Raw genomic sequence first — 136,017 nt, 5'->3', positions numbered from 1 at the left:
ACGATGCATGACTCACGATTAAGGCGAAACTCGGGCCGATCCCCAAAACGGTCGCATGACTGAAAAATCTGCTCAAAATGGGCCAAAAGTTGCACAGTGTATGCCCAGCTTTAGGGGAAGAAGACAAAGTTCCTGGCAGCTAAATCTGATAGAAGATATTAAGCAAAGATTATGTGGCGAGGCTAAAAATCTTTTTTTAATTTAATTATATTTTTTAAAATGTGTTGCCAGGGTAATTTACACCAAACCATCTCCCGCAGACACTTCAGGACGTCACAGCAGAACTGTGTTGACACTTGAGGGGGAATTTATGGTGCACAACCCTGTAATTGTCCAGAAAAATTACAAGCATGCGCCCAGTCATGCTCCTCACCTGAATACCAACTACAGCACTGAATACTGCTGTTTAGTTTCTGGGTCATCAACATTTCCTGCTCCAGCTTCATCCTTCACACCAAAAACGGGTCATTTTGATGCTTTTTCCCCAAATTGAGTCCACAGAAAGGAACAATAGAAAGTCCTTCCTCTCTCGAATCACAATCTTTTTAGGCAGCGCTGCCTGAATAAATATTTCATGTTTCCCTATAATAACCAAGAAGAGCGGGTGAAAATATTACAGCAGAAATAATGAAGCTAAAGAAACAGTCTCAATCTGTTCTGCAACTTGAATCTCCACTAAAAATAGTAGGGGTGCAACGATACTCGTATCGATATCGAACCGTTCGATACAGTGCTTTCGGTTCGGTACGCATATGTATCGAACAATACAACATTTTTAATTTATTTTATCAACTTTCCTTCTGACGATGCTGTCTGTGTTGAGCGCTCAGTGGATCTGTGCTCGACAGTGCAGCCTAGGCGGAGTAGTCGAACACAGATTCACTGAGCGCAGGGCAAGCTAGCAGACAGAAGCTAAGCTCCTTGCAACATGGCAAATTGAACCTCCCCCACCCTCATTCAGATCTGGCGTTTGGAACTATTTTGGTCTTCATGTGACGTATGACCCTGAAGGTAAGCGTGTCATGGACAAAAGTAAAACAGTATGTTGGATGTGCCAGCAATGCTCAATTGGTGGGAACTAGTGTGTTAGCGCAGTTAGCTCGTTAATGTGTTGACTCTTCCAGCCCCACTCATGAGGCTATCCGCGGTAGCTCGTTAACGGAGATTTGCCGTGTTGTGGTGTTAACGTCATTTCAGATTAACGCTGACAGCACTAGTGGGAACACAACCAATATGACTGCACATTTACTCCGACATCATCCTAGTGCAAAGACAAGTGGAAGCAGACAAAACAAGCACGCATGCTACAAACTTTACCCGAGTCATTTAGACAGCCGTTAGCACATGATTCTCCTTATGGGGACCTGATATGTTTAATATGCTGCTGAGAATATAGCCCAGAAGAAGCGTATAGTATAGCTTTTATTTTGGAAAGAGACATTTCTGTAATAAACTCTCTTTTCCAAAGATGAGTGATTCCTAAATCAGATACAGGGCTCGCAAAATCGCTAGCCCGACGTCCTGGGGCTTTTTTCCAGTCGGGCTACCAAAATCTATCTCTGCCCTGCCCGTCGGGCTATCGTAGGAAGGAAAAATATATGTCAATGCTTTTGCATTCTTTCGGAAATGTAGCTGGGTAATTATGTCATTGGCATCGGCCACTGTCAATATGTGACATACTGAAATCGCGTTTGAATTTGCGCTTGTTTTTTGCTTTCACTTTGCAATCGCGTGAACTGTGTATAGAAAGCGACAGTACTGATTGGTGAGTGATGATAATTTGCACCAATTCCTCTGACATCATCTTATCAATCGTTAGTTTACTATGCAAACATGACAAGTGAAATCTCCCGCAGCTTAAACATGTGAGAGGTTGATCGCGCAGAGAATCGCTGAGCGTTATGTTAGTGCGTGTGTAAAAGCAGCAGGATATATATTTTAGTTCTGCTGAGCCAAATAAGACAGGTCAGGGTGAAGAAGTGACAAAACGGAAAAGTTATGACAAATCAGACTATAAGGCAAAAAGAAAGTGCAGCTTTATGGTTTCATGGACAAAAGAATTTCTGTGGCTGCAATATGACGAGCTAAATAACCAGGGCTGCACATAAGTCGTCCGCAGGTGCGCATTCGCTGTCAAAATAAAAACCCGCACAAGATAAGAAGTTGCAACGCGTGTTTGCGTACATAAGATTTTCAGGAGGAGGACAGACATTTGTTTAAAACTCTTAAAGACGTCGAAGAAGCTCCTTTAAGCAATTACTGTGATGTTCCTCCACCTCCAAAGAAATGTCAGAAGGAGTCCGAACCACAAAAGAAGTGCGTATTTTCGGAAAAGTGGTTGCAGGAGGTGAGCTGGCTTCAAACAAATGATGAACGCACAGAGATGTGGTGCAGAATGTGCCGTGAAAATTTAATAAATGACAAATTAATAAAAAGGCATGAACATTTTTTTTGTATCGAAAAAATATCGAACCGTGACACCAAAGTATCGAACCGAACCGAACCGTGAATTTTGTGTATCGTTGCACCCCTAAAAAATAGATACTAAAAATAAAACTTGAACTAAGAGTGAAAGTGACAGAGAAGAAAAGAAGAGAAGAGGAAAAAGAGAATACAGAGTTAAGCCAGGCAAAGCCACAATCAACACAACCATGCTGAAATGATCAGATAGACTTCTCAGCAGACAGCTTATCAATCAGTGATAGGAGCCATAGCACGTGCACGTGCATGTGTGTGTAGTGTGTAACAAAAAGGGCGAGGGAGAGCATGTGACGTGATCTGCCAAGAGATGTTTGTCTTAAGGCTGACTACAAAGACATGCTAACAAATGCTGCGGTCCAAGTTGAGTGTACACAGACTGTGGCTCAACACGGACACAGAAAAACACACACATTCACACACGCACACACACAAGTACAATCCCACTGAGAAATTGCCCTGTTGGTCTTCAAATTTGATAGCGATCTTACAGATTTGGGGCACTTAGCTTTGGCAGCTGAACAGACAGCATGATTGCATCTCTTTGCTTGTGTGTGTTTCCACATCTGTGTGTGTGAGCATTCCTGCTGAAGACACTTTTCAGAACAGGCAGACAAGTTGGGAGGGGAGGGACAGATAGATGCTCACCACGATCGCACAGCTGGAAACATGCAAGACGCCAAGGACAGGCCTGCTTTCTTTGTTCGCTGCCTCCCGTCACATCCTGCAAAAGTTTCTGCAACTTCTTGCACTAAATATGTTGCCTGCTTCTTCATCCTGATATCGACTAGCACACATTACTTAGAGGTGAGCACACAGAAAAAAAAAATTAGTCATCCACCAGATATTGCCAAAGGCTGTATGCTGATTTGGGAATCAGCCACTCTGGTGCAGCAGAAAGAGAGAGATTTAATCCAGGGATTTGGGTTTTAACTCCAAGTTCATGGCTGCAATTTATCGCCATGTGGAACTAAACTTGGCTGAGCCTTTTAACAAGGAGTCCGTTTTCCTTGGAGCAGAATGCTGTAAGAGTGATATCTCAGAAAATGAAATGCATATCATCATTCAAATAAACATCTGGGCTACGGATTAAAGAGTTAAAAAATTTACACATTTAAAACCTCTAGGGAAAATGTTAAAATTTTATGATGTCGCACTGTTTGTGGTTGTAGGGTATTTTATGGGTAAGCAATACATTTCTTAACTATAAAGTTGATGCAGTAATTTGATAAGACAACCTACTTTGTTAGAGTAAAACCTGGAGAATAAATTCATAGTTTTAACCCCTTCTTGGGTAACTGTGTGCTTTTAATTTGCATAGTCTCAGAGTCAGCCTTTCATTGAGGGCAGCACTGTTGCCCCATCATCAGAAACATACCTGATTTTTGTAACACCAATCATCTTGAGATGATTTGTTCCAGCATTCGACATGTCGGGCTTATTAAATCTGTTCTCCCTCACAGCATATTTTGACTGCAAGTCCGACCATGTCTCACCTCCTGCTGCTGCCGCTTGATTGATGACATTTTTTTAACCATCTAGCCTGTCATTATCACATCCATACTAAGTAGATGTGCTTAATGTATTCATAGATGATGTCTGTTTATTATTGAGACAGGTAGTTGTCATGGAGGAATGAAAGCTGCCATCCTCAGAATAGAATCCAACTTAAAGGAAACAGATTTTTTCTTCTTACTGAAAAAGCTGACGAAAAAAAGACTTGTGCCGAGTTACAAATGTGGTGAATTCCAAGCAGGACGCCACAGTTTATTGAGGTCTGAGATGTTGACACAATACAGCGCCGTGATTCGACCATCTGCATATGAGATTGTTTTTATTTTCCAGCCCTCACGTGGATCCCGCTATTCTCCACTCAGATAAATGCAACCTCATGTCCCCGCACCACCCCAACCCAAAACAGAGCTCACCGCACTGTCTTTCTCTCCGAATGTGTCATTCCTTCCCCTTATACTTCAGAAATTGCAACCACATGTCTGAGGGGACCCCAGGTTCATGCCTACACCTTGAGGAGCAGCACTATTATCGCCAATTTACTTTAAAGTTTGAGTGTATAAGGAGAGGGAGCAATCATTCAGGGAGAGATGGTGGCAGAGGGTGGATGGAGAGATGGCGAGATTAAAAAAAAAAGAGACAGACGAGGTTAAGAGGGGTGAGCCCGCCGGTGTATTTGTTTGGATGTGGATGTCTGCGTGCGTGCATTTACCCCCCCTGCTGCCGTCCAAATCCCAGGGAAGATTGATTGCCTTCCAAGGATAATCTGTCCCAGACACTTTAAAATACCCCTCACCCAATCCCCATCATACTCCTCTCCCCTTCTCACCCTTCTCTACCTTCACTCCCCTTTGCTCTCCCAGCTGCTGTAACCTCTCCATCCTGTCTGTGAGCACCCTGTAACCCCTTTAAGTACTTTTCCTACCTTCCTAGTGATTTGTTATCTTTATCTTTATCTGAACACAAAAACATTTTACAGAAGAACAGGACAGAGTACAGCCCAGAGCTTACATTCCACTTAAATTAAGCTAAATATGTGACAGTTCCCATGTCCAGAGGAGATGTATCAACCTCTCTCCGTGTCCTGCTGTCTCAAAAAAAAAAGACAAAACATCCACACTTTCCACAGCCAGTGTACCCAGAAAAGCTTGATTTTATTCTCTCCGTGCTTATGTCTTGAAGAATTTATGACTCGGCTGTGTTAGAAACCTCTTCCATCTGGTTTTAAGGTAGAAAATGATAAAAACATCTGACAGACAGAGAGGCAACTTTGCTCTTTTTTTTTTGTTTCCTGTTTGTCCTTTACAACCTTCCAACAATTAACAAACTAAGAGGACAAGCATCTCTGGGTGATATATTAAGCCAAGGTAGCAAATAAATCTCAGGTGAACAGTCCTACCTACCTCTGCCTGTGCCTGACGACTAGCTCTGCAGTGGCTTGTGCAAGAAATGCATACCACCCTTCACTTAATGTTCAGTTATAACATAACATAACATAACATAACATAACATAATTGTGTCCTAGTTGTTCTGCTACAACTATGTGCATGCAGCTTCATTTCTTAGTTAAAGGATTTTATTCATTTTTTTAGTGTCTGAGGCATATTCAGTTATAGCATTGCAACTATAGTGAATCGTTTCAGTTATATAATGATGCTGGCACTCTTTCAATATTCCTGTCAACAGATCATTTTAGTGTCTATGTTTGCTGAATGCTGCTTGCCTCAGGTGTGAGAAGCACTCCTCTGTACAAAACTGTTTTAGTTCGTCCATATTGCTGCAATGTCTTGACTAAATAGTGCACTCTTTGCTTTAACTTTGCTGTTCCAAAACCATCATTTTATTTTTTTATTTACTTGTTTTGAGGTATTGTCTGGTTAGATTATCTAACCTTCTTTTGTCAAATATCCTGACACAAATTTGAATTAATTATTTGCTCAGTGACTGCAAGACTTCCAGGCCCATAATCATGATCCTTCCTCCACCATGCTCCATTGTTGGAATGTGGTTTCGACAATGGTGGTGCCCTTTTTGATTTAAATATGAAACTTTGTTCAAGGAGTGAAGCTTCTACTTCATCTGTCCACAGAAGATTGTCCCATTGGTTTTGTGGAACAACTCGATGGTGTTTTACAAGTTTAAAGACATGATGCAAAGTAGCTATATTTTAATATTTATTTATTTATTTAGACCAATTGAAATTCCTTTCTAACCTTTTCAGATTCATACGTCACTGTTTCTTTTAAAAACTTTTAGCGACTGCCTGGCAACCATGAATTGCTTGGGAAAATAAATATTTGCCAGCTGGTAATGAGTGGTTGCTGGTTGTCTAAAACTGACTACTAAAGTTCTAGTCACACAGGACTTGATACTGGTCAGTGACTCCCTAGGCTAGGGAAAAATGTGTATTCCTGTTTGTTTGCTAACAATCCCTAAAGGTTGTATAGATTTTAGTAGTAAAGCACAACTGTTCTCTGTTTCTGGCTTGCATCATCTTTTTCATTTCATCTTTGAGTAAATAGCTAGTGTTTGTGTGTTATAAGTTACATATTTGAATGAAAATCCAACTATATTTTATTATTAATCATTAAAAGAAAACAGAAATGTTATTCTCCAGGAAAACTGACTGTCACAAAATGCCAATCAGTCCATTAAACTTCACACTTTCTTGTGTCACACTGCTAGCTAGCATTGTCCACATCTCGTGGATGTGGACAATGCTAGCAAAACTTAAACATTCCTTCATTTAATGATATTGGCATTGTAATAATTGGAAACTATATATTCTAAAACCAATAAACACGTGTGGACCTGCAGATACAACTACCACCAAAAGCACAGCTTGGTTAAAGAAGAAATCAGATAGAGACAACGAGTCAAACCAGATGTGATCTAGCAGTAATGGAACTAATAAACACTGAAGTCAAAACCAAAAGCCTCAACCATGGCAAAAGGCCTCAGTACTTAGAGCGAGGCTAATTGTAAAAATGATGCCCCACTTTCCTTGAACTCCCTCTGAACCTGTTCACCGTCTCCAAATGATGTCCCTGTATGTGTGTTCGACCCCTGTGTGGAAATAACAACCTCAGTTGTCCTTGGGAAATTGCAGGGTATGAATGGAGATAACTGGGACTAGTCATGGCTGTTGGCAGCTAAAGCCCCGAAAAAAAAAGAGAGAAGACAACACACTGTTGCTATTAGCGTGTAAGTCTGCCTTTAACAAATGGCTGATGTGTCATGACATGCTCTCCCTTTCCCTGGTGGATCTGTGACAGCGTTGGTGCAAAGACAGGTCTCTGTCGGTTTGACTTGGCAAGCCAAAAACTGTTGTTGATGAGATTTGTTACATATGGATTTCAGCTAGACTGAAAACTATAAGCTCAAGGTTTTGTTCAACAAATTATTAAGTACAAATTCAGGATTTTGTTGGTCCAAAAAATACTGATGTCTGCTTGTCAAACTGTAATCGTAGGTATTTATGTAAATTCCACTAAAGAAATAGGAACAAGTTTTTTTGTAACAGGCTGCTAGTCGCAAAGTGTCAAAAAGATACAATTTAAAACTGATTCTTTGTAACATTTCTAAATGTGCTAACTTTTAGAAATGGCACAACACTGGTTCATTCCTTGAGTTTGGTACTTTAAAAAAATTGAATGATTTATAGTTCAGTGTTATGTGAATTAACAAAAAGTGGTTAGATACAAGCACTGGACTGAATTTAAGATCTCTGCAGAGTGCTGGATATAACGCTGAGTAAAATATATAATAACTCGTAAAATGATTAATATATGAAATCATTAAAATTGCACATAAATTTTAGACTCCTGTATTTGGTTGCATCAACTTTTACTCCTTCTGCCAGGTGTTCAAGATGAGGGGATGGAATGCATTTACTGTCGATTTTGCTCCAAAAAGGAACAAAAAACAAAGTATTCATCAAAATGCAAAATGATTCATACTAAATCACAAAATGAAAACATACTGAGGTTACTTGGGTTGACAAACCAAGTTTTTAAGGCCTGAAGATAAACCATTTGACAAGCATTTCCTTAACAGGAATGCTAATGTACACATGTGTTTTCAATTTTTGAGAAAAAGTAGGACGTTACCTTGAACTTGAAGTTATGTCGCATGTTTTCTTGCTTATCTTGTGTGTCAAGTGTCTTCAAATACACTGCCTACTAAGTGTATTAAAGTGAGTGCTTAAATGGCACAAAGTATTTTCAAGTGTGGGTGTCACTCTTTGTCGGCTAAGGATATCATATGTTGGCATAAAACTTTGTTTTGTTTAAACGGGCTGGTAAGCTTTGATTCTGGAGTCAGATCTCAAGATAAAGCATTGTTAGGGCCAGAAAAGCCTGCAGTCAGGATACACAAAGGCTACGTTCACACTGCAGGCGAAAGCGCATCAAATCCGACTTTTTTGACCCTATGCGACCCATATCCAATCATGGTATAACAGTGTGAATAGCACAAATCCGCTATTTTCAAATTCGATCTGGGTCACTTTCATATGTGGTACTGAATCCAATACGTATCTGATGTTTTAGAAAGCGACTGCTGTTTGAATGGTCATGTCGATTTAAATCCATCTTTTACGTCACCAACACAAGACAGACGCCAATTATCAGCACCGGAGAAGCGCATGATAAGACATTGCGAACCCTTCCTGGCCATCCAGTGAAACTGTTGGGAAGACAACGTTGGAGAAATGTGAACATTTTATTGGTACTGTAAAAATTGCAGATTCTGACAGAAATCTGCAACTATCCTTTGAAGCACCGCTCCTCTCTAAAACAGCAATAAGGATAATTATTAGGCCATATGTAAATAACAAAACGTATATCCTGTATATAAATTATGGCTGTAGCTTCTGTGTCTGAGAAGTGAATCTAATGTAGAAGAGTCTCAAATGTGCATTCAGCACGTGGCAACTCCTCTGGTTGCAAAAAGAAGTCAGATTATATATGAGAAAATGATTCTACTTCTCTCTTGATTTACTACCTCAGTTAACACTCCTATTACGAGCTTATGTTCTCAATCAGTAGTTTCCAATAATCTTGAAGATACCATTGCATACATTTGGTCAAATATGGCTTCATCTAGAGGAACACAGGACCTGAGGTAGTGGTCTGCGGTGCCACTGCAGGGGAGATGGACTCACCTGCGCTGCATCTGCAATCATGCCTCGCCGGCTTAAAAGTCTGTGATGTCATTAGAATGTTGTTGTTGGTAATGTGTTCCGGTGTCACCTTTAAAGCTGCAGCCGAGGCTTTGTACAGGAACCGTGGGAGAAAATAAAGTATACTGAAAAGCATTGACACGTGGATTGGTCTGCCATGGAGTTATTACAATGACAGAGGAAAGAGGTTAAAGATATTTAACCAGCTTAAAAAACTACAGGCAGATGTTGTTTTATTACAAGAAACTCACAGACCTGTTACAGGTTTAAACGAACTTAAAACACCTGAGTTTCCTAATGTGTTTGCAGCTTGTTATAATTCTAGACAAAGAGGAGTAGCAATTTTAATACATAAAAATGTTAATTTTACAGTACTTGATACAGTTATGGATCCAGAGGGTAGATTTCTAATTATTAAACTATCAATATTGAACAAAAAACTATGTATTGTAAGTATATATGGTCCAAATGTTGATGAACCCTCATTCTTCCACGGATTTTTTAGTGCACTCTCTGAACACCTTGATTGCACACTCATTCTTGGAGGCGACCTCAACCTTGGACTAAATGAAGAAATGGATAGGCTCAACACAACAGGAACTCAGCGCAATTGGCAATCCACAAATATAATCAAACAGTATATGAGCGACTATGGCCTTTGCGATGCATGGCGCTCCCTTCACCCCAACAGTAAGGAATATACTTTCTTCTCACATGTTCATCACTCCTACTCTCGTCTGGATTATTTTTTGGTCAGCAGCTCACTGCTGAGTGACATTTCAGACACTGAGATTCACCCTATAGCTGTCAGCGATCATGCTCCTGTATCTTTAACACTAATACACAAGAATAATACTACGCCAAGTAAAAACTGGAGATTTAACACATCACTACTTAAAGATGAAGACTTTATTAAATATTTTAAAAAGGAATGGACTTCATATTTAGACTTTAATGACACTCCCGGAACATCTGCTTCTGTTCTATGGGAAGCAGGAAAAGCTGTGATGAGAGGTAAAATAATTTCTTTCTCATCACACAAAAAGAAAGAAGAAAACAAAAATATTCAGGAATTAGAAAAAACCATCAAATCCTTAGAAGAAGCCTACGCGTTCCACCAAGATCAAGAAATAATGAACAAAATATGCAAAACAAAACTAGAATTAAATGAAATTATTAATAGAAAAACACAATTCCTTGTACAAAGACTTCGCTTGCAGAATTTTGAACACAGTAACAAACCAGGTCGATTTCTAGCAAACCAGTTAAAAATAAATAAAGAAAAAACAACTATATGTGCCACTAAAGATTTATCAGGGAACACAATATATGACCCTGGAAGAATAAACAAGATTTTTAGGGATTTCTATGAAACTTTATATTCACCACAAATAAACCCGTCTAAAAATGAAATTGATTTGTTTCTTGACAACGTAACTCTTCCAAAATTACTAGACAGTCAAGCAATGGCACTGGATTCGCCACTGACGCCAGGTGAACTCCAGGAAGCCCTGATAAGTATGCCCATTAATAAAGCTCCAGGTCCAGACGGCTTTCCTGCAGAATTCTACAAAGAATTCTGGACAATTTTGGCACCAGTATTCCATGGAATGTTGCAGGAAATCAAGAAAAATGGCAGACTACCACCAAATATGAATTCTGCTAACATTAGTCTCCTGCTAAAACCAGGAAAAGACCCTTTATTTCCCTCAAGTTATCGTCCAATATCCCTTATAAATGTAGACCTTAAAATAATCTGCAAAGCTCTCTCAAAGAGATTAGAGAAAATAACCCCCCTCTTAATTCATCCTGACCAAACTGGTTTCATAAAAGGTCGGCACTCCTCAACAAATACTCGTAGATTTCTTAATTTAATAGACTACTCATACAATAAAAACATTGAAACCATAATATTATCTCTAGATGCAGAAAAAGCATTTGACAGAGTTAACTGGAAATTTTTATTTGCAACTTTACACAAATTTGGTTTTGGAAACTCTTTCATAAATTGGATAAGAATATTATACAATTCCCCAACAGCTCGTATCAGAACAAATGACCAGACATCCTCCAGCTTTTGTCTCCTGAGGGGCACCAGACAGGGATGCCCACTCTCCCCTTCACTTTTTGCAATTTTTATCGAACCTCTAGCAGCAGCACTTAGACAGGCTACAACAATTAAGGGCATAAAATGTAATAACGTAGAACATAAAATCAGTCTCTATGCAGATGATGTGTTGCTTTTTCTGCAAAACTCACAAATCAACCTCTCTGAGGTAATTACTCTAATAAACTGGTTTTCAAGAGTTTCAGACTATTCAATTAACTGGCCAAAATCTACAGTTCTTCCCATTAACTGCTCCTTCCACAATTCATCTTCTGCCCCACTACAATCTGGAAATATTAAATATTTAGGTATTATTGTTTCTCCTAAGCTTTCAGACTTAATTAAATTAAACCACATCCCACTTCTAAAGAAAGTAGAAGGCGATCTGACTAGATGGAAATCTCTACCCATATCACTCATGGGAAGGGTCGCCACTATAAAAATGATGATCTTGCCAAAAATAAATTACTTATTTTTAATGATCCCTAACAAACCATCACAAGATTGGTTCAGATCTCTGGATTCACATATTTCTAAATTCCTTTGGAAAGATAAACCCCCGCGCATCAGCTTAAAAACGCTACAAAGAACCAAGGATAGAGGAGGACTAGATCTGCCTAATTTTCACCAATACTTCTTAGCCAACAGGCTTCAGTTCATCTCAGAATGGTTAAAATGTACCCTCTTAGATGAGCCCTGGCTAGATGTTGAACAGGCACTATGCAATGATCTAGAGATTTCAGACCTACCATTTATTAGCTCAAACATCAAAAGACATGAATGCTTTAAAAGCATCAACATCAGCTTTTCTCTGTCAGCATGGTGGGAGTTTCTAAAAATAACGGAGTCTTCATTAATCCCATGCAAACGTACACCTATCTGGAATAACCCTGACATATTACAAAACAAAAATATGATTAATTTCCCAGAATGGAGTTGTAAAGGAATTAAATACTTAGAACATATATTAGAGGGAACAGAATTTATTCCATTTGACAGACTAGTTACACAATATGGGATCAACAAGAAAAGATTTTTAGAATATCAACAAATTAAATCCATAGTAAAAAAGAAATTTAACCTCAGTCAAGTTGAATTACAAACACCACCAAGTGTGGTTCAATTTCTTACTCTTAAATCCCCCAAACTATTATCTAAAATATACAGAACACTTTCTAAAATAGATGAATCAATATCCCTTCCTATTGCAAAGTGGGAAGCAGATTTATCAGTCAGCTTAGACCAAAACGTCTGGTCTCAGATTTGCTTAAAAACCTTTAAATTTATTAAAAATCCCAATCTGCAATTAATACAATACAAAATACTGCATAGAGTGCACTATACAGGTCATCGAATGTTTAAGATGGGCTTTACATCCGCCAACAACTGCTCACACTGTCAAGGCAATACACCAGACAGTTACATCCACGCTCTTTGGTTCTGTCCACCAGTGCAGAAGTTTTGGCACGAGATATGTGAGGACTTATCAAAGTGTCTGAAATGTAAAATTCCAACCTCCCCTTTAGTATGCTTGTTGGGAAATTTGGATGATGTCACTACAGAAATTAATACAGTCCACATGGTTTTTATTGCCCTATGCATCGCCAAGAAAACGGTCCTCATGAACTGGAAAAATAAAAATAATCTTAATTCTAGCCAATACAGAAACTATCTAATAGATCACATTAGTCTCGATATAGCCTCTGCCACCACATTAGATCAATCCCTCTGGGCTCCTTTGATCGGCTCCATCACCTAGCGGGGGTGGGGGGTCGTGGTTTGGTCCCGCCTTGGCTATTGTGGTTGATGTGGAGGTTGGGATGGGCTTAGGGCACCTGGAGGACCCCTAGAGACGTTATCCCTGGAGGGCTTAACCCGGGGGTTGTGTTCATAACCTGGTTAGTGGCTCTGGTCGCTCTCAGAGGTTGTTCTCCTCGTGGCCGCGTGCAGCGGGGCTGGAGGATGGTCTGTGCTGGCGGACGTAGGTTACTGGCCTGGTGGCCTGGCTGCCCCTGAGTGGATCCGGGGCGGGCGTGGGGGTTTGGGGTTCGGGGGTGCTTCGCCTCCGTGCTGGGGCTCTGGCTGGGCCTTGGGGGCTTCGGTCCTCGTCGGTGTGTCGCCGAGGTTGTGGGCGGGTGGGTGCACGGGGGCTCAGCCCTGGCGCAGGGGGCCTCTTGTGCATCGGCCTAACCGGGGGGCTCTTGAACTGGCAGGGAGGTTGTTCCATCTTTGCAGGAGTCCACTCTGCAGGTGGGGGAGAGACATAGGAGAGGTGGAGAATAAACTTAACCTGGGTGTCTGTGTCTTGTGTAGTCTGGGAGATGATTGAATGTTGGGGTGGGTACAGTTTCCTCTGCGGTGGGGTAGAGTGGGCTGCCCCGGGTCCTGTGGGGCTTGGCGGTGTTGCTGCCGTAGGCCCCGGTCTGGATGGGCCTGGGCTCCCTTGCCTTGGTGGATACCAGAGGACGGGGGTGCATATTGGGGTCAGCGGGGGAGCTGGCCCTAGGGAGGGACACCCTCCCCTCCCTTCTTTTCCTCCCCATCCCCGGCTGCCTCCCTCTTCACGCTCCACCACACCCACCCACACAGGTAGGGCTTTGGGGTGCGGGTGTGTCACCAGGGTGCAGGGGAGACATTCCCCCCCCCTCTGTCCTCTTCTGGCCACCTGTGCCTCAATTTTATCTCACAACTTAGACATCCACATTACTTACACTCTCATAACACACACATATATATATATATAGGGCCTTGAGGGTGGGCACGTTAACGGCGTCCAGTAGACGGTCTGTGTATTCAAACCTGCCTCTGGCGCCGGTGCCCACCTCTCAATTTTAAATCCATGTAGACATTGAGGGTTCTCGGGAGGGGCCGTGCTAACACCTGCTGCTCTCTGGCAGCAGCACCATGCTCTCCCTTGTTTTAAATACACTTTAGAGCAACACGCAGCAACACTACACTTGAGCGGGAGGAGGGAGGTATGGGGTCTTAACACACCCCTGTTCTCTGCTAGCCATCGGGGCGGGGGGGCTGGGAAGAGATGCTGGCTGTCTGATTGGCCTCCCTGCTGCTGCGGAGCCTGGGGCGGTCTGCTTGCCTCCACCCCGGAGGGAAGGGTAACATCTCTTGGGTCTGGGTGCCGTTTCCATCTCTGGGGGTGAGGATACCTGGACCCGGGATATAGAGTATGTTTGGGGAGTGTGATTGTGTGTACATGTCCATTTACGTTTATTCCTGCATTGGGTGAGTGCTGAGTGTTTGTATATGTGTGCATGAGGGTGGGAATGCATGTCTGTGTCTGTGTGTGCCTGTTTGTCTGTGTCTATATGTCAGGTCGGGTCTTAGACTTCACCTCTCTGGGAACTCCAAGGCCCTCCAAAGTGTGGAGGCCTATCTCCCCTCACCACACTCCCTACCGGTGACTGATGCCCTCAGGGGTCGGTGCGTTGGTGGTTCTTGGTGTCCGGGGCTGGGCGCTCAGGTATGTACCGGCTCACTCCCGGTGACTACTTGGCGGGGCCTGGCGCCTGCTGCTCGGTCAGGCCTCTTCCGGGGCGCGGGGGGCCCTCGGGCCTCCGGCCTCTGTGCCTGCGGCTCGGTTCACTCTGGCACAGCTGGCTGCCGGCAGAGCCGGCGGGCACGCCGGTGCAGCCCCCTCTAGCTTCTGCCCGGTGGCTACTGGGTGACCCCTCATCTGGGGATCCTCAGCCCTTCCCATGAAGGTGGCACGGATGCCCCTCCGGTGGTCCTCCTTGGGCTCTTGCACTCTGGGGCCTCTGGATGTCTGGGGCCTGGATCTCCTCCATGCCTGCTTCATGCCCTGGGGGACGGGGCTATGGCTCTCTACATCCTCTAGCAGACCATTACATGGGGAAACCATTTGAATACAAGCGCGCCGATCCACACAGGTGTGCACATGGGTGTTCACTATTCGTAGACTTAAATCACACCTTTCTTGGCTGCTACTTCAAAGCACATTGTGCGCTGTCTGTCCTGCGTGCTGCACAACAACATTCAATATTTAGTATTTACTGCTGTTTACACTTAGCTAGATTAATGCGATGGTGTTGTGTATAGTATGTTGCATTGTTTTGTTTGTTTTTTGTTTTTTTTTGCTTGTTTTCTATTCTTTTTCTCTCAACAGGTGATCCCGGAGATATTTTTTCTTCCCCCCTTTCTCACTGTCCCTCTCCCCTTCTGTTTTTCTTTTCCTTCCTCTTTCTTTCTCCCTTTCCTATCCCTCACTCATGTCTGTCCCGTCTGTAACAACTGAAAATAAAATAAATAATAAAAACAAAGGTCGATCAAATGGACCAATACGGCAATGCCATGATGATCCATTTGGCAAAATAAATCCATTGGGTATCCTTGTTGGTCTTCAGACAACAATTCTGACGGCTAAAGAACCAAATGGGACAGGCGGAAAAAAAAAAAAAAAAAAAACAAAAAAAAAAAAACAAAAAAACAATGACATTATTATCGACCAAAGCATCTGCGCAAATAGCATGCTAACACTAAGCTACCCAAGAACCCAGAGTGATGTTAAAGCTTAGCTCTAAAGCCCAGCAGCAAGACCATGAACTTCAACAGGTAACTGGGGTTTAACTGGGGCAAGTGAGGCCTGCAGTTCTTCTTTAAATGTTGTTTTAGGTTCATTCAGCCGCTGAAGCACTCTTGGAGTAATTTTGGTAGGTTAGCCATTCCTGGGAAGGTTCATTGCTGTTCCAAGCTTTCTCCATCTGTGGATAATGGCTCTCACTGTGGTTTACTGGAGTCCCAAAGACTTAGAAATGGCTCTGTAACCCTTTCTAGACTGACAGAGGTCAGTGACTTTGTTTCAGATGTGTTCTTGATTTTCTTGTGTGTTTCTTTTTGAGATTTTTTTACTCTACTTCACTTTCTCAGAAAGGTTCTATTGAAGTGATTACTTGATTCAATAGGTCTGCCAGTAATCGGGCCTGGTTGTGGCTAGTGAAATTGAACTCAGCTTTCCAAAAATGTGGCTAATCACAATTAATTTATAATTTAACAAGAGGGGTAATTACTTTTTTACATGGGTCAAGGTAGGTCTTGATAACTTTTTCCCCCTTACTAAAATAAGTAATCATTTAACACCTGCATTTTTTTTATTTACTTAGGTTATCTTCGTCAAATGTTAAAATCAGTTTGACGTGAAATATTTAAGCGTAACAATTATGCAATCGGGAAGATGACAAGCACTTTTTCACAGCGCTGTCCAAACAGAAACAGAACTGCTGTGAATTCAGTTCTGGTAAAAACTGTTACCCATCCCACTTCAAACACATGACAGAACCTGGCATGAAATTCTTATATTACTCAACAATAACATTCATTAGTGATGAAATTATTACCCTGATACAGTTTATATTGGCTTGCTGAACCTCTCACATGGCCAAGAGAAAGTAAAATGACAAAAGAAGGGGGTATAATATAAGTCAGAGGCATTAAGGTATTATCACACGCTAATTTGGACTAATTTCACTAAATCCTGCTTTATGCAGTTCAGTCTAGGACATTGCTCAGCCTCTTATAAGGACATTTAATCCAGGCTGAAGGTGATGGCCTGTGACACTAATAACCAGCCACCTAGTGACACCGACTACCATTCCAGAAAAAAAAGTACTAACGCTTGTTCTGAAATTCACACTGCATGTTGTTCTCATATGTCAGTAATGTGTAAGTCATGAATGACATCATTTAATTTGATTTCCAGGACAAATTAAGTTTTAAACAGCCATTCTCGTCAGTGGATGAAAGCCTATTAGCAAACAAAAGACCTCCATCTAACTGCCCTGAGATGGACCCATGGGTGGAGATGTGCAATCAGGGTAATGATCCCTTTGGGGTGACAAGGAACTGATGGCCAGAAATATGAAAATTAGAATTTCCATCATGCATATCCCTTAAGTCTTACTTAATGTGGGGAATGTTTTCCTTTAGGTTGGGTTTGCAGCAAGGACTCCACGCCTAAGGACTATACAGCACAGTCAGTGACATATTAGTAACATGCAGCATAGTCTGCTCCTTTACTCTGTTTCTAACAAAAAAAAAAACATTGCTGCCAGTGTGCTTTTTAACAACAGCTCAACTATCTTTTTTTCTTGGATATTGTCTATTGTTACGAGACAAAATCTGTCCTTAATCAGCAATGTGCTCCATGGGGTGGTTCAATGGTACTTTTCATGATGAAATTGTATGCTCGATGGTAAAACCTCAAGCCAGAAACGATAAACATCACAAACATATGTTTGTTTGCTTGCCAGTCGGGACCTAAACATGTGGTTGCGGCGTGGTGAATTGGTGATACTGAGATGTAGAAAGCCCGATGCCTGTCAGGAATGGATTAGTTACAGATTTCCTTCTCTTCCCTCCTTTTTCAATATTGCACACTCACTGGCCAATGGTCACTATTGAGGGCATGTGTGAAACCTTTCTTTGGCCAGTGTCAGTCCACTCACATGACAGTTCTGAACTTTGATGTTTGATTCTCACCCTTTAGTCCGTCGACCTGTGAAATGCGAGTCCCATGGGAGTGTTGTAAAAGGCACATGGGAGGACTGTTCTTACAAGAAAATGTTGCGGTGGGACCATGAACATCACAGACTCTTCACAAACCTCAATGACCTCACAGTAGTTTGATCAAATTTCTGATCCTTCACAGTCTCTTGAGCTGTTTTCATACATTGCAGTCCTGAAGCTTATTAGACTTTACCTGATGAAACTCTGTTCAAGAATGGAAGTGTCCACATAAATCAGATCCGACTCTACATGGGCTTTTACCTGCCATCTCTTTAGTACAAAGCCTGTGTAATGTTTGATTGAGCCCCAGTGACAATAAAGCAGGTAACTGTCTGGAGAATTCAGAGTGGAAACGGGTTTCATGTGTCCTACCTCCTGCACGGTATGACCAGGCACTACCCTTCACCTAAATAAAGCAGGGTAGCACACAGCTGCCTGTTGTGAGAAAGGGCATATCAGGGCAGGATTTTCCCAAAAGTATGTGGAAAAAATGCTAAGCTAGCTGCTGCATCTCAGTCGTCTCTTATTGAGATTTTAATGTGCTTGATTTCCTTTTGAATCTAGTTTTTATGCTAATCTAAGTTACTGCTGGCAGTAGAATTGGCTTTTATTTCTAACTCTCAGCAGGAAAGCAAGAACAGCAACTGTCTGTCCTCTCATATCTCCACCTTTTCCTTTATTTTTCATTTCTCCTCCTCCCTCTCTGTGTTAGAATCCTTTACTCAAAAGGATCTGATCATCATCCTAATCTGATCAACAGTCTAAGCTTGTCTTCGGTGTTATCTTAGTGTACTTGTGCGTATGCATGCACGCTTTCTCAGTTCTTGCGTATTTTGCACGCTGCATACTCTTACAGTTTGTACATGCACACAGACATCACTGTGGATTATCTGCGTAGGTGTCTGCATCTACGTGGGCTAGTTCTGACAAAGGCAGCGAGGCACGTGTGAGGCCAGATCATGCCGTCTTACCCACCCACCCTATTCTCCCACGCCTGACTGGGAGTGTGGGAATGTGTCATTTGATATCACCTCCAGCAGGATCTGTGAGGACAGGGCAATGCAGCAGGAGCGGGGCGAGTCTTGATCTGATCAGCCCAGCTATGCAGATTTGGTTTTATAGCGTGTAACTACACTCTACTTTACATTACTATGCAGTTCACAACCTTAGAGTGGAGTTGGTTCTTGTTTTAGCAAGCTGAAACAAACAATGCCCAGCAGATGTAAGAACTTGGACTATGCATCAATTTAAATTCTTTCAGAACCGGTAACAGCTGCTCAGGGGCTGCCCCTGGAGCTGCAGTGGAAATAACCTCCTGGCTGTCCCAAGTGGATGCCATGGAGAAAATGAAAATCAGTGTCACACACTTTGCACTGAAGTCCAAGCTATACTGAAGCTGTTTTGGCAATTCATAATGGGCCAGCACTCCATTAAGAAACGGATGCAGGTGTTTTCTTTAATATATGGAATTCCTAAAGTCCAAATCAGCACGTCATCATTTTAGTTTTTCCAGTGTATAAGTGTGTTTTACACCTTATTTAGAAAACCGTCCTGGTCAAAGTGCCACTAGGAAACCTTTTCCACCACATATGTGCTGCTCTTCACGAGAAGCTTACATTACCTAAAAACAAAGAATGCTTTTTCACTTTGCAGCAGGCACATGAAACTAATTTTACACTGTGGGACACATCTAATGAAATTCCCCTCTCAGCTTAAAGAAGTTTACCTACACATTTTAATTAATGAAAAAAATCCAGTACTGTATCTACATTGTACATCCAAACAGTGCAAATAGTTTCGATGTACAATGCCTCAGCAATGAAAAAATATATTTTTTAATCCAATTTATTATCGAAGTGATTTTAGATTCAAATAGAAGCCAAAAGATTTGTGTATATATATTAATTAATGTGACAACCAGTGTTGGTCAAGTTACTTGAAAAACGTAATTAGTAACTAATTACTCATTACTTCTCAAAAAAGTAATCCTGTAACTGTACTGATTACTTATTTTCAAAACTAATTAGCTACTTAGTTACTTTTAAAAAAAAAAGATACACAACCTGAATACGTAATAAAGCAATAGACCTTTCACCCCAATTCTATTTTTTATGCATAATCCATCATATAAAATGTAAAAAAATGGAAAGCCTCTTTTTAAAAATAGTTTTACGAGTTTTAATCTTTTAATTTTATGCACATTGCATTAAGCAAAAAAATTAATTGTATGCAACTGTCTTTGACTTGAAGAAATTCTTTAACATTTAAACCTATTTTCTGCATATTCCAGCATATAAAATAAAATTTAATATTTTTTTGTGTTTACACTCACTCTTTCAAATAGATGCAAGTAAAACACAGCAAAAAATAAAAATTCAGCGGCACTAAATCCTGTCGCTCTTAAATCTATTTTCACCTGTTTAGCAGGAGCGAGGCGGGTAGAGGTTTGCCCGGTGCTGCGGCGGTCATGTCAGTGGGGGGATCCAGGGGGTTTCTCTGTGAATGTCACATTCCCGTGGTGGCTTGCTAGGTGCTTGCTCAGATTTAAAGTTCAATTTTTCGCTGTAGAAAGAAGTTTTCTTCCACGCAGAGTGTGCAGCGGACATTAATGTTTTTGTCACTTTTTACTAAGTAATGCAAGTACTTCCACGCTTTAAATGTTGCATGGTCGTACTCTCTCCCGCACTATATGTCATCCATTGTTGATCTACACATGTCTGTTGCTGCCATGGGCGTCGCACGTGCTTACATCATTGTCATGAAACACTCTCACAAACAAAATCACGACGGTTTAGTAACGCAGTAATGCAGTGTGCTTATGGGAAAGTAACAGTAATCTAATTACTTTTTTGCAATAGTAATCCCTTACATTACTTGTTACTTGAAAAAAGTAATCGGATTACCTGGTGACAACACCTTAAAGTCAGCTTGCCTGACCATCACATGCTCCCAGAATCAAAGCAGTCTGGCTTAAAAAGCCATTCAAAGTCAATTAAGTCACTTTGTTAGTAGACGAGGGGAAGATGAAAGGGAGCGGGAGGGAACTAGGAATGACGCAGCAATACACCAGAGAGAGAAGATAAACCTAATGTGAGCCAAAAATAGTGAGACATGATTATGAGTAAGATAGGATGATCAAGAAAGAGAAAGACAGAAATATACAATTGTATGATTTTTTCTCTTCAAGCTTTTTCTTAAAATTGGTGTTTTTGTACTTATGATGTAAAAAAAGGAGTATGGTAAGAATAATTAGTATTTACAAATTTCTTCTCCTTTGCTCCCAGTGAGGTTGTCAGGACCACAAATCCCAATGAGCTTTTCACAGGCGAGCACAGGAATTAAAGGGAATTAAAGAGACGGGTTACGTTATTCTTCATAAGCACACTGTTTTCTTTTTCTAACTCTAATCAGCCACATCGTTTAGATAAGCTTTCTTTAACCACTTTATTCTAAACAGCCCTAAATGGGGCAATTTCCCTTTCTCTCCTATGCTTTCTTTCCCTGTGGAGTTAAGAGAAAACACACAAAAAGGTTGACGAAAAATATATTATATCTGCATCATACAGTGCTGCAGATATTCAGATGTAATCTTGCTCTGTCTTGATTTGTTCCTTGAATGCTGAATAATCCTCCATGAGAATGTTTTCTTGATGTTCTCTGACAGATTGCACATGAATATTTAAAAAAGAAAACCTCACAGACGTAGAAGGTGACTCCAGTAGGAAATCATGTAAACTAAGTGTGCAGCCACCCAGCCCTTATCTTGATAAATCACGCAGCCTTTACAAAACTAAGCATCAGAGTCAAGAGGATGAGCCCACAATCATTCCTGAAGTTCTGGCTAAGGTCAACACATTATGAGCAACTTTTTCCAATTTTATACACACAACTGTTCAAACTGTCAGAAATGAACAGTGTTGTTGAAATAAGCTGATGAATTTCACACCCTGGTCTCTTGCCAGTGTGCCAAAGCCCTGCAGACATGGCTGCATATTGCACGCATGGATGTGCTGTAGTAAGCACAGCCATTTCTTTCCAGTGGCCATTTGCAGTGGAAGCTATCATTATAGGTCACAGTAATTCAGCAGTGGCAGCTGATAGGATGTCAGAACTAACTTTAACTAATTAGCTCTAAATGCAAAGCAGAGCTGGGACTGTTGAGATTGAGATTTTTTCACTGTGTGTGTACAACTATTGTTCAATCCATTTTGACCTCATAATGCAGATAGATGAAAGGTTGAGATTATAGATTCTTGGCAATCCATCCAAGTGTTGTTGAGACATTTCACGCAAAAGTACAACGTCGGGTCTACCCCTGTGTTATTCCTACTGTATCTGCAAGTATGCGAGGGTCCATTTCACTCCGAATGAAACATGTCTTGCCATCAGATGTTGAACACAAGGTTTGATATAGACATTTGGGTACCCTCCAATTTGACTGCATGATCCTGTTCAGTGCATTTCAGGGCACTGACCACATATGCCAACCATATGTACCAAAAAAAACCGTCCGTAGTTGGTTTTAGCTTTGCAATGCTCACAGTATCTTAACTGTGTAACATAATGTCTGCAGTTTGTGGATAATGGTAAATGAAATCTGTTTACACCACATAAAAACTTTTAGAGTGAGTTAAAACTTATCATGAATGCAGCACTTAGAAACCAACATAACAGTTTCAGAAAACACAAGCTGCATCTATGGATACAATGCTTTTTGTAGCATTCATCCATCTATCCAGCCATCCAGTTTCCTTATGTCCGCAGCCGGTCACTACCCTGAGCTTGTGGCCAGAGGTGAAGGCAGGAACGTAGACAGACCAGTAAATGGACTAGCTCTAATATAGAACCTTTCTGCTCTAGCACTTTTTTCAATGCTGAAGCGCTTTTTACCCATCATTCACACACATTCACAACTTGGGGTTCAGTATCTTGTACAGTCGTCAATGCAGACTGAAGCAGCCAAGGATTGAGCCACCAACTTTCCAATTAGTAGATGATAAGTAGCTCTACCTCCTAGGCTACAGTCGACAGCTTCACGTTTACGATCACCTATCTCTTTCCCGTCAATCTCTGACTCCACTCCCTAGCCACTCTTGAACAGGACCCGGAGATACTTGGGGACACCTGGAACAATAACTCCTTCCATACCCAGAGGGGCTACTTCATCCTTTTCTGGAAAATTACTGTCACCTCAGAAATTAGATTTAGCACCTCCAAGTCAGTTGCTTCACACGTGGCTGCAAACCACCCGTGTGAGCTGGAGATCACCTACTGATGAAGCCAACAGAACCACACCTTCCACAAAAAGCAAAGGGGTGATCATGAGCTCAGCAAACCGGAAACCCTCCACCACTTGGCTGTGCCTAGAAATTTTGTCCAGGAACATACTTCATTTATTCTGGAAGGCCTAGCAATATTTTCTTAAAAGTAAATCTAATGGTAATATATACATTAATTCATTTAATATTTTATCTTGGACCAATGAATGAACCTGGTTAGTAACATTAATTTATTTGAAGGAAAAATGATTCATTTAATCCTTCCATGTTTTGCAACAAGGCAATAAAGCTGGTATGAAACCTCTTCAGTCATTAAAATTGGAAACACTGAACTGTGCTTTAGTGCTCTCTGAACAACCATGAGCAAAATCCTCCAGTTCACAGTCTCATCCAGGCTATGAATCATTCTTCTGTTTTACGTTTAGTAATATACGAGCAGTTAAGAATTGTCTTTACAACTGTATTTCTCCCAGATACACATTAACGTGTAACTACTCCAACACAAACACTCAGAAGTCAGAGGACAAACTGGACTTGCCCTTTGATCGGATATATTTTGACAGGTTGACTGTGTTGATGTAGCGGATTAATTCATTTGGAATAAACTGACTGCAGCGGATGTTCTCTTTTCTCTATCTGAATGTGTTGAACTCTTATAAGAGATCAGGAAGCCATGCAAGCTTTATGCTCCTCCAAAGAACTATTTCAGTGAGAAAAGGGAGAGCATTGCGGTCGACTTATCCTGCGCATTTGCTCAAACCATAGCGAGGTACTGATAAGAGTTTGCAGGGGTGTTAGGGATCAGTCATGGTATTGTTTTGTATTGTGTTGCTACAGAGTGGTTATATTTTATAATTCCAAACATCTACAATATTCATATTTGTTTCTCCCTGTGTGGCCTTCCCCAAACCAACTGCGCATGATCCCATCTGTTGTTCCGCTCAGTTCCTTCTGCTCAATAGAATGCCACCAATTCAGTGTTTTCGTGTTTCGTTTATGATGATGAATGATTTTTTTTCTCATTCTCTCTTTTTTCCCTTACCCTAACTGGACCGAGTCCACTTCCTCTGCAGAACAGTTCTTTTTAAAGGACCACGCACACAAATGGATGTCAGGTTTTTCCAGATGCTCCAGCACAAAGGCACCATTCTTGGAAAATCTCCCCTCATACTTAATTCAATTAGACACTGAACTGTTCCTGCTTCTCAGCCCTTTTGTTTTTTGTCATCTCTACCCTCTTCACCGGCAGTTAAAGTAATTTGGGTTTATAGCCTAGCCGAGTGATGGTCAGCTTTTCTGAATTAAGTTTAACGGTACGAGACTGTAAATTTCACATGTGAAAGATGACAAAGAATGCATAGAGAATAGACTTTTAAACTGTGGTTGGAGTCTGGTGGGATATCTCTGTATATGTCTGGATTATAGGGAAGGATCCATCTAATTAGCTCTAGGAAGATTTGTAGTAAGTCAAATTTATTTATTAAGAGCTTTTCACAGACAGGTGGGACAAAGCGTTAAAATAAACAAGAACACAATACACAACACAATGTATAGACAATACAAAAGATGAAATAAGACAGTAAAAGTAATAGGTAGTTTTAAAAAGCAGTTAAAAACCTTTCTGTCTAAATAGGCTTTCTGTTGAGAATTTTTCAAATTTATTTATTCTATTTTAAAAGTATCCACAGAGTCAACCAAACATAGTTGTGGTGGTACACTGTTCCACAGCCTTGGTGCCACAGACCGAAAGACAACAGCTAACAACTAACAAACTCTGAGTGTGTGAACGGACAGAGTGAACAGACAACGAGCAGCAGCGTATTTTGTGAGAATAGCCAAGATAGATAATCTAGAGCCTGGCCATTTAGTGCTCTGTATGGTAAAAGAAGAATTTAAAAAAATATATGCTAAAATCTATTGGGAGCCAATAGGAAGAATATAAAATCGGAGTAATGTGAGCTCGCTTGCTAGAACGTGTTAGTAGTCTGGCCGCAGCATTTTGTATAGCTTGGAGGCGAGAAAGAGATGGTTTGTCCAAGCTGGTAAACAGGACATTACAATAATCTAAACACGATGAAAGAAGTGCATGAACAATTTCTTTTCCAGTTCAGCTTAGGAGACCATGTGTTGCAAGTTAGAAATGTTCCTTAAATGAAAGGAACAGGAATGAGACAAAGGTTTTACAAGCAAGTCAAGGCCCAGAGAAGAATCATATATCACTCCCAAGATTTTGAATCTTTGACTTAGCAGTTGGACAGAAAGAAGCAGGAACCTGACTGATTTTAGAATGTAGTTCAGGAGGAGCTATAATCATGGTCTCAGTCTAGGTGTTTAAAACAAGGTCATTGTCACAGAGCCAATCAGTAACCTGAGTTAAGCGGTGGACTAGGGTGGAAAACCTATCCAGCTGATAAGGCTTAAAATACATATGCAGCTGAATGTCATCAGCATAGAAATGATTTAACTTCTAGTTAAAACCAGTGACCAGTTTACAGTAAAATGACTCCACTCTGTGGCAATCCTATCAACATGTGATCTTCCAAGCCATTAACATTAAATAGGCATGGCTCATCTTTAAACTGAAGCTTCATCGGATGTGCATGGGCTTTTGGAAGACTGGAAAAAAAATTCCCTGATCAAATGAGTCTCAATTTTGCAAAAAAAAAAGAAGGAAAAAAAGTAGAAGAAGCATGGATTCATCCTGATTTGTATCAACATTTCACGCTGGTGGTGTAATGATGTGTGGGATATTTTCTTGTCCAGCCCTTGACCACATTGTACCCATCTTCTGATGGCTACTTCCAGCAGAATAATGCACCGTGTCACAAAGCTCAGATAATCTCAAAGTGGTTTCTTGAGCACGATACTGAGTTTGATTTTCTCAAATGGCCCCCACAGTCACCAGACCACTCCAATAGAAAACCTTTGATATGTGGAATCGTAGATTCCCATAATGGATGTGCAGCCAACAAATCTGCAGCAACTGTTGATGTCAATATAGACCAAAATCTCTGAGGAATGCTTCCAGCACCTTGTTGAATTTATGCCATGATGAATTAAGGTAGTCCTGAAGGAAAAAGGTCTCCAGTCTTTGGGATCTGGTGGAACAGCAAGTTCCCATAATGGATGTATAAACAAATCTGCAGCAACTGTGCGACCATACGAAAGATCAGACCAAGACTAGGCCACTTGACCCACTTTGGTAATAAAAAAAATCTCTGTTAATTGTTGACTAAGAATTGACTAAGATCAGTAAGAGAGAAATATGTTGTGAGTGGCTTAAAAATGAATATTTAGGCAACACTAGCATGTTCAGGTCACAGCTGTTCTTTACATAAACACAATTTAATGTTATTGAGATGGCTTTATGGGCTTAGGTGATGTCAAAGTCAATTTGTTTTTCATACCTTTCAAAAAAGTAACATGAACCAACTGTTGCCATGTAGGTATGAAATCAAGCTAAAACCAACAGTATATTTTGGCAGTCAGAGCAAGTGTACATGCTTTGTGGTTAAATGGCTCACAGAAGCTCATAAGTCCTCTAAAACTGCAGTGCACTCTCAAAAACAATATGAGTGGATGATTGTGGTGTTATGCGGACAACACAAAGTCAGAATAACAAAGTAATTCAGCTACTTTTGTAAATGATTGTGCAAATCTCAGCAAATATAAATGATATCTTATTGCACACACTTTAACTCATGTCAGGACACGACTTTTCATGTCAATGAAATGCATGTCTTCGTAAACCCTTTCTCATAAGTCTTAATGCTCTTCTCGAACATTTATTTGCAGTCAAATTTAAAAAATGAGATATATGAATGAAGCTTAGTCACTCTGTGCTTATGCTAAGCTAAGCTAATTCTAGCCTTGCCCTAGCTTCTGGTTTACCTTGCTGACCAGAGTTTCGATTTTCAAAACATTCCTTCATGAGTTGTTACATTGTAGTGAAGACGTGAAGCTGAAGGAAAGTAAGTATGATGATAAACAAAGATAACAAGTGAGAGTAAAGCTGGAATGAATAGAGTGGGACTAGCTAAACACTAGCAAGATATATTTTCTACAGGCTCGACTGATTGTGTAGACAGAGAATAACAACATAAAATATGTGCCATATCCAATTTTAGCAGGGTATAATGTGCTTGTAAGCTTACGTCTGTGATAAATAGTGCTTTTACTTTCCTCAACACATTATCTAATTGTCCAAGCATGGCCACATGTGAGATACTGTGGAGATAATTTGGCATATGGCGATATCAGCAAGTCATATGTAAACAGTATGTCATTCCTTTGTAAAACAAAGGGGAGAGTTAAGGGAATGGAGCATGGAGCTTTAAAGAGAGGAGGGGGAAGCAGTAAGGAAGTGAAAAAGATGAAGGGGGTTTAGGGCAGAAAGAAGCAGAATATTTAAGAGGATTGGAAAACAACGACGGTCCCTCCAAGGTCTTCAATAACCTCTATCAGGACAGGAAGCTACTCCATCAATCACTGTGAAGACAACTTTCTCTTACTTTCTTCCTCGGGCATTAAACCCAACAGACGCAGCAGCGCAGCTGCTCCAAAGTGGCCTGCCTGCTATTTTCATTCCTATCTCTCTGTGAGCACACACATTTTGCAAATACACACATACAGCTGGGATTTAGTAGGTAATTACAGGACTACGGGCAGACTCCAAACCAGTTACACCGCCGAGAAACTGATTGATGTAAAAGAGTGAGGCTGATGGCAATGAAAGGACACAGGATGCGAAACCTCAGCACTGTAACTCTTAAGATCTGTGTGTGTGTGTGTGTGTGTGTGTGAGAGAGAGAGAGAGAGAGAGAGTGAAAACCACCTTAAACATTTCCAACATACAACACATTTTACAGAAAAGTAAAAACTATATTCAATATTGTAAAGAGAGTTGATTTTTTAAAATACGCTCATTTCTATCCTGGCATTAAGACTGAAATACAGAGCCTGAGAAATGCGGTGGTGCAAACTGTTTAAAAAATACCTCCAACTTTATTCCAGTGTTGTTTTGTGGCAAATCCATGTGCAGAACACAACCAGTCAATTGGATCAAGTGGACATAAGGCGAAAATCTGCGTCTACCTGACCCTATCGCAAGTATTTCGTACCCTGAATGCATTAATGCTTAAAGTCTTCTTACCATAGTTAAGCTGCCAGAACTGTAGTTAAAAATAATGTATAAATTCTAAGAAATGTGAGCATGTAAATGCAGGTAAGATCAAAAGTTGTTGACATTAGATTATTTGTTAAATATTTAAATAAATAGTAAAGTGTAATGTGTTAACTGAAAAAATAATACTGCATATAGACAACAGAGAGTATAAAACATTGATGTAGCTTTGGGTGACCATATTTGGCGTTTCTAACCTCAATTAATTTTGTTTGCATGCCACCATTCTTCCAGTCAAAGTATGATTGGGAATATTTTCCCTGTTCCATGGTTACTTAAGTCTGAGAAATGCCACAGTTCTGGATTTCATTAAGAGCTTCAAGAGTGACTTCCACTGAATGTAGCACTATCACACCATTGACAATAGCTTCAGTCTTGGTGTAGTGATGTTTGATTCGTGATCGAATCGTTCAATACTCGAGAATCACTTTGCTGACTTGTGAATCATGATTCACAAGCGCAACTGACTCATCCCTGTTGCTGTTAGCAATCTAATTCCATTAGTAGAAATATATCTAGCTTATAATTAAAATTGGGGGTGGGGGGGGAACAACAGCCAGTTTCTTAACAAAAACATTTCTGCTCTGAACTGGAAGAAGAAACCCTGAAGCTCCCATCAAGACAGTAGCTCCTCGGTTCACAGTAGCATCGCTCAGCTAACATGCTAACAGCACATTTGAGTTACTCATCCCCTCCCTTGCTGTGCTGAATCGTAGCGTAAGCGAATCACTCAGGACTCACTCACACCCTCCCTCCTGGCTCACAGCGCAAACGAGTTGAACAAATCACTGACTCACTCCCTCCCTCCCTTGCTGTGTTGAATCATAGCATGTAGGAATCACTCACTCACCCCCTCCCTCCTGGCTCACAGCTTCTTCTTCTTCTTGGTTGGCAACCAATGTTAAGGCGCATTACCGCCCCCTGGCTCACAGCGCAGTGGACATTTAGATGAGAAAATATATATTTGACACATTTAAGGAAAATACTAATAAAATAAAATAAAAATAAATAAATGTTCCCCTTATAATTTTTTTTGCTCTTTTTTGCTGTATAAAATAGTTGTTTTCTTTTACAATCCTTCATCTTTTCAGCGCACCACTCCACGCTCTGTCCCATCTGTGAGCGCGGAACAACCAGTTACAACACAGCAGTTCGGGGATGACGTTGCACATATGGCTCCTCTGTAGGCCTATAAGAAACCCCGGACATTTTCATCCATCTTGAAAATCCCCCCTGGACAGAATGTGAAAAGTGGACATGTCCGGGGGAAAGAGGACGGTTGGTCACCCTAATGTAGCTTCCACATCAGAGAAATGAAGCAAATGTGGAAATATCTTAAACCTGCATTAAATAGCAATAGCTGTGGTTCCAAAAAGACTTCCAGTCCTATATAAGTCAGTGGGTTTAATATCCCGACAGTTGAGGTCATATTGAATACAAAATCAAATCGATTTTGTAAATCTTTGTCATACTATGTTTCAACAAGGAGGCTAATACCTGGTATGGTCATTCGCTAACAACTTATAGAAAACAAGTTGTTATCCAGTGAGCAAGTTGTTTCACATCCAGGTGCTCCCCCCTTCACATCTGGATTTCTTAAAAAACAACATGGGATCTTATTCAAAATGAGACTTCCAAAATCAGTGGGTGAGTTCCCTATAGCTATGTCTATTGATGCTAGCGGCTTCCTACCATTTCCAACAAGCTATAACCATCGCCTAACTCTGACTTGTATTGATTTAGTTTTTACTCACATTTTGGTAAATCCATAAAAAAGGAAAAGGTCCCTAAACTTAAAAACATCACTATAGAACATAATAAAAGCTTGCATAAACAACTTATCTGGTCATCTCTTAGCTTCATATGTAATGTTCAGGCACGAGAAATTATTATATAATTATTATTATATTAAACATATATTCCGGCAGACCTAATGTTTCTGCTAAACACTGGTTGCAGTGCTGCAGTCTGGAACAAGCTATTGAACCTTCTTTCTTTTTCTCTCTTAACGAGTGGAGAGACACCATTAAAAATAATGAGCTTTCCTCTGTTTCTCTGTGCCTTGCAGTCAGTGAGAGTCTTCTGCTCTGGCACAGAGTCCACAGTGTAGGGCAGAGGTTTAACAGGTTTTTTTTTTTATCTTTACTTTTACAATGTGAGAAAAATTCCCGGTTGTAGCAAGTAACCCATTAAGGGCTCATGTGGAGGCAGTTTACCACAATCCCGCTGGTGTGCCGGAGTGTGTAAAACGTTGGGTCACAAACAGGGCAGGAAATTAACTTTTTCCATTGGCTGGACGTGGTACCTGGTCATATCCAAAAGTTAGCAACAGGCACTTCTTATATTTTAGCAGCCAGATGTTTTATAGCTTTTTATTTATTTTATCTTAAATTAAAGAGAGATATGTTGGAGCTGTGCTTTTTTCAGATGGAAATGGAATTTGGCTAATGGTTATAAGATTAATTTTTCCACACAAAAAAGGGATTTCCTTAAACTCTAACTGGCACAGCAGGTTTGCTGTTTTTCACTGCTGCCTGAGCCGCACTCAAACCTGGCATCAGTGCTGCTCTACACATCTGCATCACATCATTTTAATAAAAAAGGAATGATATGAAATGTATACACTACCTTGAGACTGCCATTTTAATTTAGACACAACACACCACGCATTGTGGACTGACATTACACCTTTCATCATCATTGTTTTGTCCTATGCAGTGTACCGTTCCTGCAGCACGGCAGCATTAACTTATCCCATAATCAATCTTGTTTCACTCGTTCATTCCCCTCCGTTCCACTTGTCAATACCACAGCTGCAGTTACTGGGTCAGTTCATTTTCCACATGGAGGCATCTCACATGTGGGACACTGGAGTACACTAAAATGGGTGACATGGCAGCCTCTGGGCAGCAAAGAGGTTGTGTGGTGTTACTGTTGAATGGCATGGTAGCATAATAAAAGGGCACGGCCATGTGCGTTTTTTAAAATTAAAAGAAAGGAAACATGCCCTGTTAGCTCGTGTACCAGTCCAAGAAATATATTTGGAGGAAAAACCCTAAACCAAATAATCTGAAAACATTCTCTTTTAATGACACTGTGTCAATCACAATCTGAATTTTGGGGGTTTTTTTATGCAGGAAGTGTCCAAAAACGTACCAGAAGGATAACAAGTATTCACTTTTTGATACTTCTATGTCAGCTCTTAAGTTACTGATACTATGGCAGGGCTGGTATATTGGCCAATATTAGGTATTTGCCAATATATCAGTATGAACATTTATAACAGACGATAAATGAAAATTCAAAAACTAAAGAGGAAAAAAACCTTGGTCAACTATGTTGAATAGTTTTGCTGCTATAGGGCAAGCAGAGTCAGGCATGGCTTAAATCAGTAATACACAACTTTTTTGCCAATAACAGAAGATGCTTTTTAAAACTACATCTTAAATAACAGGGTCAAAAAGAAAAGAAATATTGGCCCAAATATCAAATTTTTAAACCACTTTTTAAAGGTCTTTGTTTTGACAACAGCTTCCTTCGTGTTAGTTTCATTTCCCGCAAAATGACTAGAATCCAATCCAAGAAGCGCCACTGAACTCAGTGCATCATTTGAATAAACAAATACCTTAAAGGTAAGTGTATGAGCAGGTTCACAGCAATGATGGGAATGTTTTCTTTTATTAGGAAGAGTCAAAACACATTTTGACACGGTAACAATAGCAGCGTTGCTCGTCCTTATCCCACCTCCCATGACAATGATCAGCCTCCAGTCTGGAGAATACTCCGCAGTGGTTCCTGCATTAACATGGTAGACAGGACTTACAAACAACAACAACACACACAGAGACAGAAACAGAGACTGACACAGAGACAGACCAGATCAAAACAAACACAGGTCCACCTGCATATCAGTGTCTGTCTAACTACATTGTGCACCACCTTTCAGTCAACTGAGTGAGGGACAGGCAGTTTAGAGAGGTCAAATGTGTTTAAATGTTCAATCAGTGTGTGTGGGCATGTTTTTTATTTGTCAAACCAGAAACAGCAGTGTGCACTTCAAAAATTGCCCTTAATTTCACCATTAGTCATATATAGCGTTTCATTGTTTTGCATTAGATTGCTAAGTGATTTTGCCCGCTTGCTTTCCTTACTTCTTTCATTGTTCATCCTGCATTCCTTCCTTTTGTCATATAAGGCTTCCTCCTCCTCAGTAACTACAGGAGCTTCCAAACCACTACCAGAAATGGCATAAACATATATTATTGACGACTGAGTAAGAAACAATCAAATTTCACCAGGTAATGAAAAACTAGGAAAATTAAGAGTGATATACAGTGCTTCCTCATTTGATGGTGTCGTTCACAGCATTTCCTCCATCTCTCTTTGTGAGGGGACAAACGTCAGACTATATCAGTGCTAAATCTCATTCTCAGGCCTTTCAGCTAGTGAGATGTGTAGTAAATTTGTCATCTTTGCTGCTGAAGTGGGTCAACATTTCTCCACAGCCGGCTGGATTGCGAATTAGCCCGAGAGTGAGGAGAAGTCACTCATCCCGTGTGTCAGTCACTCTTTGCCTATAATGTAGAGTGATACTACTCGGCACTGGTTTTAAACTGCAAGTGAGCTAAATGTTAGTGTAAAGCAAAACATTTCAAAGTACTCTATGTAAAAACTGTTTATTACTGTGAGCAATAATACTTCTGACGCTCAAAATATTAAAAGCAACCAAATCTCTGGTATAATAAAATATTATATTCATTTTAAATTAAGACAGCATGTTAATGCAAATATGCAATTAGCCAATCACATCAAAGCAACACAGCAGTGGATTTAGGCATGTAGACATGGTCAAGACTTTGCGGTGTGCTTGTCGGTGCCAGGCAGACTAAGCATTTCAGAAACTGGTCATCTACTGGGATTTTCCCACACAACTGTGTCTAGGATTACAGCAAATGGTCTCAAAAAGGCAAAATTTCCAATGAGCTGCAGTTCTCTGAGTGAAAATGGTTGACAACTACTCTTTCCTTGAAAGAGTAGTTGTCAAACAGCTAACAGATCATCTGCAGAGGAATGGTTTATTTGAAGAGTTTCAGTCAGGTTTCAGAGTTCATCACAGAACACAAACAGCTTTATTGAAGGTTACAAATGATCTTCTTATGGCCTCTGACAGTGGACTCATCTCTGTGCTTGTCCTTCTTGACCTTAGTGCAGCATTCGATACTGTTGACCATAATATTCTATTAGAGCGATTAGAACATGCTGTAGGTATTACAGGTATTGCACTGCAGTGGTTTGTATCATATCTATCTAATAGACTCCAATTTGTGCATGTAAATGGAGAGTCCTCTTCACACACTGAGGTTAATTATGGAGTTCCACAGGGTTCGGTGCTAGGACCAATTCTGTTTACACTATACATGCTTCCCCTAGGCAGCATCATTAGAAGACATAGCATACATTTTCACTGCTATGCAGATGACACCCAGCTCTATCTGTCCATGAAGCCAGATAACACACACCAATTAGTTAAACTGCAGGAATGTCTTAAAGACATAAAGACTTGGATGGCCACTAACTTTCTGCTTCTTAACTCAGATAAAACTGAGGTCATTGTACTCGGCGCTGAAAAGCTTAGAAATATGGTATCTAACCAGATTCTTACTCTGGATGGCATTACCTTGGCCTCCAGTAACACTGTGAGGAACCTTGGAGTCATTTTTGACCAGGATATGTCCTTCAACGCACATATTAAACAAATATGTAAGACTGCGTTCTTCCATTTGCGCAACATCTCTAAAATTAGAAATATCCTGTCTCAGAGTGACGCTGAAAAACTAGTTCATGCATTTATTACTTCCAGGCTAGACTACTGCAATTCATTATTATCAGGATGTCCAAAAAACTCACTGAAAAGCCTTCAGTTAATCCAAAATGCTGCAGCAAGAGTACTGACAGGGACTAGAAAGAGAGAGCATATTTCTCCTGTTTTGGCTTCCCTTCATTGGCTTCCTGTTAAATCCAGAATTGAATTCAAAATCCTGCTCCTCACATACAAGGTCTTAAATAATCAGGCCCCATCTTATCTTAATGACCTTGTAGTACCATATCACCCTATTAGAGCACTTCGCTCTCGCTCTGCAGGCCTACTTGTTGTTCCTAGAGTATTTAAAAGTAGAATGGGAGGGAGAGCCTTCAGTTTTCAGGCCCCTCTTCTGTGGAACCAGCTTCCAGTTTGGATTCAGGAGACAGACACTATCTCTACTTTTAAGATTAGGCTTAAAACCTTCCTTTTTGCTAAAGCATATAGTTAGGGCTGGACCAGGTGACCCTGAATCCTCCCTTAGTTATGCTGCAATAGATGTAGGCTGCCGGGGGATTCCCATGATGCATTGAGTTTTTCCTTTCCAGTCACCTTTCTCACTCACTATGTATTAACAGACCTCTCTGTATTGAATCGTATCTGTTATTAATCTCTGTCTCTCTTCCACAGCATGTCTTTATCCTGTCTTCCTTCTCTCACCCCAACCGGTCGCAGCAGATGGCCGCCCCTCCCTGAGCCTGGTTCTGCCGGAGGTTTCTTCCTGTTAAAAGGGAGTTTTTCCTTCCCACTGTCGCCAAAGTGCTTGCTCATAGGGGGTCATATGATTGTTGGGCTTTTCTCTGTATCTATGAAGCGCCTTGAGGCGACATTTGTTGTGATTTGGCGCTATATAAATAAAATTGAATTGAATTGAATTGATATCAGAGGTCAGAGGAGAATGGCCACACCTTCCATACCGATTACAACCAAGGTATGCAGAAGAGTGTAAGGTCACACCTTGGAGCAGATAGGCTACAGCAGCAGACCACACCGGGTGCCACTCCTGGTATCTACGAACAAGAAACTAAGGCTACAGTTGAATTGAACAGTAGAAAACTGGAAAAACAATCAGATGAATCTTAATTTCTGCTGCCACATTAGGATGGTAGGGTCAGAAAAGAACATGCAAGCATGGCTCCAATCTTCCTTGTATCAACGGTTCAGGCTAGACGTGGTGGTGTGATGCTGTGCAGACGTTTTCTTGGCACACTTCGGGCGCTGTAATGCCAACTGTGCATTGTTTAAACACCACAGCCAACTCGAGTGTTGTTGCTAACCATGCCCACCTCTTTATGACCACAGTGTATCTTCTAATGGTTGCTTCTAGCAGGATAGCAAAGCTCATCTCAGATTGGTTCTTTAAACATGACAGTGAGTTCATGGGAGTCAGATGACCTCTACAGTCTCCCAGATCTCAATCCAAGAGAACACCTATGGGATGTGGTGGAATGGGAGATTCCCATAATGGATGCGTAGCCCACAAATCTTCCACAACTATTTGTGTCAATGTGGTGCAAAATCTCTGAGGAATGTTTCCGGCACCTTGTTGGATCAATGGAAAATTAAACGTTTAAGCTTATATCATTAGTTTATTAGTTTTGAGATGGTTATTTTAGTTATTTTGCTCTTTGGATTTTAATTGGTGGAAGATGGATTGGATGGGTAGGTCTTAAGGTTTAGCCACTGATAAGACTCTTTGTTTAAGAGTCTTGGTTTAAGACTGAAAATGACAAAATATCAATATATAACAGTGACCTAAAAACATTTGATACCCAGAGTACACCTGTGGCATTTAACAGAATGTTCAGTACTGTAGGATGTAGTCTGTGCGCTGTGCAAGCATGCCACAAAAATCTTCAACAAGTTAAGAAACTCATTAGTGCTGATGTATTTCTTTACCAGACAGTTTAGCTTACAGGCAGATATTTTATCAAGCAGTGCGATGGTTTGATGACAGCCTGCGTGTCAGAACCCACCTTTAACAACATACAGGCAGTCGCTTTTCCATATTACTTACAGTGATAGCTATTAAGAATAGCTCAGAGGTATGGCCAGCATGAGTTATTCATGAGATTGGTTTCATATGCTGGTGTCTGTAAACATTCTCATCAAAATTCCATAAATTAGTCACACGAGGCAATGCTGGCTCCGTTTTAATCCAGATCGAAAGCTGCCCCTTAGCAACGTAATTACACCCGAGTTTTATCCTTCATTATGCTTTTTATTGGTTCTTAAAATGGCTCTCTCACTGGTCCACCGCTCTATGTTTAAACGAGAGGGGATCATGTGAACTGGAGGGCTGGATTCAGTCACAGAAAAGGAGTGCACTGAAATCCTAAACATTATCATTAACCTTTCAGTTATGTGGGGCAGCTGCTGTTCTCACAGATAAGATAATGAGCATAATACCAGTTTGGAAAATAGTAAACTGGTGAACACTTAAGGAGCATAAATGTTCATACTCTACAAAGTAGTTTAAACCACTTTACTGTGTGACACTCCACCACTAGGAGTGCCTGTGACGTTTGCTTGACTAATATGGTGTGTTTTCGCCATCTGGTGGTATCTGTTTGACAGTGTAATAAATTCATGCCAGTGTTCCAAATGGAAATATGAGTATCTTAATAGGAAACAAGCCATATGTAGATTAAATCCAATGGTGAAAAAATGGATAGCTGCATTATTCCAACACGTTGCCTTGTCAGTCTATAAATAAGGGAACAATCTAAAAGGACTGGTATTAATAGAGCACTTTTTAACTGAGCGGTCAAAGTGCTTTTTAGTGCAAGTCTGATTCACCCAACTACGCACTCAGTGCTTTTTATTCTATGCCTAAGCACATTATATAACATTCACACTAGGGCTGGGTATCGTCACTGATTTCTGGAATCGATTCAATTCCGATTCACAAGGTCCCGAATCGATTCGATCCACGATTCGATTTAATTCGATTCGATTCACTTCGATTTGAATCTGGGAAATTTTGACAGTCAGAAATATTATAATTCAGATCAGTACATTTACATATTTTTGTATCTATAAAAAGGAAGCTGACACACGCAAGACTTTATCAAAGGTGTGAGCATCACAGCAGATGCCTTTGTGTCAAAGTAGCTGAAGATAAAACACAGAAAAACATGAAGGCGATTTTCCTGGCCTGGGATTTTATAAAAATATTCTGCAGTACATCAAAAACGAAAGAAAACCATTAATCAACACATGAAAATTACCTCTGAAGTTACAGCGTAAACGTTTTGCATTTTGCATAATTTTAAAAAAGTTTAAATTTGTTCAGTATTGAACGGCAGAAATTAGGTTTTCTTTTCGGAAGTATATAAAACGGGAAAAAAAACATCGGCCGACAGCGCTGTAAACAACGGTAGTCTTGTGCGTAACAAGCAACCGAATAATGCAGAAAACAGTACAGAGAGAGAGAGAGAGAGAGAGCTGTGGTCAAAGCAAAACAGTAAAAGTAAAAGTGAATACATGACGATGTTTATGTGAAGCGTAGTTTGGATCTTCTTTTGCTGCTGGTTCGGTCAATATTGTTTGGAGAGACATCAAACTAACAGCTTCAGAATCAGCGCATTAAGGGCGTGAACACAAAGCGCTGAACCGCCGACAGATCAGAATCAGCGAGCTGTCGGCTTTCAGCCCCGACCGTGAGAAAGGCGACATCTAACTGATTCTGATCCGCAGGTCGCGCTGTGTGTTTAAGTGCAGAATCCTGTTCCTGCTCTCATTTACTGTCTTAGCTGTTTGGTGGTTGTTGAAATTTTGTGAGATTTCACCAGAGATTCTGGCATTTCGGGCAAAATAAATTTATATTAAAAAATCGATTCAGGATTTTAATGAATCGATTTTACGTTATCCAAGCCAGAATCGATTTTAATCGATAAATCGATTATAAAAACCCACCCCTAATTCACACACTCACATTATGATGAATCTATCAGCATTCATCACCAAGGATGCTTGGGCATGGGCATGCTTGGGTAGGAGCTGGAGATTGAACCATAAATCTTTTGACTGGTATAAAACCCCCTGAGCCTCCCGAGCCCCAGCTGCCCATCAAGGCTAGTCTAGGAGAGGATATCACTTACTGTGATTTAATCAATTTTTTAAAGCATCTAGATAATTTGGAAGAATACATTTCAAACCCCCATGAAAGATTTATTTATTTGCACTTCTTTAAAAAAATAAATAAGAAATAAGGTAACGCTTGATAATCACAGTGACGTAACATAAAGTCTGTTAAATTTAAATCTTTCTAGTTAGGAAGCATAAACCTTTGCAAATCCATTTCATCAAAGTGATAACAGGTGGAGAAGCAACAACAAGATAAGCCCCAGAAAGGAAATGGTTTCACAGGTGGTGGCCACAGATCAGTGCTCGTTCCTTATCCTTCCTCTACTCTTGCTTATTGCTAGTGTGCTTGTCACTATTGGCAGCGTGAGATCATGTTTAGGCATGCTTCTGATGAGACGGTGGACGGTGTCCTGGGGAATCTCCTTTTAGACCTGGATGAATGCATCCGTAAGCATCTGTGGCCCAATTTGCCTCAGCTGGATTCAGGTTTACCAAATGTGACGGTGGTTCAGTGGCATCAATACATCAGTTATCCACGAGCGTCTCTTTCTGGTGCAGAGTAATGCCAACCCCATGTCACTAGCATAAGGTCTAACATGGATATGGAAATCTGCGTGTTGCTCTAAGAATATTCTTCACCAGACCATCAGTGACCCATTGCCTAACTGGTCATGCTGGATGATCTTGCAGGCAGCAAAACATTTACCACAATGTCTCCAGACTCTTTCAGGACTGTTACATGTGCTCAGTGTGAACTTGCTCTTATCTGTGAAGAGAATAGGGCATCAGTGGCAGACCTGCCAGTCCCGGTGTTCTTTGGTGAAAGTCAGTTGATCTGTATGGTGCTGAGCTGTGAGCACAGGTAACTCTGCCAGATGTTGCCACCTCACCTCATACTATTGGAGTCCGTTTCTGACAGGTACACTGGAGGTCAATTTCAGGGCTCTGGCAGTGGGTTAATGCTTTTTCAATGACCCTGTCCTGCTCTCCTCACTCAATGTTGGAGACTATGCTGGGAGACACTTTAAATATTCTTGTGATAGCACATATTGATATGCCTTGCTGAGCAATCAGAATGGCAGTTGTGTAATCTAAATGAGACATAAGCCGGGATAAGAAGAGAAAAGGGAGATGGAGTCCACCTGCAAAACAACTTTGAAACGACAACTGGGGAGAAGGGCAGACTCCAATCATGCCAACAAAATGCTCCCAACAGCACAACAAAGGCTCTGGAACCTCTTTGGATACGTTCAAACTACAGGTCTTAATGCTCAATTCCAATTTTTTGATCAAATCCGCTCTAGTGTGAACCCTCAAAGCGGCCCGCATGCGCAAAAGAAGACGTCACACACAACGCGCTCTGTTTAGACCCAGACCAAACAGTATTGTTTGACTGATGGCCCTTGATATACAGACTTGTTTCGGACTTTACGTTTCCCAATTTTGTTTTAAGTTATAAAGTCCTCTTGTGGGGATAGGTTAATTGGAAAATCCAAATTGCCACTAGGTGTGAATGTGCGAATGAATGTGAGTGCAAATGGTTGTCTGTCCCTGTGTGTTGGCCCTGCGACAGACTGGCGACCTGTCCAGGGTGTACCCTGCCTCTCGCCCTATGACAGCTGGGATAGGCTCCAGCGCCCCCCGCGACCCTGAAAAGGATAAGCGGAAGCAAATGGATGGATGGGTTATAAAGTTATTTTGTTATTTACATATGGCCTAATAATTATCCTTATTGCTGTTTTAGAGAGGAGCCGTGCTTCAAAGGATAGTTGCAGATTTCTGCCAGAATCTGCAGATTATACAGTACAAATAAAATGTTCACGTTTCTCCATCATTGTCTTCCCAACAGTTTCACTGGATGGCCAGGAAGCGTTCACAATGTCTTCTTGTGCCCTTCTCCGGCGCTAATTGCCGTCTGTCTTGTGTCAGTGACGTAAAAGATGGATTTAAATCGACATGACCATTCAAACAGCAGTCGCTTTCTAAAACATCAGATACGTATTGGATTCAGTACCACATACAAAAGTGACCCAGATCGGATTTGAAAATATCGGATAAAGGTTATTGGTCTCTCTTTTTTAAAAAAACATCACATGCACATTTTAAGTGGACTCAGTTAAGATTGCAGTTAATTTCTGAAATTTTAGGTCAATGCTTTATTATCTTTAAGATGGGGAGTGTGGAGTTGAACCCACTCAAATTGTGTTTTTAAGATTTCAAACTTAAACATTCTGAATGAAAATACAGAATTTTTATTTTTTTTTAAAAAAATCAGAAACTTTGTTGTTTTACAGGATTTATTTATGGCACGAGAAACATACTGCATGAATTCTTTTACATATACATTTGTTCACATTTGGCAGTGGCCTCCTTTTATTATGCTTTTTGAAGTGCATAACATGATTTTTCTTTATACTTACGGTCTTCAACAACAAACTAAAAGACTACTAGTAACATAATAACGGTCAATGAAAGTACAAAGTATTGTAGAAAAGCTGTTTTCTTCTCCTTCAAACAAATACAACAGCTATGTCCTCCTATAACCTTCAGGGGTCACACTTCATGATCTCTCTGAGGCAGATGGTAGCATAGCACGAGGAGTCCAAGTCGAAGTTTAACGTGAGAGTGAGCGACTCCGAACCTGCCATCGTTCTTCCACCTTCTCTGCTGGCTGCTCTCTGCAGCTGATACCTGAGGTTGTGCGGCACTGCCAGCAGGGGGCGGTAGCAGCCAGGCAGGTTCAGTTTGAGGCTGCTGACTCTGAAGCGGCAATCTTCCAGTCCATCTCTGACCAGCCTCTCTCGGTACCAAGTTCCCATGGCATTTTCTGGATACTTCACAGTGTTTCCTGGCATCGGTAACACAACCTGGCAGAACAATAATGTAACAAGTAGCAACTGTAGTGTTACTGTAGTGTACAAAAAACAGCATTTGTCAGAGACACAAATAGCTCCAAACACTCCCTACTTGTTCTAGTTTATAGATACCCTCTTGCTCCTCTTTATCTGTCACCACATGGATCTAGAAGAAGGCACAAATACAAAGTTAGTGGCACTGACAGGGTGTTTGAAAAAAGTAACAACGTGTCCTCACATCGAAAATATGTCCTGTGACCAAAAGAGCACAAATAAATGTGTCACTAAATAATCCTATTTACTGTTGAAATTACCAGGAGGTATTTCTGGACTGCAGCAGCAGCAAAAGTACAGTAAGTGAAACCATAACAAAGTTACTGTTGTAAATCACAGCCTCAAAGAGCAGAAAAAAAGGAAGTAACCACAGTTTTCACCTCTATTCTGTCCTTTCATGGACACTAAAAAGGGTAGTTTACCTCACTAAAAGGAAACAAATAGAAACAATAAATAATTAATTGATAAAAAATTTTAACGCGCTGTTTGCTGATATACTTTGTGTTGTTCTCACCCCCCATTCTAACCCCAGCTTTGCAGTTTCAGGCCAAGATTATGCTTTCATTTCTCCAGCTTGGATTCTTAAATGCCACTCCTCCTTTATCTCCTCCTTTTCTGTTTGGCCTGTGCAAACTTTACTTTGAAAAATAAGACAAAACTTAAGCTCACGCTTGCATGAACATGTGAACACACGGGAGGAAACACTCAGCTTTAGATGTGCTTGTACTGGAAATACTGTGTGGTTTAAGCGGTGGGCACTGCCTGGGTAGCATGCAGGACGCAGCACACATGACTGTACCAAGTTTAAGATAGAAAAATTCAAGGATCTGGTAAATGTGTGAAAACGAATGCGGGAACTACAATTCTAGCATTTAGGTCCACGATGAAGTCAACAAGCTGGTTCCTGTGCTTCTGTGATAATGTCTGTCACAGATGCAACAAAGTCACAAAGCCTGGAAACGTGTTTGCTCTGATTATAACACAAAGCTATCCTAATTGCTCCTGAGCTATCTTTTTAATCAGTTATCCCTTTTAAAAGATCTCCTTTTCCTGTTTTATCTGCCTTCTTACCTGAGCCATGCTGGTTTCTCTAGCATCTTCCGTTTTGTTTTGACCTTGTCGTAACCACACCAGGTCACCTCTTCGGACACTGTGACCCATTGTAGTTAGCCTGTGTGCCGCCGCCTCGTTCCAAACTCTGACAACCACAAGAACATCGACATAATTTTTCAAATTAAAGATCTAAAGCACTGGGATGGCATGTTATTAATAACACTGTTTGGTTTTTATATAACATTTAATTTAGTTTCCTAATAAATAAAAGAAAACACTTATTTGGGCTACACCTAAGGCCAATTTATCTCCCTCACCTATAATGGAAACCAGCTTTAATAAATAAATGAATACACAACAGTTTTTTTAAATATCGCTATCTGTCAAACCTGTTTGTGTTACTTTTCAAAAAAAAAATTATTATCATAAAAAATAGTCAAAGACGTGCCCCGCCTTGTGCCCTATGACAGATGAGACAGGCTTCAGCTCCCCCGCAACCCTGAACAGGAGAAGCAGTTAAGATAATGGATGGATGGGTAGATTCTCCTTGCAGCTGACCTGCTACAGTAAGCGTGAGGGTAGAAAATCCTCATGCTGTGTGGCAGGCTGAGCCAGGCTTGGTCACATCCATCAGGACCTGTACCGTAGCGGTTCAGGGCCCGCAGCATCAACCGCTCCCTGGGCTTGGACAATGGCATCAATGCTAAGGACTCCTTAGCGTTATCTGGAGTGGAGAAGGGTGAAAGACAGAGAAAAATAAAACGACAAAACATACTGAAATTGCAAATTCTAAAAAAAGCATTTGCATGACGTTAATTCAGTTTTAAAAAACACAAAACTTGGTTTCTGAAAAGTGTCATGAATTCACTAGAACAGCAGATGCTGACATTACAAAATCATAAGGTTTTAGCCAAACATGGATGATGAATTTCAGCCAACTTTCAAAAATAAATAGAGGAACAGATCATCACACTGTTCATCAAAAAAAACCTCAGATTCAGCAAAGAATAGTTCTCATTTTAGAAGTTTCTGAAAGAAGAAAAAACTCCCATAAAACTAAAACAAACCTGTTTGGAGGAAGTGTCTCTTCGCATGACTCTGAGGATCATCGCCTTCCTCTGGAGTGAAGAAGACACGTACAGCACTCACCTGACACACACATTACATACAGTAACTCAACAATGTGCTGTTTTCACTGAGCAATGCCGATCGTGGATTAGCTCTATATGACCGTAACCAACAGTATTATCATCTTGAATACATAGCATGTCTCAAACGCTCACCATATCCTCTTTCAGTAGAGCTAGTCCTACTCGATCAGACTGAACGCTCTGTCCGCTCCCAAACCTCTGTGGTCCGTAGTAGTTGACAAAGCCTCTGGCCTACAGTGAAAAACATCAGAGGTCACTGTGTGGTGGTGGCTATGTAGCTTGTATGAAGCAGACATTCTGGACCAACAAAACCACTTGCTACTGAGCAGACATATTTTAAAACTCTATCAGGAAAGACATGATTAGTCGAGGACTAATTTCAGCTGTGGCTTCTTGACAGCCTTCCACTGAGACCTTTTCTGATGAGGCTTCAGTGAATAGCAGATGAAGAGCCAGATGAATCTCTCAGGTACTGTGTCAGGCCTTTGCCGGATTCTTTCCCCTCCTATTTTTAAAGGACATGACGTTCAGATACTGTTTTTCTGCTGCAGTGAGAGGTTTTGTTTTTTCTTTTTTCCTCTATTTGTTCACTTTCCTCAGATTTTGGAGGACTACACTGAGGTATACCAGGTTTTTAGCTAATAGCTCTTTGAGAATCACCTTGTTGGTCAAACTGTGATATCTTTGCATTATTAGAATCAACTAAATAAACTTTAACAAATGAAGAGTTTTTGTATACAATTCAAAATGTATTCTATGCCAAGCTGTGCAAGTGCAGACACAACACTGGTTCACTATTTAAGTTAGGTGCCTTTTTATGCTTGTCAATATCCAATAAAAAAAAGTTTTTTTAATAAAACATTAAAGAAAGCCTGGTTCCTGGCATAAGCTTTTACCACAGGATTGCAGAAAACCCAAAACTCAAAATATACCTTGACATTTTCCACTGCTTCTTTCACCAGTGCTGCCAGCCGTGTGTGCACGTCTCCGCCAGAGGAGTGCGTGTCACCGGCACCGTGTGGTCTCAGGTCCCGGACAACCAGGTCGAAGTGATTCCCCTGCAGTCGTCCGAGCCGGAGAGGCTCGCTGACAGAACGCACCTGAAACACGCGGATCCCTCTGTTCTGAAACTCTGCATTCTTCTCTTTCAACCTAGTCACACAAAATGCAAAATATATAAATAGTATTACAAGAAGAACTCTAACATAACACAACTTTTGGTGCTTTTATCCCATGATTTGTAAATAAGAAAAAGAAAGAAAGAAAAAAAAAATATATATATACTCAAAATGCATGAAAGAAACACAGCAGTACCGTTGAGGTGAGACCTTCTTTACCACCATGGACTGGTAGGTGATTGCTCTCTTATCCTTGATCCCAGCATAGGTGAAATCAGATGGCAGGACCCCGAGAGCTGCTGCCATGTAGCTGATGGCCTCCAGAGTCTCAAGGTTTTCCTTACACAGAGTGAACGCTGGAAAAACACGCAAAAAACATCTATATTTTTATCACATTTGAAAATGTTCCCTACGGGAAATCTGATTTTTTTTAAACCATCATTCATTTTCATTTTCTTAACCTGTGTCATCCTGCCCTTCTCACTAAGAGTTTTCCTGTCTTTTTCTCCTGCTTTGACCGATTCAAATCACAATTACTGTGATAATAAAGCTGCCATAATTATTTTATTTATAGTTAAAATTCTTCATTCTTCTTCAGCTTTTTCTATATTATTTATTTGTTTACTTAAAGTAGGTAATTTGATCTAAAGCATTAACCTTGGGGTTTTCTCCTGTTTTTTACATTTTATATTTCAGATGATAAATGATCAATAACATGCAATGCTATGCCTTACCAGTGTAAACTTCATCATCTTTACGTTCCTCCGCTGTTCGCTTCTTTGGCCTCCCTCGCTCCCTCAGCCTAACTGAGATCGATGTCCTCCCCTGGTCATTGAAGCTTTTAGTCTCCACCAGTTTCCCGAACCTTCGATTCAGGAAGTGATGGACTGCCGTCCTGTGCTCCTTATTGTCATCAGGTCCAAACGTATAGGACGAACCTCTCACTTTGGCATCTATAAACCTGAAAAAGTCCTCAGCCTCATCCTCCTTAACAAGCTGGGAGAGCTCTCTGTAGTCTGGGTCCTCCCTCACCCTGATCTCAGGCTGAATGGTGACAGTCATGAGAAAAGGGAAGCGGTGTCTGACAGCTCGGTGGACGCTGGCTCTCTGGTGTTTGTCAGCAAAGGAACCAAGGGAAAGCTCCAGCTCAGGTGGATTTTTATCTCTGAGAGTTAACACAAACTGCTCGAGCTCCTCACTGACCGACTGACCTAAAATCACACCTAAATCTAAACTCCCTAGACTAGGGAGTGGGTCGTGTACCCCCCAATCCAGAGGGACATCAGCATCCTGTGAGGCTGAAGAATGACTGTCCTCTTTATATTCTGCATTGGTTCTGTCATTTCCAACTGAAGAGGCACAGCCCGGTGTCTGTGTGGCTGCTGCTGTGTTAACATGCTGTCCATAGATATCTATTTCAGTCACCACAAAATCCTCAATGAAGTTTTTGATGCTTCCAAGAAAGCCTTCATGGTTTGATATGAAGCATGCAGGAACATTCACAGCCTCACTAACCTGCTTCATGATCAATATATCTAAAAATAGATGTTTTTACTTACTCCTGAGGGTAAAAGAGGCAGAAATAAAACGTTATCAAAACCTGCTTCAATGTAACTGAAGACACATGTCATACCGTGTCATTGTTATAAAGCAAAATTCAATGAAAATGAGAACAATTTCAAAATGAGAGGATACATGCAAACCGGGAAACGTTAAAAACGTACGGCAGTAATGTTTTTTTGCTTACTTGAGATTTTTACAACATCTGTAACACACCTGTGCGAAATACGAAGAGATGCTAATACATGACAAACGAGATTTGAGTCGGATTTTAAGCCTGCTAGTGTCGCCGCACACCATTAAAATAATGGCAGAATTCTATCGGCGATTTATTTCCGTGTAAGTTCTTTTACTGAGAGCAAAGCAATCCGTCTATTTCGAGTAAACCTAAATCCTTCACATAAACCTACCTCGACATTGATAGCAGAAAGCTGTGGCTGCTATACAAAAGAAAGCAGGTTACGTTACTATTCTTTGAATGATAATATAAACGTCTAAAGGATTAATTATCGTAAATTAACGGTTTATTTACAGCACAAACCTGCAGGCGCCAAGTAAACAACACGCCTGTAAACACAACCACGCTGAATGACTTCGGTATTCTTCCGGGTCATGTGACCATCATATGACTTTTCTTAAAGAGACAGGCAGGTAAGGGCAACGCAGAACCCAGATGTGGACCCCCTAGTAGGAGGGTTATGGGCAGATGGTTCTGACCTCTGGACCATATTTGAAACCTTAGAGACATGAATGAACAACATACACAAAAATGTTTATTTATAAGTGCAACATACATTTATTCTTATTCTTATTAAAATTATTGCTTAGGGGGAAGTATTTTGGTTTTTTGTTCAGTAAACATAATTTTTTAGGGGATTTTTACACGTGGTTTAATGACGTAAGTAATGGTTCATCACTCGAGTAACATCCTTTTTTTAGTGTTTGAATGAGTCCTGTCACTGTGGCTTCACTAAAAACGAAATAGTCAGTTCATCAGCCACCGAAAAACAACAACTTTGAAATACCATGAGAAAACCTAGAGAGCTGTTGGTCCACACCAGTTTAAAAAATTAAATGAAACTCTTGCTTTGTGAAGGAACTATTAAGAAATGTGAGGCAATTGTGTGGCAACATTAGAGCCTTTGGAACAACTAGTTGGGTGTTTAAATTCCTGCCAGGTCATGCATCCAGTAAGGATCCAAAATCAAATATTCACTCTTACCAAGAAACACTTGGTAGCTCAGTACAATAACATCAGTACAAGACAGATATTATTACACATCAGTCTATCTGCACATGTTTTAGAGAGAGAGAGAGAGAGACAGACCCCCTTCGGTCCTGAATGCATATTTCTGAAAGAGGGGTATTACTTACAACTAAGGATGCCCTCATAAAGTGTTATCTGTCTGAAAAGTCAGTCAGTGATTTAGGTGTGCTTTTCTGTAAAGATTCACATGGCTGTATAGGAATCCTTCATTATGTTTCAGGGTGAGCTGCTGAGTACCCAGAGTGCAAATGTTCCTTATAAAGATGAAAGATTCCAAAAACAATGGTGACATTGGGAGAATCACTCTGTCTTCTCATAAATGCAAAATTCAAAATACAGAACTACTTCAGTGATGGATTTCAGAAGATCAGAATCTTATTTCAACATGTTGTAAGACTGACAAGGTATTGTGTTCATTCATAAGTATATACAGATCTTATTAATAACATATGCAACATATGCATATTTAAACTTTTTTTAAAGCTACTTTCAGCTGCTCCCTTGTTAGAAGGGGACATCACAGCAGGTAGCCCCACATGTTTGACTTGGCAGCGTTTTTACCCCAGATGCCCTTCTTCATGCAGTCCTCCCTCCTCTATCCAGACTTGTAAGAGTCATTATACTAGCTTGTGTACTCCTAGCTGGAATTTGTGTCTCTGGCTTGACTCAAACTAACAACTTTTCACTGGCAAAGTGAATGAGTAAACCACAGCATGTATGCAATAGAAAAAATAATAATAACTAGACATTCAGTGTAACCCTAATTTTAAAAAGGCAAAGGAATTTTTTTTCTTTCAAAATTTACACCAAAGGAATAAAAGGGTGCACTATTTGGGGGTTTTGACCCTTTGTACTTTTCCACCCACCAATATCCTCTGTTCAGTAGAATGGCTCTGTGCCTTTCCGTCACACAGTTTGAATGTGTGCCAAAGATGTTTTGAATGTGTACTGGAAACACTGGACAGAAAAAATCTTACGATAAGGGTCCATACTCTTGCCAGCAGAGTGTGATGAGCGCGTTGATTATACTCTCCAGATGTTTCTGTAGTCCATCAGGAAATATTTTCCTCTGGAATGAGCCTCTGTGAGAAAGAATGTAGTGACTAATAACATTGCAGCAGTGCACATAATGTGTGTGGGTGAAATTGTGTGAGTTGCATAGACATATGGTGTGACTGTGTGTTTGTACATGCACGCAGGACTCCAGTGAGGGGGTCATGTGACAGAGTTTCTAACAATCTGTTCTTCCGAGACACCAGCAGACAAAAAGGCTTTTATTGAGGAGGACTGTGCCGAGCTGTCACAGAGGCGCACAAAGAGGAAAACAAGGATCTGATGCAACTCCCCAATGTTAATTTTACATTCTTCTGTGTGATCTCTCTTCCTGTCAGTCCCCTCCCATCTTTCTTATTGTCAAGTTTGTCAAGCTTTTCCTCTTCTTTTCAATGGAAACTATTAGGATACGCTACCAATCCTCTCTGTCTCTTTTTTTTTTAAAGTCCCCCCGCAAAACATGCAAATACATCTGCAAAATAAACAGCAAATGGTTTTGACTCAATTTGTCAATAACAGTTGTAGATATCGAAACATTATTTTGAAACCCTTTGACTCAGTTTGTTAACAAGTTTGTTTACATTCTTTTTTAATATTTTTAAATGTCTATGTTCAAAAGTTCAAACGTATATATATATATATATATATATATATATATATATATATATATATATATATATATATATATATATATCCTCTTCTGTACAGTGAACAGGCTGTACAGTGTTTATCAGCGCATTTTCTGTGTTCACCCAATGCTGTAATTCTGCAGCTTAATGCATCTTGACTTATCAGTCACTTACAGCTGTGGCCTCAGCACATTTTGACAGTTAGATGAACTATTTAGCATATTCTGTGATGACTTGTGCAATGAAATGTTGCAGATATGTTATTGAAAGTTAAGGTAAGTAAATAAAGTTTATTTAAAAAGCGCTGTGTACAGAGAATCAGTCACAAAATGCTATACAGCCAAATAGAGGAAAATAAAGAAAATGAAGTGCTGAAATAGGGGGAAAAACCCCAAAACAAAACATATTGAGGAAGAATGAAGTCATTTAACAGATTAAAAATACTACATTAACTGTCTTTTCATCACAGATGATCATTAATGCACCTAATGCTCTCTGCTTTGTAAATGTCATTAGAGAATTGAGCTGAAGCCATTGTCATTGCCACTTCTGTGTTTTGCTGTATGTGTGAGCTACTTTGGAAAATGCACTTCCTATATCAAGAACTTGTTGCAGGAAACATGTCAGACAAAGTAAAAAAAAACAAAAAACCCACACACTCCCACTCCATTTGCGGTCATATTTCCCAAGTACATCACATATAGCTAACATATAGCTAACATATAGCTAATTTTGATCTCATGTGGGCCAGACGGGTGCATCTCCCTTTTCTGTCAGTGTAGAGAAATTCAACCACAGATTTAATCAATGAGAGATCTTAATATAAGAAAAAGAAGCACAACTTCAATGGTTTTAAAATATAACTATAACTTAATTTGGTGTAGTATGAATGCCCATAGAGGGAGTCTTTATCTGTTGGAAAAGCTGTAAAACTAATTAAAATACATTTCAAAATTTATGTCCTCTTTCACATTTTCCAAAACTTGACACTCCTGTTAATATGACACCCCATCCATGTATGATCGTGTGTTTTTCGTGCTCATAAATATCGATCATATTGGTAATAAATATGTTACTTAGCAGTCACGTGAGTTTAGGGATTAAAGTCAATTGCATCATATTTAAATTTTGAGGCTTCTACGTTATTAGGGGACCGAAATAAATTATGTTGCAAATTTAAACACAGATTTGCAAATGAATAGTATTTTTTATTTCGTAATAAGGTTAACAAAACACTATTTTGCAAAAAAAATAAATAAGAATTTTCTTCAATGATTTCATGTTTCAGGCTTTAAATTAACAGGGTTAAGCAACTTCATGAGCTGGAGAATAAGACTCCACCCACCCACATTCTCACCATTATTTCAAGGTGGGGAGCGCAGTCTAGCGGGGAGGGACTTTAACGGGTCTCGCTTCTTTAAAAGTAGATTTATTTCTTTACGGGCACACAAACTATCACTTTTGAGGGACACATTCACTCGTGGAGCGACATCAGAAGACCCAAACATGGGAAGAGCGAATGTGTGGCTGAAACGGACTTTCATTGTCGTGATAAGTCTGATCGCGGTGAGTGTGGTTACGAAGGGCTAAAAGATTGTTTAGGTGCAGATGTTGAGACCCTCCTCTTGCTATGCGTAAAAATCTACATTATCCAGGTTGTGCAGTTAAACCCTTTTCAGTTTTACTCAATCGAGTTGCCAATGAAGGTTGTAGGAGGCCCTTTTTTAAATTTTTGTTTTATTTATTCGAAACACATTGGAATAATTAGCGAGACGGGAAAACAACAGTGTCAAGGAAACGGTAAGATTGTTAAATAACAATTAAATTAGGGGCTGTATTAAACAATAATGTGTACTATAATGCTTGTAGTTATGTGATGTCATCATTGGTTTTCCTTTTTTTTAAAAGTATGAAAACAAACAGTTAAAATGCGCATAATTTTTTCCAAAAATCCAAAAATGTGATGTCATAAATTGCTTGTTTGGTTGTTTGTTTGTTAAATGAAGAGGAAAAAACAGAACAAAAACAGGAGTGACAAACATACGGTGCAAATGTGGCCCACTCTTGGCATATAGTCAGCAACATGACGTTGATGACTGTAGAAAACAGACTATGTGCCAGCATCGCCATCTCGGCACAACATCTGGGACCCACCAAACTTGATTGAGTGGCAGTTATACCACGTGATGCTCAGGTTTCCCCAACCTATTAACTCCCTCTTCTCCTTCTCCCACCTTATTCTTCTCATCATTCCCACAGTTGAGGGGAAGTGGATTATGCAACATGTTTTTCCTGCTAATACAGCATCACTATGTGTCTCATCACTTGCTTTGTATTTACTGATTTACAGTGGTTTACCAACGCATGATTTAGCCCAGAGCTGTTACAAAAGAAACACATTGTGCAATACTTCACTAAGATTAGCACGAGCCTATAAGAGCTGATGCCAAACGTCAAAAGGGTAAACAAATGTACAGGGTGAACTACTTATCAGATTAACATAACAGTGTAAAGCTGGATTAACTTCTTCAGTAGTTATACTCTGTGGTTCAGAAGTACATCCCACCAAGTGTACTTTGATTGTCTCAGATCTGCGCTTTGGGTCAATGGTTTTGCTGGAAAGTAGCATAATTATCAAGTTTCATTTCATGCCCCGAGCCCATTATGTAGATGCTCATTGGGCTCTTAGGCTTCCAGTTCTTGTAACAACATAAGTCAATTATGGATCAGCATTTCAAATGAGTTCAGATATCGACTTTGATGGGGCATTTACAACACCTTCATTCTTTGTTTTTGAAGTCGTTCTGTTGAATGAACGTCCTGTTTCATGACTCTGTTTTGGCCAAGTGTTAACATTCAGAGGTGTCCTCAAATTTGACTGCAGAATATTTTGAGATAAAGAAGAGTTCATGACTGACTGACAAACTGTACAGTGCCCAGGTCCTGTCTCTACAAAATAAGCCCAAATCATCACCCCTCCATTACCGTGCTTGACAGTGGGTATGTTTGTGCTGAGTTTGCTGTAGTGTGGCATTGTGTATTATGGCCATATAGCTCCACTTTGGTCTTGTCGGTCCAAAAAGACATTGTTCCAGAAGTCTTATGGTTTGGTCAGATGCAAACGTACAAACCTAAGCTGTGCTGGCATGTTCTTGTTAGAGAGAAGAGGCTTTTCTCCTGACATCCCTTCCATTTTCTAAACGTGCTGTCATGAACCTGAACATCAAACTGAACCGTGTAGCATCTGATATTTAGCTCCTGTATTTGTGTGTTGCAAGGCCAGACCCTGGATTGAATTCCTTAGACGTCCACTCCTTCTCTCTGTAGAACAAATGGACTAAAATAGTTTGGAAGTGATCGTATAAGCATTACCGGACTAATGAGCACCAGCAATCACATAGCTGATGTCTTTCCACTTTGACATATTGATTCCTGTGTAAGCAGTAAGAGTGGACTTAGTTTCCCGCAAAGTGCTTCTGAATTTTTTCTTCATTTGTGTGTAATATGTCATGTTTTGCAGTTCATCTGATACAACAATGCTTACGTCAGTGTTAAGTTCACAAAAGCTTATGTACCACGTTACAGTTTGCTAACCAACATATTGAGTGTTTGAAAAAAAGGGTTTTGTATAGGGGGTTTAGTAATCATTACATCTTTTTACTACAAAGAAATATTTTTTTTGTAGCTTATATTTTCATATTTTCATTATTATTTTGATCAGGTGTAACATAACCTATTCAAGATCATTAATGTAAAGCATAGTAAATGTTTAAATATGTAAATGCCTATCATTTAATTCTAATAAGCAGAATTAATACTTTCATTTGTACACAATTTTTTTTTTTTTTTGGATGAGGAGAAATCATTGATGACTTTCGGTAACCTTAGCGTTTCTCCCTCTGCCTGTTACAGCCCTGAAAGCGTTGAATTGTCTCTTACTGTTTTTACAGATAATCAGTTTGTTGCTGCTGGGATTCAGTCTTTTTAGCCATGGACACTTACACCAACAGGAAGAGGTATAAAATGTATATTTATAGAACCTTGCATTATGACACATGAATGTGTGTGCGATTTAACAATGTCATATTGTATGTACGACAACGCATATATAGCTCATGTTTCTCAGCAGCAATTTCTATATTAGTGGCAAAATAGGTAAGCAAATATTATGCAGCCGTTGTCAGACGAATGCCAGCGTGTACGTGTTTTCTTTTCCTGTAGTATTCTTAATGACAAACAACATCTGCATGGGGCACTGAAGTCAGGTTACACCCTTGCTCACTCTCAACCTGCGTCTTTGTTTTTTCTCCACAGGCAGAACACGAGATTGCAGTCATACATGTTATGTATGTTATTGCTGCGGTAATTATTCTCTTGACCATCTTTGGCGCAATCGGTGTCTGGAAAGAGATACGGTGGGCTCTAATAGTGGTGGGTAAAGAAAAAAAGAAGACAAGAATCTTGGTAGCTGTAATAAAATACAATTTATAACAAAAACAAATAGATCCTTATTTCTGTGTGTGTGTGTTTCTGTTTGTCAGTATGCAGTTGGAATTATTCTGAGTAGTCTACTCATGTTGGTGCTTAATATTCAAGGACTGGCTTCACAATCTCAGGTATTACCAAAGTGCCTTTCCACATTAGAAGATACAGAAATGTTTTTTTAACTGTTTGTATATTACTTTGCTTTTGTTGCACAGGAACGTCAAGATGTGAAGAAGCACTACCTGAGCCTTTTACCCCTGGTTAATGCTACTGAATTCCTCGATGATATACAGACAGAAGTAGGTAACCTTGTGTTGTGAAGTTGTGAGTGAAGATGTGCATGTGTTTGTAGTGTGTGTGTGTGTGTGCTATTCATCTAGCTTCATAACCCATTAATGAGTAAACGAATTTAAGGTTTTTCAGATAACAAAATTTTGCAGTGTCAATTTGAGGCTTCATATTGCCAGCTTATACTGAAAATTACTTGCAGCCAGTAGTGTAAACACGGCACAAGGAAATATTAGCCGATGAGGTCATAGAGATGTTTGTGAGCAACGATAATGGATAGCCCGTGCCAGTTTTTGTAAGCATAATCTTGTAGAATTGCAGTTCCAAGTAGTTTCCGAGGTGATCAAACAAAACTAACTAAAAACAGAGCTCACATATAATATGTGAGGCTAATGGCATAACTAAACAATGCTGATACACAACTTAACTGGATGCTAGGCATATGCTCTTCTTATAATATTAGCAACTTAAAACCAAAGAAAGATAACACTCATAAATTTCTTGTTTGTGACGGACATATTTTTCCAAAAGTACAACCAGACTGTCCTGGCATGACTGATACAGTTTTCAGCAGCACAGATCAGATGCTGTTTGGTCAGACTTAACTGTTTGTAGAAGGGATTAGGAGATGGTTGTTTTGCAGTTGTCTCTTTATTTTCTTCTCTGACTTCCATCTCAGTTGGAGTGTTGCGGACTGGAGAGCTACCGGGACTGGAAGTTCAACATCCCAAATTCCTGCCTATGCACCGACAAGTCCACTAATCCATGTGTAAGTGTGAAAGCTAGCATGCCTACACGGTTAAAAACATTTTTCAATAAATTTTCATTTACAAAGCCCAACTTCCTCCCAAAGTAGCACCACCAGGCTCCTTTGTGCTACAGTAACACTTGGGAAAACAGTGGTTGGAGACTGTGGTACAACCATACCAATTGCAGACGGTAAAGCAACTTTAGTGCATCAAGTCAGCGATAAAACGGCATTAAGATTTTGACTCAGTGGGGTCAAGCTGGCATTTGTGATAATATGTCAATTAACTAGTACTAACTTTGCCGCGTTAATGCGGTAATGGCGTTAATATCATTTTATCGAGATTAACGCTGACAGCACTAAAATAAACACATTGCAGAGGAGTCGTGCCCATCATGCAGTCTCATTTCGATTGTTTGCAGCATGTTGGCAGTCTGTCTGCATTAAAAATAAGACACCAGTTATTTGCAAATATGCTTGAAAATGACTGCAGTCAGTTAAAAAAGCATGTTTTAAAAGCTTTGACACACAAATATCATCACATTTTAAAAACTACACGTTGTCTGGGTGTGCATACACTTCATGCACAATTATAATTTCTGTGTTTTCCAGGTGGCGGCTCCTAGAAACAGCAGCCTCTTTAACAGCCAGAACGGTGACGAGCCTATTATGATTTATGAAAAGGTATTAAAGGCATTCTCATTAGAAATGATCTTTTTTTTCAAGTACAGGTACATGTGTAAACTCTATAAGCTGTTATGAACTTTGTTTCCATTTATATCGGTTTATCTCATTAATCCTTTACTTGTTTTAGGGATGCCTTCCATACTTCATCGAGGTCATAATGAAAATGATTAGGATTGTGTTGGGCGTAACACTGGGAGTCATGTTTTTGTGGGTGAGTACAATCAGTCTGTGGCTCTCATGGTTATAGCTCCTTTGATGTGATCTTTACAAAGCGTGCATGGCTGTTGACAGAAATGTTACAGGAGTTTTGCTTAGGTGATCCCATTTGTACAAAGTCTTAATTTTTCCCTTAAAATTCGTCTTTCACTAATATTTTCAGTCATAGGGTTTCAAAAACTCTTTTCCATCCTGAAATCTTCCTATGCAGTTGCTAACTACAGTTTTGAAAACTGAATGAAAGCGAGCATCTGTTTTTGCTGCGCTGGCAAACTTGCCTTTTTACTTTCTTTGCCTATTCTGCTCTCTCTCAGCCTTTTTCCAAAATTGCAGGTGGACTCAAAGCAACTCAAGAAATAATAAAAAGATGAACAGGAAGTAAAATAAACCACCTCTGTTTGATTCTGTTTTAGATATTGTCAGCAGTATTGTGTATAGCCATCTTGTGCCAGCTCGATCGGAAGAAAGACACCCCTGCAGTGGTCTACAGTGCAGAGGCAAAAGCAGGCAACTACACCACCCTCACAGAGGTTTCAGACCACTCCTGATTTCTTTGTTTCTGATTCAGCATGTTAAGCAAAGCTAAGGCAAACCTCGGAAGCAATGGGATTAATAGAAGACGTTATGATGATTGGATATATTGACTATATCATACCATGCAAGTGTATTTTGAACTTCTTTGTTAAGGATATTTTCTATTCACTATGTAATCCCTAATGAGCTGTAAATTTGGGCTGTGCCACAAAAAACAGAACTGTGAAAGACTATGTTCCTTTTTTGATAAATATTTCTATCCAGTATAACCAAGAGGGATATGATAACTGACAGAGTGTGTTAACTGCTTTGCGCCTTTGAGCTCTGTGTTTAGAGACTGGTGGTAATTCTGCACCATCATGGAGTGTAATCTAGTACCTCTGATCTGTGATTTTTAGCACCGGCAAGCAAGAAACTAAGTAAAAATTCAGAGTTTAAAGCTAATGTGTTCAGCAAAAAAAGCACTTATGAATAGTATGGGTGGATTAAAGCTTAACTGATATTTTGTAGTTTGGTAGCTTTTCATTTTTCTTTAACTCTGACTTTTTTTTCCATTCAAAGCTTTTTAATACTCTCATACATGATAAGACTGGGGTTCAGTATAAAGTGCCTTTTTTTTTTCATTGCTCCGTATTGTTTAGATCAGCTGCTAAAGAAAAAAAAATCCTTCAATCCAGTTTCTTCCTTAGCCTTTCTGTGGCATATCCCACATCCTTCATCCAGTGCATAAATGGTAAATGGCCTGTATTTGTATAGCGCTTTACTAGTCCCTAAGGACCCCAAAGCGCTAATAAATGAAAGGATAAAAGGAAAATATACAGCTTACACCTCTAACTGTGTAAACCACAGTTATGTATTGATTCTTGTTCCCCAGGTTTGTGGGAACATTTTAGAAAACTTCGAAAGACTGTTTTTCATTGTGTAATAAAGCATTTTATATTCCCTTCATATAGCTTGGTTTTGTTTTGTTTTGTAAACTTAAATTTGACATAAAATCAAGTGAAATGATGAAACCAGTAATGATTTATCAAGTTATGCAACCATTAGGTTACAAGCCCACTTCTTAATGGCTACAGCTTTCATAAACTAACAATACTAATTACTAAATAACTAATTAAGTAAAATGATCACTCAATTTTGACCTGGTTTTTTTTTATTTTTACAATTAGAATTCATCTAAAAATTATTGATATGATTGCACTGATTAAACTAAAAAAGTCTCTACACTATTTTTTAAAAAGCCCCCTCTCGTGTTTCATATGTCTTTGTGTGTTTGTTGCAACACATCTGTTTTATATATCTTAAGAAAACCTTTTGTAGTGACGATTCCATTGTTTGTCCAAACAAACATTCAACAATTTAAAATCCACAAGCCACTGCTGCACTGTGGTGATATTTTACACACAGGCAAAAAAAAAGTCCAATGTCCAAAACTTGAACGTTGCGTTTTATGGTTAATTTATTGAGTTTGGTAAGCAATAAACAAAAATCAGTTTTTGCTGTTTCCTGTTGCTTCTGCTCTCGTAAAAAAGAAATAGGTCCATCCTAGTGCATGCTGGTCCTATACTAGTCCTAGTACTTACAGAAAATGGCCTTACAGTTCATTCTGGCTGACTTACAAAGATAAACAAATTTCAAAATAATAAAAATAAAGAATAAATGGCTCCAACACTCTGGCCCCTAATTGTGCATACAATCACAGTTACTTCAAAATCCTTAAAAAAAGAAGCTCTTCCCTCCGGCATGTCCTTAATCTTCATTGATGATGTTACTTCTTCAAGACGATGCTTCCAGTAGCAAAAGAAGTTTTGCCACTGGCCTTTCCAAAACACAGGTTTCTGTAGCATCTGCAATCAAGACAATATCTCCAGGTATGAGACATCTTTTAGTCCCCTGCTATTTTTGTCTTTCTTGCATCAGAGGTATGTCTTTAGAAAGCCATCTTTTCCAGAACAGCTTTGCCATGTACTGTACCAATTTCCACCTTTTCCTAGCATGAAGATCACGTTGCTCAAACACTCCTGGTGGCAAAATTGGTTTGTTCTTCAGCAGCAACAAATAATTGGGTGCGAGTGCTTCAAGATCATTGAGTCATTGCAAACTCTGGTAAAGGGTCTGTTGTTCAATATAGCTTCAGCTTCACAGAGGACTGTTTGGAGGCCTTCATCTTCCAAAGCTTGTTTTTTGAGAACTGAGACTAAAATACTCCTTAGGGAATGAATGAGACGCTCCCACACATCACTTTGGTGAGATGCTGCCGGGACATTAAAGTTCCCTTTGATGCCATGAATAAAAGCGTTTTGAATTTTAGCATGGTTCAGCTCAGCCAAGCTCTCTTTCAGCTCTCAATTTGCACCAACAAAGTTTTAGCATTATCAGATCTGATGGACAAAACTGGGCCTTGTCTACAGATGAACCTCCAGACAGCATTTGTACAGCAGTCTTAACTGAGTGTTTATGCAATTTCCAGATGTACTGCACGACTGGTCAAACAAGGAATAAGAACCCCATAACTTTTAAAGAAACTTTGTCCTTATAGGCCCAAAGTAGACCACTCCAACATTTGTGAACGGAGCCGTGTCTGGCAGGACTCCCTCTGCGCCATCTTTTGTTCAACAAACTTTCCTTTGTTGCATCTACACATGATACAACGAGAGATTATTTTCTTGGCAGCCGAATTTGCATTCACCATCCAGTCTTTTTCTCTTAGTTTTGACAGGACGTACGCTCTTCCTGCATGTGCCAACTTTTGACGGATATGCCGTAAAATCAATGTTAACACATTTATTCCCCTGCATCCAATGCTGGGTCGAGCTTGTAGGGAGAACTTCCCTTGGAGACTGCTTTGAGGCCATTACTTATTAAAGCCATTTCAGTATTACATTTCTGTTGTTGTGCATGCTGAATAACAGCTTGTTCTGCTTTGGCCAAACCTTCTTGAGTCAGATTTTCTTTCTTCGGGGTGGTCTTAAGTTTTTCCCATTCTTGTTTCCATTTCTTTCTTTTGACTTTCCAGATCATTTTCATTCAGATCTGCAGCAACAAACTCTTTCCTCTTTTGTCCCAGCAACACCAAGGTCTCTTTCAGCTTTAAAACCAGGCTACTGAGATTTTAAGTTTTGTCCAAGATGAGAAGTAATGAATCAGACAGTTTGTAGCATCTTGTGATTCCTTCACAAAAAACGCTCACTGTCAGGTTCTTTGTGACCTCTGGGTCATCTGCAGGAATTGCACTGTGATCCACATCCATTTTAGGCCATTCCTCCTCTGACTTGGAAAAGAAATTTGGCCTATTTATCCATCTCCTACATTTGAGGAAATCCTCAGCTTTCATGCCTCTGGATGCGTCGTCTGCATGGTTCTCCTTAGAGGAAACATATCTCCACTTATTCACATCTGTTGCTTCTTGAACAACAGAAATTCTATTTGCAGCTAAGGTATTAAATCTTCTGGCTTCCTTGGAGATGTATTTCAGTACTGTTGTACTATCAGTTCAAAAAAGAGATTTTTCAAACTTTTCCTGCAACTCTTTTTGCAGAAGTTAGTTCACTGTCAATTCCAGCCTGGGAATTGTAGTTTGCTTAAAAGAAGCAACTCTAGCTTTTCCCAGGTTAAAGGCAACATTTGAGATGTTATTCATTTCCAGTTTTAAATATGACACTATCCCATAACCATCTGGACTTGCATCAGAAAAATGATGAAGTTGTGCTTTATCTGGTCTTCCAGTGGAACTTGGTTTAAGAAAGCATTCCACTAAATCAGCTGGAGCTCCTCCACCCAATCACGCCCCCGCTTAGAGGGAGAGTGGGGAATAACTTCGTCCGACTTCAAATTTTGTCAACAAAAGTTCTTGTAGCAACAGTTTAGCTGGCATACTGAAGGGAGACAAGATTCCCAAAGGATCATGCAGTGAGCCGATCACAGACAAAATGCCCCTTCTATTTGGTGGACGATCGTGCGGAGAGTTTCTGAACTTGAACTAACACAGTGCTCTCTCAATTGGAAATTGATCCAAATCCAGACCCTTGATTTCCTTTGCTCTCCTTTCCTTTGGGATTGAGATGTGCACTGTTTGACTGTTGCTGATCCATTTTGAAAGCTTGAATCCTCCTTTAGTGCAGACATCAGCCTCTGCAACATGCGCACTGCCTCTTCTTGTGAAGCAACAGATTTTAAACAGTCATCTACATAAATGTTCCTTCTGACAGTATCCATCCGTAGTGTGGTTATTTTAAATGTAAGAGAAAGAGAAAACTCTAAGAATATAATAATTATAATTAACAATAATTAATATAGCCAATACCGCCACCAAGAGATACCAGCTTTTGAAGATGGACAGCACAGCCCTGTTTTAAATACAGTCAGAACAAACAGAACAAAAGGCTTCGTACCTGTGGAATTGCTCCCCACATAGGGAGCAATTTTAGTTTTACATAGATGTTAGTGTTTCCTTTATGGTCATTTAATGCGTACACTACACTGTACATGTCTACAATAGACACATTTCTGTTACCGGCTGCTTGACAACAATTTAGAAGTGATGCAAGAGGACATGGAGCATGTTATAGTTTCCTTTTTAATATGATGGACTGAACACAGGCGGTGTCTGCTTTTGTCTATGCAAAGATGAATCTATTTCTGTCTGTTTCTACTGTTTCAAGATTTAACTGAAGTGTGCTCAACTGTAACTGTCAGGATATGTTTATTCCAGCTCTCATTGGGCAATGAAATTAAACGGACTCATGAAATGTTCTTTGATTAGGTACACAATGTGAAGTTCATCATTTTCTTACAAATAAAACTATAATGACAAACTCACATGCATAAGATGAGAGCACACTGTTGGCATCATTATTCTCAGCTGTCAGACCATCTACAAGACTAGATAATGTTTGACAACCGGGAAGCACTTTCTCTTCAGAGCGGGACCACGGCAGCCTCGTCCCTTGTGGACGAGGAGAAGCCTCCCATCACCCTGTAAGCAGACCGATATGGGCCAAAACCATCATCCGGGGAGCTGTCCTGGCTAATAGCCCTCCCCCAACACGGCTGCACCCAGTAAACAACAGTGGAGATACACTACTCCAAAATTAGGCAGAGGTGCACCTCTGTCCTTATGATCACATGCATTGTCTCCTACTGTTGCCACATTACACAACCTTTCAGATGCCTAGCTTCTACACATTCCTTCTCATCATGTCTGGGGCCTCCTCCATTGCTCTGCAGCTTCTATTTAAATAGGTCCCGTGACCAGCTGATAGGCCACCTCAGGACACACCCACGCCTCAGCAGGTGATTGCTATTAGGCAATTTGTAGGAGTCCTTTAAACCAGTCCTTTATGCTTTCATTGCTCTCAGGCACCATAGTACTTTGGAACATAGTTCTGACAAATGCAAGCAGAGGTTCACCTCTGGAGCCTGAGAGCAATGAGAACATAAAACACATGCACACAAGAAGGAGACGGGTGGTGGTTTAAAGGACTCCTTCAAAAAGCTACTTGTTGAGGCAAAGGTAAGCAAGATCAAACTCCTCTGTGGAGTTTACAGAAGGACACAGATCCAGATGTACAAATAAGATTTGTGAAATGGTGACTGTGATGCACACATTTCTCTATAAGAGGCACAGCTATAATCAAAAGAATGATCAGGAAGGGGCCTTATGCAAACCTGAAATGAAAGATGAGTGAAATGTCCTGTGGTATTTTTTTTAACTGGCATGATGGACAGATTTTGCAAACAGGCCAAGATGTCCTGTGGTGGTGGAGGACCTCCCTCTGGCTGAACGCAGTGACTGGTGTGAGGGTCAAAGCCCAGAGCTTTGAACACTTCCGAGCTGCAACATAACAGAAACCAAAAGATTTCAGGGGGTCAGCAGAATGAACAAAAAACAAGCTACACTTCAATAAACTCCAAAGTGTGTTTTTTGTCCTGGCAAATTAGTTCATGTCACCAAGCATGGACTTTCTAATAACTGAGCCGGATTATTTTGTAATTTGTCAATTTCTTCCTCCACAATTAGAAAGATTTGGCTGTTATTTGCATTTTTGTTTTTTGTTGTTGTTTTTTCTTTTTCTTTTTTTACATACATCCATCATTATTCGAATCAACGTAATTTATTAATCCCCGGGGAAATTATGTTAGAGACTTTATTCACTTTAAGTTTTTTTCCCAATACTACAGTGTCACAGCAGAATGTGACAGCTTTTGAATTGATGACGACATAGTTATTTAACTAAATCACAGCATATGTGCTGGTAAGTAATCCTAATTTGGTATCTGTAGTATAATCACCAGTGGAATCACAACACTCCAATAACAAAAACGACCTTAGATGATACAAATGAGAAAACATCCTCTCAAACACAGTCCGTGCTTCCTGGTGAGAGTCTTTGTTCTTGTCGTCATCACTCATGACGACATCACAGGTGGATTCTCCCTCCATAGGAAGATTTGGCTGTTAAACAATTTGAAAAATACATTAAAAAAAATTGCTATCTAATTAGAAAATACATACTTGTCTCAGGGTAATGTTTAGCTCATTATCAGACTTTTTAAGACACCATAAAAATACATACCTTCCTGAGTACAGGCACAATATACATGACACAAAGAGACACAACAACCATAGTACATCATTAACTATTCATGTGGCTGCAAACAGTCATAACGTAAACATAAATCAATTGAATTAGGTCTTCAAATGTGCTCACTTGACATTGCAGGCTCATCAAAATGGCGTTCAGTGCAGAGATGGCTTTTGGAACCTGTGTTGATCTTTTATTAAAAGCCTCCAGAAGCTCTAAGGCTTCTTCAACGGCCGCTGAGACAGCTCCACGGTCCACTGTTTTACCTGAGAAAACACACACACACACACGCCCATCAGCTGATTGCACATAAATGTTAATCCTCACCTAACAAAAATGTGCTAAATTAAATGAAGCTAAATTATGTCTGTTTTACATCACCTAACAAAAACTGAACTATTATGAAAGTGAGCTCTGTTGCAGGGCTGCTGTATTACTGTTACAGTCAGGCGTGTCTTATAAACTTGAAACTGTCCATAAACATACATATAAACAGGAAAAAGAATTGGTGTGAATACGAGCACAAAGTGACAAAGGTCCTGCGCCTACTGCTTACATTATAACATAATATTGACACAGCAGTGAATGCACGGATACAACGTGCCCTTGACATGTTTACAATGTATATTATGGTGACTTTAATTTCTTGAGAAAGTGTTAGGTGTTAGTGCCACCTAGTGTCTGTGCAATGAAGTCAAGTAATGACAAAATACTTCCTTTAATTGACAAACTAAAAAGAAGACAATTCTGTTGTAATGGATAGAAAGGTTTACCTGTTGCTGTTGTTTATAAGGGTGACATTTATTTATCAAGTCAAGCCTGTCAGTCAGCTCTTATATCAGCTAATGGAGATTTAAGTAAGTGAAATTATATTTGTATAGAACCTTTCAAGATAAAAATCACAAAGTGCTTTAGAAAAGACAAAAAAGATAAAACAAAACTGAACCAAAAGCAAGTTTTTTAAAAAAAATGAGTTTTTAGCTGTTTTATAAAAGAGACCACTGAGTCCACAGATCTCAAACTCAAAGAGGGAGAGTGTCAGGGTCTGGGGCCACAGTTACAGAAGCTCTGTCACCTTTCGTTTTCAGATTAGTTTTATGGACAACCAGCAAGAACTGATCACATGACCCCAGGGACCTGCTGGGGATGTACGGATGTAAACGATCTCTGATGGTGATTTTGGTGCTTGTCCATGCAGAGCCCCGAATGTCAAAGTCATAATCTTAAAGTGGACTCTGAATTTAATGGGGAGCTAGTACAGCTGGATCAGCAGGTGCGTGACATGCAAGTACTTAGAAGACTTTCCAATTCAGAGCATAATACAATAGGACTCAGTTTAGCAATATTTCTCAAGTGATAAAAACAAGAGCGAACCAGAGAAACAGGGGCGTAACGGAGACATTAACTGTCTTTAATTTGTTTCTGCCGTCATCAGTTTTTATTAGCTAATTTGTTTAAGTTTCCACTCACTGATGCTCTCTGCGTCCTGCTGCATGGACTGTCCCCGCAGGCGAGGTTCCTGGCTCCTCAAGCAGTTGTAGATGTAGGAGATGGCTGGAGTTGCCAGGTGGGCCACAGAACCCGACAGGCTTCTCCTTCTTTTAAGGGAGTCCATCTCCTGAAGCCCCACCCAGGTGATAATGATCACCGGGAGGCCCAGACCTAACAGAACATGAAGTAAACACAGAATAAGCAGGTAGTACTGATTAGATTAGAGTTAATCCATAAAAATATATTCTTTAAACATGGAAATGGCATTACCTTTTCTTAATTAAAAATTTCTGATCAGGTCTCTTCTAACTGTATTGATCCTAGAATGAAATTATTTTTTGGGTGCAATTGCGTGATCATGAAGCCTGCTATGAAAGCTAAATCCCCCCTTACAGTCCCAGCATGTTACTTTAGGGAACGTTAAAATGTAATATGCTGTTCTATGGAGGTAGAAATACATTTTCAAGATAAGAGGCTAAATACATTGTTTGAAGATAACTTAAGCTTTAACTCATGACTGAAAAATTACAACTGTAGCAAAATGCCTTAACAACATTAAATGTTAGAAATCATTCTACAAAACACAATTAATATTAGTTACTTCTTTAATAGCAGATTATAGAGTAAAACACGTACGAGGCATGTCGCTAAAATCACATCTACACAGATGTTTCAACTCCAGCAGTCTAAACATATCAATACTCAAATGCATGCCCTGAATTTCTGATGGCTTATTAATCTTTGCATTTATCAGCAAAGTGACATGATCACAGTGTTTTAATACCATTTTAACATATTTCACGTGAAATAAATGAGTCATATGGAGGCAAAACCGATACACTTTTTTTAACAACAAATTGAAATTCCTGAAAACTGAGAATAAAATAAAAAATCTTATTGAATCTGTATCCGACCTCACAGGATGTGAGGATCTGTGACATCCAGTACAAATAGTACCTTTAGCAACTTGATACTGCTAGAAAACACATTCACGCCGGTTAGGCGACAGGTCTGGGACACATAAGCCAAACCACAATTGGGCCAGATGTGGCATGCCATCACATAAACAGTGCCATCATTGCCAGACCTGGCCCACATCTGGTTGACATATCACTTACCATGCCAGTCAGCCAACAGTGTCTGGCTTCACACTAGAGCCGGGCCAGACCTGTCTGTTACGCGGGATTGTCTATAAAAACAGAATGCTGTCACCTTGGACTGAAAATATGCAGTTTGCATTTTCAGTTGTTCTTCTGGCAGTTGCAAACTTAAAAGGGATTGTTGCAAATCTGGTGAAAAACCATAAGCCCACCCCAGTGCATGCTGGTCCTATACCAGTCCCTTTACTTATAGTTAATGGCCCTGCAGTTCTTCCTGGCTGACTTACAAAGATAAATAACAAAACAAAGAATTAAGCAATTATTAACCTACAAATAAACGTCTAAATATCCCAAAACAGGTGAACCAAGAACAAATTTTAACAAATTTCAAAATAATAGAAATGAAAAATAAATAGCTCCAACACCTTTTATTCAGAATGTTTATGTACCAAAAATGTAAAAGTATCCACTGTTAAATGTTTCAAAAATAGAATACAGATATGCTTTATTTGTTTGTGTTTTTCTTTTTTTTCTAACATCATTAATAATCTCACAGCTGACTAGATCTAAATTGTCAGCAATGGAGAGTCCCCTGCTGGTCAGGTAGGTACAATAAGCTGCACCCCAACCAGCTACACAAACACAGCATTGCATCCGTATTGACAGTCTGATAATGACACATACAATAAGTCATGAGAACCTTTTGCTGCACAATTTACCAAACTCAATTTTACTGCTAATATCTGTACTTTTACATAAGTACACTTTAAAATGTAAGACATTGCAAGTTGTAACTGATGCTGTTTTTTTAAATACTTTTGCACTTAAAGGACCCAAGTTATTGCTCCACAGGCAGAACTCCCCAAAATACTGACATTTTATTTGAAGGATTTTCAAGTTTAATTTACAGCATTGTGCTTTCATTTGGAAGCTGAATAATAGCATATATAGAATAAGGAGAAAAGAGTATAAAACTGCCCTCTAAAAAACATCAAGGGATATAACATAAATAGGACATGAAGAAATAAGACACGGCACATGAGAAAGTGTACATATTTTAAAAATGAGATGGTTATTTGTAGCCTCTCTTTTCTGTTCTTTACTGGTAATGGAGCGGTACCCGATATTCTGCTGCTGTAGCCCATTTGCTCCCAGCTTCACAGATGCTCTTCTGCATACTTTGGCTATAACAAATGGCTATTTGAGTTGCCTTCCTATCAACTTAAAGGAGAGGAAGTATACTGATGACTGGGTCCTTCTAAAGGTTTATCACTGCTTTCTAGAATATAGCAAAAGACGGTCTGGAGTCATGATGATGACTGCATCTACAATAAAGATTAACACACCAGGATGACAAAACTGGACACTTGTGGGCATGGATCACCCTTCTGGAAAGAAATCCCACTGAAAATGTGGATTTTATGTTTCCAAATGTGACTTATGTGGATGAAAAACAAGTAGATGAGCTATCAGTGTTACACATGTTTGGAAAAAACATTCATCATAACGCACTTAATGCAGCTAGGAGGGAAAAACAGATTATATTATTAAATAGATAAAAGCCAAGAAAAAATGAAAAAGAGGGGAGGGGAAATGAAAAATTCCCCCGAATTCATGACATTTTTGGAAGTATGAGGCAGAATGCAGAGTCAGAAAGAAAGCCCTGGAAAACACACCTTCGTGTGTCTTATCTTTCTCAAGCAGATGGTGTCGCTCTTCCTCTCTGCACTCTGCAGCTGGTACCTGAGGTTGTTTGGCACTGCCAGCAGAGGGCAGTAGCAGCCAGGCACATTCAGTTTAAAGCTGCTGACTCTGAAGAGGCAATCTTCCAGTCCATCTCTCACCAGACTTGAAAAAAGTTACAATTTGGAAAAATAAATAAAAATGTTATAAAGACATGATTATGAAATAAAAATACAGAGTAAATATCCTTACTTTTAGCTTTTGTTGATTAGATAAAAATGGATGGACGCATTGGATGTCTACAAGACTGTGAAACAGCTGCTTTCAAAATAAATAAATCTATAATTCTTACACTTTACAATGGAAATTACAAAAAGTTTTTTTTTACAAATTCTGTAAGAGTTAACAATATATTTCTGAAGCATTGTCTTCTCACTATACAGTACATTTGTGTTCAACCTGACCTTATCCCCAACTAAATAAAATTGTAGTACTGTATTTTTGATATTGTGTATTTTTTTTTTTTATTACAGGGAAACTGTTAGAGGTGACACAAATATTTCAATGGACTCTTACTCTGGATCACCCTCAACCTTCTCTTACATTAACATGTAAGGAGCTGTATGATCATGTGCTTTGCTGCTCATTTTCTCCCCCATGATGATGAATCTGTTACCTAGTGGTCATAATGGGTGATGGAGTTACATGACTGAAGTGATCTCCACCTGTTATCAAATAACCAGTTACAATTTTTAGCAGCAGTGTTCACTAGGGCTGGGTATCGTCTCTGATTTCTATAATTGGTTCGATTCCGATTCACGATTTTGTCGGTATTGAAAAGCAAAAATGAGGCTGTCTTAATTAATGAGGATATTTATCAATATATCGATATATTTTTCACTTTGTGTTTACGTCTTTGTGTGGAATCCGTTTATCTGCTCTCATTTACTGTTTTTGCTGTTTGGTGGTTGTTGAAATGAAAGCTTTAACCTGAGTTTCTGCTGTTTCTGGCAAAATACATTTATATTTAAAACTCGATTCAGGATTTTTAGGAATCATCGCGTTATTCAAGCTAGAATCAATTTTAATCTGAAAATCAATCATTGAAACCCAGCCCGGGGCCATACCCTCTGTGTGTTTTATTTATGCATCTTAGAGAGCAGTTACTGTTGAGAAGAGACTTTGTATGCCTGAGGTAGGAGAAAACCAGACACCAGGCCAGAGCCATTCATTAAAAGAATAAATAAATGAACAAATCTCTCGTCATCACATCATCTCTTCAATTCCACCAAACCATATTCCAACTATAGTTTTCAGATGGGGAGCTAAGAATATTGGGGGCTTCTTCTCACTCTGTGACCAGTGAACTTTCTGTTCTTTACAGCAAACGGAAGAAGCATTCATTTGTGCCGTGAGTTCAGGAGAAGCAAAAATGGGAAAAGTGAACGTCTACTTGAAACGGAGTTACATTGTTGTGATAAGTCTGATTGCAGTAAGTGTTTGTTTTTAGACCCTTTCAGTTAATTCTATTAAGCAGAATTAATCATTGCAATTGTAACTGAATATATGCATTTTTTAAAAATTATTATAATTAGGTTAAGGTGTTTGAAGAAATTATTTGTGACTCATAAACCTTTAGGAAATGTGTTAAAGCCTTGAAAGTAATGAACTGTGTGCTACGGTTTTCACAGGTGATCAGTTTGGTGGTTCTGGTATTCACTTTGTTTATGTTTTCTGACCACAAACTGAAAGAGGTAACAGGGATACTGGAGTAGTCTATCAACAGCAATAGATGTTGATCAATATTGCATTATGGTGTTACTACTACTTTACTACATCACACATAGCCAACAATGGCAATTTTGTAGGCCATGTTAATCAGCAGTATACATGAACTTATCTTTTCAACTGAGATGCAAATTGTTTGTTTCCTCTTTAGAAAATATGTATCCTATTAACCCTTTCCTGTTTCAGGGATGCCTTACGTACCTTGTTGAAATCCTCATGCATGGATTTAAGTTTTTTTTGGGCACGTTACTGGGATTTTTTTATTATTGTGGATAAGTACAGTCACAATCTACTAATTTAGCATAAAAGACCAGAAAAATGGAGTTTAAAGAAACCAGAGGCGAGCAAGTGTCTGTTTTCTTTGGCTTTTCTGCTCTCCTCAGTCTCTTTCTAAAATTGCAAGAGGACTCAAAGCAACTCAAGAAACAACAGAAGATGAACAGGAAGTAAAATAAACAATCTTTCTTTCACGTTCCTGTAGATGTAGTCCCTCGTGTTGTGTAGAGCCATCTTGTGCCAGCTGAATCGAAACAGAGACACCTCGGTAGTGAACTAAGGTGCAGAGGCAAAAGCAGGCAACTACACCACCCTCACAGAGCCTCCAGACCACTTCCGATGTCTTTGCTAGTTCTGATGCTTCCAGCAGTGATGGCAATTATTTATGCATGCTAAATAATAAATATATTTATTATAATTGGTTATATTGAATATATCATATCCTACAACTGCATTATGGACTGCTTTATTATGACTTTCTGAATTTCAACTCAGTTGATTGAGATTATTGATCTGGGATATCAACACGGAGTGAAAATGCACTGTTTAAAGCTAATATAACTAAACATATATCGAAAACAAACATGTGTGAATTGTTTTAATACTTGATGATTCGGTAGCTTTTAATTTTTTTATACTGTGTAAAATTTGGTTTGTCTATGTTTGTTTGTTTGTTTTTTTACTTTTTTTGGAATTTCAAGTTTTACATTTCTACTTTGTGTTCATTTTTTAATACGATGTGTTTGTTATATACTGGTGTTTAGTATGAGGTACCTTTTTTTCACTGTGCTGTATCATTTAGGCCAGCTGCCAAAATTTATTAAATTTAAAATGCATACAACCATCATTTACATTCCTCAACATCTGCTGCTGGGTTAACCGAGCTGTTAGCGTCATTAAGAGGATGGGCAGTTTCAGTTTTGTAAGAAAACAAAATAAAATGAAGACGTAAAAAAAAGACAAAACTTGTTTTATTCATTCTATTTACAAAATATTACATCATGTCATGCAAATAAAAAACAAAAACAGTGTGTGACAGAAACAAAGACACCATACGTTGCCAGAACGTGTATATTAGGCAATAATGGTTAAAGTGCACAGGTAGACACTGGATCTGCTGCTTCAGATTAAATTAATTTGACAATATATGAGTCGAGTAGACGTTTCAACAGTAAAGTAGACGCGGCGTGGCATAAAGGCTTCTTTGGTGAGAGTTGCATCAGTTGGGGCGTTAGTCTCTGCAAGAAATTGGGTGGCACATTTTCCTACAAGAGCCTCTCACAACCTCTTTGCAGCGGCCTTGCCAACATCCGTGCAAAACCTTCAAATCAAAGAGGGTTTTACTGCGTGTCTACTGTATGTGCAACAAAATAGAATCCCCTCTCCTCCTCCTCCTCCTCACCCGCTCCTCTCTGCTGGGCGTGATCACACAAGGTCGAATTTTTAGATGTGCTTTAAGAAAAACTGAAATCAGCGACAAGGTTTCAGATATTCAGTGTGCATAACAAGGCATCAAAACATTCTGCCGTCTCAGAGACATGTGAATCATTCCCTTGTCTCACCTGATTATGCAGTAATATGCATGGCTAAACGAATAACTGAATCAAAGCACTTTGTAAACAGTGTTTAAAAAAGCTGCTACATAAAGCTTATTAATAATATTATTTTGCAAAGATTATTAGTTGCTCTAATGCTTAAAAGTCAATGTGTGCTTAAGACAAGTATTCGTGTTTCATTACGCCATCTTGACTTGAGGTACATACGTCAAAACTCAGAACTTACAGTTGGCTTCAGTGAGGCAAGCTTTCAATAAAACATCGAAGCAGATTAATTATTATTAGATTAATATCTGCCTTTTGAAAGCCTCACTGATATATATCCAAAGTCTTAATGTACAGAACAAAAAGCCAGAAAAAAAAGCATAAGAAAATGTGATAACTAGTTCAGATTGATTAATGTCATTAAATTGCACTTTTTTCTCTCTCTCTCCTTTTTTAATTTTTTTTTTTTTACAGCAGTAAGGCAGACGAGTCATTTAAATCTTATCTACTGTGCGCAAGTAGATTACTTTTAGACATGCATTTAAACATCAACACAGAGAAATGATAAGATAGCCAGGTTATGGAAATTAGGATGCGTGTATTAAAACAGCAGGGGGCTAGAAAGCACCGGGAACGTATCTGTTTGATTCGAGAAGAGCCATAAAGTCCTGTTTCCTTCTGATCTGGTCCATCAACTTGATGCTCATTACAAGTAAAATAACCTGGAATAGAAAAGAAAAGAAAAGTTAGCACAAGGAAAATATTTCAAGATGCTTTTCACCAACATATAACAATATATATATATAAAAACCACATACACATACCCAAAACACTCCACTTCCAAACTGTATACCCATCGACAACGAGAATGCAAGCTTCAGCTCGGAAACGTAAATTGGAAGGCAAGGCTGTGAACGAAAAAGTGAAAGTACAGGCGGGTAGGGGAGCATAGTTAGTTTTGTCTTCATCTGTGCCAGATAACAAGATTATATCATTATACTTTAAGTATACTGTGCAGGAAAGACACCTCCAGCAAAGTGGTGATGATTCACTGTGCAGGGGTTAAAAAACTTTGCCTGAATTTAAAAATCAGAAAGAAAGTCTACAAGAAATCAATATTTTTTTTGTTTTTAAGAATTTTCTTTTTACCTCTTGATAAACATAGTGGTTCTTTGGAGCCCCGAGTGTGGCGCTGCCTCGTAGCCGAATCTGTCGAAGAGTACAAAATCTCACTGCACAATACAACAAATTGAGGACAATTTCACCAGTTTTGGTTTTAGCTGTGCCCGGCGTTGATTGTTCCTTTCAGATTTTCTTGCTATTGCTTGCTGATCAGCACAACACACTCTCATGCTGATGAAGCTACACTGAAACCCAGAACTAAAAAAAAACCCCAAAAACATAAGATGATTTAAGTTTAGAATTAACTAGGTTCTACTTCGAGGTTATACTGCTCTCACGGCTTCAAGTCGTCCACACATCACCGTTACACGCTCTTTCTGATAACATTTCTCCTTCTCATTCCCAACTATCACAACTCACACGCCCAAAATAACACATGCTTTTTTCAGCATTAAATTTAACATTGCACTGCATGCTACAAAAGTTAATAAATCCAATTTGCAAGATTCATATTCTCCTTCCAAAACTTTGTGCAGTGATAGGGAAATTCTTACTAATACATATACAGTAAGGCCAACCACCAAAACATCTTTCTCTGCGTTTCAGTCAGAAAACTGACACTGCACCCCTTTGTTAAATCCTGACAACAGCTTTTTAAAGCCTAAAGAGGGTTTCACTGTGGTGCTGTGTTAGTGAAACTGGCCCGTGGACACAGTTATTTTTGCAGCTGATCTCATTAAATATGTATTTAGATTCCCTTTCAGATTGCCGCAGGGGAGTCACAACACGCATGCGGGCAATCGGGATATTTTTTAAAGTGAGCCAACAGATTTGCAGCGTTTCAGAGTCAAATTCATGCTACAAATTACAGAAAGGTTAACGAAATCATAAACATAAATGTCTGACTTTGACAAAAAATGGTTGAAATAAATAACCCAAATGTGTACGTACTTGCATGATGTGCTGAGAGGACTAAATAGCACTTACTTTTTTACTATTAACTATATTCCTTTTACATTTGGGTTTACAGTGTAGATTACATTCAACTTGAGTTTCCATTTAGATTTTTTATTTAGGTATGCCTGCATCTTTTTCAGAAATATCTCAAATGCAGTATTCCATTAAAACTGTATGAGTTCTACTTTGGTCTGTGGATAAACAACAACTAGTTAACCTCAATCCAAGACAACTTAAGCTATACACAGAGTCAAAGAGGAATAAATAACTACATTCATCGTATTGCTAGTTGGATATTTAAATGAAAAAACTGCTTTACTTGGACTCAAATTACACTGGCACTTGCTATGGGGAAAACCAATTGTGTCTTCAAGTTTCACCAGTGAAACTGCCAATTTAAATATGTCATTGGTTCCTCAGTTTCTAGAGGATAATGTGTGGTTACAGGACCAGAGATTAACATAATGACCACTGTTTTTATAAAAGAAAGACACTCACGCATTTTCCTGGATATTGGCAGTTACAGGATGAAGGGATGGAAGAGCCCCAGTCTTTGTAACCTTCAACGAGACCGCAGCATTCCAGCTGGAGGTGAAACACAAAGGTTCAAAACAGGTGCAGCAGTAATTATTTTTTGTATCATTTAGTAAAAAGTTGCAACAGTTCTTTAAAGTTTCATTAACACAAGGTGTAGCACTGATTTCCGACCTTTAGTTCGGTTTGGATTTGGAAACCTTCACTACAGACTTGTGTTTATTTCAAAGATACGAGTTTCAGGAAGGCTCTTGGCGTCAGAGGGAGAGTACTGTCATTAAAGCAACGGGCCTGAACATCGCTACTGTAATGGGCCTATTCTTTTGTTTAAGCATAATGCATGCAACTCAACATTTCCTTCCTGGGGTAGCCAAATTTTAAAAAAACAAAACCAAACAACACTCACGAGTGGTCAGTGGTGATTAATAGCAGATGTTTCTGGCGTGCATGATTGACAACAAAGCACTTTCACACTAGCAAAGTGTAGCTAGCACAGCTGCACTATGCTAGCTGTATACAAAAAAGGCAACAGTCAGCAGTTAGCAGAGGCAGGCACACTTTGGATCTTTTTAATACTCAAAAAGAGGTTAGTGTTTTTAACATAAAACATACTTTTATGTCAGAGTATCCTAACATACTGTAGATTTAAGAGTTGCTAAAAGCTGGCTGAAACAAGCAGGGCAAAAATAAGTCATGACCTTTATCATAATGTTACATTATAGTTTCTGTAACTAGCAAAACTTATCAGCCAAATTGGAATGAAATACAACAAAAGGTCTACCAGGGTGAACCACGCCTCTTGCTCTATGGTAGCTGGAATAGGCTGCACACCGCCCGCAGATAAGGATAAGTGTAAGAAAATGGATAAATGGCCAATCAAATTCTATTTTATATTACAGCGGAATATACTTGGTTTGGGAGCTAGTAGGGAGCCTGAACTTCAGTTTCTTCAGTTTGTTTTTAAAGGGAATAAGCAAGTATATAATGGTCTGTGTAACAGTTACCACAGAGAACCAAGGTTGTATCGCCAAGGTGTTTGAGATGTTTGTACTGGAGAACTTAAACACATAGTATTAAAAACTTGGCCCTAACATGGGGGAAATAGTTATTTGATTCCCTGCTGAAATGATAGGTTTGCTCACTTACAAAGAAATAAACTGTTTAATATACTGTTTCATTTTATTGGTGACAGACCAGAAAGCCAGAAAAAACACATAGCATAAAAGTTTTTAAATGATTTGCATGTAAATGAGTGAAATAAGTATTTGATCGCCTCTAACCCAGCCAGAAGTCTGGTTCGCACAGACTTGCTGTTTCACAATCGGTCAATCGATTGCAGATACTCCTGATCTCAAAGTTATGTGTGTAAATCCCAGCTGTCCACAGAATCCGTTTCTTGCATTCCAACCTCTCCACTACCGTGGGAAACACCAAAGAGCTTCCAAAGGATGTCAGAGACAAGATTGTAGACCTGCACAGACTCAACGAACACCTTCCCAAAGTTAGGCACAGAGTTGGGAACATTATGCTTTGTGGGTGTTTTTTTGCTAAGGGTACAGGATGGCTTCACTGCACTGAGGGGTCAACAGATGGGGCAGTGTACCGTTGAATGTACGTCTTCCGTTAGACAGACAGAACAAAGTAGATGCGTCATGGATGGATCTTCCAGCATGACAATGACCCAAAACATGCTAAGACGAATCAAAGGAGTGCATAAAGAAGAAGCTCATTAATGCCTACCCAGTCTCCAAATCTCAGTCCTATAGAAAAAATGTCAAAGGAGCTGAAGCTTCTCTTTACAGTTTCTGTAAAGAGAAGTGGGTCAAACCCCCTCCTTAGATGTGTGCAAACCTGGTGACCAACTACAAGAAACATCTTATTACTGTGCTTGCCAACAACGGCTTCACCACCAAGTCAATGACATGCAAATCAAGTTATCACTTTTATGTAAAATGAAACTATCGTCAAAATCAGTTCAATTCGATTTTATTTATATAGTGCCAACAACAACAACAACAGTTGCCTCAAGGTACTAATTAGAAGGCTGTCCATTTGTATGGGCAAACTTACAAATTCAGCAGGGGATCAAATAATCATTTCCCCCGCTGTATAAGTAACTTCTGCTTACTTCTTGCTGAATATGATACAGCCATGTCTTGTTGGCTTGGCTTGTTGTAGTGAGTGGCATCATGGACAGCAGCTTGGACTCTTCATTGACCACACGTTTCTGAGGAGAATTAAAATCTTCTCTTAGCATATTAAGACCACAGCAAAAGCTTTTTTAGCAGCTTTAGGTGACATTTTACTGCAGGGCCTTAACGTAATGCCATACCTCATAAATATCTTGGTAACTTAGTGCTGCTTTAACAATTATTGTTTGACTGGCTGCTGCCATCCCAGCTGCATACTGCACACAAACAAAATCGGTGGAAGTTTTAGTGACAAAGAAATCGAATGAACGAAATCTAAAACAAGAATAATGAATGAGTTGAGCTTTGTTATTTGACATAGATAGGACCCACATGCGCAGCAGCAACACAAACACACTTTTACCAGAATAAAACACCATCTCTTTTCTTTGAATGCTCCGAACACGCCGAGCACCGAGAGCAGCAGGCAGCCAATCTCTATCACGTACAACATCACTACGGAAACAGTAGACACCATCTGAAGAGGAAAAACCACAATGGTGTTAAAATGATACACCGACTGAACTTGTCAGTTTTATGTAATGAATAAGCCTTGAATCAAACATTTGTGAAAGATTTCACCCGACCCAAATTTCGCTTACACTTAACATTCACTTTTAAGGTTTGTTTGAGGTTAACAGTCATGCTTGCATTCAGAAGATGTGCACTGAGCATGAGGATTATTCACCGTCTTCCTCAAGGACACTGATGAGACCTCTTGTATAAATCCCCAGTTGTCCCCACTGAAGCCTGACAAGCATTTTTGCCACCTTCAATAAATGCGCACATCTGAAACTATTTTTTCCAAACCCCAAAACCATGAGAAGTCGGTCTTACTTTTCCAGTTTGTAAGATATCTCGATGATAAGCCACTGTCATTGTCAGCAAGAAGAAGCACAGCGCCTTTGGAGAGGAAGAACGCAAACATTTGTTAAGTGTGCAAACAGCTTTGAGTTAAGAGGATGTCACAATGCAGGGTGTAAGGTTAAATGAAATAAATATTTGAGGTTAAGAATAGGTCTGCTTGTTTTGCAGCTCGGGGAATGTGGAACTGCAAAGACTCTCAGTTTAGGGCTTAAATCATGGGTGTCACTTCTTAAAGGAGCAGCAGCTCCTTTGAGTGCAGATGGAAGGCAGAAGTACTGAACAGCAAGGTAACAGCACAGCAAAACAGAAGGCCTTTACATGTGACTCAGCTGGGAAAACACAGAACACTGTAAACATTACCAATGTGAGAATACTGCAGATGTGATTTGAAGGGAAGATGCTGGGGTGAAGATGGACGGAAAAGGATGGGTGTCCTTATATTAAGGCAGAAATTCATCACAATGACCATTTCACCCCCATTTCTGATGACTTCTTAGTGTATAACCTTAAAAACACATTGGAAGAACCATACAGCAAACACTGCAGTACACTACACGCGATACGCGTGGTATACAGACAAAACAGAATTGTTTGGTTTAGATTAATTGATCTGAGTGGGAACACGACAACAAATGAACTACTTAACCTTATAAAAATATATCAAACAGGCCCCTGGGCTTTAAATGCATTGATTTAAAATTCCTACCATATGGACTGAATTTGCAAAAATAAACGGCCTTTTCAAGCTCGTTTTATCCGCCACCACGACCACCGCGCTCCGCTGCATTCTGCTGCTGCTCCCCCGGGCTTTAAAACGCCCTTTTACATGGAGAAAACGTTACGGATGTAGACCTGGGACCGTAGCAGTCAGGGCATCTGTCTGCTGTATCCGCACAGGACGTCACTGTGAGGTGCTGGATGAGGGGTCTGTGCCGCTTTCAGGTGCATTCGGAAATATTGGAATCCGGGAGTAATGCTTAGCTTAACCGCGGTTAAAGGCAGAGTGGCTCTTGCCACATGGCCACAGCTAGCATCACGGAAGCGCTCATATCCTCTGAACAAAACTCAGTAAGACAGGCTAATTTATTCGAGCCGTCAAATGTTAATCTGTGCATGTCTAACTACAATGTGCCAGGTTTGCTGACTCCATATAGGCATACAAATGTATATATTTATTTTAAAAGGGATGGTTTAGGGTTTAAACACCCTCTTAGCTTAATCATAACTAATATTTGCATACACATGATTCATAATGTGCGCTTGCAATTGTGTATTTGCTTTATTTGCTGCTTTGTTAACCTGCAACGAGCCATTCTAATGGGCTAACATAGCTTACAGGTAGTTTTGGATTATGCACGCAGAGAACATTATGCATTGTAAGATGTATTTATTAAAAATGTAAAATACAGTTTAGTTTTAGCTATAGCTTTTTTAAATCAAGACTTCGCAGCGATAATCATATAAAAAGCTTCTTACATGCTTTTAGATTGAGCTGTTGAACAGAACAGAATGTTTCCCACTACTCTGTGTATTCACATGCAACAGCAAAATGTAAAACAAAAATGCTGTATTTCACCTAAAAAATGACAAAACGAAAGTACACCCTCTATCACTTCTAAGGTTTTATGTGTTGGGATACAATTCAAAGTTATGTGGTCCTTAAATGGTCGTTTTTTGTGGTCTTTAATTATGAAAATACAGTCTGAGATGAACTGTGAGACATGGCATTACACCATGTCATTATTTATTGAACAAAAATGAAAGTAAATTGCAGATGCAGTTTTTGAAAGTACACATTTTGAGTACACCTGTGGGCTTATTTTGCAGCCACTGAGCTGAATGTGAACTCCTCTGTGCATCTAAGTGTTCTACAGTCAGATGTGAGGACATCCATCTGATGGCTAAAGCTTGGCTGAAAAGGGGTCATGCATCATGACCATGAGGTGATAGATCTTTTAGAGCGGTGGCCCCCAGGTTGTGGAATGCTCTCCCTCCATCATTACGTTGCCTTGATTGTATTTATTCTTTTAAAAAGCAGCTTAAGACTCATTTATTTAGATTGGCTTTTAATTAGATTTGTGCTGTATGTTTGTTTATTAATGTATTTTATGTATTTCTGTTTTATATTACTGCGAAGCACTTTGTGGTTTTTATCCTGTGAAAAGTGCTATATAAATAAATCGATTTGATTTGATTTGATGATTCCAAGCACAGCGTCAAATCTACAACAGAATGGCTGAAAAGGGTGCTGCAATGTCCCAGTCGAAGTCAAAACGTCTACCTCAACTTCTCTTAAGGCAAGACCTTAAGAGAGCTGTGCATAAATTAGTGAACTGAAACTTATACAGTAAAAAGAATTGGGACAAAGGCTGATGATGTCACAGTAATTGCTACTAAAGTTGGTGCTTCAAGCTACTGAATAATTGAATATTCTCAGTTTTTCACACATTTCTTGGATTTTTGTTTAATTTTTCCTAAAAATTTCTTAGAAACTAGTAAGGCCGTAATTTTTACTATGTCCTAATATGCAAAATCTTAAAAGTGACAGAGTGCACTTTCTCTTTCCCATCACCATATGCACCTAAAATGTAAATAGCTTTGAGTTCAAGTATAATACTTAAACAAATATGCTTAGTTTCAATAATGCAATATTCTCTGATTTTCAGCAGACATATTGTGTGTGTAGGTGGTCAACAGACTCCATTTCCCAGGATCCAACAATGATGCTGGGCTGGGTTACTTGCGAAAAGCAGGTAGAGCAGGTTTCTATTGTTACGACAGGTGCTCTAAACAGCGAAAAAGAAAACAGGAAGAACTGGTGAGGGGAGAAAATAAAAGGGAGGGAGAGAGTCAGGTGGAGGAAACACAGTGACACGTGTGTGAAAGAGCAGCAGGTGGATTAGACAACCTGGATTACGGACACACATCTTTAAAAATTCTTATTTTGAGGAATCTCTCCTTTGCTGCGACAGAAAGAACCTGTGCAAAGGGGCAACAGGCCGTGTGCTGTTTTTTGCTGGGGGCTAAAGGTGGGTTAACACCTGAGAAGGAGCTGAAAAGAAAAGCAGAACTGAGACGGTTTTGTTTGAAAGAAGACAAGAGAGGCAGACTGAACTAAAAACAGAAGAAATGCAGACTTATTGGGAAATTTTTTGAATGACTGGATGGATTGTCTGAAGCTTTTTTAACCTTTGAACTGCTCTCTATCTTGACAAACCTTCCACCAGCCTTAAACTGGTTTTGCAGGCCATATTTACCTAAACCTACTCTGCTGATGTAAAATCTAGCCTGCTTACCAACTGTAGATTTTGTTAGAAGAAGAAGGAACCAGGGCATTTTTTTCAGTTGTTCCCTGTTGAAACTTTGAACACACCACAAGTTTGATATCCATATTCCTTCTTGTGACTGAGTCTTGATTCAAATTCAAAGATAACACAGCGTCTCTTCCCCTCAAAGAAAACCCATTCCTAGCGAGCTACAGTACTGGAGGGATCATTTCCTTCCACTTATTCCCAGGAAAAGACACACACTCTGCTGTGACTTCCTCATGGAGATGCCAGCACCTGAACATGATGATACTTTTGACTTCCTGTTTAAGTTAATCCTTATTGGAGACTCAAATGTGGGGAAGACCTGCGTGATTCAGAATTTCAAGTCTGGGATTTTCTCAGAGAAACAGCAGAACACCATCGGAGTAGATTTCACTGTACGGACACTGAACATTGAGGGGAAGAAGGTGAAGGTGAGTTCCCTGTAATGTGCGTGTCTGTGCGTGTGTGTATGTGTGTGTGTGTGTGTGTGTGTGAAAGGCAGTTGGTAGCATTTGTGGGAGAGAGTTTGGGTTTTTCCTTTTCTGAGGATTGAGTTAGGCTAAAAAAAAATCCAAGTTAAGTTTCTAGCTTACTAGTTAATGTACTAGTTAATACATCTATTTTAAGTTACTTTAGCCGGTCCATATGCTGTTGATTAGAGTAAATATATCATTCAGGACAGGTCTGCTCATGTCATGAGGAGTGAGGAACCTGGATGAATGGAACAATAGTTCTTTTAAATGTGCAGATGTGATGAACTTCTCTCAGTTTCTCAGTAAATGACATAACAATGGGGAGTTGTTCGGTTACAGTGCGAGTTACTGTATGCTGAGTTGTAAACGGGTCATGCCAGCCACTCACACGAAGGACCTGTAGTTCAGGTTTCTCTGCTTGACCTTTTGTATGAGTAAAAATAAACTTCTCTGTGCTGTCATTACACACAAAAAAGGAACTAATTGTTTGGGTGGATCACTATTGCTGTGATATACTTCTGGTCTGAATGCCTACTTGGATAAATACATCTAGCTCCTTATTCATACAGTTAAGTTGTGGCTTATGTATAATACATGTTCATTCACTATCTGCACTGATCAGTAAACACAGACAGGGTAGTGTGGCTTTTTAATGCCTCCTTTTTGTTCCCCTAATTGCTAACTTCATCAATCACAGGGGAAGAAACAGTATGTCATTCAAGACAAATACAGTAACTGCAGTGTTTGGTGGGCAAACAGATGGTTGCATGATATAAAGCCATGGCATGCATTCTCTCCTTAACTAATAGATCGTCTTTTTAAAGCGAGGGGAAATATTACAACTATCCGTGCTACAAATACTGAAGTATTACCAGAGCAATGATGTGAACTATTTCTGAAAAAAAAAAAAAGCACGCAAAGGGAAGTAGTTCAACTTCAAATGGCGAGTTTTAACTGTGGATGTTTAATGATTCTGTGTTAACTGGTATCATTTCAGCCGCATTGAATCTTCTGAAAACTTTCGATTTTTCACTTTAGCCTGTCTGTTTTTAAGCATCTGCAAATCACAGTGTAGGATCATCTTAAAGATTCAATCAATTCATAAGTAGTCTTACAACACCATCTAACTTTGCAAGCCTGAGACCTCATAATTCAGACTATTGGTATTAAAAATATCTGGATATCTTGGTGATGAGAAGTTATATCACAGTCGTATGGACCAATAGGAACTTATAATTATTTTCTTATAAATTATTTTGTTGGGTTCGTCTGTTATTGAAATGGTAGACTTTTCGTATGATGTTCATTAAGCAGAAAAGCATGTATTTGAAAGCCCCTACAAAGAGTTACTTAGTCACAAAACGAGACCGTTCACATCTACATAAAAGAGTCATTAGCCTGTTTTAAAGGCATTGCAGATTTATATTGATCAGCATCATGTGCATGTAGAAGTTTATGCTCAAAAACGAGCTGAGCATATGTCTATAATCTGCATTAGGTGTAACCATCACATAGCATTAAAACAAATGGGGTGGGGTTGGTGAGTCTCGTTTGTTACTATGACAGTTGTTACCACACTACAAGGTCTGTCTGGTCCTCGGGGACTGTTCTTCAGGGGAAGACTAATGAGTGCTCAACTGTGTGAGCATTTATGTGTGTAGGTGGGTGGTCCAGATAGCTCTCGTGTTGTGGGGCACTCCATATCACATTTTGAAAGATTAACATCTGTATCCACTGAGCTGCCTTGCACTAGGTGGAAATTTTCATGTTCCAAAATCCTGATACCGTTATTTGGAGTAAGTACTTCACTGATACAGAGCACTGAGAACAAGAACCTTAATCCAGAAATGATTGTTTCGATATAGTAATAATACTCTTTACTTTACTATGATACCATCCTCCTGTAATTTCTTAAATATGATTTATTGTTGCAGATGCAAGTATGGGACACGGCAGGTCAGGAAAGATTTCGTACGATCACCCAGAGCTACTACCGCAGCGCTCACGGCGCGGTGATTGCCTATGACATCACACGGCGTTCAACTTTTGACTCAGTGAAGCACTGGATAGAAGAGGTGGAGCTATATGGAGCAGCCAATGTGGTTCTCGTCCTCATAGGTGAGTGCTGACAGGGCTGATAACGACTGAAAGCATTAAGGAAATGAAGATTTCTTGGTATGCCGTTAGCCCTAAAGAATACTGGGAATTTGATTACAATAGCCTTTAAATGAGAAAAAGCCTCTTCTCCTGGCAGTTTTTACACAGATTACTGTGAAAACGTTCTCCTGTGATGTGGCTAAGGAGTTCGAAAGGCTTGTTCACACAGATGTTCAGTGGCTGAATCATGAATGTCTTTCCCAATTCCCCCCAAAAACTGGTGGGATGCATCAGTCGTTGTGTAAATAAGTGAATGCTGCTTGGTGAGTAGTATGCTTTGACTGAAGAAATGCACTTTTGTTTTTAAGTGAAAATGATACCAAGCTCAACTAAATAAAAAAGAATATTGTAGTTAGCATGTCCTGCTTTTGCAAAATATACAATTGTATCATTTTCAACAACAACTTTAGTCTGTTCCTGCGATCTGCAAGCCACTTTGCAACCCAGCCACCTCTGTTTTTGTTCTTTCTAACTTAATGCCCTATCTTTAGTCAATTAAGCCTGATTTGTTTTACATGGAGTCTTGCTGCTGCTTACTACATTTTAAAATTAACATGTGTTACTGCTCACAGTACTGTATGGACACGAGTAGAGTCTGACTTTATTATGTAAATTAGGTGCAAGGTAATATTAACAGAACCTGTGTCACTGTGTGTACATCACTTAGCTTCTTTATTCTCTCCATTTAGGTAATAAATGTGACCTGGAGCAGGAACGGGAGGTTCAGTTTCAAGAAGCCTGCAATCTGGCAAAACAGAAAGGCATTTTGGCTGCACTAGAAACATCTGCAAAGGTAATACATGCATATAATAAATAGATGTGACTATTTAATGCTGATGATACTTGTTATATAGAGCTTTTTTATATTTTTCTAGGATAGTCAGCATGTGGACGAAGCCTTCATGCTGATGGCCAGAGAGCTGCTGTCTCGTAACGGCCTTAACGTGCAGCCCGAAGACTTCGAGAGCAAGGACACGCCTCGAGTTCTGCTGCGAGCCAACTCTCGGCCAATCAACGGCACCATAAGTGCCAACACACACACACCAGAAAAAAAATCGTGTTGCTGATACAAATGCAGACAGGACAAGAAAAGGGACCGACGTTGGATGTTGGCAGCAAGAGAAAGATGGAGCTGAAGAACTGAAGGAGATACATCACTGTGGGAATAAGGGCGAGCACAGGCTCAAGAACATTCAACAATATATGCATCGAGGGGATTCAGGCAATTATCAGAAAATAATTGCCTTAAAAAAACAAGCAAGAAAACAACCAGTGTACTTTTTTTGTGATTTACCTGACCTGAAAAATAGTTGACCAGTCTTTTCATTTAGAGAATAACAGAGTGGTGATGGGAGTAATCAGTGTTGTGGGAAAGTTCCAGTAAACTTTTCTCATTCATGTCAAGCATTACTTGGACTGCTTTTGTCTCCCATTTAATGCCCTTTTATTTCCACAAGATGTCATGAGGCTACTTAAAAGGAATCCAGCAATTCATTTATAAACTGAAGAGCTATTATGGCTGTTTTTACAAGTTACAATCACACCAACAAATGTGCAATCAGTTAAACACAAAAAAGTTCCAATTTTCTTTCTTACTTTCTTTTTTTTTTGTTGAACTTTTTTCTTTGTGCCTTTATAGAGTTTTTGAAAAGCCAGTGAAAGACAATTAGATGTTGTTACTAAATGCTTTCAGAGGATTGAGTATTTCACCCAAGTGACCTCTTGTGTTGTCTCTGTAATGAGCTGTGATCCTCTGCTGCTGCAGTGTGTTTGAAAAAGTCCAGAGGGGGGTCTGCTATGAGCCAAATCACTGTGAATAATGTCATTTTTAAGCCCTTGTTTTTTTCTAAGATACAAAAGATACACGGATAATGATATGTTACATGCTTAGAAATGTCCGTGAGAGGTTGCGCTTTGTTGTGCTTTAATGCTTGTGAAAAAAATGAAACTGCCTTTAATGCACCATGGTCTGCGCTTGTGAAATTTTCTGAAGGTTGGGTTTTTTTTCCAACATATGTCCTTAGTTTTAGTGTGTTAATGAGGGGGATCCTGAGACTATGAAGGCCACATTCACCAGAAATTAATATAGTTCACAGTTTATACAGTGATTCATACTTGCTTTTAAGTTGCCAGCCGATTATAGGGGAACTTTCTTGAGAAGGGCTGGGCTGATGAGTACTGAATGGGTGCCTTCCTTATGAGTTAACACAAGATGGCACTGTGCTGTTACACATTGTGCATGAGGTAGGCTGATTGTTTATTGACTTAAAGACTAAGGTTATTTGGAACATATGTCAGGGCACTAAAAAACAATTAACCAAGTTTATATGAAAACCAGGAGGCAGGAAAAAGTCTCATTAGCCTAAAGGCAGAACCACGCCAAGACTACTTCCTCTAAACATAGCTGACAGGGTCAAAACCAGGATGCAAAGTTGGCAGACCTCACTGAAACACCAGCCTTGAAGCAATGTAACAAATGCTATGCTGATCATCAGTGTTTGTTGTTTTGGTTATCCAGTGCTTAAAAAGACCATCCAGGTGTAGCCTGGTCCCTTATCAGTAACATTGTGCTGCATCTGACAAGCAACAAATTATAAATACATGTGAGTTTTGTATTTTTTTTCTTCTTGATCCAGTCTGTGAGTTATTCCTTAAGAATTAATTATTGCTTGGATTATCATTTCTTTGCACGCAGCCTGGTTTAAAAGCAGTTAGATTGCCATCATCGGCGCTCACTTCCTTTCCTTTTAGTCAGTTTTGTCTGATTAGTTAGCTTAATCTTTGTCATCTGTAATGTAATGGACTGTTATGTCATTATGGTTTAACTGACTGTGCTGTTTGTTCCAGACTCTTATGTTATACACAGTACTGATCAAAAGTCTTGAGCCACTCATCAATTCCTTATATTTTGTCTCAAAGGAACCAGACTTTTAAAAGCCATATTTTAAAGTGGTACTTTTTCACTCATTTTCAATCCAGTCCTTGTTTCTCACCAGAAAAGTGTTTGTTTGTTTTTCATGTCAAGCCATTTAACACAGACCTATGAATCATTCAAGCTTAAAAAGGCATCTAGGTTTAAGGGCAAACCAGTGTTGTGTCTATGTGCAACAGACAACTTAGCAAAGAACAACTTTTTAAATTATATATCTTTACTTCACTTTGTTACTAGCAGGCTTTATCACAAACACATTTGTTCCCATTTCTTTGGGTGAATCCAGGGAAAAATCCAACAATAACACAGATCAACAGTCATAAAATTGTAATTTTGCAATAATAAGGTGATTCCCAAAGCCAAAAACCATGAAATTAGACAACTGGAGGAGAAAAGAAGTGGTAGGTGTATAAAACTATCCACAGCAGATGAACAGTATCTGACAGCCATGCCCTTAAGAAATAAAAAAAAAAGAGTCCAGTAAAGACCTAACAAGGGACCTGAGAGATGGATCTGGACCTTCAGATGATCCGTCTGCTTTTCACTGAAGCCACATTTGACATAGTCTAGGTGGAAGGATGGCTGTCAAGAATCCTTTCTTAGGAAAGGGAAACAGGAAGAAAAAGCTGAGGTATGCCAAATTACACAAGCACTGAACTGAAGATCACTGGAAACAGATCTTATGGAGGGATAAATCCAAATTTGAAATGTCTGCCTGAAATAATCACTATACACAGAGAAATTAAGGAAAGGGGTGTCTACAGCCATCTATAAAACACTCTGGAGGCTCTGTGATAGTTGTGGGGCTGCATTTCAGTGGTATGGGAGATCTTGCCTAAATTGATGGAATTATGAATTCAAGAATTTTTCCTATAAGAGTTCAGGGTGTGTTGAAGAATAACAGTGGTCACACCAAATACTGACTTTAAAGCTTGCTAGACTCCTGCAAACACACATTTCCCATTTTCCTAGACTTTTGCACAGCATTGTTTCCATGCTACCTGCTCCATTCTCTCAAGTTTTGACCCTGTTTTATTTTTTCCTTCCTCTATTTGCTAATGGCCTTTAATTGTGTTCTTTTATGTTTTACAGCCCTTTAATGGATAATTTAACATCTGGCCCAGGAACAGCAACTCAAAATGAGCCATTTGGCAAAAAATAGCACATTTATACTAATGGTGATTAATGTGCCTTGTCCTTGAAAAAAAACGAACATTAACTTGTATTAGGTTCATCTTGGGACTCATTATGTTATGTATTTAAGAAAAAAAATACATTATAAATTTAAGCTTCTTCTTTAACCTTTTAAATTGATTAGTATTACATTGTATGGATAATTTTTCATTGCTTGGGAGTCTCCGGTGGTGATCAGTAAACAGCAAGAACCTTATCGTGTTGGGAGTTTCTATGTGGTGTTTAGATACCCTCTCTGTGCCTGTGCCTGAAATGGGCTCCAGCGCCCCCCACCATAAGCAGCTAATGATATGGAATATGGAACACTTTAGCAATAATCATTTGTGATCCTTGACACATTACCTGCAATGTATCTGGAAATTTTCGATCACATAGTAAAACACATTTTCAGAAAAAAACAATACAAAAAACAACAAATTCTATTTCCTGAAAACAAGTAGACAAAAGCATACGTTAATACCAAAAGACCAAAAACTACTTTTTAGAAGAAAAAAAAAGTATATCCTGAAGTCAAAATTAAAATTACTGTAAGAGAGAAAAGTGATAAACAAAAAATAAACTCCAAGAAAATGTTAGGTGTTTCTGCAACCCATACAGAACAGGGAAGCTTTATCCCTAAAAGCCTACGTAATGGATTTTACCACAAAACAGAGTTCCTCCTTTTATTAAGCCATCGTTCAGCTTGTTCTCAGACATCCATTTCAATACATTTCTACCAGTCCTCTGAGCCGTCTGCATTTTAGCTCAGCCTGATGATTTTAAATTTGTTTGGTGCCGCCTTTTTCAGGTGTTGTGGAAGATTTGCACCCTGTCCATCACTATTGTCCATCCCTGGCTTCTGTGCGTCATTTTCTGACTGTTCTTGTGCCCCCTGTCCTGTATCTGTCCCTTCTGTTTGTTTATCTACAGGACATTCCCCGTTGTAGGTCTTGACGTAATCCGCGACACGCCAGCCCTTGAACTCGTGCGGCCCTGAGCAGATCAAGCCAGTGTGATGGACGCCAGGATGGTGCTTGAGCCAGTAATTTAGGTAGTGGATGTTGTAGTCGCAGAACCACGGGTTGTTGTCCAGCGAGAGCTCCCGTAGGAAGTAGAGGTCCTCTAGTACACTGTACTGGAAGTATTGGAGACTGTTGTTGGAGAGGTCAAGCTCACGGAGGTACAGCAGGCCTGCAAATGCAGCTGGGAGCAGGGAAAGTGCAAACTAAATTAGTTAGCATTCGGTTGGCATTCATGAGGTTTAAAGAGCCATTTAAGACTCAACAGAGAATAAAATGACTAAAAAGGAACAAAAATACACACAAAGAAATTGCCACAGTTTAAACTCTACCACAGTTTCTCTTTCACAGTTCTTGGACCGTTTTAGTTCATTGTTGACTGATTGATTATCTTTAAGAATAATCGTCTTCAATCGTAATCAAGTCTTTTTATAACCCTTTTTTTTCTAGCTTTTTTCTAGCTTATCAACAAACCTGGGTCTTCTGGGTCACACTTTTGGTTTCACGCTGTGCCAAATTTTTTCAATTGGTGAAAGGCTAATTCCATTCATGACGTATGAAGTTTAGCCTCGTCTTACTTAAAATATGCAAGAAAAAGATGCCATCTGAATAGGAGCTTTTGTTGCTCTAAAACCTTTCAGTATTGACGGTGCTTTTCCAGATGTGCAAGCTGCCGAGGCCAGTTTCCCTGTATAGACACTGGGTTTCAGCTGGGCTTCATGACACGCAAAATCAAACATTTTGATTTAAAAGGTGACTGCCGATATTCTCAAATGTTTCCAGTCACTGTTAGCTGTCTGATTTTCTAATGTGTGCACGTGCATGCCCATGGATGCATTCTCAGTGGGAGTAATGGGACAGCAAAGACCATTACACTCTCCAGCCTTTGATCTTTACAGAGCGGAAAAGGGGTGTGTGTGTGTATGGGGGGGGGGGGGGGGGCAGAGAAAACAGGAGGAGGAACGTATGGAGGTAGAGAACTAAGAAGGAGGGAATTGATGACATTGGGAACTTGAAAAGACTGAAAAAGTTTTTTTTGGTTTGGTTGGGTGATTCTTTCAGGGTCTATATAAGCTTTATGAACATTCATCTCCAAGAACAACACAGACAGAGGAAACTATAGCAGAGGAAGGAAGTGTAATAAAGGGGGCAGGGATGCTCGTTTCACCTCCTCCTCCCATGTCTTATCTCTGGACTCATGAGGCTTGAGGCTCTCCCAAATTGGATACTATTCATGTGCTTGTTGGAGCCACAATGACCACATTCATGCTACTTTCCCAGGAACTGAAATACACAAATCCTTTCATCCAACTTTGCCAGAAAGTCTGAAGCATATTTCCTAAAGGCTAAACTGTTTATTAGGGACACTTACCTTTTCTTCCATGCTCTTCAAGAGATCCTAATCTAAGCATCTAAACTTAGAGTTGTGATCCAGTCACTGAAACTTCACTTGCAATAACACAGAAATAATGCCAGCTGGATAAACTGACTTAGTTAAAGACTATTACGAACTTTTATTTATTTATTTTACCTTGGGTGGGACCCTTTCCTTTTACATTTTCTAAGATATAAAGTTATTAGTCTGAGGAAAATTAGGAAAATTAGGCTTTAAGTACACTGCATTATCCTGTGACCATCAAATTACTGCTTTGTCTATTCTGGGGGTTTTGCCTGGCCTAGAAAACCAAAACAATCTGCCAAAGCCTTCCATGAAAGAAATAACACAAATAAGAGAACACTGATGCAATGTGCCAGATTTTTTTTTATGTTGCATTTTCATTCATGTTTCTTTTCTCTCTGGCCACTCTTCCCATGAAAAGCATAAATAAACAACTTTTTCTTTTTAATTTACTCTGAATGTGGACATGATTAAAAAGAGGGTTTGGGGATTTAAACCACATGCCACTGGCAATCACAAGCTCTCACAATTATACTGAATTTCTGTTTGAGTTTCCAGAGAATGTTAGACACAGTGGGGTGAGCTACAGTAGATTGTTTGCATGTGCTGTTGCAGGATAATGAAGCTTTTTGAATTTCCCTCTTGGCCAGGAAAGGGATGGACTCGCACATAATTAGCTCGGTGAGATTAATGAACTTGCACTTTTTAATGGTACTCCTCTATTTCTGAGGTCAAATTTCTCCTCTACCTTCTCATCTAGTCCATGTCCATGTCCAATGTTACATATTTCCATAAAAATAGCTTTTTTCTCATGAACTATTGGGTAATTTTACATTATTTTGGGAACTGCTGAAATAAACAAGGCAAGAAGCACTTATGTGCCTCTGAAGTAAGGAAAGGATTTGGGAACTTTCTAATAAATCAGTCACAATGCAGTTAAGTAAACTACATTGCAATTTTTTGCCTCTTGAGGCCAGTTGCGAGTAGTTGTAGTGGTTGGTTGCCCAGTGGTTGAGCGTGCAACAACCATCAATGTATTGATAGCCATTATAGGTCAAGGTTGACAAGCAGCTATGTCATTTTGCAGTTAAATTGCTGTCCTGCAGCAACTATTATATGTAAATGGCAACTTGATTAAATTTAATCAGAAACTGACAGCAGACTTTTTCCGTCTTATTGCCATTTTATTGCTGCCTTGACTTGCTTGAGTTGCTTTGAAGATAACAGCTAACTGCGAGTGGTCACAGACCTGGTCCCTGTCTTCAAAACAGCCATTTCAAAGGTAATGAGATTGCAAGTTCGTTGCATATTCAATCATTTTGCTTGCACTGCAGTTTCTAGCCACAGTGTGTAGCATGAACCTGTTCACAATTTTAAATATGTCACATCTTGATTGACTTGGATGTCCTCAAAATGAACCCCGAGCACAAGCCAGTGAGGCTTAGAGATGAGGTGATAAACAACATCTTTGTAATAAATCACAGATATCTGTTTTCCCTGTGAGTGGCACACGTGCTTCTTTCTCAGGTTCATCTCAATCAATTTTAAATTTAAAAAAAAAAAATTGTGCAGTATTTCTTGAGGGGAAAAAAAGTGAAATATCACAAAGTGTTCAAGGAGTTTAATCCTATAGTGGGACATTATAAGACATTCCTGAATAGAGAACTGTGGGAGAATCTGTAGGCAAAGAGGAAGGTTGTCCTGCCCCTGCCCTGAAGGAGTAGCCAGAATTTCTGCTTGTTATCATTACAAAAATGTAGTCAAGTATAATTATTGTTTTTTTTGGCTTATTGTAACTAAAACATGAAATTGCATGGTCTTAGTCATTAATGATGCTGTAACAAATTTGTAACAAATTGCGTCACAGGGTCTTACTCTTAGTCATTAGTACAGCAAAATGGGGATGTGTTGAAACGTTGATACATCCTGTTATCACTGTATCACTGGCAACTTTCTTGGTTACTTTTAAGATTAAGCTTAAAACTTTCATTCTTGATAAAGCATATGCACTGTCTGGCCACCATAAAAAAGGTCACGCACTCTAATATTTCATTGGACCGCCTTTAGCGTTGATTACGGCACGCATTCGCTGTGGCATTGTTTCGGTAAGCTTCTGCAATGTCACAAGATTTATTTCCATCCAGTGCATTAATTTTTCACCTAGAACTTGCACTGATGGTAGAGACTGACCGCTGCGCAAAGCCTTCTCCAGCACATCCCAAAGACTCTCAATGGGGTTAAGGTCTGGACTCTGTGGTGGCTAATCCATGTGTGAAAATGATGTCTCATGCTCCCAGAAACTCTCTTTCACAGTTTGAGCCTCATGAATCCTGGCATTGTCATCTTGGAACATGTCCATGCCATCAGGGAAGAAAAAACCCATTGATGGAATAACCTTGTCATTCACTATAGTCAGACCTCCTTCTTGGACCACATACTGTTCCTGAACCTAGACCTGACCAACTACAGCAACCCCAGATCATAGCACGTTCCCCACAGGCTTGTACAGTCAGTGTTGGGGAGTAACGGAATACATGTACCGCCGTTACGTATTTAAAATACAAAATATGAGTAACTGTATTCCGTTACAGTTACCGTTTAAAAAGGTGGTATTTAGAATACAGTTACTTTGTTGAAATAAATGGATTACACGGCGGTACTTCCCTGTTTCATATTGTGGCGGGTCAGGACTGTTTGGGTTTTGTTTGACAGCTACGTTCTGTTGTTCCAGGCAGCGTTACGGTTGCCATGGTTACAGGGTGCCGCTCTCTCTGCGTGTTTCCTGGCTGAGAGAGGCCTTTGTTGTTGTTCTGCTAAGCTAACAGGCAGAATGCTACAGGTATAGCTCTAAAGAATGTAGCATCATGGGCAGTGTAGTCCGTGCTGCAGGGAGAATGGACTGCCATACACGTTATATGTCTGTGAGCGAGGGAGGGAGAAAAAGGAAAAGTACGAGCTGTCATCGAGCAGAAACGGGAGCTGGAAGCATGTAAATATAATAATAACCACTGCAGCCAAGAAGAGAGCCTGACGAGCCCAGCTGTAAGTAAGCTATTAAGACTCGACTGTACACCGTGTTCGTGTTTTCCTCCAAAAACAATAAGTTCTGTTGGAGCAGCCTTTCAACGCCTCTCTCTGTCTCTGCTAGCAAAGTTGACCCAGCCAACAAAGTAAAGCTAGTTTTCAGCTACGAGCCCGACACAGAACCCACCGTATTAGCCAGAGGTCCCTTTACTACGGTTCGGAGCCGCGGACCTTCAGTAACAGTAATAAATCACAGCAATAGTACATTCATGTAGTTGTAAACAGCATGATAATATATTAAGTAATCCAAAGTATTCAGAATACGTTACTCTCATTGAGTAACATAACAGAATACGTTACAGAATACATTTTGGGGCATGTATTCTGTAATCTGTAATGGAATACATTTTAAAAGTAACCTTCCCAACACTGTGTACAGTAGGCACTAGGCACGATGGGTACATCACTTCATCTGCCTCTCTTCTTATCCTGATGCGCCCATCCCTCTGGAACAGGGTAAATCTAGGCTCATCAGACCACATGACCTTCTTCCATTGCTCCAGAGTCCAATCGTTATGCTCCCTAGTAAATTGAAGCCTTTTTTCCTGGTTTGCCAAACTAATTAGTGGTTTTCTTATGGCTACACAGCTGTTCAGTCCCAATCCCTTGAGTTCCCTTCACATTGTGCATGTTTACTATTAAACATAGCTCTGAGTTCTACTTTTTTTTTTTCTGATGATGGGTCCCCTGTATCCTTCCACTTTTTAATAATGGACTAGACAGTTCTTAACCCAGTTTTAGTAGTTTCTGCAATCTCCTTAGATGTTTTCTCAGCTTGATGGGTGCCAATGATTTAACCCTTCTCAAACACACTAACATATTTTCCACGATCATGAGATGTGTCTTTCGACGCGGTTGTTTATGAAATGAGAAAGAACTCATTGCACCAGTTGGGGTTAAATAAGTTGTTGCCAGCTGAAGGATAATCCCTCATGCAGTAATTGTCCAATAGGAGGCTTGTACCTATTTGCTTAGTTAAATCCAAGCTAGGTAGTGTAGTTAGGGCATCAGGTGACCCAGAATCCTGCAAAATCTCCTGTGAAAAGCTGCAATAGGCCTAAGCGGCTGAGGCTTCCCATGATGTACTGAGCATTTCTTCTTCACTCACCACTTTTAAATCGCTTTGTTTATACACCACTCTGTATTTAATTATTTTTTATTATTAATCCCTGGCATAAAACACCTTAAAGAGATTGTTGTGATTGGCTGCTATATAGATACAGTTGAATTGAACCACCCTTAAAAATGGAATTTATCTTATCTCTGAGTTGTGCAGTTGGGTCTCTTTTCTGTGCTGTGACAACACAAAATGCTTGGATATCCAGATACGAATGCTCAGATTCACATGTGTGTGTGGGAGAGAGAGAATATGTGAGCGGCGCTTCTGTTACCTGTGTCTATATGGTGCAGGTTGTTACTGCTGAGGTTGAGAAGTTTGAGGTCTTTGGACAGCACAAAATGTTTTGGCTTGAGATGTTTTATTTTATTGTTGGACAGATCCATCCTCACTATGTCAGATGGCAGGTCAGGTGGGATGCTAATCAAATCTGCAGACAGAAAAAGTTCAGAAACATTAGGCCTTCAACTTTCACGATACCTGAAAGACAAAAGTTTTTACTATCATCAGTGCACACAAAAAAAAGATATGTGAACAGAGGGTGTGAACATTTCCGGCTCTTCAACTCAGACAGAAATGTGTCTGCATCTTTATGGCTTCAAGATGGTTTCGCAGGTTGTGTGCAACTTTTTACATTTTCAAGATGGAGTCAAAGGGGACATCATGTATGACAACATTTCACTTATTTGCCAGAGGGATCTCTTTTCTGCTTACACTGGAAGCATCACTCGCACACACTCATACTTGTCTTTGAAGTCAGTAATGCACTAAACAGTCAAAGCGTCCTACGTATCGCAATCTCTATAACAGAGCCTCTCTGGAGTTTTGAATTAAAGTCCCACACCGGAGGTAGATTTTATAAATGTTCCTCCTGCCGAGATGGGGGAGGTGAAATAAAGATTTGACGCCGTCACTACAAAACCACTGAAAATAAAAGGCTGAAACCTGCATGTTCGGCACTAACAATGAATAGATGCAGGTTTCTCTGATAACAGTTTACCTTTTTGGAGGTTTTGGATCAAAGCCTGTGGTTTCCTGAGTCATTAGATTTGTTGAACCTGTCACGGTGGGCAACATCATGAATATCTTTTAAATTGGAAGTCCCATCTACCGTGCCAATCACATTGTAGCGCTGTTTAAAACAGACTAGGTGGCCCATGCAACCTGTATCATCAAAAGGATCATAGCTGATTGTTTCTGAAGCAAAATAGTTGCAGACTGGAGGAAACATAAGTGTGCATAGGCAGCAAGCGCGGCCTAAGACATAATTAAACAATGCTTTGTTTTGGTATGGAATGCCAACTTTTTGTAGATTTGTAAGTAAGATCATAAATGAAATGTGTGTGGCAAAGCATACAAAGATGTTTCCTGAATGTATTTATTTACACAGGCTGCACCAGAAGTATGCTTACGGACAAATTTATAGCGCAGATGTTGTACTCTTTACTGCCACAGATGTTATAGCTGGTTTTATCATGGAGGCATGGTGCCATTAATCATTACAGACTCCAAGAAAACACACACACATGCAGCACACACACAGATGTAGCCAACAGACTCAGGAAGTGTAATGATTATTGTTTTGTAATGTGATGCAGGGAAGCAAAAATTGTCTTCGGAGAGCATTCCAGCACATGTTATCAGTCCAATGTGGCGGGAAATTTTCTTCTGGAAAACCTAAAGGGAATCCCAGCCTGCCAATAGGTGTACATGTGTCTGAAATGTTGTCAAAGCAGCTTTTTAGGAAAGGGAAATGCGGTCATTCCAACATTAGACTTAAACTTCCTGATTCCCTTGTGAGAAATCGGACTTCAGTTTTCCGAGCCAAACGCAAATCCTCCATTGCAAAGACAGATACATCTGTGGTCTTCGGTGTTTTACCATAAATAAAGACCTACGCCTACACTGTGTATTCAGCTGTGACAGTAGTGTCTGTGACCAGAAGTCCATGTTTCCCTCGGGGTAATAAAAGTTCAACAAAAAGCTGAGTTACGGTGTTGGGTGAGCAGAGACCGATTTGCTTGTTCTTCTTTTTTTGGAGATAATTGTGTTTTCAGGAAGTTTCAGGAAGCTTTTATCAGGAGTCACTTTTTTCATGGCACAGATATGGCAGATACCTGCTTTAACATCTGTTGACATGTCTCTACTGATGAGACAGATGAATGAAGGAAGATACAGAGGAAGGACCTGGGTCAGGAAGTGTGAAAGTCATTTATCACTGCACTGGGCTCTCGCTGAATCTGCTGAAGTCATTAGTTCGGTGAACAGCTGTACCTCTTGGACTTTTCTTTTTTTAAAAAGGACTCCATGCTTTATAGCTGCATGAGAAAATGTTTCCTTTTTGGAAACCCAATCTATTTAAAACATCCATTATAAATATATATTTTTTTTTTTTAAATTCTCACAGATGTCATAATCTATTATTTGTAGTCTAAGTTGAATCACCTGGTTCACTTCAACAGGCCAACTTTAAATAACTTTTTAGCAGTAATATATATTTACACAGTCTCAATACAAAGAACGAAGCTATTTACATTATTTAGTAGGAGTGCAGAGCATCAACTGGAAATTTATCTGTGTAGCCCACTCTACTATTTATGTGCTAGCACTCTGGATGATTTAAATAGATATGTGGAGTGAAGTACAGGACTGTAGCCAGAGTCTTTTTCTTTTCTTTCTTGGCTTCAGATTCCATAAAATATCATGAAGCGCTTCCGCAGTCGTTCCTGCAAAGCAAATATTCAATTTGTGCAAAAACACTGAACTCACTCAGAGCATGTGTTGCAAAACTTTTTTTTACTGTTTAGACAGCAGAAAGGGAAGCCATTAATTTTTTACAGTGCCGACGTGGCTGCTTACTAGTGAATAGTAAGCAGCCATTTATGGCTTTTTTGGAAGCATGCCCCACTTTTGATGGGGGAAAAGGTTCCTTCACATGTTTATGTTAGGCAGTACTATGTGTTGCATAGTTGCACTAGGATGCAATAAAGTAGTTTATATATTAGGATGGGCCTTTCTTGGTTCCACATGTCATGTGAGGTCAAATGCACCTTACTTGTTAAATTGTAAATGTACCAAAAATGCTTTCATGGCAGAGAAAGAAACACAGATATGCAGTGCAATGAATGTTAGTCTATTCAGAACCCTTAGCAACCGAGTTGAGATTATTATTAAGTGTAAAAAGTGGAAAACCTATTAGTAACTCTGTTTACTTTATATTTATGACGGTGACTCCCATGCTAAATTGATTGCTTCTGTGACCGTTTCACCCCAGGGTGAAAAAGTAAAAAAGTTTCCCAAAAGGTAAACAGTTAACATTGCTGTCAGGACCCTTGAAACCACAGCAACTTTTCCTCAACCTAAAATATGGTCTTTTTTTTTCCTGCTAACGATCTGCCCGCTGTCTGTGATCCACGAGATCCATAGAGAGCTATAACAGTGCTATGAATGTGGGTGTATGTGCAGCCGAGTCACCATATACAAATGATTCATTTTTGTGCTGCCTACTCAGATGTCAAATGTCCCAAGTTTTTACACAGCACTTGTTACCACTGAAATCTATGATTTACCGGCTGTAACAGCAGCTTTGAAAACAATGTCTAGGAACATAAAACTGGGTTTCTGAGCAGCATCATGAGATTTATAATGTTGGACGGGGGGGGACTGTTAAAAGATGGAAGATTTTTGCTCTCATTTAACACGTCTGGCTTATGTATAACATCTTACGATATCAGAAGTGATGGGGCTTACTAGAATATTTTATATACTCTAGTGTAGTTAAGTTTTCTGTTATGCATAGATACAACACTGGTTCATCCATCAAGTTGGGTGCTTTTTTTATGAGTTGAGTAGCCTGACAGACATTCTGAAAACGGTCACGTACCAAGACTGGACTAAAAATGAGCAAAAAAGCAGCCAATGTCCAAAGGAAAACGTTGAAAGCCCGTGAAAAACACAGAAGAACTATTGCTCAAGAGCACTTTAACAACTAAAGGATAATCTGGGTCCTTGGAAGCAAACTATAAAGAACTCAAACTGTTCTTATAACAGTGGCCAAGGACTTTACTAAGACACTGTAGATAAATGGGCATTAATGTCACACCATGGCCCTAAAACCAATATAATCACAGTGGCCAATATAATCACAGTGCTCTGTATAATCTGAGGGGGGTGTCTACTTATCCCTCCTTCTCCTGCTGGGTGAAGATGTTTGGCCTTAGGTCTTCAGTACTCGTGGGCAGGCACGTGCAGAGGGGGGGGGGGGGGGTGGGGGGCTAGAGGGGCTTGAGCACCCGCCCCTTTCCTGATGGGTGCCCAAAGTGCCCTTTTGTTGAGGCAACTTTAAAAAAAAAAAATTATTATTATTTTTTTAATGTGTGTGTGCGTGCGTAGTCCTGTCAGTGCCTCTCAACAATAATATTTAACTATTAATCACAGTTTTGCTAAATAAAAGGATCTGGCTTGCATCAGTCACATGATCACATTTAACCAATGATCTACCCTTGACGGCAGAACGCGCTGGTTACGAGCCGGGAACGAGCTCACAAAGAGCACGCGCATTTTTTGCGGTCGGAGCTGTAGGAGAAACACAAGTTAACTCAGAGACACATACTGATGCGACAAAACCAGTAAGTAGGTGTACAGCGTACATTGTAGTATATAGCACACAGGAGTATTAGCTTATTACGTACACGTTGGTCAGCTGTCTTGTTGCAACTGACGAACTGAAACAAACGAGCGTGCTGTGTGTGCAACAGCGCGACAAACATGACCTGTCCTTTTATTAACTGCACATGTAGTGCTGGTCATAGCTGCTGGCTACCTGTGTAAGGCTGTCATGGGTCTGTAGCTCTGTCACCGTTTTAGGGAACATATTTAGTTTTAAAGTATTTAGAACACATTTAGTTTTAAAGTAAGTTACAGAGCTTTTCCTGCCTTTCTGGGGGGATTATATTTCACTAAAAACGATCTAATATGCATGTCCACATAATTATGCATTATTATAATATTTTAAAAAACACACGCTGTATTTTAAAGAACATACATTAAGAAGCAGATTATATTAGATTTATATTTTAAATAAGACAAAATTTGTATTTTACGGCAGTAAAATTATTGTATCTCTACAGTTTAAAAATGTAATAAGCTTTGCCCCTGCACAGAGTGGATCGTGAAACAAATGGAATCATCATAAATACATTATTTCATATTTATTACTTCCCCCTCCTCATTGCTTTATTATTGTAGCTCTAGTAATAAATAATAATGTAAGGATTCTGGATCAGCACCATGATGCCCATAGAATATACAGTATTCTGAAGAAGGTCTAAAATGTCACTGTGTGTGCGTGCATGTGTGTGTTTAATTTAGATGGATTTAAAAAAAAATATTACTCATGATATAACATTGTCCAGACATGCCTGGTAAGGACATGAGGAGGAAACAGTAGGAGCTGTGTGAGGCTACTAAAGGCAGTGCTATAACATTTTTCTGTCATCATTTTATTATAGATTAAGTGCAAGAGTTGTTAGGTGTGGATAATTAGATTATAGTTTATTGCAATAGCAAGTTGTGCCTTGTTCTCACATAGACAGCAAGTGGAGAGTGATATATGAAATGATGGGATGGAAGGAAGAAGAGAAGCAAAGAGTGATTCACAGGCAGAGCCGAGTTTATTTCTCACAGTTTTTTGTTGCCTTATGGTTCCAAGTGCTGTCACCAATCTTTGCATTTTGTTATTATCTCATGACACTTGTTTAATCAGCTACCATCTCTCCTATGGACTTTTTAATGTCTACAGCCTCAGATCAACACAGCCCTGCCCTCCAGCACTATCCACAGCAACCCCTCTACAGCAACATTGTACCCATCAGGTAAAACATCGGCTACGTTTGCTTTGCCTTGTTGCCCATATTAGATTCTTGATGAATGTGTGTTGTTATTCAGCCTGATTCAATGTGCCCCTTTTTAACTTTGAGCACCCGCCCCTTTAAACGTCTTTGCACGGCCCTGCTCTTGCGGGCTGCGGGTGGCCTGGTTTTCCCCGATCCATCTCTGTCTGCTTCTGGCTCCTGGGCTTTGTTTTTGTGGCTTCTAACCATCATTATCAAGTACATTCGTGACAAAGACACATACACACACGCTCACACTCACGCTCGACACTCTCTCTCTCTCTTTCTCTCTCTCACACTCACACACACACACACACACACACACACACACACACACCTACACACACACACGTATATTGTTGATTTATGTACCTGTGCATTTTCAAAAGTTTGTGTTCCAGGTGCTGTATGTCTATTTTTCTTACAGATGTGGCAGTTGGAGATACATTGTGCTATTTGTACTCTATCCTTTTATTACAGTATGCCTTCCCCATCATCCTCACCTATAACATCTCAAAGTTTCTGGCTTCAATCCTCAACACGTTGGTAGGCAGCTCGAAACACCACATCCAGAAGACATTAGATTTTGTTGACAAAGGGATGTTATTACATCTTTCATTACTTGTGTTCCAGTCACTGAAGCAGTGGACGCAGCTCGTAAGAAATTACAGAATGACATCAACTTCAACAACAGGACCACTCTCAGCACTGACCAAGTGTGTTTGCTTTTGGCACTGTCTTCTTTCCACATTTTTTACAAAAACGGGTCAGTACAAAAAACAGAAAAAAACATATGCAAAAAACATGGGTGCGCCATGGGTTCCCCAGTTTCACCCACTGTGGCCAACTTGTTCATGGAAGAAGTGGAAAAGAGGGCTCTGTTGTCTTACCCTGGAACACCACCACATCATTGGTTCAGGTATGTGAATGACACCTGGGTGAAAATCAAATCTGACGATATACCACGGTTCACTGGTCACATTAACTCAGTGGACCAACACATCAAGTTAACCAAAATGTCAAGTTAGCCTTATTAGACTGTGAGATTCAAAAGTTGATGTGTAACATAAACCAACGCATACAGATCAGTATTTAAGATTTGTTAGTTTTTAAGCCACAGAGACACTGTGTCTCTGTGCCTTTCAACAGTAGTTCATTTCGGCTGAATTACAGCAAAGAAAACTCTAAGCACTTAGATTGTCAAATAGACAAAAGATTAGTGGGAAATCATGTAAGTGTAATGCTTAGATTAGATTTCACACAGCAAATACAACTATTAAATGAAAACACAAGTGATGGAAAAGAACAAAATGAGAAGTAAATATGCAGCGTGGGCATCCAAATCAAAAGCACAAAACCATGAATTAACTGTCATGCACAACAGCTGCACTATATTAAGCAATATTCACACAACACATGCAGCTTTTATGGTGCGGTGTGGTTTAGAAAGAGGCAGGATGGGGAGAACCATTACTGGGCATAAAAAAGGGAAGTAGTGGAGAGATGGATGGGATGTTCACCCTGTGAGCGAAACAGAGAAACCTTATGATGCTTCAGATAAAGAACATATTCAAATGTCTTACTGTAGAAAAAAAATAATTAGGAAAATATGCAAAAGCTTCTTCAGGCCCTTACGACACAGAAGCTGCACTGTGTGGTTTTGGCTTGTCGATTCTCTATGAAAGACTGCTTTCTCAGGAGGATACAAGCTCGCCATTGATAGATGTATTCAAATCCTCATGTAGGACTTGGTCAGAATAATGGACGCAGAGAGTGTCAGAGTTTCAGTGTGTGTTAAATTAAATGGATGGTGAGAGGGCAACAAAAAGAAGATAGAAGAGGAACTGGAGAGGCCACATGAAAGTAACCACGAGGGATCTGCACAAATTCACAAATTGCCATCTCTGTCTTTTTGAAGGCAACACTGGGGTCACTATGACAACAGTCTCATAGTGACAGCTTAATGCAAAGATAGAACCAGATGTGAAAACCTGGGTGAGAACTTGGACTATATTTGCAAAGTTTAGAGTGCACGTGTAGTGCTGTGATAAAGCAATTGCCCCTAAACCTAAAAACTGGTTGCGCCAGTCCTTGTCAATCAAGTGTTTGCAATGACTGGCAGTGAGTCTTTCACATCGCAGTGGAGGAATTCTGTTGAAGGTCATGCAACAGCATCTCAAATGCATTTAAGTTTGCACTTTGACTCGGCCAATCCAAATGTTCATTTTGGATTGGGGTCAGAAAAGCCTTTAACATGACCCACATGTTAAACGCTGCAAAGCCTCAAAAACCCTCCAATGTGGCTGAATTAAAACAATTCTGCAAAAACGAGTGGGCCAAAATTCCTCTACAGCGATGTCAAAGACTCATTGGCTTTATTGCAATTTTTTTTTTCTTTTATTCAGGTGGTCTGTCTAATATTAATATTTATTCGATGATGTGAAAAATCCTACAAAATTCACACAAAAAGAAAAAAGAAACGAAACGAAGAAGAAGTCAGGAAGGGGCAAATACTTTTTCATAGTACTGCAAAAGTTTAACTCGTCAAATGTCTCATTACATGATGGGTAATAACAAGAACAAGCCTAAAATACAGGCTGATCAGATAAAGAAATCTGCCTTCACACAAAAACCTATGATATATATGAAACCTTACTTTTTAATCCTAACTTTTCCACTACTGAGCAAGAGTTTGAAAAAGGAGAAGAGAGTGTACGCCTTTCCACCCAGCGAGGCTCAGACAGCCAGTGTAGAAATTGCTAATAAAACAAACACATCTCTGCTTGCCGCCTGCTTATAATCCAAACATAATTCAACAAAAAAAACTCTTGCGCCTAATTTCAATGAACAAATAAGCATGACTGTGTCCCAAAGAGCGCTGAGCAAAGCTAATAAATGTGCCTTTTCATATGAAGTACTCCTCTCACAGCAGTTTATCTGTTTGCAACAAAGAAGCGGCCACGTTTAGCAAAGCACCTGAAATTGGTTGGATTCAGACAAATACTGTCTGATTCAGAAACAATGAAATTGTTCTTTGTCAGAGTTTATTTCATTCCTACATTTAGTTTGATTAAAGCTGATCGTTTTTCTGCTATTGCACTAATAATAAACATCTCAGTGTTTTTCTATAATGTCTTTTCAACTTTCACTAAAAGTTATATCAATATGCTAAAGCTAGAATGATACACGGGGTCAAAGTCACATTCCAGAACAATATTCCTTCAATTAGAGAAAATTAATTAAATCGGATTGACAGGTTAGTGAAAACAACTGTTAAATTCCATAATTTTCTATGTACCTCACCCTGGCTTTTCTTTCAGTGATGTCCTCGAGATACTTTGTCAGTGATAAGAAAATAATCACATCCTACTCCCCACATGGCTTCTTCTTTGTGTTGCGTTTATGGCGTAAATGTAAAATTGGGCTACTCAGCATCTAGTTAGTGTTATAAAAGAATGGAGTACTTTGTAGTTAATTTGAAATGCAACTTTTCTAACAGGCAAACAAACATGTAGTATAAAGATTACTATGTTACACCAGCTCAGTTTAGTACATGGTAATATTTTCTTATTTTCACCACATTTCCAAGAATAAAGCTTGGATATAAGATGATTTTTGTGTGGTTTTACTAACCACAACTTCCCCATCCAGTACATAATGCTCACCGTCCAAAAAAAGTATTTTCCCCCCCATTTCACAGTTAATAAAAAACCAAAATTTGAACATAACAAACTGTAAATGAGTTTTTTAATAAGGTGCTTTTAGTCCAAGTTTTTCTGCACAAACCTTCACACCAGTCCTTCTAAAACATCTGGACAAACCAGCATCCTCATAGCAATGCTGCTAATAGGTAACCTCTGATGCCCCAACCAAGACCTACATACGTCAACTTATATTATAGTGGCATCCAAGTTGTGTCTTCTTGCCTCAGATTTCAAGGCAAGAAGACACAGATTTAAAGAACAGGTCACAATGTATAGATAAAGATATAGAGATACAGAACTTGACAATCTCTCACCTTTGTTGCTGCAGTCCAGCAGCGGTTTGGGAAACATGTATGTGCGGCACATGGAGGTGGCATCTGGCTTCCTTATTTTTGGCGGAGGCTTTGGCCATTCTACAACTCCAGGTTCTGGCCCCTTGTCTTCCTCACACAGCAGGTCTACAGTCAACTTTTTTAGTTTCTGACCCTTCAGTGAAAGAGGCTCTGCACATATGGCGTAATTGCCCAGGTTGCGGTTGCCTGGCAGCTGCAGTTTTCTGATCAAGCTTTCCAAGGGACACAGGCAGCTCCACGGGTTGTCATAGAGACGGAGATAAGTAAGGCGGGGTAGGGGGAGCAGGACCTCCTCGGAGGCTGTTGTCATTTGGTTGTGCTGGAGGAGCAGGGTTTTGAGCTGGGAGAGGCCACTGAACGCATCATCCTCCACCCTGGAGATGCGGTTCTGCTGGAGATCCAAGCTCTTCAGCTGGGTGAACTGAGCAAACATGTTGTCCCTCAAAATCTGAAAGGAGAGATGTACTCCAGTTGTTTTATTTGCATTTCTGGACAATATGGTAGCATTTACCATCAGCTTACTTGTGCATTATTCTTATCTTTACTGTACTAAAAAACTTCAATCGTCTGCAGTTTGCAGCTTGTAGGAATTTAGCCTCCTACGGCCATTTGACCCCATGTTATACCACAGATTCTATATAAAAAATGGCCATAACTACTGTGGCATTACCCACTGGTGTATGGGCAACTGTTTCAGAGCCTGAAGTTTAAAATTCCCACATTTGGAAAATACAGTGGTCCACTATGTTAAGATTACCATTTCTGAACAGCAACAGTAAACCCAAAGTGCTGCAAGTGGTGAAAGACATTCAAATTACACAGCATGGGTCAGTTTTCTCTATCTGTAATTCCAAGTATCTAACTTTTTAAATTACATATTTTAGTGTAAAAAATAAATGTTAACGATGTTTTAAATTATAAAATATATCCTGTTTAAATCCAAATCAAAGTGCCGAAGACACAAATAAAAATAAAACAAGAGCCGGTTTCCTTCCCGCATAAGTTATACCTGTTTTCATTGCTTTCATCAGTGTCTATTGCTCAGTCATTTCCACTTATTAAGCTGCAGGCTAACATTTTGTTTCAGTTCTCTCAGCACCTGCGACATAAACATCCTGTACTTGCTCAGACATGCAAAAAACTGCACACACAAGGAAGAAAAGTCTGTCTTTGATCTTGCTCCCAAATAACTGGTGCACAGATGCTCATGGCATCAACAAGCCATCTGAAGCATTGAGAGTAAGAGATTATGGATACTTAACTCAGGCTTAATTGCTGCAAAGAACCCAATTTCTTGCAAAAACAAATTATCTCCAGTCCAATGTAATTAACATCAGTTGTTATTTTTGCACCAGGTTTACAGAAATCTGCCTGTAAATACCTGAATTCTATTTCTCGCCAGCAGTAGGTGGTGGATATCTTTGGGCCAGTCCTGCATCACAGTGGTCAGCTGCCTATCCTGGCAGTCAAGGTATTTTTCTCCCGACTCCATGTATTCCAAGCACACCTCAGTTTGACGCCTCATGACGCTGGGCCTGCCTCTACCTCGTACATGGCCCCTTGCGCCCCTCTCCACAGCCTTTGACCGAGGGCCTCTCCGGGGTTCCGCTGATCCAAGGAGTAGCAAGATCAGGAGGGAAACAAGGAGACGCATGACAGGAGAGGAGAGGATGGAGCCCGGCAATCAGGTCAGTTTCGGAAGTTGGATGAGGAAGGGATACAGGTCAGTCACTGCTGGTGGCACAAACAGAGGAAGAGAGGGAGAGAAGAAAATGAATTTTCAAAGGTCTTCAGTGAAAACTTCTCACAAAATTCTAAAAGATTTGCAAGAGAGTCCTTAATAAGACCCTGCATCTTGGGCCCTACTGTGTGGAGTTTGGATGTTCTCCTGGTCCATATGCAGGTTTTCCTCAGTACTCTTTATACCAGGGATTTGAGGATTACCTGAACCCATTTGCTGAGTATCACACTTTTTTCTTTTTTTTTAAAATCTTCATGAGCACTTTGCATTGAATGCTTTTATAGAATAGAAAACATAAAAATGTCAGTGTTTGACATCACATTATTGTGTGCATTTATGTGCAACATAAAGGAGAAGTTGACACAGATAAAGAGTATCTGCTTTATTACAGCATATCTGTCAACATCTGGCAATCTGTCAATCTGTCAATATCTGGCAACAACTAAAGCAGTAATGCTGAACATGTTGAAAGAATTAGTGGGAAAGCTGAGTGATTGTGGAGTGGGCAGAAATGGGGTGTGGGGGTGGAAAAGGGGTTTTGAGAAAAAACGAAAAGACGTTTCTCGAGGTTGATGTGTGTTCATAACAGTTTTCTTTTCTTTCTTTTTTTCTTTGTTTTCTGCCTCCAGCCAAACAAAGCTGTATGTTCAAGATCTAAACAGTTTTTCTCCTTATAATATAGGAATTGTTTGTGTGAGGGGGTGTGTGTATTGCATTTGAAATCATGTAGTTTCATGTGTTTAGAGCCATTTTCCTTCATCTAAAACACCAAGAGTGCTCGATACAGTAACAAGTGTGTTATGTGTATAAATATCTGCCACATGTACGTGTTAGTTGGACAGTTTGACAATACAATATATGTTTCATTATCTGTCAGGTTTCTCAAACAACCAGTGAAGATCATCCAGAACCACAGAAACCTGGCCTGGATGTAGTACTGCACATAAAAAGCCATGTAAAGCCACAAGTTTGTGGTTTGTTTACACACCGTTTACTATATAGGTCAAACCACCAAAATGTGGCGTGTTAATTAGTGAACTTAAAAGGTAATGTAAGCAGTTTTGTTTTTTTGTTTTTTTTTAAATATCAGGGCACTTCTCAATGGTTTCCAGTCATTTTGCTAAGCAAACAAGGCTGATTGTAGTTTCATATTTACAGCAGCCTACCAAATTTCCAAAATAAACCATTTCTTTTAAAACCACATAGAGCCTGTATGTCTGTTTCTTGGTCTGCTGTTCTTGCCATTTGCACTGTCAAACTCCAACATTGTCATCAGGTGCAAATATGAATATGTCAAGACTGTAAATATTATTATTTATTGCCTAATAATGATGGTAATTGTCTTTTTTTTACTCTACAGTCGGTTGTTCTCACAGCCTGCTGGCTATGTTAATATGCGCATGTGTATGGGTGTGCACATTTCATGCCAAAATATATTAGTCATGAATCCCTTGTGTTATCAGAGCCAAAAAGAAAAAAAGAGGGGAAGGCCGACAGGGCTGCCAACGTGCACCCCGCGCGCACACATACAGACACACATGTGTGCTGACTAAGGCCAACTGTACCAAACCGCAGCTCTCTTACCGTCTTTCAGACTCATACAGTGGAACAAGCCTGTCAATGCAGATGGTGTCGTTCCATTGTGAAGAACAGACAGGGCATGTAGCTAGCTACAAGCAAAAACAGCTGAGAATGTATCTGGGGAAATACTTTGCACTTCACTGAGAAATCTTCTGTCCATCTACAAATGATCTCTAATCAAATGAAGCAAACATAAACCTTACGTTTCTTTCACTGAAGCCATTATATGCAGCAATTCCCTTCCAGCGAGCTCTCTCCAAACCCAAGAAGAACTTCATGAATTGGTCTTCTAAGTCACTACCTATCATTATCTGCCTAACTGTGCCTGTCTTTCTTCTTTCTCTGTATTTATGTGCCGGTGTGCAAGCAAGAGAACACGTTATAGATCCTGTGTTAAATGTTTATGAAGCTGATGAGTGGCATGTTTTAACACAATGAGAGACTTGTGCCACGTATAAAGTCCAGACTAGACTAGACTCAGGTTGAAAGCACAGAGAGACTTGTTGAGGAGATCCAGACACATCCCCTGTGTATCAATATTTAAGTATTTGCCAATGTAAGTGCTTTCAGTTTAAGGCATTTAAACTGACATAATAATAATAATTATATTATATTATATAAATGACCTCTTCTTACAACCAAGCTATGCAGAAAAGCATCACTGAACCTAGAAGCAAACATGCTACAGCAGCAGAAGATCACACTGGGTGCCGTTCATGTCCACTAAGAACAGAAAACTGAGGCTACAGTTCACAGTTGACTCGCTCAAAATTAGACAACAGATAATTGGAAAAATGTTGGCTTGTCTCATGAGTATCAATTTCTGCTGTGACATTGTTGGCTGAGTTAAAATTTGGCATAAACAACATGAAAGCATGGATCCACCCTGCCTTGAATCAATAGTTCAGGCTGCTGGTGGTGTAATGGTGTGGAAGATATTTTCTTGGTGCATTTGAGCCCCATAAAATACTGAGAGTGATTCAAACACCACAGCCTGAGTATTGTTGCTGACCATGTCTAGCCCTTTATGTCCACAGTGTACTGATCTTGTGATGGATACTTTGACCAGGATAACAAGCCATGTCACAATAGAGCACCTTTGGGCTGTGGTGGAATGGAAGATTTGCATAACAGATGTGAAGTTGACAAATCTGCAGGAACTGCAGATGCTATCATGTCAATATGGACCAAAATCTATAAAGAATATTTCCAGAAGCTTTTGAATCTATGCCATGAAGAAAAGGGGGTCAAACCCATTAGTGATGTATACCTACCCATTTATATATGTAACTGTGGTGCTGGTCTATCTCTCTTTTTATCTAGCTAGCTAGCTAGCTAGGTGGTTATCAAGCTTCTAGACAACTATTGGCATAGTCACTCTACATTATCCAGCACACATTCCAGCTGTGACCATAATAAACCCACTCAGGCTAAACCCGTCCCTTTGGTTAGCCCCATGGCCACAGCAGACTAGTTTAGTCCTTCCACTCTGGTATTATTTCCCACTCCAGTTACCACTGGTCAGTGTATGCCAACCCAAAGTGGTCAAAGAAAAAGAAAAAAAAACTATCTCCCTCCATCTTAGAACATCTACAGAAGGCCCATTTATCCTCAGGGGCGTCTCTAAATATCACACAGACTGTTTTCCTGGCATTATAACATCTGTCCTGAACAAGAATAGAGTTTGGTCTAGACATAAAATGTGGTAGCAACATGTCCCTGCGTTTTGACTACGTGAAAATAAACCTGTGCAAAGAATTTGAGTCCTTTCTTTTGCCCCAGAGACCTTAATCATAGTGCATTTTTTTGTTCATAATTTTTGTGTGGATAGTGTCATGTCTGTGCCCAGTCTGGAACACAGTTTTATCCACGAGTTCAGCAAAAGTCCTGCCTGCTAGCAAGAGTGGCATTTAATTGTCTCCGGGTTACTTTACAATGGTAGAGATACAGCATGTTCTTTGAGGGTTTTTTTTCTTGTTGTTAATTACTTTTTTGCATTTCTGGCTCAGTTGTGAGGAATTTATTTTTCAAAGAAACCAATAACTTTTTACAAGACAATTGATGCATGCAGTCTTTAGATGAGCAAAAGAGCTTGAAGTTGTCGACACAAATGAAAACAAACCGCTGAATAAATACCTAAGTCTGAGGAATATGTTTTGGGGAAAGTTTGCAGGGAGTGTTGATCTGAATATATTGTCTCCCTGCTGAACCAGCTTTAATGTGCCTTATCCAAAGTGCAATTATTTTTAACCCTATATCATTTTATGAGCAGCGCTCGGTGTAACACATCAAAAAGTAACGGATTATAACATTCATATTACATTCACACATCTGTAATGCTGTGAACGCACTACCATTCCAACCTTCAGTATTGGAATTAGAGTTACTAATCAAACAGCGAGATTGCTTTTGTTGTAGTCTCAGTTTTTAAGCATTCTCTGATTATATACAAAAAGCATATGATCAAAATCAAATTGGATTTTAATTTGCATTCCAACAATTGCCCAATTTTAGTTCACGCATGAGATAGGATGTTGTTAGAGGGTGTGGAGATTTGCACATATGAATCATAAAATATTTCACATAACAACAACAAAGTGACAGTGAAGTGCAAACTGGTCCCTGCCCAGAGACAGCTCTGCTCTGTTGAGAACACATCAAATGCCTTCAAGCACCTACCAAAGTAACGTGTTATAATAAAGCACTAAGTGAAAGATCTCCAGACCCAAGCTGAGTGTATACTGACCCCAACTAAGCACCAATTAAAAGTAGCTTGATTAAGTCATCAGAAAAAGTCATCCATTTCTACAGTAATCTCTCTTATATTTTTATGTGAAGTGCTCTTCAGGTTGGTTTTTACCAATTATGCTACACTGACCAATCACTTTGTCAGGTACACATGTTGTGTGGCTTTTTAACACAAATTACTAACCAGCCAATCACACAGGAGGAATCGAATGCATTTAGGCATTTAGACAAGGTCTAGCTGGCCTGCCAACATTCAAACCATGGATGAGAATGGGGAAAAAAAGGAGATTTAAGTGGCTTTGAACGTGGCATGCTTGTTAGCGCCAGACAGGCTGGTCTGAGCATGTCAGAAACTGCTGATTTGTGGATATTCCCACACAATCTTCTCTAGAGTTTACAGAAAATGGCCCGAAAAACAGGAAAAATATGCAATACGTGGCAGAAAAAGTGCCTTGTTGATTTCAGAGGAGAACTATCACTCTTATAGGAAGTTAACAGCAACTCAAAAAATGTACTATGTGTACATTTAATCTCGAACTGGTTTGTTGACCATGACATTGGGTTCACTGTACTCAGATGGTCTGACACAGTTATCAGGTCTCAATCCAATAGAGTACCATTGGGATGCGGCGGAAGATTTGAATAACAGGTGTGCAGCTGACAAATCTGCAAAAACTGTGTGATACTAACATGTCAACATGGACCAAAATCTCTGCAGAATGTTTTCAGCACCTCGTTGAATTAATGCCATGAAGAGTTGAAGTGCGTCCAACGACTAAAGGATACTAGCAAATTGAGTGTCTTGTGAGTTTATCTTTAAATGCAACATCTTCTGTATCCAGACAAAATAAGGTATTAGGGATTTGTGTTCATATGCGAGTGTTTGTATGATTACTCTCAACGAATCTCTAGTAGTGTAATAGTAACGTAATAAAAGTTTACTGCATTGCAATAAAAATGGATATTGTGCAAAAAACGAAAAGATACAAGTGATTCATTGACTGTATGTACAGTAGTACCCATACTGCACAAAATATACACATAATTTAGGGCTGTGAGTACTGGATAATAAAGCAGATAGCAAAGTATGCATACAACAGGCACCCGCAGACATATGCATGCTCTGTCTTTGAGTGTCTGTGTATGTTTCCTGAATTGTCTGTGTGGGCTCAAATGGGCCATTTCGGCTCAGTAGACCAGAGCAGACAGGTTGGCCTCTAACACCATCGCATACCACCTACATCAGGAAGAGGGAGTTAGAGAAGAAGAGGCACTGACTGCAGTTTGGACAAATACAGATGGTGGCTGCTCGTTTATTCGAAAACCAGATGCAAAAGATGTTTCAGACTAAATAGAAACCGCAGGAAGAAAGTGCAAGTCCCGAAGACAAAATTAAAGTTACCAAAAAAAAGTGACATCAGCTAAAGGGAAATTCCTGCTGGCAAAGAGGAGATATTTTTTGTTTGGTTTTAAGTGTCACAGTTTTTGTTAAGCCAAGAACAAAGAAGAAAGCCTTTTGGTTAAACCCTGGCCAGCTGGGGGAAAACTGACACAGCAAAAGGTCCCCGTGTAATAGATCTAGTCAGATTATATCTGTGGGCCAAAGCACAGACCACCGGTGACCTCTCGATGACTGCTGGGATATTACATAATCAGGATAGAGCGCTGTTGCTGGTTTACAAATGACGAAAAGACAAGTCAAAACCACGGCAATGACTTCCTGACTGATGATGAAGCAGGACGTACCTAAAAAGCTAAAAAAAAAAAAAAAAAAAAAAAAAACCTGAAAATTGTAGTGATTAGTGTAACAGTATATCACCAGCAATGCCTTGAGACTGCACAGTGGCTACCTACACTGGTCGACCACAGAGGATCTTGGTGCTCCAGTAACAGTGGACAGGCCACTTGGTATGGAAAGAGTTCAGACCGCCAGGGGAAACAGTTCAGAAACACAAGGGCCACTGTGTTAGAGAGAGAAGTGAGAACAAGAAGGGGAGGCTGTAAAAACAAGAATGAGGTTTTCCTGCTTAGCTACTAATACGAAATGTAAAAATTCCATCCAAGTCGCATGCACACGGAAGCCATCAATTGGTAAGTCAGGCAGTTAATAAGAGAAGAAAAAAAGACAGAAAATTGGAGAGCATGGACAAGGAGTGAGCTTATATGTGATAGGTGACTTTTCTTCTTTAATACACTGGAAAGCCTCCCAATACAGTGACCTTGCTTTGTTTCCTCTGGGTTAACTCTCCTGTGTGCCCAAATGCAACTGTTTAACAGACCTACCGACAAGCTACTCCAAACAGAGAGAGATGAAGACAGGGAAATAATAAAAGTGCAGACAGTGGGAATGTATAGAAAACAGAAGTGGGAGGGAAGTCTAATAATAAACCCATAATGCTAAAGGAGAGGATGAGACAGTAACAGAGACAGACATGCTGCGCATGTAGAAAGCATTCAAGAGAGAACCCTCACACGTCCCTGAGAGCCTAATTGAAACCATACAAGTTCATTTCTGCAGTGGAGGAAAACTGAGAGTGCTGTGAAAGAAATGTTTGGAGACAGAAAGTGAACGCTTGAATGTTTCGGAGAGGGTCAGAGGTGCCCCCGCTCACAAAAGCAAACAGCAGAAGGAGGACTTTTCTGACAGAAACGAGCCATTTTGCCTGTTTTTGTGTCTTCCCCCTGCAAGACCCACGAGGAACAGCTTTCAAGAACACTTTGAAATCCAAACATGTGCAAAAGCATGTCCAAAATCAGCAGTTGGTCCCCTTTGAGAGTGACCAGCGTCCAGCTGCATCTGTGCAACTCCTGTATGGGAAAAATGGCCAGCTTTAAGTAAAGATTATGGAGTCATTACCCTACCACCACCACCCATCCTAAAAAACAAAGTGCTTTATCTTATTATTATGCAATATTTTGCGGTGTTTGGTAACATAGTATGTCCTCAAACTTCAGTGTCTACTTTTTTTTTTAAAAGGGAGTTCAAAAGCGGACACAAGATGTTTAACAGAGTTCAAACGCATGCACAATGCCTTCCCCCACCACCCAGCTTTGGTTTGGTGCCAGACACATCTGAGCGGTAAAGACGAACACAGTTCTCCCACTCGTGTTCTTACCCCAGCGTGCTCTATTTAAATGTAACTGCAACAAGACTGAGAAGAAGGAAGTTTTACTAAAAGGCACTGATGCACTTTGTAATCAAAGTAAACCTGCAACTTTACCAAGTTTCTCTTCTCTCCTTTTCTCCCTGAAGAATTTCAGGGTGAAACCACACGCTGCTCCCACTTCCCAAGCGTACGTTTGGAATTTCAGTTAAAAGAGGGCATGTAAATCTGTGTGTGCATATTGCTGCAAGGACATGCGCAAATATAATCAAATATAAGCAACCTGCGAGAAAACAGCACAATCTGTGCAGCAGTGTGTGAATCCTTTAGAATATTCTAACATCAAGCTTTTTGAAAATGTGAATGCTTTTTGCCATTTCCTTGAACTCTCTTGCAGTCCTTCTTCATTTTCAACGAGATAGAGAACCGGCTGCATTCAATGAACATGAAGTATAGCACACAACAGGAGGGTTATAAGGGCGTGGCTATCTATAATTTCTTCCTTACAGTGCAAAGAGGGTCCAAGAAAAGAAATTCACCTCTCTCCCTGGCAGAAGTGGTGCTCGGCTCAATCTGTTGCAGCAGTGTGAGCGGGACCACCGGCCAGTTACATAACATAAGAAGGAAGCATCTGAAACAAGAACTTGGATGTTTCGTTCCTGTTTTTTTCTTTTCTCTTTTGCTGCTTTTGCAGAGATTTCAAAATTAATCTCTGGCGACAATGATCCCCATCCGCCCACACACACATTTTAAAATAAACTTGGCACCTCTTCAGCACTTCCAGCTCAAAAATTCATAGTGGAAAGAATGCTTACTTCAGCAATTCAACAGATCAACAAATACAGAGCAAGAAACAAGAGAGAGCTTTGCTGAAATTATTTTTTTTTTAAAGATTTTCTAATCTCCTCCCTGTTTATGAGTTTTAATTGTATTTTGCATGTTCTACACACTTGTGTGTTGCTCATTTCTCCCCTTTCAAAGCTTCACATTTGTGATGAGTTGTTATTAAGTTAGTGTCTGACACTCAATCCAGAATTTCAATTTTGCTTCTGCATTCGCCAAAACTTGTCTTTGACTCTCTTACTATCAATCCTTTAGTAAGTAATGAAAACTGACAGAGTTTTTTCATTCATTGTTAGTGCACGCCTCTAAACTCCCTGTAATTTCTAAAGAACAAAGGGGTTAAAACAAAGGGGAAGTAATATATGTCTGTTAAAATTAAAAGGCAACACTTTATACATTTTATAAACATTTTATTGCTACATACTCTGCAACTTTGCACCCTTTACTTTATGATTTAATGGGTTCACTGTGGCCTTTTGTTAACACTTGGAGAATCAGATTTTGTTAAAGAAATATACTTTGAACAGTCCCAAGGTTGCAAATTTGTATATATGCAGGCAGAAAGGTCTGATGCACTGTTTTTCTTTCCTACCTGTGCAGGGTGACAATCTGACCTGGGCTCATCCACTAGGACCTGCAGATCTCCGGTTGATCCTGTATCCCAGGCTCCTAATCCTGTCATGAGCGCTGCATCCAAGCCAAGAAAATCTGCCTGGCTGCCTGTAAACTTAGAGCCTGGAGTGAGGGACGAATGAGTGGCTGCGCTTGCTCTCTCTCTCTCTCTCTCTCTCTCTCTCTCTCACCTTCCCCCCTCTCTCTCTCTCTCTCTCCTTCTCTCTCTCATGAACTCCTTGCTTTTCACCCACTCAGCTAGACTGTACTGAAAGTGTGAAGAGAGAGACAGAGAGAGACTGCAAGCAATGTAAAACTGATTCTCGAAGGAGCTACAAGGCTTTGTCTGGTTTAGCAGTATGCACACACACACAGACATGTGTGGGAGGGCTCCAACCCTGCACTGATTCCGGCTTGAAGCAGTGGACTTACCCCCAAGATGTGCTGCTAACTGGCCTGATAGAGAGTAAGAGAGAGCTTGTGAAGTCATGCACTCGCCCACCAATGCAAACACCAGTGTGCCAGCCTGTCTGTCTCTTTCTTTTTTCTGTTGTGCTACTCAAGGAAGAAAGAACCTTCTAGATTTACCTTAAATCTTTACACGCTTGTTCCAAAATAACTTTGGTCCACTTCCAACATCTGCTTCAGTGGTGAAGCACTGTTTTGTTATTAGTCCTTGGAAGATGTTACATACATCCTGCAAGCAGAGCGTGTGGTTTCACAAGGTTTTGCAAACAGTTTGCCACTCAACACCTGGATTGCATCAATTTAGGATACAACAGCACAAGAGAAGTAACTAGAGCTCATTTGGAGTTTTATACTATGTCCTCACAGTATGGGTTTAAGTATCAGCACCTTAACATTTGTGCTTTGCACTCCCCATAAATCATTGCCATTACATTTGATGTTGTTCATGCGACGATTAATCTGTCATATTTGATTGCTTGTTACAAGAACCGTGTCAGAAATTGCCTTTGGAAACTATTTGACAAAGGGCAGGTGCTTTCACAAACAGATGACTGAATGGATCTTCTATTTTTTAAACAATCAGCAATGAAACATTGGGTGCAGAGAGCATCAAAGAAGAAAATCAAGCTGCAATCTAAGAATTCAAGAGAATTAACAAGCAGTTTGTGTTGTCAGCTGTGTATTTAGTATATAATCAGATGGTTCTGCATTTGTCCATAAAAAGCAAGCAAGCCAATATATTCTACAGGTTGCTGAATGGCAAGAACCTGCAGCAGTTCAGCTCTAAACACATAACCTCGACTCAAGATGGGCTCTCTTCTAACACTGTCTTGCAAATTCTGCAAGAATCCCAACCACAAGTAAAGCTGCTCCATCTTGACTTCTAGCACGATTCTTACATTAAAATTGTAGCCAGTGTGTTAAAATACTTGAACCATGAAAATCTGGTAGAGAGCAGATTTCATGGTTCTATCAATAGCAAGGGATCCAGGCCCTGAAGCAGCAAAGCAGGCCCAGACCATCACACTCCCACCACCATGCTTTGCTACTGGTATGATGGTCTTTTTATAAAATGTTATATTAGTTTTACACCAGATGTAATGGGACTCAAACCTTCCAAAAAGTTGAACTTTTGCCTCATTGGTCAACAGAATATTTTCTCCAAACTCTTGTGCATTGTTATTTTTGGTCAGCAGTGGTTTTCTCCTTGGAAATGCCATGGATGTCATTTTTTCCCAGTCTATTTCTAATTGTTGAATCATAAACACTGACCTCAACTGAGGTAACTAAGGCCTACAGTTCTTCAGATATTGTTCTGGGTTCTTTTGTGACCTGAGTCATCGATGAGCTCTTGGAGTAATTTTTGTAGGCGGGCCACTCATGGGAAGATTTACCACTGTTCCAGATTTTCTCCATTTGTGGATAACAGCTCTCGTCATGGTTCACCGAAGACCTAAAACCATACAAATAGCTTTATAACCCTTTCCAGACTCATAGATGTCAATAATTTTGTCTCTAATCTGTTCTTGAATTTCATTAGATTCTCATATAATATATATGTGGCAGTGCGCGGTCTGTGGCGCTGCAGGGGAGGTGGACGCACCTGAGCTGCATCCACAATCATGCTGAAAAGCATTGAATTGTGAACTGGTCTGTGGTGTGTTTACTACAATATTGTTTACTGAGATCTTAATAAATAAAATCATCATTTAAAAACTGCATTTTGCATTATCATTTTATCATCTTTGTCTAACATTAACATTTGTTTGATGATCTGAAACATGTGAATGTGACACATATGCAGCAAAATAAGAAACTTACACTTCTCCAGCACAGTTCTCACATCAGCAAAAATGAAATGGCACACACACTCTGCAGTAGGGAGTTCGGAGGGTGAAGACTATTTAAACTCTGATAATACTGCAGTGGGCATCTACATTCTCAAATGCAACTTAGGACTGCGGTGGATGTACAAACTGTATTTTTTGCTTTAGCACTTCTGTAACACAAGACTACTCGTGCATTTTTAATAATTTCTTTGATAAAAGTTGATATTTTTGTCAAATAGTAAACATATTCGCTTGACACACTTTGCAATTTGTTGCAAACATGAGTAAGAAATAGAATAGTGTTTTGTTGATCTGTGAAGTTTAATTTAGTAGGAGACAAGTAATCCCTGATAGTCAACATACTGCTCGGCACTTCTAGTCTCTAGATCAACACTGAGTGGAACAGTTCCATATTAGGACCACCATTCTGCAGCTTCTTAAAGGGATTGTTTACTGGCAAACACTTCAAAAGGCCTGGGGGTACTTATAACGGAACACTTATTTTTAGTACGTAGGACAGCAGGTATGGGGACATGCAAAGTGTTTTTAGTTTCTCAAAAGGCTATATAACCTGTCTACTTAACAGTGGTAAATGAACATACACTGAAGCTAATTATATACACACACATGCACAAAAGCAGGCATGCAGGGCAGTCAGAAAACCTTTGCCTGAGTGTGTGTTTGTTAATACCCAGGAATGAGACGGTCTGTTTGTGTGCCAGGCCAGCTGTGCTGCCAGTGGGGAGATGAAGGATGTGTGCCTTGTTAAAATGTCTCAAACATTCTTTGAGAGCCAGGTCAACCTGACAATCCACTGCATCCATTTAAAACGTTTTTATAACCTCCAAACGGTGTATAAACTTCCAAAATAATCTTTGATGAAAGCTAAATGTGTGAATATTTAATTTTATTAGACAAGGCAGCTAAAAGTTGTGTTTATACTTGGTTATAGCTCTAAAAATAAAGCAGTTCTAATAGATGGCTTAAAAAAACAAAGCAAAACAAAGCTTATAAAATCACTTTATATATTTCTATTCTACTCTATACAGGAGTAAATGGGAACTAAAGGCTTAAATCAACGAAGAAATTCATCTAAATCAATTAATTTTTAATCTTTTTATGGCTTTTTGTTTAGCCACACAAAAACAGCTTTCTAATTAAGTTTATGTGTAAGTTCAGCAATTAAGATTTGTAATCGCTCATCTACCCACTTTTCAGCTGCTAGTCTGTTCTTCATATCACTACCACTACCCACGTTGTCTAGCTCAATACTCTGCTCCAATCATCTTCTTGCGTGCCTGCTTTGAACCAATCAGCATCTACGCTGCAGGGTTTAAATCTATGCTCTCTGTCATTCTCCCTTTCAGATTGTGCTTTGTGCAACTCATCTCCTACCGGAGTCTAATCTCCAAATACACTGATTAATTACGTTTAATTTTTCCAAATGATCTCTCCTCATTCAAATGAAGTTAAAGCTGAATTTCATTCAGACTTTTCCCCTGTGAAATGGGGGTGTGAAAGACACACAGAGAAGCAGCAGTACTGAAAGTAATTGAAGAGTTGCACGAGGACACATATTGGATGTTTTCTTTGCAACAACATCAGAGATCTTGGTAAGCTTTTAGTATTGTACCACCTATGAGACACTCTTGAATAACCTGCATGTTTAGTCACTTAACTCTGCTCTCCTCTTCCCATTTTTATTGCCTGACTTTATTTGACCTTGGTTCTGTCTATCTGTCTAACTCCCTCTGAATGTTTTTTTCTCAGAGTCCCATGCTTCTCTACCTGGCCGCAATCCATAACAGTCTGGAAGCATGCTGAAGCAACACATGTACACGCTGTTTATGCGGATACAAGTATTTAGACAAACCAGGTGACCCTGTATCTCCATCTGCTCTGGCTACAAAATGTAGATCCAATTTTAAGCAAAGTGCTGCACACCGAATCCCTTCTGTTACACTCTGTCAGTGTACAGCAGTGATTCAACACACACTCCACAGGTAATTGCTCACTTCAAAGACAACAAGCATTAATAACTCCTTTGCTCTGGAAATCACGTCACCTTCTTTCCCCCGGATTCTTTATTTTCTCACTGTTTACATGCCCCTTTCCTCCTCTTTCCACTCCTTTAGGTGATTAATTTGTTTTGCGTTGTCATCTTTCAGCCGCTTCCACTTTTCTTCTTCAGTTTTCTTCTCCTGCTTTTTTTCACCCCCCTTTTGCTTTATTGTACTTGAAGAGGAGTTTAAGGAAGTAAAAGATGCCAGAATGGTAGAATATGGGTGTTTTACTCAGTGAAATAGAGAGCAAAACACTGACTTGAAGAAATAAAAAGAGTCATTCTTACATACTTTTTGATCTCACATGGGTAATTAACTGGGTGTCTGTGACAGTGTGTTTCTCTGGATGTCATTGTGGATTAAAAATCATAACATTTTGCAAACAGACAAATGATGGTTGGACTGAGAATAGAAGAAATAGGCATCAATAAGACAATAACACAACTGCCTTCGGCTCAGTGCTCTCTGCTGATTAATACATTGCTTAGCTGTAACTGCGTTTAGCGTAATATTGACCATTAATCGAGGCTAACAGGAGGGTGGAAAGGAGATTGTTTGGATATATTTTCTTCATCAGCTGCTGTCACAATTTGTCATCCCGAGAGCCACGGCAGATTTGAATCACATCATGATGAACTGTAAGTAATATTTTCTGGAATTTGGCAATGATTATTAAATAAGTGACAGTGTTGGTTTAAACCCTGGGCTGTGGATAATTCCAGACAAATATGAGCAATGTCTCCATGGCAGTATGTTGCAGCTCTCAATATAACTCTAAACCATGGTTCATCCCTAAAGTATTCCTGAGAGTAAGGTGAATGATGACTACTGACAGCATTTATGGGCTGCAGGCCTCATGCTCCTCTGTTCATTGTTTATTTGAAAAATGAATACAGTGATGTTGTGAGCCATCTAGCTCCGTAGCTCAGTTGGTATGCCATACCCAAATGGTAGGCGGTTAGCCGCTAGCTAATGCCTAGCTTTAACCACTAGCTAGAGAACACAGTGGAAGATTTAGCAGGAAAGAGCCTTATTTTGTACCGTGAATTTAGTGGAGACAAAATCCAGAGATAAAACTAGAGAATTTGTTATTCTTAAACGTAAACTATTCTAAATGTAAGTTCTTTTCAGTGTCTTCATTATTCGTTGTTCCGTGTTCTGCCAAAAGCTCAAAATTCTAATAAAAATCAAACACGTTATTTTCATAAACAACAATGTGCCTTGTATTGAATTCAAGATGATGTGTTTTTATGAACAGCACTGTGAAAAATTCTTGAGCCACCCCCATTTCGTTAGATTTTGCTTGGAAAATGGGAAATAGGTGATTTATTGAAAGCATGCAAAGAGATACAGCATATAATGAAAAACCAGAGTTTGTACAATTCCAATGAGCCTGAAGATGAGCAATATTTGGTACGACCATCTTTTTCAACACAGCCTGAACTTTCTCTCTTATGTTTGGCATCATTGTCATGATGAAAAATGAAGCCACTGCCAAGCAGACGCTTTCCAGATGGTATTGCATGTGGATCATGTAATATCATCTGTTGGTACTTTTCTGTGTTCATTATTGCATCATTTTTGACAAGATCCCCATTTCGTATTGGGGCCTTTACTGATGGCTGTGGACACTGTTGTACCTCTCTTTTGACCTCCTCCACAAAATGTTGACACTGACTTGAACCAGAAATTTAAATTTGGATTCAATTATCCATAACACATGTTGCCACTAATTTACTTCACTGTGTGATTCATAACTCATCATTTCTCCCTTTTTTTTCTCTTGAGAGCCAGCCTCCGCCTGAGACCATTTTCTGATGAGGCTTCCGTGAACAATGGCTGGATCCGCTGCAGGGCCAGATGCATTTCTCAGGTTCTGTGTCAGGTCTTTGCTGAATTTTTTTCCTATGACTTTTAAATACTGTTCATCTGTTGTAGATGGGTTTTAAGCCTGACACTTCTTCTCTTTAATCCTCAATTTGTTCACTGCCCTGTTTTTCTAAGTATGCTCACCACCCTGGGACATGCCAGTGTATCCGTCATTTCTGGTTGCATTAGTATTCTGTGTGGGCTGTGGGTGTATGGTGGGCTACAGCTTCTCTTAAAAGTATCACATAAATACCAACAAGGCAGTTTACTCAACCTTTACTCCAGTGTCTTCCCAACTGACACTCAGAGCATGTCGAACTCTAAAAACAGGCACTACTAGTTAGGAAGATATGTCTGTGAAGGTTCTCAGTCATCCAGGTCATCGTAGTCAAAGGAGCTTGCAAAGAAAAGCGTCTGGACTTCTTTAAGTTGCTTGAAGACGTTTCACCTTTCATCTGAGAAGCTTCTTCAGTTCTAAGGTCAAATGGTGGGGAGTCCCAGATTTACTACTACTACTAGTTAGGAACCAAATTTACCACTCAAAAGTGACCATAATAAATACCCTAAATGTTACACATAAATTAATAAGGTGAGGTAAATGATAGTAAAGTAAATAATTATATAATAATCTAGGATATGTAAAAAGTATGCAATATTAGTGCAAAACATATTATGAAGCATACATTTATTTTATAATCTATACAACTTCAGTGTGACTAAAAGTAAATACATATGCCAAATCTAAGGTTACACCAAGTTTTTAGCTAATAGCTCCCTGGGAATCACCTTTTTGGTGCAAAAAAAAAGGTCTAACTGTTTTGGAGATGACAAAAAAAGCCCTATTGCTCAAAGCCAAGAGTCTGGAGCCCAAGCTCAAGAGTCTGGAAGCAAAATATCAAGAAATGTGGGGTGGCTATAGACTTTGGATTAGTTTTTTAGATTAGCTACTGCAATTATTTCCATACTTGGGAAGTTGATACATATCACTATTAGGTAGGCACAACTAAATAAAAAACAGACTGGACATAGTAATAAAATCATCACACTGAGTTCTAATAAAAGTTCCAAAGTAAACCAGCATGCTTTCTATTGCTCCTAATGGCCATATCCCATTTCAGAGTTGTTACCATCATTTCAGCGCTTTCCTCCAGTGAGATAAAATAACAAGCCAGAGAGCCAGGCATGGTTATCCAACTTATCTTCCTTTCTGTTTTCCCTCAGTACCAAAGATTATTTGATTGTTTGAACAAAGACAATGCAAACTTTAGTCAACCTGACAAAAGCTTAAACTAAAGACATACTATCCCTTAGGCAACATAGCTGTACTCCCTGTGTGGAGTGCACCATGAGGTCACCAGGACAAGTTATCTAGGACCGGAAATTTCCTCTACCAAGCCAACACTATTCCAGGGAAGCTCTGTGTTTTCAGTGCTGAGAAAGAAAATATAGATACATTCATTTAAAAATAATTTGCACAAATCATTTGACCTTCTAAGGAAGCTGCCAGATGAGTGGTGTTAAGAAAGACCCTTGCAGATAATAAGGAGTTTAAAATAGTATGTGCAAGCTGGGGCCAGATGTATCTTGTTGTGCTGTATCTTTCCCCAACGGAGATAAAAGCAGGAACATCCAGAGTAAATCATATTTAAATACAATTCTGACTGGCCGCAAATGTTTCTATCACTGATCAGTCTGTATTAGTAGTCTACTTTGTTCTATGTTTTCTATTTTTAAGATTTAAAAGATCAAGACAACAATGCTGATATTGGCTGTGTCGCCAATTACTATTCCATAAAGGGGGAAAACTGGGGAAAGCAGTAGAACAGTTTTCCACAAACCCCAAATAGCTCTGTCTTGGAGATATCAAGGCCAATTCCATAACTTCTTCAAGATGTCAAAATAAATTTCAGTGTTGTTGTGTAAAGCAATTTCAGCATATGAAACTGTTTTAATTAGAAGGACTGTGGTTAATTACTGCTTTGGTCTGCTGTTTTTAAAAGCGCTTTACACTGAGCTGTGAATCTGAAAATATCACAGACTTATTTATTTGCTGGGGTTTTATTTCCGTTTGAAATGCTTCATCTTTAGTTTATTTTAGATGACTTGCCCTTAGATTTATAACTTGACTTCACTGAAAATGTTGAAGAAAATCCTGACACGTGTCCAAACTTTACCTGATTTTCTACATCAGCTCATCATTTGCGAACCATAATACTCTCTCATTCCACATTACTTTATTTCACAGCTGCACAAGAAGCAAACCAAAAGTGACAGCATTCTGGAAAGAGTAGAAGGAACATCTTTGTAGTTTGTTCCAAGCAGAATTGCATTGACCTAAGACTCTCTGCTCCTCTGCAGTAAAGATGAGTTCTTCTTAACGTCAAAGATAGACTGAATTCAAACAGAACACAGAACATTTTATAAAAGAAATAAAAGCTCACAATGCATTTTTATTTTATAACTTACACAATTTCCTCAGTGTGACTTATTTAATATCCAATCTGCTCTCATTAACTTCTCCCTCTTTCCTGTAAGGTGGCTTGAAGCTTCTATCCTCACTTCTGGCTTTCTCTCTCTGCCATCGCTCCATTTTCTTAACTGCAGTTATAGAATAAGTTATATTGTTCTTTATCTATTTTGCTGTTTAGTCCTGTTCTCAGTTTTTGGTTGTTAAGAGTTTAGTTCCATCGTCTCGTGTCTTTTCCACCTTATTAAGTTCATTAGTGTCTCTTGCACCATTTAGTAATCGCTTTTTACTTCCCGTTTTAATTAGAAACTATTGTCATTTTTTCCCTCATCTTATTTTCTCCAGTTGTTCCTTGCATCTGTCTCCACTTCCCTTTTCCCCTCAGTGTGTGCGCTTTAACCCGGTCAGTCCTTTGTTGCTGGCGGTGCTTTGTTATCTCCCATCATGTTTCTGGTTGGTTTGGTTTCCTATCCGGTCGTTAAGTCTGACGTCACTAGCCGTGTCTGGGCCTAAACTCTGCTGAAGGTCCATATATCAAACGATCACTATGGCATTACTGAGAGTTGGAAAACTGTCTAAAGTCTTTCATCTTTAATAAAATGATCAGCGTTCTGCTCTACCAGGTGTAACAATTGAGTTTAACATCCAGGCATCCATGAAAACGGAATTTATGACATTTAACAGAGTTAGAAGTTAGCAGGAAGTTAGCTCGTTAGCTTCTATCTAAATACAATATAGCATGTCCTGACTGCGGGGTTTTGGAAACAAATTAAAACGTACATCTCTGTTATCACTTCCAACATAAATGAAGACAGAAAACTAAACAGTAGTGACGTTTGTAGGATTACTGAAGTTTGGCTAGCTGGTATATAATGATGTGCTACATGACCGCTAGCGACACAGCTATGTTAGCATAATATAAACAAGCTAACTTTTTTTCCACTCAATAAAAGTTAAGGTGAGTGTTCTCGGTGGTTAGGAACAAATGTAATCGCATGGCAAGATGCTGTAAAAGGACCAAACTTCAGCCAGGAGAACAACTGAGATAATCCATCCACAATACGAGGTTAGTCATTCATATACTGCTGCATGGGCTGGGCTGTAGTTACATCCTAAGGTTTTAAAAACTGAGCTTAAATAAATGATTAGCGGTAATAAAAGCCGAGGGAGGTCAACAGTGATCACTGACTGTTTTAGGAGCTTTTTGAGATTAAATAGAAGAAAATACAAATCATTAAACATGTTAACAACACAAAAGCCATATTAAACGCAGACTACTTTAGGATGTAGGATTCGTCACGTCATCACTTAGCGACCGGATTCTCATGACTTTCCTAAACCTTCTGGAATTTTGGACATTTTGGACACAATATCTTCTGGATTATTTTATTAAAAGTCCACTATAAGTTTTCATTCTGCCTGTCCATATATAGGTCTGCATTTATTTATTTTAAAGTTCTTGTTGTTGAAGCTTGTGTCAGCTTATTTATAAGATAATGGTGATGAGCGTTGGCTGGAGATGCCCCCCGAACAGACTCTAGAATCGCCACTGCCTAGACCCATGCCATCAAATATAGATAATAATCTCCTTTTGACTAAATGATGAGTCATTCTGAACTAGCTTTGTTTCCAGAAATGTGTGGTGCTTGTCGTCTCCTGGTTGAATTTTTGTGTTGCTAAGCTATTCTATGTCTAGGAAAATGAGAGAATGGGCTATTCTTACTCAAGTATAGCAAGGAGCTGCAGGCTATATTATTTACTGCACTGAGTACACCCAGATGTGTTCTCTGGCTCTCAATTGTCTTACATTTAACTTAAAATGGTTTCAATCACCTTAAACATTCAAAAGTTGTATCAGCCCGAGACCAGGAATGAATTCTCCACTGTGTTAACTATCTGGTTTCAGTGTTTCCACTTATTTTTCTGATGTAATGGCCCTGTCAATAACTAAAATTAAGCATGAAATGGAAATCTTCAACATGCCCCCTTCAAAGAGTAAATTTGGTTTAACTAATAACACAATAGCACACGTTAGACTGAAGAATCTGTGAGAGGAAAATAAATTCTTCTAGGAGTGGGGTAGAGTCTGTGTAGTACACCAGAGGGAGAAGGGTCTCACCTTTTGATAACAAATAAATATAAATATATGTATATCAGAATCTGAATAACAGATTCTGGGATGAGCTGGGATAAGCTCCATTGATACATAGTTTATGGATAATTATGAGTTTGAGGCAATATGGGAAAATGTGACATTCACAGACTTTAGGTTGTTGGCAAATGTTGCAGGGCAGGGTGATGAAAATAGCATGTTGCTTTGCCTGCAGACAGTCCAACACAGATAGAAAAGACGAAAAATAATCACTTTCACTTCAGCATCACCTTCTGTTGTGACATGGTAAAAATCCCACTTTATCCTGATGTTGCTAAAAGTTCTCACAGAACCTCTCTTGCACTTCCTTCTGCTACCAAGGAGACCATACTGTGGAGGCCAGCACTGTCCAAACATACCACAGCTGTTCGTCTGTCCACATTACAAGACTGCTCTGCCACTGATAGGCAGATGGGGGAGGATCAAGAAAGAAGGAAACATGCTATGATGAAGAAGAGACGTTGTTACAAGAAGCGTAGAACTTAATGCTGTTAAGGCTAATGCCTAATAGAAGGGAGATTTCTTGCTATTGTTAGAGGTTATCCTTCTCTTGTTGTCTGAGAGCTGAATTTAAGTGCAAACATATACCTTAATAATACTCTCAATAGATTGTTCTTGTCTCTCCAAATCAAGACCAATCATTGCGTATGCAATCTGGAAGCAGTTTTAGTTTCAAAACTACTAGTGCGATGTTACAAAATGATGAACATAATTCTGATTTTTTTTCCTTTGAAGCCAACATTTCAAGCTGAAACATGAGCCTTGCAAGCTGCTATCACTATTGCTTTCATTGCCACTAAATGCTTTTTTATCCCATTTTTGTAACTAATTCCTGTTTAAAGCAGAGCTGCTTTTTGCAGGTTTCATTTATCTCTTTTGTCTATGATGACATCGTTAAGCCTTTAATCCAATGACTCATAAAACAAGGAAGATGCTCTGCAGAACCCAAATTACTTGTTGAAGATGTATCACATGTCATTCCATTTAACTGAATGTTCCAAGAATCATTGGTCTGTGTTATGAGTCCACACATAAATACACGGCTCCAGAGGAAAATATGTCTCAATTATCTGCAAATGCAATAGATTCTAAAGGCTGTGGATTATTAATAAAAACTAAATTCAATACATTGTATTTGTTGTTGTCCTTGGTTTGACTTCTTATTCCCTGTTTTCCCACTGCTCTCTTCCTCATCTATGTGGTTCTCTGTCTATGTGAGCAGTAGGAATGCCATTTCATCCCTTCCTCCCTAGCTTAATTTAGGTGTCATACAGGAAATCTCCTTCAGTGTTGCTTAATTTTATTCAGGTTTGCAGGCATTGTTAGTGCACAGCTTTCCCATAATACCATTTCAGGCTAAGGTCTGAGACCTTTTACAGGGCCATTGCAATACCTTTCTTTATTTGTTAATTTTCAGCCATTCTGCTATAGATTTGCTATTGTGACATTTGACTCTAGAGTAGTCAAATGAGTACAGACAACTAGAAGTACAGAGGACTTCATTGTCAGCTTAATGACTGCAAGGTGCCCAGGTCCTGCTGCTGCTGCAAAACAAGCCCAAATCATTATCCCTCTACCACTGCGAGTACAGTGTGTTTATGCTGATATGCTGTGTTTAGATTTCTCCAAAAATGGTGTTGTGCCTTATTGCCAAGCATCTTCACTTGGGTCTTGTCTGTCCAAAGGCCATTGTTCCAGAGGTCTTATGGTTTGTTCAGATTTAACTTTGTAAACTTAAGTTATGCTGCCAAGTTCTTTTTAGACAGAAGAAATATTCTCCTGGCAACCCTTCCAAACAAGCCAAACTTGTTCAGTCATTTTCTAATTGTGCTGTCATGAACTTTAACATTTAACATGCTAAATGTGGCTTGCAGAGTCTGAGATGCAGCTTTTGGGTTTATTACAGTTGCACAGTCTGACCTTGGATTTTGCTTCCACTCCTGGGAAGATCATCAGCTGCCTTGAATGTTTTCCTCTTGTGAATAGTCATTCTCATTAAATGATGGACTGAACGATGGACTTTAAATTATTTGGAAATGATTTAATAAACCTTCTTTAAGATCGAGCACACTGATGTTTTTCCTCCTTGGCACTCTCCTAGTGCACACCTGATGCACACAGAAACTGTCCGACAGTTTCTCAAGCACACTCTACACTCTGCACTGTGCATTTTATTTTTTATCTTTATTATCATAAAAGTAAAATCTCTTACTATGCAATATTGTACTAAATGCTACTTTAAATGTTGTACTGCTCTAAAAATTTGCAATTACGTTGCACACGTTTTTTCACCCACTGCTTCAACATTTTGATATAGTTGTTTGTTTTTTAATAAATAATGATACAGTCTAATATGTCAAGGTTTTTGATGTTGTATTTACCTGATTTTATCACCAGCTAAAGACCAGATTATATACCAGTATGTTCATGCATACTCTGTGATTTAATCAAGATCACAAGCCTAAACTGCAGTGGGAAATACTCTGATTTCTGCCACCCAATGGGCCATTTGTCAGTGTTGCCAGCCAGCTTTATACAGCAGCTGTCACAGTATAGTGGACAAAAACATAACAAAGAAGATAGAAATCATCCATATATACACACACTCATGCAGTCTATTTTAAGAACCTCAAACAGTTTAGTTTATGGGCTTATTCGCTGTAGTTTTAAGTAGAGTAGTCTTATAGTTACACCTTAGCTAAACTGCAGTTGGCATGCATGGATATTTTTGGAATAATTACTTCAAAATATTAAGTGTGATCTTTGGAAATAGTTTCCATGGGATGTAATCATCTAACATCGGTGTTCTGGGTTAGGACAAGAGCTCAGCAGAAGCCATAAAAGGAGGCTGTTTATGATTTTATAGTCTACAAATCATTCATCGCTGTAATAAACCTGACTGTGATTCAACTGTACTTGCAATATAGAAAAGAACTTGTAACTTTGCATAGTCAAACTGTGAAAGAGTAAATGGTCCGTATGTCTTAAGCCAAAGAAGATGTTTCTGCTGATTCCCATGAAAGTTTAAAATACGTCTGCAAAACATTCTCCTCTCTTCTGGAGGCTGTTTCCCCCCCCCATCCCAGCGATGTCCAAAAACATTTATTCAACCCACATCCCTTCTCATCACTGCTGCCATTTCTTCCCGCACTATTTTCACTCATCCATTTTCCATTTGTACATCCTAGACTGTGCCTGGATTTGATTTTTTTTTTTGTCTTTTTAAAATAATTTTATTCAGTTTATTCTTTTCCTGACCCTTTATTTTAGCCTCTCCTTTCTCCTCTTTCTGTTTACCTTCCAGATGTCTTTGAACATGTCAAATTTATACCAATGGTAAGCTTTCATCATACTCCCCTGCTTCTTTTTTCCACAAAAAAAGGCAAAGTTTTCCAAGCCAAGCCTTTTGGGGGATAGAAGAGAAACTCGCATGAGGCGAATCCAGTCTACTTTTAAAATTCTATCATGCCGATGTCCAGGTGCGCATTGTGTTGTCCAATAAACCCGCTCACATTTCTCTCAGACAAGCCAAATCTTTGGGGAGAAATGGGGTCTGACAGTTGTTGTCATGTCATTACTTGAACTGCCATAACTTCTGGCTACGATACCGTACATGTCGTAATGTGATCCAAACGGAGATTATTCATAATCTGAATGTTGCAAACGTGCACAAGGTGTCTTTAGTTTCAGTCTAGAAATAGCTGCTTAAACAAAAGAAGAGTAAATTATGACCGACATTATGAGATGTGTGAAAATGTAATAATGCGCCAAGCACATGTGATGTGCTACATCTGGCACATTAATTTGAGAGACCACCTAAAACTATTATGCTTGAAAATCAATGTAGCATTTGCACTTTATTTATGTTTCATTAATTTACAGAGATATTTTACAACTGGCTAACTAGCTAATAATCTACAGCTTTGATAAGGCAGAGATAAAATTGTTGATATTGGCTGGACTCTTGCAAATCTCACTGTGGTGATAAGGATAAGGAGCATTACTGCATTTCAGAATTCTTCCAAGTTTCTCTTACCCATGAAGCCCAAAGCTGTTTAAGGCATTATAAACCTGACTGCACAGTATTGTGAGTCAATGATGATCTGATGCCTTAAGATATAGTTATTAGACTCTTTCCGTTAACTGGATGTCTGTTTACAACAGTGAAAGATGTGAACATAGCTGCCTTAGCTGGAAAAAATATCCCCTTTCAGATATTACAGCACATTTTCTGGTAAATCTAATAAACATGCTCCTAGTGGTTAAAAAACATTAATTTAGCATTATGCAAAATAGCCTGTGTAACAACTTTAAAGCCACAGAAAATGCATGGCAGACACCAGAGGTCAATGCGTAAAAAACATGCAGCAGTTGCATGACAAACTGTGCATTTATATCTAGCAATAGTGATGTTGTTGTTGGTAAACGCATGTTTAAATATAAATAGTGAGCCTGTGGCATCGCATATGGAGGAATACATTTGCAGTGTGGTGTATTTATTTTTGTTTGACTGTCTGATACCTGTGCATCACGCATTTTCACCTGTCATCAATGTAGAGTCAACAGTTAATGAACTGAGGGCTGGATGCAGGGACAGCAAGAACATGCAAACTCCACACAGAGCAGCCTGCATGACATTACAAACCACTGCACCTAAACTTGATTTCCCAGGTGGTGTCTGGATGCTTGCTCAATCATCCAGATAAGGAAATCCCAAAAAGCAATTTATTAAAACATATTCTAACATACCAGGTTTGTACAGTTTTAACAACCTTGAAAATCAATATTTGATATGACGAGATTCCTCAACTTTAACCTCTTAAGCCCCAAGCCTACCTGATCTCCTGCCTTTTGCCCCCGTATCAGGGGGCGTTGGGGCTTAAGAGGTTAATGTCATGCTGGAAATCCAGGCTTTTGCTGTTCTACATTTATAATTTCATCAGTTTTGACAAGCTCCTCAACATTACTGGCTAAAATGCATCCCCAAACCACAGTAGAGCCTCCACCATGTTTTAAAGTTGGCTGTAGACACTCACTAACCTCACTCTTTACTTACTCTGTTCAAATTGGCACTTTTAAACAAAAATGTAAAATAATTTCAATTCATCACTCCATAAGTTATCACTGGTTTCCAGTCCAGTTCTTGTGTAATTTGGGGTACCTCAGCCTTTTCTCCCTGTTTCCCTCCCTTAAGATTGGCTTCATGACAGCCACCCTTCCACTGAGACCATTTCTGATGAGGCTTCATTAAACTGTGGATGGATCAACTGAAGGTGCAGATGCATCTCCAAAATCCTGTGTCAGGTCGTTGCTGGTTTTTCTTTTCCTTAAGTGCAAAATTTCTAGCAGCTATGTTTTCAGGCCTACATTTCTTTTTTTTACTCTATACTTTCAGACATTCAGAAAGACTATTGTTTGAAACCACTTTAAAATAATTATGAGAAAGTTCAGCTTCTTGGAAGCATAATATAAAGGAATGAGGGGGGACTCAACACTTTTGCACAAAGCTTAATTTCATCTAAAAGACTGCAGCGTGTGTTTGTGTGTGTCAGCCACTTTGTGTAAACCTATATCCAACACAAGTGTTTCTCTTACACACATCATTTGAGAGATGAACCAACTGTTTCTTGGCTGAGTGCATCTCCACTTCAAAATACGCCAGGTCAGCACCACAGATACCGCATAGTACTTTTTTTTGTTTTTGCAAAATCTCCTTCAACTTCCAAAGAACTCTATTAGACAGTTTCGCGTAATTTCTATGTGTTCTGGGGGAAAATTCCCACTTGTTTTCTGTCTTCCTCTTACAGACAAAGAGAAACAGTTTAGGCATTAAGTAGAAAACTGTCCCCCATCATAGTCTGTCTATACAAACTGTGTATACACCTCTGCTCACATGTTCTGTTCACTGCTGTGAGATAAACAAATCTTTTTGTTATATGATATAGGATCTCTTGGTGTTTTCTTCAAATCTGTTTGTGATTTAGGGTGTACTCAGCTTCAGTATTTGCCAGAGTGTTTGCGTGTTGGAATGAAATACATTCATGGCGTGTCAAAGAGTGATTTACTATTAAGGGTAACTTCTCATTAGAACATCTGTGTTCCAACACTAACAAGCTAAAGTCTGCACATATATATATGTGTGGGTGTGTGTGTGTGTGTGTTTGTGTGTGTGTGTCTGTTGTAAGAAAACAGCAGCTTTGTGGCTTTCTTGTTTTTTTCTTAAAGGAATATTCTGGAAATTCAGAATTCTATAAAATCTGCCCTGAGAGATACCTACGGTGGCCCTGAGAGGCCAAACGGACTGCAACTTAAGAAAACGCCAGCAATAAGAAAAATGCTGCAAAAGCACACAAAACACAACGGAAATGGGAAAAAACTAAACAGAAATAGGAAAAAACACATTTCTAAAAGTACAAGAGAAGTGTTTCTGGGAGACAATAACACGACAGACCAGTTGCAGGAACCAAAATATACTAAGAATTGCGCTGAGAGACACTTAAAAGAAGTGGAGGATCTATCGGTTTCATGAGGAAAGAATAGATGAGAGGTAAGTGTGTCAGCCTAACTATTTGCCTAAAAATCCGTCATCAGTATTATATGAATTATGATAAAACACACCTACCTTTTGGGTTCCTGCAACTGGTCCGTCATGTTATTGTCTCCCCAGAAACACTTCCCTTGTGTTTTTTCCTATTTCTGTTTTGTTTTTTCCTATTTCCGTTGTCATTTTTCCTATTTCCGTTGTAAAGTCTGTTGCCAGGGGAGTGTCGGGGGGAGGGGAGTAATGGGAAGCCGAGATGTCCAACCTTTTCCTTTTCCAGAGTTCCGAGGATTGTTGCGAGCAGGGGGGAAGGCATCATGAAACCAGGTGAGCAGCAGGTCAGTACTGGTAGGTGATTGCTGATGAAGATCTGTGGGTAAGGCGAGGCAAGAGCGGGAAAACTGAAACTCCAGCCAGGAGTAAAGTAAACATCAGTATATGTGACATAGGATAACTATTTAAGTTGCTTTAGCAGATATGGCTGTCTCTGCAAGCTGCTTTGCGACCTCTGTCTCAGGTCTTGCTTTTATAGTGAACCTAAAATGCTTCCTATGGTAATAGCAATCTTTGATTGACTAAAGTGGTCCAGACAAATGCAATCATGGTCTCTAAGAATGATGGGCAAACATATTTGATTATGTTTACTCCAGAAAAATATAAGCAATTGACAGAAGAGTTTAAGATATGAATAAAAATACAAGGTTGCTAAATTGTAAAATTACTACATACATCTAGTCCTCTAATACACATTTTTACTGTATATATAACTGTATTACTTTTAAGTACTATAATTGAGCAATAGTCACCAAATTACCCAGAATTTTTACTATTTTGCTAATATTGTAACATCAATCAGTCATGTCAGTATTTCATTGTACAGTGATTTTAAGGTATCGGTTGTCCATCCAGCTCGATATCACGGCAAAGTAATACTATTTCATGGTAAGTGCTTTTGGTGATATAGCCTTTTAATTCTAAAGTCCCTTTTTCTGTTTTGTGTGGCTTTCAGTTCAGAGTAAGATATGTGTCATATGGTGCTGGGCATGTGGAATTACCGCAGTGGAAAAGTAATGGATAGATCATGTGGACCGTTCCTTGAAAAATCAGTTTGATAAGAGACCTTCAAATGGAGGTGGCTCAGAATTTTAGCATTTTCTTATTTTTCTAACATTTTTGAGTCCCCATAACCTCTTACATAGTCAGCTGCATTTTCAGAGCTTGTTAACCCAAATAACCTATGATTTTTTTAGGTTTTTTTTAGTTTTTTTTTTTTTAGTTTTTTCAACAGTCTTTTTTTGTATGCGTGCTGTTACTGTACTACAAATTCAGTCATCTGTATTCAATTTGTGGTGGAAAGCCTGAACAACAGGAAGCATCTTTGAGTGACAGAAAGCCCAGTTCTTTATATAGTAATATACATGTCTCCATACACTAAACTGTGGTTCATCAAAGACACCACAATAAATAAAACTGATTGGTCAAAGGTTGCAATGATGTCAGTCAACATGTTTCCATGCAACATGATGGAAAACAGGTCAGAGAGAAACAAAGGAAGTGCAAGAGGACTTAAGTGACCCAAACTAAGTTTTGTAGGCATCGTTGTTTCTTCTTGCCCTAGCAAAAAGCCGTAACCAAACATTTCACAAGCAATTCCTGTTCTGTGCCATAGAGCTTGAAAAGAGATTTTATTTCATTGGATTCTGGGGGAAAACTGAAACATTGCCATGATAGCCAAGATCACCTTGTTCATATGACGTGGGGAAGCCCCCTGAAACACTGAGCTTCTGTAAGGGCGAACCTGTCAAAAGCAGCCGATTACTGTGACCTTATCCTTACAGTCACTAACCTATATCGCCAGTTTGTGCCCATAACTCAGGATTGAAACTTTTTACCCTTACAGTTGGTAGGCTGTTTCTATTTATGTGTACAATATAGTACACATGCATGTGAACTATAATATGTTTGTCTGCAAATATCTTTGAACTAAACCAATACTACTACCATAAAATAAAAGCCATAAAATGGAACCAAACCACCAACATTCCTTCATTCACATGTTTTCATGGAAGACTTTGAGTTATTTTTTTTTCTTCTTCCAAATCTCTAATATTTTAATCAAAATTCAAGTCTTGTTGTCCTTCATTGAGCTCATGAATGGCTGCTAAGTTAAAAACTGAAACAAGGGCATTGTTCATGAACGTGTAATGACATTTTACAATTTAAGAATAAAATTACAAACATCATAAGGTTTTTTTCCCCGTGAAGAGACCTTTTGAGCTTCGTTTGGGATAGCAACAGAGTAAAGGTTTCAAACAACTATAAACAGGACATTAGAAGGAGAGTGGTTAAAGATTTTTTTCCACCAACTAACTAATAGAAAGCAAACAAGTGATGTAAATAATGCAGCTATATTGTTTTCTAGGCTTTTCATAATCCCTAATTTCCTTCGGGACTAATAAAGGATTCTGATTCTGATTCTGATAAGTTTCAAAAGGGAATTGATAATATGAGCCAAGAATGCAAAAAGAGTCTGCTATGCATCATAAGGCGCAGTGTAACTAGCTGCATATTACTTTACAATAAAGGCAGATGTGTTTTTACATGCATGAGCTTTGAATTGCGTGGCCATAACATGTTCCCCAGATAAATAAGGGTTAGAGATGACAAGGGGATCCCTTAGTTGACTTACATTGTGGACTTACATCCGTCACTTCAAATAAAATTCTTCCTACAAAACGATTTCCCCGTCTTAACACAAGCTGTTCATGTGGTCGTCTGTTATATACTTCATGCTTTTGTTTTGCCGTGGAGAGAACTCAAGAAACCATTCTCAAAACAGTAGTGGCTGAAGGATTTGGGAATGCGCATAACAGCGCGAAGACATGGTCGTTGTGGGGGGTCGTTTTCCAGCTCAAACTGAGAGACAGACAGGCAGTTAGTCATAACCCATTTAAGAAGCCTTAGTGTTCTCGCTGAAGAGGTCGCAGATACGTATAGAAACATTCACATTTAATGATTCGTATATTGGCTAGTTCTTTTTATCGCTCTCTGTTTAAAAGTTGAGGCTTCTCACAAGTGACTGATGATTTATATCTTTTTTTAAATTTAAGAACTTAATTGTCCTTTGAAGGTCAGATGTTTGCAGCATTGTAGCAGAGCTTTCTCTGTCTCCCCCTCAATCTGAGCATCGCAGTCTATAATTTTGGTTTTGGAGTGCAGGCTCCTCCCTGAGGACTAAACAGAAAACCCTCCTTACTACCTAAAGAGCTCCAGCAATTTTTTTTCTGACCGCAGGCAGGAGAGACAGAGCGAGCAAGAGAGAAAAAAAAACACATTTAAAAAAGTTGCGGATGGATCATTATAAACTAAACTGTGCCTTCTTCAAAATGGCACCGCTGACCATGGAAAATTATAGTCTGTCCCTGTGGTTTGTACATTTTTGCAAACTATATGTGAAACAAAGGAGAAGAGAAGATGGTACTTTTGGGATGTAAAATAATTTACAAAAATTTTAACAAAAAAGAAACAGAAAAAACCCACTGGTTGCCCTGAAAGTTGTTCCTTGTCAGTGCTGGAAAGGCCTTTATTTCACCGTTGTGATTTAATACTCTTCAATCATAGGATGGTAAATAAAAATGGTAAATGGCCTGTATTTGTATAGCGCTTTACTAGTCCCTAAGGACACATCCAGTCATCCACACATTCACACACTAGGATGGTGTATTAGTTTAAAATTCATCGGTATCTTTAAGTATTGAGTAGTTTATATTGTAGTTGCCAAACTCTGCAGCTCACCTCAGCTTGAATATTCAAACATCTTTCAGCTCATGATTATTAGCATTTTTAGCACTAGCTCGTATTAGCACTGTGGTTAAGGCAGAAGTAGATAACTCAAAATGATGAAGAGCGCAGCTAACACACAGCTCCAAATGCTGAAATTGTTTTATGTGAGCAGATGTGTAATTAGCCTCTATTTGCTGATATTATGCTTACACTGTGTTTCCATTGCCTTTGGGTGGCCAAAACTCTGTTATTGCAAGTTGAAATTTTGAGATATCGGTCCCTGATGTTCCTGGTCCAATAAAAATCTTACAGCTACTTAATGCTGCTTTACTGAAAAACCTCACTGTGTATAGTCCTATATGATTTCATTTAATAAGAGGTATTACGGTATCGCTCTGTGGCCACTGTGCTGAACACACATGCACAAATTTCCACAACAGTGAAGAGGTTTTCCAACATGGACCTGGAGTATAAGCCCAACTGAACCTTTTAAAGGAACATCTATTTTTCCTCGAGGGATTATCGTCTTTTATATTTGGTGGTAGATGTTGTGAAGGCAGGTGCTTACTTTCATTGTGTGCAGCGTCACATAATCTGTATTTGCCTTCCTTTTGGGGACATAAAGCAAGTCCCTGTCATGTTACAAATGTAATTTTAGGTTGAAGATTAGGTTTTAGGTTACGACAAGTTCGGGCTGACCTTAAACCTTATGGTGCAGGTTAGCATTAGATGAGTAATACTAGGGCTCAGTCTCTGGCAGGGAATTCATGTAGTGTAATATGTGTTGAAAAATGAAACAGAGAAACAGAAACAGAGAAATTGATTTATCATGAGTGACATGAAGGCATTTATAATGATAGAAATAGAAAACAGTAGGAGAAGATTTGTATCTTAGATGTTCCATAGTCTTAACCAGCTTGACCAGCAAGGGCAGCGTTTGCGAGGATGTGGCTGCCTGTTGACGACTGTGGCTGGGATAAAAGGGAAGGAAGCCAGACGGTCCTGGAGGATTTCTCCAGTGGGAAACACACACACGCACACACACACCCACACACACACACACACACAATTCTAAGACGCGACCATGTATGTAAAGAGAGGCTATCCTCTAGATCTGGTGAACAGATGAAGCTAATTGTTTCCATCCTTGTCAGTGTGTCACACTCATAGAAGCCAAATTACACTCCACAGACACACATCATATGCTCTTTCTTTCCTTCTTTTGCCCACTTTCCTCACAGGGCATTCCAGTGTTAGCAATAAAGGAGACTGATACTCTCAAGGAGGGGTCAGCTACAGATGTTTAGCAGGTCATTAAATTTCGCCTGTGGTGATGAGACATCAATTACTGTGTTTTTCCACTTTCTTCTGTGTGTTGTGATTTTTTTTTTTTTACATTTATTACACTGCACTGTGAAAACTCGTAATGAGTAAATTATGGCTACAATACAGCAAACTTATTCTGATTCCAACCATTTTTACATTTTAATTTAAGGTTTTACATGTATCCATTTATTTGGCTGTTTCGCTGACCTTTGAAGGGTTAT

The 136,017-nt window shown here is 39.4% G+C and overlaps 5 protein-coding genes and 1 long non-coding RNA gene across 13 annotated transcripts; 3 read left to right on the top strand and 3 right to left on the bottom strand.

The window, feature by feature from the left end:
* Positions 1–40,505: 40,505 nt before the first annotated feature.
* LOC146499634 (pseudouridylate synthase PUS7L-like) lies at positions 40,506–46,665 on the bottom strand. 5 transcript variants are annotated; one of them, XM_085138299.1, is made up of 11 exons: positions 46,559–46,628; positions 46,428–46,457; positions 45,192–46,018; positions 44,654–44,813; positions 44,272–44,491; positions 43,472–43,570; positions 43,256–43,337; positions 42,747–42,912; positions 42,207–42,333; positions 41,194–41,247; positions 40,506–41,093 (listed from the first exon to the last, which is right to left on the bottom strand). In XM_085138299.1, the coding sequence occupies exons 3-11, from the start codon at positions 45,979–45,981 to the stop codon at positions 40,773–40,775; spliced, it is 2,019 nt and encodes a 672-aa protein (XP_084994425.1). In that variant the 5' UTR covers positions 45,982–46,018; positions 46,428–46,457; positions 46,559–46,628; the 3' UTR covers positions 40,506–40,772. The 5 variants fall into 5 exon arrangements, with proteins under 5 accessions (XP_084994425.1, XP_084994427.1, XP_084994423.1 ...); XM_085138301.1 differs by lacking the exon at positions 46,428–46,457 and having other exon boundaries at positions 46,559–46,665; XM_085138297.1 differs by having other exon boundaries at positions 46,428–46,641.
* A 3,662-nt stretch (positions 46,666–50,327) lies between these two features.
* On the top strand, positions 50,328–56,872 carry LOC146499633 (tetraspanin-8-like). Its single transcript, XM_085139042.1, has 9 exons — positions 50,328–50,532; positions 52,917–52,982; positions 53,281–53,397; positions 53,508–53,582; positions 53,667–53,750; positions 54,419–54,508; positions 55,100–55,171; positions 55,302–55,385; positions 55,804–56,872. Exons 1-9 carry the CDS (start codon positions 50,473–50,475, stop codon positions 55,936–55,938), a joined length of 783 nt encoding a protein of 260 aa, XP_084995168.1. The 5' UTR covers positions 50,328–50,472; the 3' UTR covers positions 55,939–56,872.
* Positions 56,873–70,986: 14,114 nt separating this feature from the next.
* LOC146499632 (tetraspanin-8-like) lies at positions 70,987–77,028 on the bottom strand. Of its 2 annotated transcripts, none has more exons than XM_085139043.1 (9): positions 76,763–77,028; positions 76,027–76,092; positions 75,548–75,667; positions 75,333–75,407; positions 75,129–75,227; positions 72,965–73,051; positions 71,537–71,596; positions 71,212–71,295; positions 70,987–71,109 (listed from the first exon to the last, which is right to left on the bottom strand). In XM_085139043.1, the coding sequence occupies exons 1-9, from the start codon at positions 76,841–76,843 to the stop codon at positions 71,005–71,007; spliced, it is 777 nt and encodes a 258-aa protein (XP_084995169.1). In that variant the 5' UTR covers positions 76,844–77,028; the 3' UTR covers positions 70,987–71,004. The 2 variants fall into 2 exon arrangements, with proteins under 2 accessions (XP_084995169.1, XP_084995170.1); XM_085139044.1 differs by having other exon boundaries at positions 75,554–75,667; positions 76,763–77,025.
* Positions 77,029–77,060: 32 nt separating this feature from the next.
* LOC146499631 (ras-related protein Rab-19-like) lies at positions 77,061–85,433 on the top strand. The gene is made up of 4 exons (XM_085139045.1): positions 77,061–79,798; positions 81,775–81,958; positions 82,687–82,790; positions 82,873–85,433. Exons 1-4 carry the CDS (start codon positions 79,604–79,606, stop codon positions 83,062–83,064), a joined length of 675 nt encoding a protein of 224 aa, XP_084995171.1. The 5' UTR covers positions 77,061–79,603; the 3' UTR covers positions 83,065–85,433.
* A 375-nt stretch (positions 85,434–85,808) lies between these two features.
* Positions 85,809–113,752, bottom strand: lrrc17 (leucine rich repeat containing 17). 3 transcript variants are annotated; one of them, XM_085139029.1, is made up of 5 exons: positions 113,279–113,752; positions 104,051–104,403; positions 102,631–103,117; positions 92,996–93,151; positions 85,809–87,305 (listed from the first exon to the last, which is right to left on the bottom strand). In XM_085139029.1, the coding sequence occupies exons 2-5, from the start codon at positions 104,321–104,323 to the stop codon at positions 86,863–86,865; spliced, it is 1,359 nt and encodes a 452-aa protein (XP_084995155.1). In that variant the 5' UTR covers positions 104,324–104,403; positions 113,279–113,752; the 3' UTR covers positions 85,809–86,862. The 3 variants fall into 3 exon arrangements, with proteins under 3 accessions (XP_084995155.1, XP_084995156.1, XP_084995157.1); XM_085139030.1 differs by having other exon boundaries at positions 104,051–104,400; XM_085139031.1 differs by lacking the exon at positions 113,279–113,752 and adding an exon at positions 112,383–113,270.
* LOC146499630 (uncharacterized) lies at positions 96,999–104,432 on the top strand. Its single transcript, XR_014870439.1, has 2 exons — positions 96,999–97,349; positions 98,522–104,432. It is a non-coding gene; the product is annotated as an uncharacterized LOC146499630 (long non-coding RNA).
* Positions 113,753–136,017: the final 22,265 nt, after the last annotated feature.

This window comes from Neolamprologus multifasciatus, chromosome 17 (assembly GCF_963576455.1).
Source record: "Neolamprologus multifasciatus chromosome 17, fNeoMul1.2, whole genome shotgun sequence".
Lineage (NCBI taxonomy): Eukaryota > Metazoa > Chordata > Actinopteri > Cichliformes > Cichlidae > Neolamprologus > Neolamprologus multifasciatus.
The sequence above is the reverse complement of the archived record's forward strand: the minus strand, read 5'-3'. Positions and strand labels throughout refer to the sequence as shown.

Excerpts from the sequence above, each read along its gene's own strand:
- LOC146499631 (XM_085139045.1), top strand. The coding sequence starts at position 79,604 with ATGGAGATGCCAGCACCTGAACATGATGATACTTTTGACTTCCTGTTT. Across the intron at positions 79,799-81,774 it reads TTGAGGGGAAGAAGGTGAAG|ATGCAAGTATGGGACACGGC; the intron begins GTGAGTTCCCTG and ends TTATTGTTGCAG. Across the intron at positions 82,791-82,872 it reads CACTAGAAACATCTGCAAAG|GATAGTCAGCATGTGGACGA; the intron begins GTAATACATGCA and ends ATATTTTTCTAG.
- LOC146499634 (XM_085138301.1), bottom strand. The coding sequence starts at position 45,981 with ATGAAGCAGGTTAGTGAGGCTGTGAATGTTCCTGCATGCTTCATATCA. Across the intron at positions 43,338-43,471 it reads CTCTACTGAAAGAGGATATG|GTGAGTGCTGTACGTGTCTT; the intron begins GTGAGCGTTTGA and ends TGTGTGTGTCAG. Across the intron at positions 42,334-42,746 it reads CCTCACGCTTACTGTAGCAG|AGTTTGGAACGAGGCGGCGG; the intron begins GTCAGCTGCAAG and ends TGTGGTTGTCAG.
- lrrc17 (XM_085139029.1), bottom strand. The coding sequence starts at position 104,323 with ATGCGTCTCCTTGTTTCCCTCCTGATCTTGCTACTCCTTGGATCAGCG. Across the intron at positions 103,118-104,050 it reads TGGCGAGAAATAGAATTCAG|ATTTTGAGGGACAACATGTT; the intron begins GTATTTACAGGC and ends CTCTCCTTTCAG. Across the intron at positions 93,152-102,630 it reads GCTGGACTGCAGCAACAAAG|ATTTGATTAGCATCCCACCT; the intron begins GTGAGAGATTGT and ends TTCTGTCTGCAG.
- LOC146499633 (XM_085139042.1), top strand. The coding sequence starts at position 50,473 with ATGGGAAGAGCGAATGTGTGGCTGAAACGGACTTTCATTGTCGTGATA. Across the intron at positions 53,583-53,666 it reads GACTGGCTTCACAATCTCAG|GAACGTCAAGATGTGAAGAA; the intron begins GTATTACCAAAG and ends TTTGTTGCACAG. Across the intron at positions 55,386-55,803 it reads TGGGAGTCATGTTTTTGTGG|ATATTGTCAGCAGTATTGTG; the intron begins GTGAGTACAATC and ends ATTCTGTTTTAG.
- LOC146499632 (XM_085139043.1), bottom strand. The coding sequence starts at position 76,843 with ATGCAGCGGAGCGCGGTGGTCGTGGTGGCGGATAAAACGAGCTTGAAA. Across the intron at positions 73,052-75,128 it reads TGTATCATATTCAGCAAGAA|CTGGAATGCTGCGGTCTCGT; the intron begins GTAAGCAGAAGT and ends TTTCACCTCCAG. Across the intron at positions 71,296-71,536 it reads ACCACTATGTTTATCAAGAG|CCTTGCCTTCCAATTTACGT; the intron begins GTAAAAAGAAAA and ends TTTCGTTCACAG.